At 49.1% G+C, this 141,633-nt stretch overlaps 2 protein-coding genes, 4 long non-coding RNA genes, 1 other non-coding gene and 1 pseudogene across 22 annotated transcripts in view; 4 read left to right on the top strand and 4 right to left on the bottom strand.

The window, feature by feature from the left end:
• The window catches only part of LOC113615252 (uncharacterized), a 3,012-nt gene extending 783 nt beyond the window's left edge, over nt 1-2,229 (bottom strand). Inside the window, exons 1-2 of the long non-coding RNA XR_003430936.1 lie at nt 1,972-2,229; nt 906-990 (exon numbers count right to left, since the gene is read on the bottom strand). This is a non-coding gene — a long non-coding RNA (uncharacterized LOC113615252). The remainder of the gene's footprint in view (nt 1-905; nt 991-1,971) is intronic.
• LOC113615254 (uncharacterized) overlaps nt 1-9,862 on the top strand; it is a 35,430-nt gene extending 25,568 nt beyond the window's left edge. The window contains exon 3 of the long non-coding RNA XR_003430937.1: nt 2,353-9,862. This is a non-coding gene — a long non-coding RNA (uncharacterized LOC113615254). The remainder of the gene's footprint in view (nt 1-2,352) is intronic.
• Nucleotides 9,863-31,862: 22,000 nt separating this feature from the next.
• LOC113613547 (ADP-ribosylation factor-like protein 2-binding protein pseudogene) lies at nt 31,863-32,480 on the top strand (annotated as a pseudogene).
• A 30,979-nt stretch (nt 32,481-63,459) lies between these two features.
• Nucleotides 63,460-115,456, top strand: JADE2 (jade family PHD finger 2). 15 transcript variants are annotated; one of them, XM_027097331.1, is made up of 14 exons: nt 63,895-65,456; nt 69,442-69,626; nt 74,585-74,642; nt 76,756-76,844; nt 87,581-87,738; nt 91,981-92,141; nt 92,813-93,024; nt 94,276-94,443; nt 95,933-96,049; nt 97,304-97,768; nt 106,690-106,807; nt 109,379-109,507; nt 110,772-111,427; nt 112,907-115,456. In XM_027097331.1, the coding sequence occupies exons 3-14, from the start codon at nt 74,585-74,587 to the stop codon at nt 113,180-113,182; spliced, it is 2,607 nt and encodes an 868-aa protein (XP_026953132.1). In that variant the 5' UTR covers nt 63,895-65,456; nt 69,442-69,626; the 3' UTR covers nt 113,183-115,456. The 15 variants fall into 15 exon arrangements, with proteins under 15 accessions (XP_026953206.1, XP_026953187.1, XP_026953132.1 ...); XM_027097350.1 differs by lacking the exon at nt 63,895-65,456 and adding an exon at nt 65,463-65,750; XM_027097340.1 differs by lacking the exon at nt 63,895-65,456 and adding an exon at nt 68,961-69,114.
• LOC113615243 (uncharacterized) lies at nt 66,057-67,182 on the bottom strand. Its single transcript, XR_003430934.1, has 3 exons — nt 67,009-67,182; nt 66,411-66,886; nt 66,057-66,173 (listed from the first exon to the last, which is right to left on the bottom strand). It is a non-coding gene; the product is annotated as an uncharacterized LOC113615243 (long non-coding RNA).
• A 3,595-nt stretch (nt 115,457-119,051) lies between the features above and the next one.
• LOC113615175 (uncharacterized) lies at nt 119,052-139,328 on the top strand. Its single transcript, XR_003430923.1, has 4 exons — nt 119,052-119,206; nt 119,840-120,068; nt 121,814-121,890; nt 139,280-139,328. It is a non-coding gene; the product is annotated as an uncharacterized LOC113615175 (long non-coding RNA).
• The window catches only part of SAR1B (secretion associated Ras related GTPase 1B), a 31,232-nt gene continuing 14,307 nt past the window's right edge, over nt 124,709-141,633 (bottom strand). For both annotated transcript variants that reach the window (XM_027097302.1, XM_027097292.1), the window contains 5 exons: nt 141,423-141,542; nt 132,860-132,925; nt 131,293-131,396; nt 130,109-130,240; nt 124,709-128,591 (listed from right to left, as the gene is read on the bottom strand). In XM_027097302.1, coding sequence (XP_026953103.1) covers nt 128,475-128,591; nt 130,109-130,240; nt 131,293-131,396; nt 132,860-132,925; nt 141,423-141,542 — 539 coding nt within the window. In that variant the 3' untranslated portion in view covers nt 124,709-128,474. The remainder of the gene's footprint in view (nt 128,592-130,108; nt 130,241-131,292; nt 131,397-132,859; nt 132,926-141,422; nt 141,543-141,633) is intronic.
• LOC113617725 (U6 spliceosomal RNA) lies at nt 139,824-139,930 on the bottom strand. Its single transcript, XR_003431734.1, has one exon. It is a non-coding gene; the product is annotated as a U6 spliceosomal RNA (small nuclear RNA).

Below are 141,633 nucleotides of genomic sequence, written 5' to 3'. Positions count from 1 at the left end.
GGTGATGGGCCAGGGCTGAAAGCCTAGCCTGGGAGAACCAACAATCACCCAGGCTGAGCCAGCCAAGTGCTCCCAAGGCCCTGACGCTCTGCTTCTTTGGTTGTGGGCCCTGGAGTTGTGAGTCATGGTGACTCAGGACTGGCGGTCATGTTGGGCCTTGTAAAAGATGGTTAAGGGTTTTGTGAAAAAGGAAAGAAATTAGAAATGCAGGGGGAAAGGGCCTGTAGTCCAGCACAAAAGACAAAATGTTTGTCTAATGAGCTTCCAGTTCCTGGGATGACTTTGTGCATTTGGATTCTGTGAGAGTCCTCTTTATGCTGGCGTCAGCTTGGGTGGTGTCTGTTCCAATAATTCCTTACCCAAGGGAGTAGCTGACATGCAAGATGTATTATGACCTAAGGAGCTGGGGTGGTGTCTGAGGCAGTTTCCCACAGAGCCCAGGGTCTGTGTTGGCACCACGGGGCATTATGTCAGCTGCAGAGAGCAGGGGCATAGTACACTCTATGATACAGTAGAGTGATCTGCATCCTTGTACAATCACCTCATCTCCTATGAACAGGTTTTCTCAGCTTAAAAATGGGGCACCATGCTCCTTTCTGGCTTCCTCCCTGGTCCCCATGGAGGTCCAGTGGGAGGCATGGGTATGAGTCTACTGCCCAGGCCAGTCATGTGGTAGGAACTAAGCCCACAGCACTGGCAGGGTGGGAGAGCTCAGCCCCTCTATGCAAAGTGCTTTGGGAGAAGAGGTTTTGTGCAGAATGGCCAGTCATGATTAATTGATGGGAGGCTCTCAGGCAAAGGATCAGATTTCACAGATAAATACACACACACACACTTTGGCTCTCTTGAGAAGGAAATGTTCATTCAGCATAAGGCAAGCGTATGTAAATCAAGATTTTCCATACCTTCAACGGGTTCCTTTCCACCATCTTCATTCATTCACTGAGCATGTACTGAGCACCTACTGTATGATGAGCACTGTCCCAGACACTGAAATCATGAGACAAAGAGCTAGCTCCTGCCCTTGCAGTGTTGGGAAGCAGACGTACAAAAAGAGCTTTACCAAGGAGTGTGATAAGAACAGAGAGAGGAACACAAAGGATATTCTAGCAGCACTCACCCATGACCCCCGTGTGGCGTCCAGGATCCTCAGGGCATGGCCAGAGGAAAGTCTAGTGTTGCTGGAGTGCCATGGAAAGTAAGGGGCTGGCTGCAGTGGGGCCGGTCATGTGGGGACTCGGGGGCCTCAGGAGAAAGTCCATACTTCACTCAAGAAACTGAGTGCTGTGGTCAGTTTTGTACCGTAGAACTGTCACTCTGGCTGCCCGTGAAGAGTGGTTGGAGGGGAACAGACTAGAGGCATAAAGACCTGTTAGGAGGTGGCTACAGGCATCTGAGCAGGAAGTGATGACCTGAACTTAGTAAAACAAGTGGAGGGAACTGATTCAAGAAATGTTTTGGCCAGGATTTAACCTGAGAAACGAGACAATGATGACCGTCAGATTTTAAGCAAGGACAACCATGTGGTTAGGGTGTCGCCATCACAGGAGAAAGAAACCCCAGGAGGAGAAGCAGGTTTGGGGGAGGGGGATGGGCTGGACAATGGTGAGTTCAGTTTGAGACATGGTGAGTATGAAGGACCTATGCACATGCAGGTGGAAGCATTCTGAGGCAGATGGACACACAGGTGTGAAATCTAGGGAGCAGTTCAGGCTGTGAAGCTGGAGGGAATGTGGGCACAGACAAATTTACATGAGTGTGGTTGGGGAGGAGAGGGCAGGGGAAGAAGCGGAGGGGCATCATGCCCTTCGGCCCTAAAATTCTCACCTGCTGAGAATGAGGGTGGGGAAGGGGCTAAGGGCAAGGAGAGGATGCTTGGAACACCCGTTAGGGGAAATACCAGAGAATCTAGGCCTAGCAATACAGGGGCCCTGGTGGCTTTGGAGGTCATAAATCTGCATTAGCACTGACCTGTCCTCCTCAGGGTCTTCTCCAGGACATAGAAGGCAGGAAGGTTGGTCGGCCTGTAGTACTTGGGCTGCAGTCTTACAAGACAATTGTGGCAGAAGGTTCATTTCCTTTTGAGTGTGTAGCAGAGACAGCTAACTGTTCACCAAAAAAAAAAAGTGTATCCCTTGCCCTGCCATAGAACAGAGTTGAGGCTAGGAAGGGGCGTCCCAGCAGAGGCTACATTTCCCAGCATATACCCCTCCTCTCACATCTGTTACATCTGAGAGGAGTCAAGTGACACGTTCTTGCCAATGGAATGTTGATCAGGGATGACATGTATTTTCCAGCCCCAAATAGTTAAGAAGCAGATGTGCCTTCTCCACCCTTCTTTTCCTCTTCTAGTTTAAGGCCCCCTTGGAAACCACATGTTGGAGATGGCAGAGCCACAAGGTGGAAGGATCCCGGTCCCTAAATCATCACTTGGAGGACACACACCACTGATCAGGAACACCCACGTGAGTTGTTTGTGAACAAGAAATCAGCTATATTGTCTGAGCCAATATACATTTGGGGATTTGTTTGTTATAGCATCTAGCATTATCCTAACTAATACCGGGTTTAAGAAAATTGTTGGTTGTTCAGATGATTCTGATGCGGCCAGACTGGAGAATCAATTGAAGCCTCTCGGGACAGAAAGTCTTTGTTGAGGTGCAAGAGCAGGAGTGGAGAGCAGACTGAAAATATCTAGAAAGCAGGAGGTCAAGGCCTCTGGTAGAATTCAGGAGGCTAACATTTCAGAGAGGGGCTATCCTGCAGTGTGGCAAGAGCCAATGGGAAAAGGTAAGGAACATTAAGCAGGTCCGGGAACTGTGATGCTGGGGGTCAGGAATCATGTTGGATGGTTAGTCCACTTGGAAATTGTGGTCTGTGACGAAGCAGGACATGGGGTGGAGAGAGAGTGTCAGAGGTCTGGCCACTGTCTTGCAACCAGGGCAATGGGAAGAAGTGCTTTAGTTAAAAACTAGACTAACCATCAGGACTGCCATCACTAAGCCCTGTCAGCTGCCATGGCTGAATGGATCTGAGCAGGGTGTCTCATCATTGGTGAGGATTTGTTCATTAGGCCACAGAGATGCACACCCGAAAGCTGGTCCATGAAAAGGAGCACCTGTAAATGCTGAGGCAGGCTAACTGCATCCAGCCACAGAAACAGCCAGACCCACAGCAAGAGTGCTTTCTTCAGTTGGTAGAGAAGCTTGGCACTCTCCAAATTGCTTATTTACACGTCTGTTTGAGCCTCATGGACATCCCATATTAAAGACAGTGTCCCTCTGTGCCAGGTAAGGTCACCAAAGTGTTAAATAAATGATAGCACTCAGAAGGGAGTGGAGCCAAGGTCTCCTGATCCTTGGCCAGTGGTCCTCATTATAAAATCCCTTTTACAGACATTTTTAGACATTAACTACCCATCATCTTGGGAAGATTTAGGCCTCAACACACCCCTGGCAGCAGGAATGACGGGGATGGCCTCCAAAGGCACTTCCAGCTAGCAATTCTTAAAAGAGTTTCTGAATGAGCAGTTCCAAAATAAGACTAGGAATAGGAATGACAGAAAACTCAAAATAATAGTTGTGAAAATAAGAGAAGTTTATGTCTCTTAAAAAAGAGTCTGATGTAAAAAAAAAAAAAAAAAGTCTGATGTAAATGTAAGGGCTGCTATGGCCCTCCACAATTTCAGAGGGTCAAGGCTCCTTCTATTTTGTTTTTTTTCCTGTATTGTTGTGTAACAAATTACCGCAAAACTCAGTGGCTTATAACAACAATAAGCTTTTCTTACCTCACACTTTCTGTGCGTCAGGAATTCAGGAGTAATTTTGCTAGGTGATTCTGGCTTAAGCTCTCTCATAAGGTTGCAGTCAGGATGTCAGAATGGAGCTGTGGTCACTTGATGGCTTGAATGGCACTGCAACATTGGTTCTGGCTGATGGCAGGAAGCCTCAGTTCCTCACCACCTATAATCCTCCATAGGTTGCTTGAGTGTGCTTACAACATGGCAGCTGGCTTCCACTAGCCTGGAGCAAGTGCAGAAGCTGCAGTGTCCTTTATGAAGTAGTCTCAGAAATCACACTATCATTTCTGCAATATCCTGTCGGTTACACGGGTCAGTCCTGTTGAATACGGGAGAGAATGAAACAAGGACCTTCCAGTAGTTGAGAATTACTGGAGGCCATCTTGGAAGTTGGGCTACCATATCTGCCATCTTCAGAGAGTGGCTTCATCCCAATATTCTAATATGGCTGCTCTAACTCCAGCTGTCACATCACAGAAGGTACTTTCTGGTTGGCATGAAAAAAGAAGAAAGGAAGAAGGCATGCCTTTCAAGAAGTTGCATACACTATCCTACTTATAGCTTATTGACCAAAACAGTCACATAGCTGGAAAGGCGGCTGGGAAATTTAGTATTTATTTTGGATGCCATGTACTCAGCTAGACCAGATACTGGGGGACACTTGGCAGTCTCTGACACATCAGCAATGTTCCTGTGTATATTTCAAAGGATGGTGTGGGGAGGAGAGCACAGAGGACATCACTATCTTGGGTTACTGACCTGGCTAAGGACTTCTGACCCATCTTGTCTGGGAAACGTGTGTGTGTGTGTGTGTGTGTGTGTGTGTGTGTGTGTGTGTGGCAGGGACAGGGGAGGAGTGCAGATAAGTGCTTTATCCTGTAATTAGTGAATCTCAGTGTCAAGAGAAAATAGTCCTTAGAAGAACTCAGGAGACAAATGAACATTAAAAACAGACTGAGTCCTAGAAACCCAGCCAAGAGTGGTCCCAAGAATTAAGATGATCCAGAAAATGAGAATACCATCACAGGAGACACTGTGAGAGCAGCCTCACTCTGCACCCAGACATGCAGGTTTAAATAAATTCTAGGTAGCCCAACTTATGACCCCAATGCAGAAGCCCAGATGGGCAACTCTACCAGCTGTGTTTTTAAAAGATCGCATGATTCCTGATCAATGAACCAAAGAGACCAAATGCAAAAGTGTTTAGAGCTGAGCTGCAGATTTGCCCAGAGACCTGTTAGAGACCAGAGCCAAGGCTTGAGCAGCCAGCTGGGTGCTGACTCAAGCTGGGAGTGAGCCCGACATTGGAGCCTAGCTAAGCAGAAGATGAGCCATCAGCCAGCCAGAGAATTCTAAGGCTTGAGAAGCCCACAGAAAAGCTGCCCTGGCAGAAGGAGGGCAAGGCTCTGACTTGGCTGAGTGGCTGGTGACAGAGGGCACTGTCATCCTAGAGGAATGCAAAGTCTGGAGCAAGAGGCCTACAGCTGGGGCATCCAAGGGGGCAGCTGGTACTGCCAAGGCCCCTGTGGCAGGAGCTGGCTTTCTCTTCATTGCCAAGGCCTGCCTAGACCTTGGATCCTTATCTCGAGGGTGGAAGAGGTGGACTGAGGATTCGGAGGTGCTCGCTTCATGGAGGGTGACTACAGTCTCCTACCTGCCTGGCTAGTCTCGTGTGCCCTGCCCATAGCCCAAGCTGGATAACGTCCTGGGTCCTGAGTCCACACCAGGCCATCTCCAGATGGGGTATCAGGACACCCTGGGTAGGCAGCATGCTCACTCACCCGGGTCACAACCCATGACCCTTATTGTACGTGGGTTGTCAATCATCACCACATTGCTGTGCACAAGGGTCCACCTCCAGAGCAGTAAGGGATCACCACAGCTCCAGCCTTCCTCACTCTGCCTTGGCCCGAGTGCCAAGGTCACCGAGAATTTGGGGGACCTCTACAGACTGCTAGTTTGAGGACCCTTTCAAGAAAGACACCTCCAGGTGTGGCTGACATCGGGCTCCAACCTCAGGTGGGGGTAGGGGGGTGTTAGAAGCTAAGGGTGGGCTGGTAGGGGGTAGTTAGGAAGGGTAGAGCGTCCCAAAGTGGCCTGGAATTGGCTTGGGAAATCCAGGACTTTGCTTTGTGGCTCTGTTGCAGCAATGCTTAGCGAGCACCTGCTCAATGAGGCAGACACTTGGCTACCCCCTGGGTACACAGAGCAGAGGAAGGCTCATATGACATCACACCAGACCATAAGTAAAGCAAAACAGCAGAGGGTGCAATATGCAGTGATAGGTTAAATACAAGACACAGAAACAATGGAGGAGGGGAATGTGCTGGTAGAGTGGTAAAGGGAAGCTTCACTTCACAGAAGAGGTGGTACCTGCAAGAAAGAACAGGAGTTCCTCAGCCACGATGGGGCCAGGTGAGGAAGGGAATCTAGGCAAAGGGAACAGCAAGCCCCAGAGCTCTTAGCTGTGAGACCACCAGCGGTAGAGGAAGAGATTTTCCTTGCCTGATGTGTTCATTAGACTCTGAAATTTCTGGGCCCTTTCAAGGTGCAGTAGCCTTGATCTCTTTCCAATAAACAACTCAGAGGAGTCAGAGAGGGGAGAAGATGCTCCCTCCCTGCTCGTTGGGTTTTCTTTCAACTTTGAGTCCTTGGTAGCTGGTCATAACAGGGCGGGGGAACCATAATTATGAAGAGGAGAAGGGTTCTTTGATCTTGAAGAACCTGCCCAAGGCCCAGTCCGTCTCTATGTAGGTCCTCAAGTGACCTTGGATGGCCCCTTAGGCATGACTGTCCCCAGCAGCCTCTGTGGGGCAGGAGGCAGGGCTGGGAGGTGCACTGGGTGGGGCACTCTAACCTACCCTCCCTGCTGTCAGACCCAGTCTGTTGAGGTATCTGGCCCTCTCTGGAACCCTTGGGAACCCCCAGCATTGCCAAAGCACCGTCCTGCATCTTGCAGGTGGCCCTACAGTGTGAGAATCGTCATCTGGCGCATGCTGACACATCCTACTAACTTTTTTGGTGGTGTACAGGCTTGCTTTTCCTCTAGGACCCAGGAAAACGTGATATGCAAATGAATCACCAGGTGACCCCAAATCAAACAGCTGCTCTGGAGTTCTTCTGTGAAGGCAAAAGGAACTGGAGGCCCCAAGAGGTCCACCTCCTTTCTGGGTCAAGGTGGGCAAGTGAGACTGAACCAGAGTTACACTGGGATGTCACCCTGTCTCTGGCTACGGGTGGACCAGGAACCTCAGGCAGAGCCGCCAGTGCCCAGCGAGGCTTTGGGAGGATTTGTGGTGCAGGTGGAGGGTGGGTCATCAGTGCTGAGGTCCTGGCCAGCCCAGCTCATTCATCCAGGAACCCCTTTCCCCTGACTGTTGCTCTTCTCACTGGGATATGCAAACAGCCTCATGGCAGGCCTGGCCTTTCTCTCACCTATGCCAGCTCCAGCCCCAAGGCCTAGCTCAGGTCACATCTCTCTGGTTCAAAAACCCCTTAATATAAACTCCTTGGTCTGGCATCCAAGGCCCTACCCACTACAGTACTAACTCACCTCTCACCAGTCTTCCATAAACTCCTCCTCCAGCCCAGTGTGTGCCCATCCTTTTTGCCCTCTTCCCCTAAAGCTCTCTCATCTTTGAGCCCTGGATCTTGCCTTTACGGGGTCCAAAGGTCCCCTTGCCACTGCTGCCCTCCTGACCAGGCCCAGCTCCAGTGCCGTCTCACCTATCAAGTCTTCCTTGTCACCCTCTGCCCTCCGACCCTATGGCCTACAAGATGGAACTTTTTACTAGATTTGTATCTTTAATTATAGGAGTGATACATGCTTGTAAAAACATCCCCACATTATAGAAGCATACACAGTAAAATGACTGTGTCATCCCAGCTCTCCTTTCCCTAGAACTCACCCCAGTCAACAGTCAGGCGTGCACATGGGTGCCCGTTTTACACAACAGGAGAGGGGACCCTTGAGAACTTTCCATCACCACTTGACATGGCGGTGACAGGGTGGTGGTGGTGAGGAGCAGAGTTGGTGACTTGTGTTGACTTTGGAAAAAATCACTGGCCTCGAGGTCAGTCTGTGGGGCCCCTTGATTCCTTTCAAAGAACAGAGCCCCAGGGAGGCATTTCTAGTTCACAGGAAGATATTCATTCTGTTCACCCAAGAGCCAGAAACTCAAGTTCAAAAGGCAGCCAGGCTGCTTGAGAATCCTCTTGGCCTAGCACAAACCCCACTATAAGCCCGGGCTGAGCTGGGCGGAAAGTCAGGCAGCTTTAACGGCACGGTCACTCGGTCAGATGGAGAGATGCAGAGTTTGAACGCTGGCCTGCCTTTCTCCAACCTGGGCCCTTGCCTGGCCCCTGTAGGTCCAATGTTCTGGCTGGTCAGCCTGGAGCCCTCTACTCGCCGTGTGCCCTGCTGGCGAAGCAGTGAGTCCCCTTACAGCATGGCTCAGGAGAATAATCTGCCCAAGGGACTACTCACCCTCCTTAGAGTAGGAACTAGAGGAAGAAGCGGGGCTGTGCTGGCATCTCCTTCTCCAGAGGTTCCAGCCCACGTTTCTAGGCAGTTTGAGCAACAGGGGATAGATGTCTTCCCTAAATAACCCAAGGTACCACATCTCTCCCCCACACTCCAATTCAAATAAAATACTTAAGGAAGAGAAGGGACTGCGGTACACCAAGGTGGGAACACCTAACCCCAATTGAGAGATGTCAGGGAAGGCTCCCAGGTATTGGCATATACACTGACACTTAAAAGATAAGCAGGATGTGGCCAGGTGAAGGTGAGAACAGCATTCCACACAGAAGGAACACCACTGGTAAAGGCCTAACGGTGAGAGGGAGCATGACTTTGGAGAAACTGGAAATTCACTGTGGCTGAGCCTAGTGTGTGAGGGGGACATGGAGGGGGTGGGCTTGGAGAGGTCGACTGCTTGGGTGTGCAAACCTCAGGGCTTTGTCCCAGTGGCCAAAGGGAGTCAAGGGAAAGGTTTTAAGAAGATAAGTGACATTTCAGACAGATGACTCATAGACCATGAGCTGAAGGTGATAAGTTTGGAGGAAATGAATGCCTTTGGGTGAGCAATAATGGTAGCCTAGACTAGGGCAGGCACAGTGGAAGATGAGAGGAAATAGAATTCAACACAGCATGAGGGGGTGAGGAAGAGGAAGGCGACGCTGGCTTAGGTGTTGAGGATATAGATCACAGATCGACAGTCACATTCAGCAAACAATTATTAACTGGACTGGACTCAGGGTGTAGGGATCTGGAGGTCCCCACATACTTTCATACATAAAGAATTGAAGGCCAGTGGCCAGTGATAAGCCCCAATCTGGCCATCTAGCCTGCTGACATCAGTGCAGACCTGATTGGGCACCCAAATCTTGATTCGGGCATGTCATGTACACACAGAGGCTGCTAGACACCATAATCCTGAAGCAGACACCCCAGGTCCACAGCCGACCACTCTCAGCCAACCCAGTGCTCCCCTGACCTACAAGCCAGATATCCCTAGTCAATCAGCAACGCTCAGAAACTTTGTTTTTTGAATACAGAACAGAGATAGTTCATGACCAACCCCATTTCTCCCCCTTCCCCAACCTAGACTCTCTGCTGGAACAGTGTTTTGTTTGGCAGTAAAACTTTTCTACTCAGCACTCAATCTTTGGCCTCTAGTCTTAACTCAAGCCAGAGGCCTCCACCAGCCACAGGGCCTGAAGGGGCTTCAACAAAGTTGGATATACCTTATATGTTCTTCGCACAATTCTGATATTCTATACTCTGTGGTCCTTCTTTGAGCTCTCCTGGGCACCTGCGGGTGCAGTGAGCAGCCCAATAGGGGCTGAGGGTGTTATCTGAGGCCATGAAACATGGGGGCATTGGGCTGTGGGGTATGGTGGAAGAATACAGGTAGGAATCCCAAACCCTTGGTTATGGTCTCCAGCTCCCCAGGTGACCTTTCCTCTTTGGGCCTGTCCCTCCAGCCCCCAGGCCTTTGCACATGCTGTTCCCTCTGCCTGGAATACTCTTCCCCTTCCCCTTTGTCTGTTTGGCTCGTCCTTCAGGTCTCTGCTTTCTCAGGGAACACCTTTTTTTTTTTAAAATAAATTTATGTTTTTGTTTTATTTATTTTTGGCTGTGTTGGGTCTTCGTTGCTGTGCGGGCTTTCTCTGGTTGCAGTGAGCGGGGGCCACTCTTCGTTGCGGTGGGCGGGCTTCTCATTGTGGTGGCTTCTCTTGTTGCAGAGCACGGGCTCTAGGCACACAGGCTTCAGTAGTTGTGGCACGTGGGCTCAGTAGTTGTGGTTCGTGGGCTCTAGAGCGCAGGCTCAGTAGTTGTAGCGCACGGGCTTAGTTGCTCTGCGGCATCTCACTGACTTCCTGATCCAGGTCAGATTCTTTAGTTAAATATTCCCATAGACCCAGGTTCCATTACTTCTTTCCCTTCATTAGGGGTTTTTGTTTATTTGTTTGTTTGCTACCATCTGCCTCCCCCAGCAGACTTCCATGAGAGAGAGGTTCTGTCCTACTCACTGTTGTATCCCCAGGCCCTGGCAAGGGACCTGTCCAGTAGTAGGTACTGAATGAATGCATGAATGAACAGATGGATAGATTTCACTTGGTAAAACAAAAGCTCAATTGGATGAGACCCTTCCCAGCATTGACGTAACCTTCTAGGCCTCTACCGTTTCATCTCTGAAATAGGAAGAATGTTCCCTGCTGGCTGCTTTACTTCTGTATCTAAAATGACTCCAGTTAGTCTGATAAAGTTTGGGATGCTTTAAAAACAACTGGGATAAAGGTTCCTATTTGGCTCAAGGACCTTATTTTCTGACCCCTAGTCACATATATATGAACATTGAGAGAGAAATTCAGGCTGTGCCAGAAACCCCAGGGCCCTCTGTCAGAGTTGGAGTTAGACAGCCCCTTCCAGAGAAGGATGAGTGGCCAGAAGCCCCAGCCATGCCTCCTAGAGTTAGGGCGGTTAAGGCTCTCCTGTGTTCCCATGGCCCGGCAGGCAGGGTGGATGAGTGTCACAGCTCAGAACTGGAAATGGTGCCGCATCAGGGGCTCAGAGTCTACTCATTTATCCTTCTGTCTGTCTTCAGTGATGGACTGAGTGTAGGAGTTTTTCTGAGGCAAAGCCAGAGGTATGGCTTAGGGCCCAGTGAATCATCTCCCAAGAGTCTAGGCCACACAAGAAGGCTGCCTGTGTCCACCACTGCTTTCACTGCTGCAGGTGGACCTCACCTGCTGAGGTCCAGATCTGCTTATAAGATGCACCAGGATGAGGACACCATCTTTATAATCTTCACGAAGAGATTCTGCCCAGCCATCCTCTCCCTGAGGGCCCATAACTACACATTCCTATTCCCCACAGTCTTGAGGGAGCTTGCTCCTCCTGGAAGGGGTAGCTGGCTGGACTGGAAGGATGACCTGGTCAGGGTCTGGAGTGAGACAGAATCTCAGCCACATCAAAATTTGCGCTAATATCCCTAGCCAGGATAGGGAGTACCAGGTCCTAATAAATCAATAAGGTTCTTCAAGAGCTGAAAAACCTAAACGAGGAAAAGGAGGAGGCGTCTGATTCTGGAGGAGCCTTTTCAGTGGCTTAGGAATGCAATGCACATTATACAAATGGATAAACTCCTGCCATGGAGACCTGTCTCTGATGGAGACCTGGGAAGAGCCAAAGCTTTCAGTATTTTAAAGAAGGGTAGCCCCTTGCCCCCACTCTTCAATGTGCTAGCTCTGTGCCTTCTTCTGCTCAGACCCCCATTCATCCTTACTGCACTGCTGGTTCCCGGTCACCTTGGGACACCCTAGCTGGCCCAGGCCCTCCTTAAACAAACTCACAAGAGTCAATACAATCACTATCAAAATCCCAACAATGTTTTTTTCAGATATAGAAAAATCCATCTTAAAGTTCATATGGAATCTCAAGGGACCCTGAATAGCCTAAACGATCTTGAAAAAGAACAAACTTGGAGGTCTCATATCACCTGATTTCAAAACTTACTTCAAAGCTATAGTAATCAAAAGAGTGTGGCACTGACATAGAGACAGACATATAGACAAATGAAATATAATATAAATATAATACAAGAAATACAAAAAATAAATCCTCACATGTACAGTCCAATGGTTTTTGACAAGGGTTCCAAGACAATTTAGCGAGGAAAGAACAGTCTTTTCAACAAACAGTATTGGGAAAACTGGATATCTACATGCAAAAGAATGAAGTTGGATCTTTACTTTACACCATATACAAATATTAACTCAAAATGGATCAAAGACCTAAACATAAGAGCTAAACTATAAAACTCTTAAAAGAGAACATAAGGGAAAATCTCCATGTCATGTCATTGGATTTGGCAATGATTTCTTGCAAATGACACCAAAAGCACAGGTGACAAAAGGAAAAATAGATAAACTGGACTTCATCAAAGTTAAAAACTTTTGTGCATCAAAGGACAATACCAATAGAGTGAAAAGGAAACCCATGGAATGGGAGCAATATTTGCAAATCATATAAGGGGTTAATATCCAGAATATATAAAGAACTCCCACAACTCAACAGCAAAAAACAAACAACCAAATTTAAAATTGGACAAAGGACTTGAACAGACACTTCTCCAAAGAAGATAGGCAGATGGCCAGTAAACACATGAAAAGGTGTTCAACATCACTAATTATTAGGAAATTCAAAATTAAAATCACTATGAGATACTAATTCACACCCATTTGTATGACTACTATTAAAAAACAGAAAATAACATGTGTTGGTAAGGATGTGGAGAAATTGGAACACTTGTGCATTGCCAGTGAGAACGTAAAATGATGCAGCTGCAGTGGGAAATGATATGGCAGTTCTTCAAAAAATTAAAAAGAATTACCATATGATCCAGTGATTTTAGTTCTGGGTATATACCTAAAAGAACTGAAAGTAAGGACTTGAACAGATGTTTATACACTTGTGTTCATAGCAGCATAATTCACAATAGGCAAAAAGTGGTAATAACTCAAATGTACATCAGTGGATGAATGGCCAAACAAAATGAGGTGTATACATAAAATGGAATATTATTCAGCCTTAAAAAGGAAGGAAATTCTCATATATACTACACTATACATGAACTTTGAAGACATTATGCTAGGTGAAATAAACCAGACACAAAAAGACAAATACTGTATGATTCCACTTGTATGAGGTATCTAGAGTGGAGTTCATAGAGACAGAAAGTAGAATGTGGTTGTGGGCTAGGGGGAGAAAGGTATGGGGAATTGTTGTTTAATGGGTACAGAGCTTCATTTTGGGATGATGAAAAAGTCCTGGAGATGGATGGGGATGATTGCTATACAACAATGTGGATTTACTTAATGCCACTAAACTATACACTTAAAAATAGTTAAAGTGGTAAATTTTATGTTATGTATATTTTACCACAATAAAAAAAGAAAAAGTTGAATGGGAGTAGGCACCTGAATCTGTAAGTGTCCTCTTCTGAGAGCTTACTCATGACCCTAGGAGATAGTGGGAGGGATGGGGGCAAAGGAAGGGGGCTGTCTGTTCCCCACCTCTACCACCAACCTCCCTTTATTTCTGCCTCTCTAACTTGTGGTCATATCACATGTCTTGTTCTATGTGTGTTGTCTAGATTGTGACTGTCATTCTCAAGTAGGTAGACTCAAGAATAAAGAAATATGACGGCAAGAGGTGACAGGTGTTGGGGGGATAGATTCAGGTTCAGCAGGGATTCTCAGAGCCTTGGAGGGGGTTGGCAGATTGAAAAGTCTTCCCAGTCTTAAAAGAGGAGTAAGTGACAGTTAAGAGGCCACAGAGATGGGAGGGTCATAGTCAAGCTAGGAGCACACAGAATGAGGCCACTGTAGCTGAGCTCTGTGGTCAAGGTAGCAGGAGATGGGGCGGGAGTCAGATTGGGCAGGACATTTACCCAAGGGGATCATAGCGCCCTGGAGGGTTTGCAATAGGAAAGAGATCCATTTGACTTACATTTTGAGATGCTTACCCTGGATGTTGGGTGAAGAATGGACAGCAGGGGGCATGGGTAGGAGCAGGCAGACAGTGAGAGGCTGCTGCAGGCATCCAGAGGAGAGGTGGTGGTGGCTTGACCTGGGTGGTGGTAGTGGAGGTGGAGGGCTATGGACAGATTCTTGAGGTGTTGGGAGGAAGAGATGCCAAGGCCTGTGGCTAGATTGGACATGGGGCTGAGGGGCTTGCTGCCCAGGGGTCTTGGGTGGATGGGTGGATGATAATACCATTTACTGAGCTCTAACCAGTGGTGGGACAGGTTGAAGGGACAAGTCTGGCACCTGGTTGCTGAGAGATGAATGGTCAGTTCACCTTTGCTGGTTACACATCACAGCTCTTATATTCAGAAAGTTCTTCGAGTCTAACCCTGACCTTCCAGCTGCAACTGGAGCTCCAGCCATTCCAGGTTGCCCTTGGTGAGTCTGCTTGGTGCTGAGAGGTGGTGGGACTGAGGCATGGGCTAGCGGCCAAGGGCTTGGGTGGCAGGCGTGCCTTTTGCATGACCGCTATGAAGCATATCAACCTGTGGTGCGTGTCAGCCTCAGGCCCAGGGAGCCCATGCCAAGGTGCGTGGGCTGGAGGACCCGGTACAGGAGCCTCCTGCCCCAAGCACTTCAGGTCCGTACATGCCCCTCATCCTGCCTCTGGAGCCCTCTCTCAGATCAGAAGCATCCCCCAGGGCCCTCAAGAAGGGCTCTTCTTCATGATTCCTTCAGAGGTAGAAGGTGGAGGGCAAAACCTCTCATCTTGATGCCAGACAAACTCCAAGAAATTACTCATCAGAGTTCAAAGCTTCAGAACCGCCGGAAAAGGGCCCTGCCCCACAGTCTGATCGGAATAGCTGGTCAGCAGGGGCTGTGGCACAGGGGGCTTTCAAGGTTGGGGCCAAGGCCCTGACTGGGCACAGCTCCTTCCAGAGCTGGGCTGCCCTACACCTCATCTTACCAAACTACAACTGCGACCAGGGAGCCATAGGCAGAAGCCCCCTTGGATCTGCCCCCCTAGCTGACCAGTTGGGACCCTCAAAGCCCCCAGACCTACCCAAGACTGACTTGCCATGTGTTTGGGGTCCCATCAGTGGCTTCCTCATCCCCGATCCCTATTGTGCCCTTCTGGAAAGTGTCTATCAGTGCCGCAGCGGCCCCCATCCTGGAAGCCTGCTCCCTGACACCCTCAGGGAAGGGTCCCAGTATTGGCCTCTCATGAGCTTCCCATTCCCAGGAGCTGGGATCAGATGACCAGCCTACTCAGGTTTCCTTCTCCTGTCCACCCACCCACCGCTTAGCTCTCCTGGGCCTGGCTCACAGCCATGTCTGGTGTTAAGGCCTGCCAAAGGGTAAAGGGACGGGCACTGGGGAGGGAAGAGGTGACCGGGACTCCACCTGGCTGGGAGAGAGCCAGGGAGTTGTCCCAGCAGAGATGACATTTTGGGAGTCATTAAATCTAGAGGAACAGAGTGGATTCACCCGGGTGGTAGCTCCCCCTCTCCTGAGCAGAAGCTTGTGTGGTGTAGCCTTGAGAGGCAGGCCTCTAGGGGAGGAGCCCTTTGGCAGGGCGCTCTTTCCCCATGATGCCTCCTGTTCTGTGCTTTCACAGCTTGAGTGGTGAGGACGCCTTCCCCATGGGAGCAGGGTCTCCAGGATGCTCAGCCCCAGGCCTGGTTCTGCCCTGAAGCCACACAGAAACGCCTGCCCCCAATCTTCCTCCCCACAATCCTGTGAGCTCCCTCAAACCACCCACTCCTGGCTGGGCTCCTAGATTTGCTCCAGAGGGCTGGACGGGGTAGGAGGGGCCTCACTAAGTGTCCAGGGTCCACTTCAGGCAGGGGCTGGGCCTGGCCGTGTGCAGAAGTGTTGTGCGGTGAGGCCGGCCCGGGACCCGTGAGAGGTGCCAAGAGAGGGGCTGATGGCTAGAGGGGTGGGCCATCAGGGGAGACTCAGCCAGTGTGCTCTCCCAGCAGCCACCTCTGACGGCTCCAAGGGCTGCCCTAAATCCTACTGTCACCTTCATCTCCATTCTCAGCCACTACCAAGAGCCCTGGTCTCTCAAGGGTGAGCCAGTAGGTGAGCTAGCAAAGTCGGGACTGCCCCCTCCCTTCCCGCCACCCTTCTGCCTCAGGTTCTGGGCATGGGACAGAAGTGCCCATCCCTGCTTGCCATCCTACTCTGTGTGGTAAACAACGTAACCCACATGCCAGGCCCCTTCTGCCCATCAGATTGTGTCCTGTGGCTCTCCTGGGGGCATTAGTGCTCCCCCTACTTCCATGTCCAGACGCTGGCCAGGGTGTGCCCTCCATGCCTAGGGAGCCCCTCAGAGCTTTTCAGGGGCCATGCCATTTGTCTCTCTATTCCTGGCAATGCCCTGGGAAAGGAAACCCAAATTCCCTGAGGATAGAAGGTCAGGCAGTCAGGGAGAGATGGAGAAGGGCACATTACCAAGAGGAGTGAGTAGAAAGGTGCAGACCCTCTTCTTCTTGCCCCTTGTTCACCACCCTTCTCTGGCCAGGTGATTCTCCCACTTGCCACCACAGCAATCTCCGGGAGGAAAGAGGCTCTAGGGTCTCTGGATATTTGGAAAGATGGGGTCAGGGACAGGAGGACTGCTAGAAGTAACCTCCAGAGAACAACCATGACCTAGGATGGAGTCCTCATGGGCCTGTCAGCTTGCTCTAAAACTGGATGGGGGGCAGCCTCCATAGGGGCCTGAGGAACCCCCGCCCTCCCAAAGGATCCTGATCTTTGCTAGGTCCTGTAGTGTCAGGCTACTAACCCTGGTACAGCCTCCCACGCTGTTAGAGGAACCCTCAGGGAGTCAAACATCTGGGCTTCAGTGTCACTCTGGCTACTTGCCAGAGCTTCGTGAGCTTCCGCCCCTCTCTGAGAGCCTCAGTTTCTGCATCTGTAAAATCGATATTATCATTCCAAGGGCTCAGAAGAAGTTGGCTTTGTTCCTAAATGTCTCCCTTCTCTGCCAGTCATTCATTCCAAAAGCCCGCTCTCCTTATTAGCGAGTTCTGGTTAAGCATTGCTCTAGTCAGATACTCTTGAAAGGTGGTTGGGGGCACAGTGAGTTTCTCATCTTTTGGGGAGGATACATTTTTCTGATGCCATTGGGCCTTCTAGCCCCTTTCCCCAGTGCTGGCCATGCCCCCATAAATTGAGACCTCTAGGCAGCACCCTTGCCAGCACCCTGTGCTATGCCCAGATGATTCCAATCTAATGGACTGCAGCCTGGGCAAAGATGTCAACACAACATTCCTTTGCTAATGGGAGCCTGAGCTGTCATTGGCCCAAGCAGGACTCTGACACTCAGCCATGCCACCCTCTATTTCAACTGACACCTGTTGGCTGAGTCCTTATTTTGCGCCAGGCACCTTGATAGGCTAGGAGGCAGGGAGTGGGCAGAGAGGAAGGTTAGCCATTCCATTGCCCCGACTGGTCCCCAGAGACCAGTGGTATCCTCATACACATGGCATTGAGGTTCCATGCTAGCAAAATCCTCAAGGTGGGGACTTGCCCCTGAGAGCCAGTCAAGGAGGGCAGGGAAGGTTCAGCCAGGTCTCCAGACCCCCTCACACCCTTAATGAAGTGGCAGTGCCATAAGATGTCTGGTCCAGCAGGCTGAACAGAGAGAGCAGTCCTCTCACATTTAAGAGAAAATAGGATGTTGGGTTTACTATCAGGCTCAAAAGCAGGGAGCTGGCAATAAATCCAGAGCTGGAAAGCCATGTCAGTGCTTCAAACTGAATTTCCAAGCCCGGGAAACAAATGAGCATTAAAATCCATTGGAAGAAAAAAAAATGTATTAAAATTTCAGGAGAAATGCTTTGCTATAAATTAGATTTTTCTGCTCACCAGGATAATTCAATAATTTCCTCTTGACATTCTTGAGGTTGCTCTTTGGGGGGAATTATGATGCTTTGAAGTTGGGAGCGATTTGTTTCCAAGAAAAGATGAAGAGTTGACTGGGAGTGGAGGTGAGAGGGCAAGGAGGGGACTCTTCTACTAAAGGGGAAGGGGGCCCCCTTTGGGGGCTCTGTGCCACTGGACAGAGATTTTCCAGGATGGCCAGGAGGACTGCAGTGCAGCGCTTTGACCAGGGGATGCCCCAGGCCAGACTTGACTCTGACAGGAGAGTGTGTGTATATGTGTGCGGGAGTGTTTGGGGAAGATCTTGGGGTCCTCCAATATCATCTTATAGTTAGGGCAGCCTCAAGTCTTACAGCTTTCCTAAATAACTGCCTAAAACCTTCCTCAACCCTTATGGAACCAGAGCTGGTTTCGGGTGCCCAAGGTCACTTCTTAGTTCTGGGTGCAGGGTAGGCGGAGGTGGCTGCCTGCCTCCCAGTCTTCCTTTCTTCCTTTGCTATGCAAGATTCAGCACCAGCCAGGACCCATCCCTCACATCTTATTTATCTCCTGTAATTTGGGGCTTTGATCCTAGCCCCTATCAACGCTTGTCTCTCTGTACAAGGTCCAACACAGCCATGATGCCAGACTGTCGCTGGCATCATTGGCCGAAGCCACTCTGACTGGACAGGACAGCTGGCAGAGGAGGGTGCCAGGCAAGGGGAGGGATCTTGGAGGACTAGGCACAATCAGACAGGCCACTGGGTACCAGCCTCCAAGACAACTGTGGGGAAGGGGCAAGGGACCCAAGTCAGGACTTGGGTAGGACAGGGCTCCAAAGTCAGCCAGCCTGGCTGTGAATTCTGGCTTCTCTACTGGCAAGTGTCTTAACCTCTCTAAGCCTTGATACTGCTACCTGTAAAATGAGATAATACTAGTACCTACCATATAGATAGAACTAAATGTGACAATGTGTGTGAAGCCCCTAGCACCATGCCTGGCACGCAGAGGTGATACACAGTAGTATCTTTAGGACAGCTCTTCCCACTGCAGGATACCCATCCCCTGCAGCCCCTGCTCAGGCCCCCTTCTCTCTCCCTTCTCTCCCACCAAAACTTGCCTGTCCTTGCGGACTTACCTCCTCAAGCAGAATCACGAAGAATGACGTTTGCCTGTAGAGCTGGGCTGCCCGCTGAGCGCCATCACACAATTGTGCTTGGGAAGACTTTACCCACGGTGGTCACTCATTGTTGCTACCAACTACCCTCACAGGAAGGTTAGTTGATGTTAAAATACACTCATTTTGCAGAGGACCTGGGAGGTAAAGTGACACTGTTCAAGGTCACATATCTGGGAGAAGAGGTTGGAGCTGGGACTACGGCCCAGGTCAAACCAGCTCAACCAGAGGCAGTCATTCATCTTAAAACACATCTTTCTTTCCATCCTTCCTTCCTTCCTTTCCTCCTTCCTTTCTCCCATGAATCAGAGCCTCCCAGAGCTCACACAATGGCCACTGGGACAGAGTGGCAAACTGAGGCAGGGATGCATGGGCGTCATCTTCTTTCCAATATTCTCCGAGTCTCCAGAAGGAAGACCATGGAGCGCAGCAGAAAGAGGTCAAAGGGGAAGGAAGTGGGAGAGTCTGGGAAAGTTTCCATTTAAGCAGCTGTCAGAACAAGCCATTCACTTGGACACTGCCTGACTCATAGAATACAGAAATTCGGGGTTTTAAAGGTCATCTCATCCCACCCTCTTTTTGAATCATTTCTTCCACAGGTGCTCCCCCACCCTAGATAACGGGGAGCTCACTACCTTCCAGGGCAGCCCCAGGGTGCTCTTTGTTCCTCCACCCCTTCTGGGGCTCAGACTTGGCTTTCTGTGGCACAGTTCTGGCCCTGACCCCACACAGGCAGGGGCCAGCCAGCAGCTTCTCACTTGGCAAGGTCCCAGGTTTGGGGAGCTAATCTGTGAGCAAGGCAGGGGCTTTCTGGAGACTGTGTCTCTCCAGAGGACAGAGCTGGGTGCTGTCAGGGCAGTGTTCCCCGGGGATAGCCCTGTTCCTAGGAGTTTCCCCTCAAAGTGGAGGTCAAAGGGAAACTTAGGGCTGGGAAACTTTGCCGCCACCTGAAACCAGGCTGGGAGTTCAGCAGACACGTAATCAAGACCACTGCAATTGCCTCAAAATGATAAATATTTGAACTGAGTTAGCCCCAGGCCAGGGGATGTCCAGGTTTCTGGTTTTGCCTAGGGAGGCACCCCCCAGGGGACCTGCTAGCACCTGGAGGGGCAAGACATAGGAGACATGGGAGCTGGGAAGGGGCAAGAGGTGTCTGGGGGTTTGGAAACTGTGGCCCTTACCATTCAGTAGCTGTGTGACCTTGAGCAAGTCGCTGGGCATCTCTTAACCTCAGATTCCGTGTCTCTTAATGGAGGTAATAGTGGCGCCTGCTTCAGAGCCCTGATGGAGGTAACAAGACACGATGCCAGCAAAGTGCCTAACACTTAGTGAGCGCTCTGAAAGTGCCAGCCTTTGTTACTATTTGCAGCAGATGGGGAAACCCGTGGGAAATCCGGGCGCCTCTGGGAAGCTGGGGGTGGTGGGCCGGAACTTCCCGGAGCCCTGGGGCTGGGCGGGGCGTCCCGGGTTGGGCCCCGCCTCCTGTGTCCCGTTCCTCGGGGCCCGCAGAGCTTCCTTGCAGCCGCCGCAGCTGAGTCACTGCGGCCCGGCCGGCCGTTGGCCTTATCTCAAGACGTGTCTGCCCCTCGAAAGCCCCCGGCCTACCCGCCCGGCTATAGCTAATTTGCACCAAGTCCCTCCGGCAGTTCTGGAAAAACTCCCAGGGTCCCATAGGTTTGGGGTCCTGAGGAAGGAGGGAACCTCCTTCCAGGCTGTCTGGAGGTATCCAGGAAGCCCCTTGCCTAGAAAAGTCTCCCTGTGCCTACAGGCACTGTTCCTTTCTTTCCACCATTAGCTAAACTTGCCTTGGGAGTAAGCATTGTCTTCTACAGATTTCTCTTTTAAAATGCGCATTCCCACTCAATGCTTTAAAGGGGAAACCAGAAGACTGGAGAACGGGGCGGGTAGACCCTAGGAGCCAAGAAGGGGAGGAGTACTGAGAGGCCGGCCTGGGATTTGGCTGCCTCCTAGGCTCCCTCAGGCCCCGCCTGCCATCTCCCAGCCCCCTGGACTCTAGGGGAAGTGGTGGGAGGGGGAGGGGGAAACAGAGCTGACAGATTCTGTAAACAGAGCTGGTTTGGGCCTCCGCCAAGGACTGGGTGTCCTGGCCCAGGCTGGGTGTGAGGCCCATCCGCGGCTCTCCAGGACACCCCGCCCTGACCCGCTAACCCCGGAGGTGCCCGGCCCATAGCCAGCTCCAGCCAGGATGTGTCTTGAGTTTGGGGAAGTTGGCCAGTTCCCACGTGGGAAATGTGTCCGAAATGGGGGTAGGGGTTGCCCTCTAAGAACCATCATTGATCGTTCATTCACCAAGTGTAAGATTCAGGCATGGGGACAGCATCTGGCCCCTGCCCAGGGGAGAAGCTGGTACTGGGTTGTCACCCCGCCCCCATCTCACCTCCGATCCCGCCCTCTGCTCTTCTGCTGCCTGAGGCAGAGTCCCTGTGGGGTAGGAAGTTGAGTGAGGGGGCTCAGGTTCTGAGAACTCTTCAAGACCCAGTCCTGCCCCCTTGGTTTGTTGTCAGGTGTGGTATCCCATGCCCATAACCTCACAAGGGCAACTCAGGACGCAGCAAGGAATGACCTGGAAAGGAGAAGGGAGAGAGGACAGGCATCCAGGGGTACTCAAGGATACTCAAGGTTGGAAGCAGTAGCCAGCAGTGGGTATGAGGTGGGAAAAGGGGTCTTTGGGTGTTTAAGGGAACAGGTGGCTCCAGCAGGTGGAGACAGCTGTGGGCTATGCCTTGGAGGAGAACATGCAAGATGTGGAGAGGACTGGTGGCAGGAGAGGAGAGAGGTTGACCAGTGAAATCTGTAGGGTGGGCCCCAAATGCCAGTCATAAGTTCTGGACTTTACAGTTAGGGTGATGTGCCCCTGGATGATAGTGGGTGGGGTGGACAAAAAAAGGGTCCCATGGAAAAATATGTTTGGGAAGCACTGCATTCAAAAGACTTAAATACCATTTACTGTAGGCTTTATCAGAGCCTTTCTTTCATATGCTAATTAATAAGCATCTTTGTTCTTCAAGAGGGGGACAGGGTATGCAGAAGGCCCTCTCCCACCTTAAGCCCAGCCCCATGGGACTTGGTGCTCTTCTGAAAACATTAGGGCCCAAGTGTATCTTACTCGCTGGTTCTGGTCCAGGTGGAATGGATGGCACATGTAGTCACCAAGGAAAACATGGTTTTCCTAGAAACCCAGATTCAATGACCATCTCCTCAAAGGGAGGTCAACCTGTAGAAGCCCAGGCAAGGGGCGATGGTCATAAGAGAAATCTTTATGAATGAGTTTAGCAGATTCACGATTCTGGGTTACAAGCAATATCCTGTTCCTCAAATCAGGTCCCCAGGTTAGCATCAGTGAATCAGGGATACCTGGTCATCGTTAGGGAATCCCATGGCCTATGTAGAGAACATACTGACTTCGAGGTTATAAGCTGTAGCATTAAGGCTGATGGAGGCTGCACTCCATGTAGTTCCTCCACTAGGACATACCCTGAGCTAAGCTTCATATGGCCAAATGTCTGACTCCATAGAAAGCACAAGAGCAAAGGTAGTCCTTAAAAACTGGGCTTTCTCACTGCTTTAGTGAAGTAGTGACATCCAAGCTATGCTGCTCAGGGACCCCTCTGACAAAGCATAACCAACACCAACAAGAGCTGCATCCTCACTGGGAGACAGAGTGACCAGAAGAACAGCATAGGGAAGAGACAGCAGACCCTGCATGGGACCTTCCTGGACTATTCCAGAGCATTCCCTGGAGCTCCCAGAAATCCTTGGGGCACCAAGCAGGGGGCTGCAGAAGCCCTGCTTGAGCAGGTGGGAGTTAAGAGTCAGGGATATATAAGCTGGAACCATGCCTGGGTCCCCTTGTCCTCACAGGCTAGGGAAGCAGTGTGTGTGTTCCTGCATCCTCCCCATACGTGGAAGCTGCTTCAGTAAACTGTAAGATATAGTATGGTGAGGACATCTTGTGTGTAGTGTGAGAGCATGCTGAGAAGCAAGAGGTCAGTGGGAGCTAGCACCTCCAGGGAAGGGCTCCAAAATGAGGCAGGGTGTGTGGTAAGCCTTTCCAGGTTGCTAAGTTTTAGTGGTATAGAGAAGAGAGGACTGGCCTGGCCTGGCCAGTCCAGCCAGCATCAGGATAGAGGCTGGAGAGGCCCACAGAGTCATCATCACCATCTTCTCTGAGGAACTGGATCTCAGGCTTAGGAATATAATGTGTCTCATGGGGGCCTGCAAACCCCTAAGCCCTCCCCTGCGTCAGGCCTCACTCCTGCTCGTCGACAGATGAGCCTCCTGAGTCTTCTGCAAGTATTTTCCTTTCTTCCTCGCTCACGTTACTCCCCAGCCTGTCACTTTCCAGCACCCCGACATGGCACTGAAATGGCTTTGGCTGGGTGTCACCAGAGTCCTCCTGACTGTCAGATCCATTGGAGTTTTGTGTTTTTGGTTTTTTTTTTCTAATTTTTATTTATTTATTTATGGCTGTGTTGGGTCTTCTTGGCTGTGCAAGGGCTTTCGCTAGTCGTGGTGAGCGGGGGCTATTCTTCGTCATGGTGCGTGGGCTTCTTATTGCAGTGGCTTCTCTTGTTGTGGAGCACGGCCTCTAGGTGCACAGGCTTCAGTAGTTGTGGCACCCAGGCTTAGTAGTTGCGGCACACAGGCTTAGTTGCTCAGCAGCATGTGGGATCTTCCCAGACTGGGGATCGAACCCGTGTCCCCTGCATTGGCAAGCGGATTCTTAACCACTCACCACCGGGGAGGTCCCAGATCCATTGAAGTTTTAAAAAATAAACAGCTTGCTTGAGATCTAATTCACACACCATACAATTCACCTAGTTAAAGTATACAATTCAGTGGTTTTTAGGGTATTCAGAATTGTGCAACGATCACCACAATCAATTTCAGAACACTTCATCACCCTCCTCCTCAGAAAACCATGCCCATTAGGAGTCATTTTACTTTTCCCCTCACGCCCCACTTCTAGACCTAGATAACCACTAATCTACTCTCTGTCTTTATGGAGTTGCCTGTTCTGGATATTTCATTTAAATGGACTCACACAGTATGTGGCTTCTTTCACTTACATAATGTGTTCAGTGTTCACCCGTGTTGTAGCATATATTAAAATTTCATTCCTTTTTATGGCTGGATAATATTCCATTGTATGGATATATTTCATCTGTTTTATCCATTCATCTGTTCATGGCCATTTAGGTTGTTTCTACTTTTTGGATATTATGAATAATGCTGCTATGGAATTCATATACAAGTTTTTGTATGGGCATATATTTTCATTTCCTTGAGTATATTGCTAGGAGTAGAATTGCTAGATTATATGGTAACTCTATGTATAACGTTTTGAGGACCTGTCATATTGTTTTTCCAAAGCAGCTGCACTGTTTTACGTTCACATCAGCAGTGCGTGAGGGTTCCAATTTCTCCACATCCTTGCCAACATTTATTATTATCTGTCCTTTTCTTTTAATTGAGATATAGTCGATTTACAGTGTTGTGTTAATTTCTGCAGTACAGCAAAGTGATTCAGTTATACATATATATATATATACATTATTTTTTATAGTCTTTTCCATCATGGTTTGTCACAGGATATTGAATATAGTTCCCTGTGCTATACAATAGGACTTGTTATTTGTCCATTCTATATATAATAGTTTGCATCTACTAACCCCAAACTCTCACTCCATATGTCCTTTTTTTTTTTTTTTTTAACATCTTTATTGGGGTATACATATGTCCTTTTGATTAGAGTCACCCAAGTAATGTGACAGAGGATCTCATTATGGTTTGATTTGCTTTTCCCTAATGGCTAATGATGTTGAATGTTTTTTTCATGTGCTTATTGGCCATTTGCACTCTGTGTTCTTTGAAGAAATGTATATTCACATCCTTTGCCCATTTTTTTAAACTGAATATTTGTCTTTCTATTATTGAGTTGTAAGAGTCCTTTATATATTCTAGATACAAGTCTCTTGTCAGATACATGATTTGTAAAACTTTTCGACCATTATTTGGGTTGTTCTTTTTACTTTCTTGATTATGCTCTCTGCAGCACAAATATTTTTATTTTGATGAAGTCCAGTTTATCTCTTTCTTCTTTGGTTGCTTGTGCTTTTGATTTCATAGCTAAGAAGCCATTGCCTAATCCAAGTAATAAATATTTATTCTTATGTTTTCTTTTTAAGAGTTTTACCTGTTACATTTAGGTCTTTGATCTGTTTTGAGTTAATTTTTCTATATGGTGTGAGGTAGGGATCCAACTTCATTCTGCATGTGAGTATTCAGTTGTGCCAGCACTATTTGTTGAAGACTGTTCTTCCCCTGTTGAACTGTCTTGATACCCTTGTCAAAAATCAGTTGACCTTAGGGAATTCCCTGGTGGTCCTGTGGTTAGGACTCTGTGCTTTTGCTGCTGAGGACCCAGGTTCAATCCCTGGTGGGGGAACTAAGGTCCCGCAAGCTGTGTGGTGTGACCAAAAAAAAAAAAAAAAAAAAATCAGTTGACCTTAAATGTAAGAGTTTATTTCTGAATTTTCAGTTCTATTCTGTTGATCTATATGTCTCATCCTTATGCCAGTATCACACAGTCTTGATTACTGTAGCTTTGTAATAAGTTTTGAAAGCAGGACGTGTTAGTCCTCCTTTTTTGTTCCCCCAGCTTGTTTTGGTTGTTCTTGCTCCATTGCATTACCACATGAATTTTAGAATCAGCTTGTCAGTTTCTGCAAAGACGCCCATTGGAATTTGATGGGGATTGCATTCAGTCTATAGATTACCATCTCAACAACATTAAGTCTTCTGATCCATGGACATGGGATGTGGTTAAATTTATTACTAAGTATTTTATTCTTTGTGAACTGTTTTCTTAATTCATTTTTGGATTATGTTGCTAGTATAGAGAAATACAATGGGCTTTTGTATATTGATCTTTTTTTTAAGATAATATTTTCTAAATATTTATTTATTTAGGCTGTGCCAGGTCTTAGTTGTGGCCTGTGGACTTCTTAGTTGCAGCATACATGCAGGATCTAGTTCCCCGACAAGGGATTGAACCCGGGCCCCTGCATTGGGAGCGCAGAGTCTTACCCACTGGACCACCAGGGAAGTCCCTGTTATTAATCTTATATCCTGAAAACTTGCTGACCTTATTTATTAGTTCTAATAGATGTTTAGTGGATTCCTTAGGATTTTCTATATACAAGATTGTGTCATCTGTGCATAAAGATGGTTTCACTTCTTTCTGGTCCAGTGACCTTTTATTTCTTTTTCTTGCCTAATTGCCCTGATTAGAAATTCCATTACAGTGTTGAATAGAAGTGATGAGAGTGGACATTCTTGTCTTATTTCTGATCTTCAGGGGAAAGCATTCAGCATCTCCTCATTAAATAGGATATTAGGGTTTTTTGTAGATGTTCTTTATCAGGCTGAGGAAGTTCCTGTCTATTCCTAGTTTGTTGAGTGTTTTTAGCATAAAGAACTCTTGAATTTTGTCAGAAGTTGTTGAGATTATCATGTGGTTTTTGTCCTTTATTCTATTGCTATAATATATACATTAATTGATTTTCAGATGTTAAACCAACCTGTGCTCCTGAAATAATCATATTTGGTCATGGTTTATAAAACTTTTTATATGTTATTGGATTTGGTTTTCTAGTATTTGTTGAGGATTTTTATATCTATATTCATTAAATATATTGGTCTATAGTTTTCTGGTTTTGATACCAGGGTAATACCGACCTCATAGAACGAGTTGGGAAGTGTTCCCTCATGTTTATATTTTTAAATGACTTGGTTTTCATATTGCAAAAATAAGAAAATACAGAAAAGTACAACTAAAATTAAAGTTACTTATAATCCCACTAAGTAGAGGTAACCACTGTTAATATTTAAGTGCATTTCCTTCCCATTTTTCCTATGCTTATACATGTTAAAATACAAAATTGGCATCATGCTCTATATGGAGTTTGGTATGCTGTTTTGCTTTTTGTTTTTTTTTAATGTTAAACTTACATTTGTGGGGACTACCCTAGTGGCGCAGTGGTTAAGAATCCGTCTGCCAGTCCAGGGGACAAGGGTTCCAGCCCTGGTCCGGGAAGATCCCACATGCCATGGAGCAACTAAGCCTGTGTGCCACAACTACTGAGCCTGCGCTCTAGAGCCCGCGAGCCACAACTACTGAACCCATGTGCCACAACTACTGAAGCCTGTGTGCCTAGAGCCCATGCTCTACAAAAAGAGAAGCCACCACATGAGAAGCCCACGCACTGCCATGAAGAGTAGCCCCCGCTCACCACAACTGGAGAAAGCCTGTGTGCAGCAACAAAGACCCAATGCAGCCAAAAATGAATAAATAAATAAATAAATTTATTAAAAAAATAAATTACATTTGTGGGACTTCCCTGGTGGTCCAGTAGATAAGACTCCACGCTCCCAGTGTAGGGGCCTAGGTTCGATCCCTGGTCAGGGAACTAGACCCTGCATGCATGCCACGACTAAGAAATCCGCATGCCGCAACTAAAGATCCCCCATGCCACAACTGAGACCTGGCGCAGCCAAAATAAATAAATAAATAAAATAAAATAAAGTAACATTTGTGAGCTACAGTGGAATATTATTCACCCATAAAAAGGAATGAAGTACTGATACATTCTGCAACATAGATGAACCTTAAAGACATCATGCTAAGTGAAAAGCCAAACCCAAAACGTCATATATTGTATGATTCCATTTATAGGAAATATCCATATATTAAGGTAAATCCATAGAAACAATGCAGATTGGTGGTTGCCAGGGGCTAGAGAGTGTGTGTGTTTGGGAGGTGGGGGGAATGTGGAATGGAGAGTATGGAATGCTTAGTGAGTACAGGGTTTCTTTTGGGGGTGAGGATAATGTTTAGAACTATTTAGAGGTGGTGGTTGCACAACATTGTGAATATACTAAATGCCACTGAATCGTTCATTTTAAAATGGTTATCTTCATGTTATGTGAATTTGACCCCAATAAAAAAATTACATTTGTGAGCATTAGTGTATGTGATTTAAAGCTATTTAAAAGTGTGATTCTAAAATATTTTATTAGATTTTAAAAATTACAATATGTACATATTTTGTTGTTATGAAGTAAAGTAACAGTTAAGGTTTATGTGGAAATCCCAGAATCCCATAATGATTTCTCAGCAGCTACAAATATTTCATTACAGATATACTTTGTTTTACTGTATATCTAAGTCATCTAAAATTATTATTATATTATGCTATAATGAATACCCTTAAAACTGTTTTTTAGAAGTGAGTTATTATTTCCTAAGTTACTAGTTCCTAAATGAGTTGTCATTTACTTAGGATTGATTCCTAGAAGTGAGTGTTTGGGTCAAAAGGGAGGAATCAACATGTGTAAGATTCTTCAAGTTCACTGCCAATTTTTTTACACAGCTTCAGCAATTATAATATTTTAAATAAATCTTTGCCAGAAAAGGCAAAAATATAAAGTTTTATAAGATACTATAGGAGAATATCTTCATAATTTCAGGAGAGAGAAGATTTTATTAAGCTAGACACACTCAAAAAATCATAAAATTAATACATAAATTGAATTATTCTCAAATTAAAATTTCCTGTTCATTAAAATATTACAAGAATTAACTGGCAAGATACAGAGTCAGAGAAAATATCTGCAAAACATATAATTAGTAAATGGCTGTATCCAGAGTATATAAAGAACTTCTATAAATTCATAAGAAAAACAATTGAGTAATAGCGAAAGTACTATGTATAAAAACTTTTGAGTATACCTAAGGTAGTATTTAGAGGAAAATCTATAGCATTAAATGTACATATTTGAAAAGAATTGTTGAAAATATGAGCCAAGGATGCATTTCAGGAAGTTATATTCAAAGTAGAAGAATGAAATAATAAACATAAGAGAAGAAATTAATGAAATAAAAACCAAACATACAATACAAATTTTTAATATTAAAATTTATTTTTCAAAAAAATAAGGAAATTGAAATACTCTTTATTATGAAGAAAAAAAGAAAATAAAGAAAAAAGAGAGAATAAATAAATAATAGTAAGAATGAAGAAGGGGATATTACTAGAGATCAATACACATTTAGAAGATACTAAGGGGCTTCCCTGGTGGCGCAGTGGTTGAGAGTCCGCCTGCCGATGCAGGGGACACGGGTTCGTGACCCGGTCCGGGAAGATCCCACATGCCGCGGAGCGGCTGGGCCCGTGAGCCATGGCTGCTGAGCCTGCGTGTCCGGAGCCTGTGCTCCACAACGGGAGAGGCCACAACAGTGAGAGGCCCGTGTACTGCCAAAAAAAAAAAAAAAGAAGAAGATACTAAGAAGGTATTAAGAACAACAATGCCAATAAATGTAAAAAGTTCAAGTGAAACGGAAAAATCCCTAGAAATAATATTTTATCCAAGGTGGCTCATGAAGAAATGGAAAATCTGAATAGTCTCATAAATATTAAAGAGATTGAATCAGTATTTATCTATTTATTTTTTTAAATTGAAGTATAGTTGATGCACAATGTTACATAAGTTACACAATTCACAATTTTAAAGGTTATATTCCATTTATAGTTACTACAAAATATTGACTATATTCCTTGCATTGTACAATATATCCTTGTAGCTTATTTATTTTATGCATAATACTTTGTACCTCTTAACCCCCTACTCCTATATTGCCCCTCCCCCCCTTTCCCTCTTCCCACTGGTAACCACTAGTTTATTCTCTATATCTGTGTGTTTCTTTTTTGTTATATTCACTAGCTTGTTTTATTTTTTTTAGATTCCGCATATCAGAGATATCATACAGTATTTGTCTTTCTCTGTCTGACATTTCACTTAGCATAATATCCTCCAAGTCCATCCATGTTATTACAAATGGCAAAATTTAATTCCTTTTTCATGACTGAGTGGTAGTTCACTGTGTGTATATGTGTACATATACATGTATATGTAAATATGTACACATCTCACATCTTCTTTATCCATTCTTCTGTTGATGGACATTTAGGTTGCTACCATATCTTGACAATTGTAAATAATGCTGTTATGAACGTTGAGGTGCATATATCTTTTTGATTTAGTGTTTTTGTTTTTTATGGATATATACCCAGGAGTGGAATTGCCAAGTCATATGGTAGTTCTATTTTTAGTTTTTTGAGAAAACTCCATACTGTTTTACACAGTGGCTGCACTAATTTGCACCCCCAACAACAGTGTAGGAGGGTTCCCTTTTCTCCATATCCTCACCAACATTGTTATTTGTGTTCTTTTTGATGATAGCCATTCTGACAGGTGTGAGGTGATATCTCATTGTGGTTTTGATTTGCATTTCTCTGATGATTAATGATGTTGAGCATCTTTTCATGTGCAGGTTGGCCATCTGCATATCCTGTTTGGAAAAATGTCTATTCAGGTCTTCTGCCCATTTTTTAATCAAGTTGTTTGTTTTTTGGATGTTGAGTTGTATGAACTGTTTATATATTTTGGATATCAACACCTTATCAGTCATATCATTTGCAAATATTTTCTCCCATTCAGTAGGCTGTCTTTTTGTCTTATTGATGGTTTCCTTTGCTATGCAAAAGCTTTTCAGTTTAACTAGGTTCCATTGGTTTATTTTTGCTTTTATTGCCTTTGCTTTAGGAGACTGATCCAAAAAAATATTGCTATGATTTATGTCAAAGAGTGTTCTGCCTATGTTTTCTCCTAGGAGTTTTATGGTTTCTGGCCTAACATTTAGGTCTTTAATCCATTTTGAGTTTATTTTTGTATATCGTATTAGAGAATGTTCTAATTTCATTGTTTTACATGTAGATGTCCAGTTTCCCCAGCACCACTTATTGAAGAGTCTGTCTTTTCTCCATTGTATATTCTGGCATCCTGTGTCATAGATTGTCTGACCATAAGTACATGGGTTTATTTCTAGGCTCTCTATTCTGCTCCACTGATCTATGTGTCTGTTTTTGTGCCAGTACCATACTGTTTGATTACTATAGCTTTGTAGCATTGTCTGAAGTTAGGGAGCATGATTCCTCCATCTCTATTCTTCTTTCTCAAGATTGTTTTGGCTGCTCGGGGTCTTTTGCATTTCCATACAAATTTTAAAATTATTTGTTCTAGTTCTGTGAAAAATGCCCTTGATATTTTGATAGAGATTGCATTGAATCTATAGATTGCCTTGGGTAGTATGGTCATTTTAACAATATTAATTCTTCCAATCCATGAACACAGCTGTCTTTCCATCTGTTTGTGTCATCTTCAATTTCTTTCATCAGTATCTTATAGTTTTCCAAGTACAGGCCTTTTACCTCCTTATGTAGGTTTATTCCTAGATATTTTATTGAATCAGTAATTTAAAATCTTCCCACAAAGAAAACTTCAAATCCAGATAGCTTTACCTGTGAATTATAGTGAACATTCACAGAAAATAAAATTTCATTCATACACAAACTATTCTAGAAGTTTAGAAGTTTCTACTCCCAGAAAACCAAAGCTATCCTCCTCAACTCATTTCATGGAATTAATATGACCCTAACCCCCAAATCTGACAGGATCAATATAGGAAAACTAAAGGCCAATCTCACTTATGAACACAGATATAAAAAATGCTAACTGACCTATTATTAAACAAAATTTAAGATCATATGAAAAGTATTATTTTAAAAATTTAGGAGCGTCAAGCTTAGTGAGGCCTGGTAGGGCTTAGAGGCCCGGCTGGCTGCAGCCGGGGAGCCTGAGGTCAGGGCGTCATGCGCAGGCCCTACTGGGCTGGGCCGTAAGCCACAGCCTCGGCAGCTGCAGCGAGATCATCTGGATGCCGGTTGGGGCTCTGCAGAGCAGAGCAGAGCAGAGGCTGCGCCTGGGCCATGGGTGGGCGTGGGCGGGGTAGCCCGCCAGCGGCCCGCTCCCTCATGCGCGGTGGATGCGGCCATGGTGATGCATGCCCTAGAGGAGGAGAGCTTCGCGCTGTCCATCTTTTCCGCCTCTGATGCAGAATTTGATGCTGTGGTTGGATATTTAGAGGCCATTATCATGGATGATGAGTTCCAGTTATTACAGAGGAATTTCATGGACAGGTACTACCAGGAGTTTGAAGACACAAGAGAATAAGCTCACCTACACACCTATTTTTATAGAATCTATTTCTGTGGTAGAAAAGTATATGGAAGAACAGCTGTTGGAGCAAATTCCTGGATTTAACATGGCGGCTTTCATTACAACTTTACAGCACCATAGATGAAGTGGCGGGTGATATTTTTGACATCCTGCTCACGTTTACGGATCTTCTGGCTTTTAAAGAAATGTTTCTGGACTATTGAGCAGAAAAAGAAGGCTGGGGACTGGACTTAAGCAGCGGTTTAGTGGTGACTTCATTGTGCAAATCATCTTCTATGCCAGCTTCCCAGAACAATCTGTGGCCCTAGGTCCCACCTCCAGGTAATGGGATCTTTCTAGACATCACCAGCCCAATAGACTGGGAGAGGCTTTGGCTAATGATGTCAGAAGAATACATCTTGGAAAGACTGACTCTGTTCTGCAACTCTTCGTTAATGTTAAGTATTGATGGGTCAGGAGAAAATTAGCTGACTTTCCTGGGACACATTCTTGTCTTCAGTAACCCTAGTACTCCTCCCCGAGTAGACACGTCTCTCAGGAGCTTCTGAGTATGGCTCCTGCATTAAGCCCAAGTCCAGCATTCCACCTGGGGGACACTTCCCCAGCATACATGTTGGTGTGTCCATGTTGGAAGAACCCACCATCATCAACTGTCTTGGCCCAGCAGGCCTTGCATGTCCCATGAGACTTTTTGTGGACTCACAGCTTTTTATATGGGTCAGAGTTTCAGTCCTGCAGTCTCAATGGGGTTTTTGACTGGGAGTATTTATCTAGGGTTTAACTCAAGCTAGCTGACCATCTCAAGATTTTTGAAAATCCTACTATCACAGTTCATCTTGGCTGTAGGAATCAACTTAGAGAGACTTCCTTTACCTAGAAGGTACATGTGAAAATCAATTCCTAGTCTTACATGTACAATCCTTGTATCACTTTCTGCTGCTCCTGATGTAGTTCCATAGTTTCTATAACTCTCGTTTACGTGGTTTTTTTAAAAATAAGTTTATTTATTTATTTATTTTTGGCTGCGTTGGGTCTTCATTGCTGTGCACGGGCTTTCTCTAGTTGCAGCAAGCGGGGGCTACTCTTCGTTGCGGTGTACGTGCTTCTCACTGCGGTGGCTTCTCTTGTTGTGGAGCACAGGCTTCAGTAGTTGCAGCACACAGGCTCAGTAGTTGTGGTGCACGGGCTCAGTAGTTGTGGCTCGCAGGTTCTAGAGCACAGGCTTAGTAGGTGTGGCGCACAAGCTTAGTTGCTCCGCGGCATTTGGGATCTTCCCAGACCAGGGCTTGAACCCGTGTCTCCTGCATTGGCAGGCGGATTCTTAACCACTGCGCCACCAGGGAAGCCCGTTTACATGTTTTTGGAAAAATATTTTTATAGACGAATACTCAGGCTAACCTAGTGGATATAATCTTAGAACTTCTATGATTACCCACTTCAAGATCAAAGTATTATATGCTGTGTGCTTTTTGGCTATTAGTGTTATGAAAGCAAAAATGCTTTCTATGTTGGTGTTCCTATTTTACTGGGCACCAATGAATGTATGCTGGAAATGGTCTAAAAGGTTTCCTTTTCTTAGAGCATGTTAGTATTTGTGCAGGTTTGCTTAAAACCCTTTCTTTGTAAATCAGCTCCTTAGGTTTTCTGTTGGGGTTGGGGCTCTGCACTTCCTTCTTGCTGTCAAAATAATCCTACCAAGACAGTGTTCCACTGGTCTAGCTCCGTAGGAGATAGCAAACAGCTTTACTGGCAATCTGTCTGCTTGGATTTAGTACAGTGTTTGATAGAACATTACTGACCAGAAAACATGGATGTCACATCTCTAGAAAGAAAAACTATAGTGGTTCAGTTCCTAATGTGTACCTTAGCTTTTTTTGTTTTGTTTTTTATTTTTTATTTCAAGTAGAAGTAAGAATCTCTACTGACTTTTCACTTGGCTGTTCTGGTTTTAAAGGATGAACTATAGGCTGTGTGTTTTTCTGTACCAACGTGGTGCTTATTAAATACTTTTGTACCATGAGTAAAATTTGAGGTGTTTTGCAAAAATTAAAGGAAAAAAAATAGGATCTTATGATCAAGTTATAATTAATTTTATGAATGCAAGTTTTGTTTAATATTTGAAAACATTAATTTATCACGTTAACAGATTAAAGGAGAAAAACCTTATGGTTATCTCAATAGATGCAGAAAAAGCATTTGATAAAACTCAACATCCACTGAATCAAATGGATGAATAATTCAAAAAAATTTTGCCAAACTGGAACTGGAAAGAAAATTCCTTAATTTTCTAAAAGCTTCTTTTGAAAAATAACTAATGCAAGCATCATACTTAGTGGTGAAACATTGAAAGTTTTCCCTTTGAGAATTGGAACAAAACAAAGATATCCATTACTACCACTTTTTTTCAACATTATACTGGAGCTTATGGCCAGCACAGCGAAGAAAGAAAAGGAATAAAGACTGGAAAAGGAAGAAACAAAACTATCATTATTTATAGATGATAGGATAGTTTACAGAAGAAATAAAAAATAATCTACCAATAATTAGAACTATTAAGAGAGTTCAGCAAGTGTCCTGGACTTAAAAAAAATCAATGTGCTTAATAGCAGCAACAAAGAGAAAATTTTAAAAGGATAGCATTTGTAATATCAATTAAAAATGCCAAATCACTAGGAATAAACCTAATAAAAGTTGAGTAAATCTCCAATGCAGAAAAAATGAAAGCATTATGGACAGAAATTAAAGATCTCAATAAGTGGAGATATGGTGTTCATGGATTGGAAGACTCAATATTACAAATATTGTCCATTCTTCCCAAAGTGATCTACAGATTCAATTTTATTTCTAATAAAAACTCAAAAACTCATCAGTATTTTTTTGTGGAACGTGACGAGATGATTCTTAAATTTATATGGACATGCAAAAGACCAAGAATAGCTAAGTCATTCTAGAGGAAGAACAAGGCTAGATGAATTGCTGTACCAGATTACTATATATTTATAGTAATTAAGAGAGTATGGCATTGATTGGGGGATAGACAATTCAATGGACTAGAGAGGAAGTTATGCAAACAGACCTGCATATCCAGATGCTTGATTTGTGACAGAGATGGCACGTGTAGCAGTGACAAAAAGACAGACTCTCAATGGAGTTGGCTGGAACAATTTGATATCCATATCAAAAAAGAATGAAATTGGAGGGACTTCCCTGGTGGCACAGGGGTTAAGAGTCCACCTGCCAGTGCAGGAGACGTGGGTCCGAGCCCTCATCTGGGAACATCCCACATGCCAAGGAGCAAGTAAGCCCATGCGCCAGAACTACTGAGCCTGCGCTCTAGAGCCCTCGAGCAACAGCTACTAAGCCCACGTGTCACAACTACTGAAGCCTGCACGCGCAGACCCCGTGCTCCACAGCAAGAGAAGCCACTGCAATGAGAAGCCTGTGCACCGCAACTAAGAGTAGCCACTGCTCGCCACAAGTAGAGAAAGCCCGCGTGCAGCAACGAAGACCCAATGCAGCCAAAAATAATTAATTAATTAATTTTGAAAAGAATGAAACTGGACCCCTATCTCACACCATACACCAAAATCAACTCCAGGGGCATATGGACTTAAATATAAAAGGGAAACCTGTAAAGTTTCAAATTAATAATGTAGAAGAATATCTTCATAATCTTGGGTAAGGAAAGTTTTCTTAAAGCACAAAAAGCAATACTACAAAAGAAAGGTGAATAAAATGAAGAATTACCATTCATCAAAGACATTAAGGGAGTTAAAAGGCAAGCTACAGAATAGCAGAAGATAACTGCAACAGATAAGATTAACAAAGGGTTTTATCCAGAACTCATTAGAATTAATAATAAAAGACAACCTAATAGAAAAATGGGCAATTCAAACTCATCCAGTTGTATACATTAAATATGTACAGCTTTTTTTTTTTTTTTTTGCGGTATGTGGGCCTCTCACTGTTGTGGCCTCTCCCGTTGCTGAGCACAGGCTCCGGACGCGCAGGCTCAGCGACCATGGCTCACGGGCCCAGCCGCTCCGCGGCATGTGGGATCTTCCCGGACCGGGGCACGAACCCGTGTCACCTGCTTCGGCAGGCGGACTCTCAACCACTGCGCCATCAGGGAAGCCCTGTACAGCTTTTTTTAATATCAGTCATACCTCAATAAAGTGGTTTTAAAAGAAATAAATAAGTAATAATTTAAAAATAACTTGGCAGAAAGAAAAAGAAAAATGGACAAAAGATAGGCACTTTGAAAAATAAGAAACTCAAAGGCCAATAACGTTAAAAAACAGTGCTCAATTTCTTTGATAATCAGGGAAATGCAAATTAAAATCATGATGAGATACCATTACACACTTATCAAATTGAATAAAATTTAAAAGTCACGATACCAAGGATCAGCAGAAATATTCATCCATGTAAATCTACACAAACTTGTGCAACCACTTTGGAAAACAGTTCAGCATTACTCAATTAAGCTGTAAATAACATACTCTAATGACCCAGCAATTCCACGCCTAGGCAAATATCCTACAGAAAGAGTGCTTATAGGACAGGAAACATGGACAGGAATGATCATAGAGGCTGTGTTGTAATAGCCCTGTCACAGGTCAGGTTCCCAGGAAACAGATGCTGAGATGGAGTTTGGGGTGCCAGAAGTTTATTGAGGATATGAGGGATCAGCATCTATGAAAGGAAGGGAGAGAAGCAGGACTGAGCAGAAGTCAAACTGTGATGCAGGTTCAGTGAAGTCTAGGCCATCTTGGTAGGGAACTCTGGAGCAAATATTCTGCATCTGAATACTCCTATAGCGGATAAAAATGGCCCAGCCTCTATATCCTTCCTTTGTTCAGTCACACCATGCAGTCTGCTCTGGGAAGAGGCAAGGCACTATCTGTAGCTCAGGTGGACCCTGAAGAAGCTATGACTGATCACACTCCCTGCAACTGGACAGCAAATCCTTCCTTGAGGAGGGATCTGGGTGGCACATCTTTGCATCTGACACAAGGCCAAACTGGCAACAATCTAAATGTCTGTACTGAAGAGAGGTTAAACTCTGCTATGTTCATACAACATACCCATAATTCCCCAGTGTTTCCTCCTGTACCTCTGAGACCCATCTGTTCTAGGGCAACCAATGATCCTATCCTTGCCAATACTTAATTTGGACAGTCTTTTTAAATGCTAGTCCTTCTAGCATGTAGTTTTTTTGTTTTTGTTTTTGTTTTTGTTTTCGGTACTCAAGCCTCTCACTGTTGTGGCCTCTCCCGCTGCGGAGCACAGGCTCCGGACGCGCAGGCTCAGCGGCCATGGCTCACAGGCCCAGCCACTCCGCGGCATGTGGGATCTTCCCGGACCGGGACATGAACACGTGTCCCCTGCATCGGCAGGCGGACTCTCAACCACTGCTCCACCAGGGAAGCCCATAGCATGTAGTTTTAATGAGTATTTCCCTAATGACAAATGATGTTTAGCATCTTCTCGTGTGTTTGTTATCTAAGTATCTTCTTTGGTAAAGTCTTCTTCAATTCAGTTCTTTTGCCCATTTTAAAATTGAGTTGTGTATCATTTTTGTATCTTTGTATGTGTAATTTTGTATATGGCTCATACATATAGGCTTACAATCCATATCAACCTAACTTTTGTATATGGTCTATGGTGTGAGTAAGGATCAAGATTCATTATGTTGCACATGGCTATCCAATAGTTCCAGCATGATTTGGTGGAAAGATCGTTTGTTCCCCGTTGGGTTGCCTGGGTACCGTTGAAAATCAATTGATCGGGTATGGTGTGGGTCTGTTTCTGTCTTTACACTAATATCACACTTCTTACACTAGCTTTTTAATTTACCTGAATTCATTTAGTATAAGATCTAAAGGTAAAATCTGGATTTGTTTTTTCTCAAACAGTTAACCAGTTGTCCCTGGGGAGGAAAATATGCTTTCATCTCTACTGTTTTAAGGGCCGAGTTCATTATATACAGATTATACCCTATATGAGTCTATTTCTGGGCAATTCTCTTTCATTGACATGTCTGTGGTTTTACTCTCAGTTCTATGAAGAGTGTTTTGACTAATATTCCTACCTGGGAGTAAGAGGGAGCCCAGAGCTCCAGCTGCTCTGGGAAGACTGCCTCTCCTCAGACCTCCAGACCACCGTCAGCAGGAGTGAAGAGGGCTCCTGACCTTTACTGTCTCCTCCCACCTCCCGACAAACCCAACCTGGCCACCACCCTCTGCCTCGGACCCCTCAGGCTGCTTTCATCAGTCCCTTCATCCCCGTTCGTATCAGTCCCCACAAGAGGCCCAGAATTCTCAGGGCATCCCTTACCCCAGGACGCTAAGCCCCACGTGGCTCTGTATTTCCCTCTTTGACCCCATTGCCCAGCCTACCCCATGTCCAGAAACCCTTTCACTGGACTCGCTGAAACTCATGATCTGGCAACAGTAAACTCCCCCATATCCTCAACTTCATTTCGAAATGTCCCTTTTGCTTTCTTGCTCTAATGAAAAACTGCCTCTCCTGTAAGGACTCCATTCTCCCTACAGCCTCTCAAGTGGTGGCTGTTTTCCCTCTAATGGTCCTTGTGTCCCTGAGTCTAGGAGTGGGCGGTGCCCATTTTGCTCCTCAGTGCCACTTCTAGACAGTTTGCCCTCCTCCTTAGAAACACCCATGTTTGGAAGCCATGTCATCAGAGAAGACCACCCATTTCTCCCCCTTTTTGCAGTCACTTATAGACCTCCTTGTCACTCTCCACCATTCCTTCAAGATTATAGCTCCTGGCCCACAGTCACCCTCTCCAAGGCCACTCCTGCCTTGGTTTTTATTTCAGCATTCATGTAAATAAACAGACCCCTTGGCCTCCTCTTCATGATCTTGGCTTCCACAGTGCCTCAGCCTCTCACTCCCATACCCAGACTTTAAACTGGTTGTGACCTGTCAGTGCACTCCCTTCATCACCTCAGTTTCATGCATACCGTTCTCCAGTAAACACTGCCTCTCTCTCCAGCTCACTCCATCTAGTACCCCCCTCCACCAGTTCTTTGGGGAACCAATCAAGTGTTCATTGCCCCACTTCCCTCCTCACCCAGCTCAGAGTTCATGATGCAGTATTATACTCTCTCCCTTGCCCCTCACTGCCCTATAGTCACCTGGCAAAACCACATCCCTGGTTAAACTCAACCCTCTAGCTACTCTCCACCTGCAGCCACAGGCTGCCCAGGACTGAAGAAAAACCTACAACTGAGCTGAGCAGCCTCGCTTTATTTATTTATTTATTAAAGTTGTTTAGAACCTTTTTTAATTATTATTTTTTGATTTGTATACAATTTTAAAAGGTTACTTTCCATTTACAGTTATTACAAAATATTGGCCATATTCCCCGTGTTGTACAATACATCCTTGAGCCTATCTTACATCCAGTAGTTTGTACCTCTTCCTCCCTCACCCCTATGTTGCCCCTCCCCCCCACTGGTAACCACTAGTTTGTTCTCTATATCTGTGAGTCTGCTTCCTTTTTGTTACACAGCCTCACTTTAAGTTAATGCCACAACCCTCCCTAAGTGAGACCTAAAAGCTTCCCAGCAATCATACTTCATCCCCAAGTCTCCTCACACCCTCTCTCCCAGCGGATTGCTCAGATCTCCTCCTCCACCTCACTCTCAGCTGACAACCTCTTCCTAGCTTAAGAAAATAGAAGAGAAGTTCCATGGGCTCCACCACTACTTCCTCCACCCACCTGCATCTGTGCTCATCAACTCTGCCTTCCATTTCGCTAATGTGGGTGAACCTTCCGTGCTCCTATTTAAGGACAGCCCCCTTTTTTGTGCACCAGATGCCATCTCTACCTGTTTACTCAAGGACTTCAGTCCAACATTTATTCCCCCTTCTCACCTGCATCATCAAAATTCCCCTCTCTCCAGCATTATTCCCATCAATGCACAAAAATACTGTAATTTTTCTACCTTAAAGAAAAACCTTCTCTTGGCCTTATATCCCCCTCAAACTGTCACCCTATTTCTCTGCTCCTATTTATGGCACAACTCCTGGAGGGAACTGACTCTCCTTGCCGCCTTCCAGTCCTTTCCTCCCTTCCTTTCTCCCATCCGCTCCCATCAGCCCTCACTGCTACGGCAAGACTGCCTCTGTCAAGGGTTCTCCACGTTGTTGAATCTCAAGCCTCACTTTCCTTGCCTCTTCATAGAATGTGGGAGTTCATCTGTCCCTCCTTGGCGCCTGGATTATCACCCCCCTCTCCTGGTTCCCCTCCTGCCTCTCTGGTTGCTCCTTCACCAGCCCCTTTGCTGGTACTTCTTCATCTCTAAGGCTTAATCCCTAGACCCCTTATCTCCACTCACTCTGTTGTTCATCTCCCCCAGTGTCCTGGCTTTAAATATAATTCGGTTGTTGACAACTTCCAAATTTATATCACTGGCCTAAATCTTTTTCTGAATTCCCACTCATATTGTCTCTAGGCAGTCTCCTGAAGCTGAATCATGGCTGCCCCCCTCCAATCAGGCCCAAGCTTACCAAGTCTGCCTGGTCCAGAGCTCGCCCACATCCCATGTAGACATTTGAGTTTTAAACCCCATTAGAGGATGAAAGTTAGGACTTTTCCTCTGCATGGGCCTTTGGAGCAAGGGCAGTTGGAGTGGCTGAGCAGCTCAGGGGGCAGCACTCCTGGGTGGGTCAAGGTGGCCACTGTGGCTGCATCATACATGTATACCGGTGCCTGCCCCTCAACACCAGTGCACTCTGCCTGCTCTGTGTCTCCTTCCGGCCTTCCTCCCCAGGTGCAGGGACATAGTGACTTTCCAGGAAGGCCCAATCCTGAGGACACTGCCCATCTACCTTGTGTCCTCGATGCATTGTCTCACCTCTGGACTCCTTAGCTCTCCGGAACCCCGTGGTGACCAGGACAAGTGCGGAGCTCTGTAAGAGCCCTCTGGCTCCTTTCCTACCTTCTCTGGGCTTACTCCTCAGGAGCCATACCTAACCTGGGGAACCCACCTGGGCTTTCTTTTTTATTTAATTTTTTCTTTTAATTTATTTTTGGCTGTGTTGGGTCTTTGTTGCTGCACACAGGCTTTCTCTAGTTGTGGCGAGCAGGGGCTACTCTTCTTTGCGGTGCACGGCCTTCTCATTGCAGTGGCTTCTCTTGTTGTGGAGCACGGCCTCTAGGTGCGTGGGCTTCAGTAGTTGCAGCACGTGGGCTCAGTAGTTGTGGCATACAGGCCCTAGAGGGCACACGCTTCAGTAGTTGTGGCATGTGGGCTCAGTAGTTGCAGCACGCAGGCTCTAGGGCACACGGGCTTCAATAGTTGTGACGCATGGGCTTAGTTGCTCCAAGGCATGTGGGATCTTCCCAGACCAGGGATCAAACCCGTGTCCCCTGCATTGGCAGGCAGATTCTTAACCACTGCACCACCAGGGAAGTCCCCCACCTGGGCTTTCAAGGTGGCTTATGGGTCCTCCCAGACCAGTACCCACAGATGGGAGGCCGAGAGCGCTGTTCACTGCAGCAGGAGGCATCCATTTTCCAAGAAGCCTCCTGAGTGGGCTTCTTAACATCGGATGAGACATAGGGCAGTCTTCTCCTCCCCATACCACTCAAGGCTGCAATTTTGCAAACCAAGAATTAAAGGCTGCAATGCTCAACGCCCTGTGGTCTCCCAAAGTGGGAGGATCCTAAAGGAGGATCAACTTCCCTTAGAAGGCACATTGGCAGGAGGTACCCGGGTAAACAAGCAATCTTGAGGCAATGCTAATCTGCTTCTTCCTCTTCTTCAGAGTGTCTGGCTGAGTCTAAATTGAATTATTAATCTAGTCCTGTGTGCCCGTGTCACTTTTCCAGACAACCAGTTTATTCATGACTTGCCCACTATCAATTTCAACATGCAATTTGCAATGAAATTTGACTGATCATCAATACCATAATTAGTTGCAAATGTCTGTGCTTGTATTTGTTTGGTGTAGGGGCTTTTTCATTAAAGTGACGGAGGCCAGTAAATGCCATGACTTTGCTCTGGGATATAGGACTAGCAGCAGCTGTTGTGTCTTGGGCCAGAAACAGGTGGGTTGGTAAAAAGACTGTGGGGATTTGAAGCTGCAGCACCAGGAGTTGTGTTTTCACCTTAATACGTTTGTGTTCACAAAGAGGAATCTAAGTTGGGCAGATAAAAACATGTGTAACCCTTGAGGAAGAAGGGAACTGGGGTTACTTTGCTTGGCCTCTCCCTCACTCTCCCCAGGTCTGCTTGTATACCTCCAGTAACAGGGGGCTTACTACCAGCTGAGGCAGCTCTACTTAGCAATTTCTTCCTTGCCTGGTTCCCACCTGCCAGTTGTATGTCTCTCCCACTTAGTCCAGGGTTCTGGTCTCAACACAGAAATTGGCACATTGCATGAGCTTGGGCCAGTCTCTGAGCCTCAATTTATCCATCTGGAAAAAGGGAATTATGCAGTTGTCTTATCTCAAGGATTACAACAGTCAGACTTTTTAGCTGCAAGCAACAGAAATTGACTCTTTTTTTTGTTTGTTTGTTTTTGGTTTTTGTTTTTTTCAGAAATTGACTCTTAACTTAAGCAGATCAACTTACTTGACTTAAGCTAAATTGATTTAAGCCAAAAAATAATAAGGATATTGAGCAGCTGAGAGAGTCGAGACTCTCTGGGAGAACAAAGAAGCAGCTCCATAGACTGCACCACTTCTAACAAGGCCCCAGATCACAGTGCAGTACTCAGTCAGGCCCTTGCTGCCATCACTGTCACCACTACTACCATGCACTAGGATGTGCCGGCTGGGCTGCACCATCCTGTCCATGCCCTCGGGTATCACAATCTCCACCACCCCAGAACGCGGACCTGCTGCACTCACGATAACCAAGTGCTTCTTTGGGCCTCTAGCTCCTAGGTCACAATCTGGAGCCTGTGTGTCTGATTGTCAGAGCCTAGGTCACGGGCCCTTGCCCAGCCACAGGGAGGCTGGGAAACAAATGCACGTGGTACTTTCAGCCGCTCTGGTGGGAAGTGGGCTCTGCCTCAGAATGAGGGGAATTCCCCATCACAGGAAGAGGGTTCAGATCCTGGGTAGCCAAAAAGAAGAACAAAGAATCAAATATGATAGTAGATGTTAAAGAGGTTTGAAAAGGTATCAAGCTCCACACACCTGCTAAAAGTTATGATTCATTCTAAAAATATTTCTGCAGATACAGAAGGGAGAAAGTTGTGGTCTCTGCCCTCAGAGAGAACACAGTACAATCAGGGAGTAAGGAGGCATGGGCCAGATGACCCCTGCTCCAGGCAGGGGCTGGTAACTCTTGTGGATTTCAGGGTGCCCAGATTATACACTGATTAACTATGATGTACCTAGTCCCAGTGAAGTGGACAATATTTGGGGGTTTCTGATGCAATCCAACATTTTCTTGGAAGTGGGTGGTATCTCATATTCTCATTGTATCCTAGAGCTATGCATCAGTCCCCTGATGTCTTGTATAGACCCAGGCCCAAGGATTCCTGCCTATACACATTTATTCCCTGTTGAGAACTGTTGTGGTTCCCCTGCTTAGTATCCATTTCTCCTCTTCTGGTAACAGCCACCCAACTTTCACCTGAGGAACTACTCTTGTCATTTTCAACCTGGGTACTTCAGGTGGTTAATTCCCTTTCTTGAGAGTCACATGTGAATCAGGCCTGGACAATCAGAGCAGCCTAATGCATTGTGCGCTATTCAGAGTTCCATAATAGTTGGTTTAGGGATGGGAAGTGACACAAGCCAAGCCATGAGTTCTAATCGGAGCCATACCAGGTATTTGAGCGGCCTAGAAAAAGACGTTGTCCTTTCATGGACTTGGAGATGTGAGGGTGTCATCTTGCAGCTGTTTGCAGCTGTCTTGCCATCACAGTCTAAGAACAGGGTCAATGCTAAAGAAAGCAGAAATGAAGAATAGCCTGGTCCTCAACAAGGACCTACTGTATAGCACAGGGAACTATACTCAATATTTTGTAATAACCTATAAGGGAAAAGAATCTGAAAAAGACTATATATATGTATAAATGAATCACTTCGAGGTACAGATGAAACTAACACAACATTGTAAATCAACTATACTTCAAAATAAAAAAAGAATAACCTGGTCCTAATGGCATTTTTGAGACCCTGGACCAAGCTGTGCCTGAAGCCCCTGAACTTTTCCATTATGTAAACCAACCAAACAAACAAATAAATAGATCCCTTTTGCTTAAGCAAGTTTGGGTGAGTTTCATATTACTTGAAGCTAAAAAAGTCCTAATTGATTCCCCCCCTACACACACAGTCTGCTAAAGCACCAGCCTTGAGCCAACTCCTTAGGAATAGCCACAATGAAATCAGCAGAGGGCGTTCTCTCTGGTACGGTAGTTCTTCAGAGCCCCATGATAAGGCAAGTCTCCCAAGTCATTCCATTTTACAGATAGGAACACAGAGGGACAACTAACCAACAGCCCAGGGTACACAGCATCAACCTATGAATGAGGGGACTCTGGTACCATCCCCCAACCTCCCCAAATCTCAGAAGCCAGTATGAGGATATATAGCTAAAAACGAGCTGATCATATGGCTGAGGCAATGGTTGGTAGGATATCCAACCAAGAACATGCATGGTCTATGTAGAGTTCAAGAAATTAACCTAGGTCTATTATAAAATTCTTCTTGGCATCAGGGTAATAATTAAACTGAGGGCCCCTGGCCGCACCTGTCCAGGTCTTCTCAAAGACATCTCTAGGGCTTTCTCTCACAAGGCACCCCCACCACCACCAAAGGAGCCATGTGTGCTGGTTGACCGTCATTGCTTTGAGCAGTGAGCAGTGAGCAGTAAGCTAACTATGGCGTTTGCTCTTAACGACCCGCCTTCAAAGCGTGGAAAGCATTACTCAAACTTTAAGGGAGCCACCTTCTTTCCCAAGATACTGAGGGGGGCTTCTTTCAGAGATGCAGTCAGCTCCGTCATTCCAGGGAATGAAGACCCGGACCAGGGAGAGTGACTTGAGGACAGAATCTACCTCTGAGAAACCCTGCTTGAAGGTGTTGACAGTAGCATGGAATGGAGGTCCCATGAATTAGAAACTGCTCAGTAAGGGACCAGATGGGGACCTTCCTCACCAGGCTCTGAGAACAGCCTGCCAGCCCCTAGCAGTCCTGAGCTGCTAAGTCAGTTACACAGGTGGACAAGACCTGTTCAGGCACGTGGAGCCCCTGTTGTATTTATGGCACCGTATGACAATGTTGGGATGCCTAACCCTACATGGAATCTCACTGTTCTTACCCACAGTCAGAAAAATGGGTTTCCCAGAATGGTCCCAGCTTCAAATATTCTGTCCAGTTGTCAGACCCCATGTTCCAATTTGGGCCCATTGATGCCTGAAAAGGACTCTGTTACCTCTAGGGCTAAGGATTTGGTACTGCATGTATCTTGCAAGCCCCAGTGCCCCCCCACAAGCCCAAGCTCTGCAGAATTGTTAGCAGGCTGAGGGTAGGATCTGTGGGCCTGTGGGTATGGGGTCATCATTTCTGAATCACTTTTGGAATTGGGCAGGCAAGTATTTGTAGCCTTAAGAAATGGGTTGAGACATTGCCTTGAATCTCTCTCTCCTTCAGTTCTAAGTTTCTTCACAAAAGCATCACTGCCCACTCATACACACTCACACCCAGCCCAGGTCAGGCATCCATACCTTTTGCCTGCCTCTAGAACAGTGGTCTGCAAACTATTTGTGTACAGGGTCAGACAGTAAATATTTTAGACTTTGTGATCCATAGGTCCATACGGTCTCTTGCAGCTACTCAACTCTGCCTTGTAATATGAAAGTAGCCAGAAACAATACGTAAATTAATGGGCTTGGCTGTGTTCCTTTGTTTATGAACACTGAAATTTGAATTTCATATAACTTCTACTTGTCATGAAATATTGTTCTTCTTTAATTTTGTTTTCAACCATTAAAAAATATAAAAACAGGGCTTCCCTGGTGGCACAGTGGTTGAGAGTCCACCTGCTGATGCAGGGGACACGGGTTCGTGCCCCGGTCCGGGAAGATCCCACATGCCGTGGAGCGGCTGGGCCCGTGAGCCATGGCCGCTGAGCCCTGCGCGTCCGGAGCTTGTGCTCCGCAACGGGAGAGGCCACAACAGTGAGAGGCCCGCATACCGCAAAAAAAAAAAAAATATATATATATATATATAAACAATTCTTAGTTCATGGGCTATACAAAATAGGCAGAGGGCCAAATGAGGCCCTCAGGCCATAGTTTGCCAATTACCTGTTCTAGAATGTGCCACCCTGGGGCCCAGACTCCCAGAGTCACTGAGGCGGTCATGTCCTATAGAAATATGGGTGGTAATAAAGTGATCAAGCCCAGAACTGAGGGGTTTCCCAGGATGTGGGATTCTGGGTGCTAAAACCAGGACAGTTGGTCATCCTAGGTTGTAGTCAATTACCCAAAGAGATGGGCTTCAGGAAGCAGCTGGCCAGGATTCCAGAGTGGCCCCTTAGAGCCTGCCCCACGCACTGCCTATTCCTTGCAGTTTGTGGTGGGGCCTTGTCCCACTCTGCTTGGCCCTCAGCAGGGAGATGCCCCCTCCTCCAAGCGAGAAATCCTCTGTGGTCTGGGAGCTCTCAAAAGGCAGGAAGTTGAATCATCAGCTCTGGTAACGTCTCAGTCAGCCTGTGGGTCGGCCTGGGGAGCTCAGGGCTCCAGGCCCAGGGGGCTGGCTCCACACTTTGTTTGCTGTTTTCTCTGAAAGGAAAGCTCTAGAAGGAGGCTTCCACTGAGGTTTCTGAAGAAACGAAAGCTGTTACATCAGGTGGGGGAGGAGAGCTGGATGGCAGGTCCATTGGGGCACTCACCCAGCTTTGGCCTGAGCTTGCTGTGTGACCTTCAGTTATTCTCTCACCCTCTCTGTTTCTTGGCTTTGGCTTCTACCACAAAAATGCTGATTCTTGAAATCCCCTTGAATTAAGAGTGTGGATGGTAACTTAGGAGAGCATCCTAGCTTCCTGGAGGACTTATTCTAGCTTTACGACCAGGGACGAAGGATACTCAGATACACATCCTTGTCTCCCATTCACCTGGGAGCAGGACCTGACCAGCTACCCTGGTTCAGACTGCAGAGGCTTTAGGAAGGTGACAAGACTGGATTTAAGGGACTGAAGGAGAGGGGCAAAGGAGGAGTAGCAGATTAAAGAGGGATACCCACAGGTAATAACAGTGATACTCTCTACCACCTGTTCTTCATTAAGCACTCACTCTGTGTCAGCCCCTGGATGATAGCATTTGATCCTCACAAGACCCTCTGAGATAACGACTGTCATTATTTCTGTTTTATAAGTGAGGCAAATAAGGTCCAAAGAGGTCAAGTACCTTGCCCATGTTCAAACAGCTGCCACGTGGTGGAGCAGGCATTAACCACCTTGTTAGACTGAAGCTTTGAGGTTCGGGGCTGTGGGCTGTACTCAGGAAGCCCACAGACGGCAGTGGGGAGGGATGAGCTTCCCAGAGAAGTCTAGGGGAGGGTGGGGGGAGAAAGTGTTCTTCCTTCCTGATACTGCACAAGGACCTCCAGAGAATACTTAGAAGTCTGGAGTTTGCTGGGCTGGGAGATCAAGCCCCTGGAGGAGACCAATGACACCCCACAGGTTCTCCAGAAGGTCTCCATGGGCCTGGTGAGGAAATTGGACACACAGCAGGGTTTGCTGCAGAGCAGAAGCAAAGAACAAAGACAGCCGGCCCTGCTCCAAAGGCACCCCCTGGATACTCTGTATGCCCCTCCCTGCCTGCACGTGGGTACCATACTCAGGGCTCAGACGGTGGGCCACAGGGTCCATGCCATGCCCTGCTGGGTTTCCCTTTTCCTCTGCAAGGAAGGGGACAATGGGAGATCAGCGGGTCTAACCATGTGTAGCAGAGGACCAAGCCCAAGAGGGGCCACTGACAGAATGTACTTCCTGGAGTGGAGGCAGCCCCCAAATTAGGTGTCCTCAGTAACCCAGCTGGTAGACAGTCCTGGGGAAAGACACCAACCCAGCTATCCAAGCCACTGACTGGACCCCCAACATGGGCTCAGGCCAGGCCTAGAGATGCCTTCTCTGATTAGCAAGTAGGTTCCAAGCTAAGCTTAGCCAAACCTCTGAGCATACCTTACCCTCTCTGGGGCACCATGAAATTCTGCACGAATCCCTTAATCTAAAAACGGTTTTATTGATGTCTGCTATGTGGGCAGTGACTGGATTGGTAAGAGCAGGGATGTTAGAAGCTTCATTAGCTTAAGGACCTACTAGGGGCCAGGCCTGGACTGATGCCTTGGGGTAGAGGTAGGGGGTCTGGAGTCTGCGTGCAGGGGCTGAGGCTACCCTCCTGACACTTGGACCTGTACTGGACCTTCACTCCCCCCCCACCCCCCTCCCCGCCACATAGGCCTCAGGAGCCAAACTCTCCTTGCAGACATTTGGCTTCTATCACCTGGCTATTTTAGACAGCCCCACTGAGCTAGACTTGATTATGGCAAAACTGAAATCGTTCCATATTAGATGTGGCTGGCTCACCCTTCCAAAAGAGCCTTTTTAGGACCCTTGGGGTCTTACGGTGAGCACAGCCCTCATCCTACCCTCCGATCCCTCTGGCACGAATGGAATAGCAGCCCAGGCAGCCCAGCCTCATCCATGGCCTCCAGACAGAATAGGAGCTCCATGGGCACATGCGGGACTGAGGGCCGGGGCAGCACAATGCTTCTGGCCCCGTCTGGGCCCTGCCCTCTTCCCTGCCCCCAGCTCCTCCCCACAGGAGAAAGAGCAGAACAGGACTGGCCGGTTGAGGACACTGTGGGACCGTGCCCTGGGAGGGACAGTTCTGGGCCTCTCCCTGCTTCCTGTGAGTGTCAGCCTGGGTGTGGGGCCTGGGAGGCCCTAGTGCTTCCCAGTCCAAAGGCCGCTAACAGCCCAGGGGCCGCGTGTGGAGGAGGCTGTTCTTCAGCCAGGGAAGTGCAGGGCAAAGGAGGGCAGGCTGGGGAGAAGGAAGAGGCTGAGCTTAGTGCCCATCGTGGGGCCTGAGTGCGTCCGTGCCGGGGCTTTCCCTCACCCTGCAGTCTGGACAAAGCTCTGCAGAATAGTCCTTCTTCGGCTCCTTCTGCTTCCGGTGGCACGTCTCCTGTAGGACTTGAGTGAGATATCGCCAGGCTGCCAGGCTCCGGAGGCAAGTCCTGCCCAGCCACTCCTGGCAAACAGTCTCCCCTTCAAGGCATTTGTCCTTATCAGGGGTGAACGCTGTCAGACTTGCCCATGGTGGAACTTCTTACCCGGGGCAGGTGCGTGAGGGAGATGGGGATTGGGTCAAAGAGCCCTTTGTGGGACTTTCCTGGCGGTCCAGTGGTTAGGGCTCTGCACTTCTACTGCAAGAGGTGTGGGTTCGATCCTTGGTCTGGGAACTAAGATCCCACATGCCGCGCGGTGAGGCCAAAAAGTTAAAAAAAAAAAAAAAGAAGAGAGAGAGAGCCCTTTGCAAACCCCTCCTCTTGCCTCAAGTAGCCGGGGCTCCCCTGTAACCCTGGTCACCGGTGGGGTCAAGTGGCAAGAGTGGGAGGACCTCAAAACTCCAAGGGAGCTCCGGGGAGATGCCGTGTGGCCAGATCAAGGGAGACAGCCACAATCAGGGCTGCTGGTGTGGGATGGTTCTGCTCCGGAGGTACTGAGTGCCCTGTCTTGGGGACAGTGAGGGGTGGTGAGGAGGGAACTTGGAAACGGCGGAGGGGCTGGCCTCAAGGCCCTCACCTGGGCACTGTGTTACAGACTAAATGAGCCCTTACTCAGACCGTGAGTCTCAGACTTCAGAGGAAGGTGCTGGCACTTCCAGGTCAGTGCCTGGGAGCACTTCCTGAAGACGTGGGCGCGCCAATATAGAAAGAAAAGCTGTTCAGACAGGGGGCCGTGGGAGCAAAGAGTCTGGCGGTGGGAGCGTGCCCAGCAGGTGTCCGGACCAGTGAGACAGCCGGGAGAAATGTGTACAAAGGTTGTGGGTGATGAGGCAGCAAGCAGTTGAGAGCTCTGGCCCTGAGCTCCATGCCCTTCCAAGCCTTTGCCCACTGTTAGGGTTGAATCGTGTCCCCACAAAAAGACATACTGGGGAATTCCCTGGTGGTACAGTGGTTAAGAATCCACCTGCCAATTCAGGGGACATGGTTTCGAGCCCTGGTCCGGGAAGATCCCACATGCCGCGGAGCAAGTAAGCCCGTGCTCCACAACTACTGAGCCTGCGCTCTAGAGCCCGCGAGCCGTAACAGCTGAGCCCACGTGCCACAACTACTGAAGCCCACGCACCTAGAGCCCATGCTCTGCAATGAGAAGCCACCGCAATGAGAAGCCTGCACACCACGACGGAGAGTTACTCGCCGCAACTAGAGAAAGCCCACACAGAGCAACAGACCCAATGCAGCCATAAATAAATGAATTAATTAATTAAATAAATTAAATAAAAAATTTAAAAAGACATACTGAAGTCCTAACTCCCTCCCCCACCCCACCCCACCTGTGAATGTGACCTTATTTGGAAATAAGGTCTGTGCAGATTTAGTTAAGATGAGGTCATTAGGGTGGGCCCTAATCCCATACAACGCATATGCTTGAGACACAGACACATGTGAAGAACACCACGTGAAGACGCAGAGACGCTTAGACACAGAAGGAAGACAGCCTGGTGACAATGAAGGCAGAGACTGAAGTTATGCTGCCACAAGCCAAGGAACAGAGAGAAGGAAGAATCCTCCTTTAGAGGCTTTGGCCTTGCCAACACCTTGATTTCGAACTTCTAGCCTCCAGAACTGTGAGAGAACCAATTTCCATTGTTTTAAGCCACTCAGTTTTCGGTACTTGGTTATGGCAGCCCCAGGAAGTGAATGCCCCAGGCTGGTTCTGCTGCCTGGATTACCCTTCCATCCTGTCTGTGCCCTTCTAGCTAGCCTGCTTACTGGCTTCAAGTGCCACCACCTGCTCCACGTGGCAGAGTCTAATGTGACTTCTCTGTGTCACCCGATGCTGAGACCTTGTCCAGTAGATCTGTAAGGTTTGCTGGCCAGCCTGCCTCCCAGACTAGACTGTTAGCTTCTTCAGGGCAGGGGCCTGGTACACAGTGGGTGCTCCATCAGTGTGAGGTAAATGGAGGGGTCATCAAGACTGGCACATGCCATCTGCTCCTTCACAGCCTAGCCCAGCTCAGGTGGGCACAGAGCTGCCCAGAGAGGTTACGGCATGGTCCACGCAGACCGCTCTCAGCTCCTCCACTCTCCAGTTCCCTCCTGGTCCCACGTGAGTCTGAAGAACTTGGGGAAATTCCTAGCTTTCTCTTTCAAGGAGTTTGCCGCACCATCATTGCTCAGGTCCCTCCAACAAGGGGACTGTGTCTGTGGCTTGATGACTCATGCACACTGCTCCATCCCGCAGCCTTGGGCGGGACCCAGGGCTGGGGATAATGCCAGCCAGAGCAGGCTAGGAGCTTGGACATCCCGTTGCCCCAGCCCAGTCCCAGGAACGGAGTGTTCTCAAGGCTTCGGGAAAAATATCTGGAAGCAGGGAAGCAACTCTCATTTGAACTGAGATCTGAGTGACAAAAAGGAGCAGGCAGAGGAAACAGTGTGTTCAAAGGCCCTGAGGTAGGAATGAGCTTGACATGATGAGGAACTGAACAGAAGTCAGGGGAGGCTGAAGTTTGGTGAAAGAGAGGTCAGTGGGAGGACATATGATTAGATTGGGCCCATCTGGATAATCCAGGATAATCCCTCCATCTCAGGTCCTTAATTTAATCATATCGGCAAAGTCCCTATTGCTATATAAGTAACATATTCCAGGTTCTGGGGAGCACGGCGTAGACATCTTTAGGGGGCATTATTCTGCCTAACAGTATCTCTCTCATCCTCGCGTCTGTCTCTTTCACTCTTTCACTTCATTTCTGTTTTCCTTTCTACCTACCTATTTGGACCTGGCCATGGACCTATTGACCTGTCACCTGGTCACAATTTATCTCTCTTCCTACCCCTTATCAGGTATCAGCAAGTTATTTACCAATCTGTCATTCCTCCATGGCTTTAATCTTTCAATCTAATAATTGCATCACCCCTCAGCCATCAATCTAATAAACTGACTTTTCAAGTCAATCTAGGGACTTCCCTGGTGGCCCAGTGGTTAAGAATCCGCCTGCCAATGCAGGGGACACAGGTTCGAGCCCTGGTCCGGGAAGATCCCACATGCGGTGGAGCAACTAAGCCCATGTGCCACAACTACTGAGCCTGCACTCTAGAGCCCGCGTGCCACAACTACTGAGCCCACATGCCTCAACTACTGAAGCCCATGAGCCTAGAGCCTGTGTTCTGCAACATAGACAAGCCACCACAATGAGAAGCCTGCGCACCACAACGAAGAGTAGCTCCCGCCTGCCGCAACTAGAGAAAGCCTGTGCGCAGCAATGAAGACCCAATGCAGCCAACATATAAATAAATAAATAATAAATAAATAAAGTCAATCTACCGTTTACTTGTCCTCTGTCCATGATGAATTATCAATCATCTAGCTCCATATCTGCACATGTGTCACATACGTGGACATTCTCAACGTCTGCAAATAAATTCAATGAATATTCTCTGGGTGCTTGCTATGTGCCCAATTTTATGTTGTGTATTGGTGAGATAAAGGGCTGATGACACCCCCCCCAGTAGCTATATTTGGTTCGCTTTACCATCATCATCATCATCATCACCATCAATGCAATCAATGCCAATCCATGTGCACTGTTCAAATTTGTTATCCACATAGGGACCTTTTGTTAACATTTTTTATTTATTTATTTATTTAGGCTGTGATAGGGTCTTCGCTGCTGCGCGCCGGCTCTTCTCTAGTTGCTGTGAGCTGTGGCTACTCTTCGTTGTGGTGCGCGGGCTTCTCACTGCAGTGGCTTCTCTTGTTGCAGAGCACAGGCTCTAGGCACGTGGGCCTCAGTAGTTGCGGCACACGGGCTCCAGTAGTTGTGGCATGCGGGCTCAGTAGTTGTGGCTCGCAGGCTCTAGAGCGCAGGCTCAGTAGTTGTGGCACATGGGCTTAGTTACTCCACCGCATGTGGGATCTTCCTGGACCAGGGATCGAACCTATGTCCCCTGCATTGGCAGGCGGATTCTTAACCACTGGGCCACCAGGGAAGTCCATAGGGACCATTTTTATATGAACTTTCCAGACAAATCCAAGGTGTTCTAGTCTGACTTTTGCTCACTAGCCATCCCATGTATGCATAAATAATGCAGACTCATTTTAACTTGATCTTAGATAAAGTGTGGGTAGAAAAGTGTATCTGCTGGGCAAGCATGTTATGTATCAAATAACAAATCCTAAAGTTAAGTGGAAATTATTTTTAGGTTGTCTGGGCAAATAGCACAAAAGATAGGAACTCCAGAGATGTGGCATCAAGCATGTGTGGGTACATGCAGACACAATGGCACAACACACACATACACATGGGCACACACAAATGCACACATGCACACACAAGCACATATGCACCCTCTCCCTTCCCTCTCTCCCCACATAACGGCTCCTTCCTTCCCCCCACGCACACACAGGGCCAAAGCAGACACTTCTGCACTGAGTCATGTCCTGCCTCATCTTGTTTCCACTCTAGGTATCTCACCTCCTTACCGGGGTTGTGAGATCTTCTGGGGCAAGGATGGTGCCTACTCTTCCCTGGGCCTACCCTCCCTTCCTGGTTAGCTAGAGGACAGGGCACTTAAGAACTGCTTGCTTCTCCTTGAACTCTGAAAGCAGTTGGGGATCAGGAAGATAAGGAACTAGATGCCCAATGGCAGAAGCTCTCCAGGGGAGTCCCCATTGCTAAACACAGTTCCCCCTGCACCCTAGGAAACTGCCTTTCCTGCCTTAGCTGGATGCCAGGGTAATGCAGGGTTTCCTTCTTCTGTAGAACTCTCCTAAAGGACCTGTGTTAGGTAGATAAGCTGCCTGGAGCTAGCCTAGCTGGAGAGCAGCTCAACAAGAATACCCTTGTTTCCAAGCATCTCTGTTGCACAGGCATCCAGCGCCAATTCCTGTCCAAGCCTCTCCCCAGGGCCCTGGCAGGAGATCCAGCACATTTGGAAGCAGCTCGCCACCTGCCAGAGCTGTAGGTCCTAGATGTCCAGCAGTTATAGTGCCCAAGGTCACCCCAGGCTCACAAGTCACTTTGTCCATAGTCCTAAAGGAGGAATAGCTTGCTCATTAGTGCCTGCAGGAGGCTCTAAGGTAGCCATCTTGCACCCTGGAGTACTTCCTGGCAATGGGAGGCTGGTCAAGGTCAGGGCACCATTAATGGAGCCTTGACTGTGGTGAGGCATCTCAGAGCCAGCTGGCCTTGCTGCTTCTGGCTCCACATTGAGCCTTAATCCTATCTCCATATTTGACCCTATGCAAACCCGATGTATGCCCCTTCTACTTCTGTGGTATCCTCAGGTCAGGGACCTCATGAAACACATCCCTGTAGCCTGAAGCCAGCCCAGACCAACCATAGGAATTGTATGCAGAACAGGTGTGCACCTGTGCACAGATCACACCAACATCCCACAGGCCCAGAGCCCAAGCCCTGGCCTCAGGCACCATCTACTTCTCTCACCCAAGCCAGAGCCCTCACTCAGTGGATTTCACTAACTGTTTAGGTACCACCAGGTAATGAATTATCCCTACATTTGTTCCCTAAGGAGACAAGCTGGACCAGGTATCCTCACGCCAGATGTGTTGAGAAGAAAACGTGCTCTACCTGTCAGAGGAGGGAGCTCCTCCCAGAGGCCATGCTGCTCAGAAACTTCTCTCTTCCCACACTAGTTCCCAGTCGCAGTCTGACTCATGCCCAAGTCTTAGCAGGCCAAAGGCCAAGTAGGGCTTTACCATGCCCTTCCTGGAGCTCAACCTCCATGGAAAGCATCTGGAATAGACTTAGAATCTCAGACCTGGCCAGCTGGAGAAGTCCAAACAGGCTCCAGGCCACCCAGGAGTCAGCACTGGAGTTAGACCAGAGAGCAGGCTTCTTGTCCCTGCCTTCCAGGACCACAGTCTAACCACTGTTAGGCTTGGGGAGCACATCCCTCCACCCCACTGATGCTTCTGTTCTTGGAGAATTCTAAGCACCTGTGGGGCAACCAGCACTGCCCAAGTGCAAAGGGCTTCTTGAGACTCCCCAACAACCACAGGGTCACCTCCTCCTCTCCATGTCCACAGCCCTACCCCAGCCCCTTACCCCTTCCCAACCTCACTCCTTATGCTCCAACAGAGGCAACTGGTCATCACCAGACACTTCATTTTTTTTTTTTTTTTTTTTTTGCGGTACACGGGCCTCTCACTGCTGTGGCCTCTCTTGCTGTGGAGCACAGGCTCCCAACGCGCAGGCTCAGCGGCCATAGATCACGGGCCCAGCCGCCCCGTGGCATGTGGGATCTTCCCAGACTGGGGCACGAACCCGTGTGCCCTGCATCGGCAGGCGGACCCTCAACCACTGCGCCACCAGGGAAGCCCCAGACACTTCATTTTTTTTTCTATGAAATTACATATATCTGTGTGTCTGTGTTCAGATTAAAATGTAAACTTTTGTAGGTAGTTTTTAAAGTAATTGGGATCATACTGTACATATTACCCTGAAACTTTCTTTTCACTTAACACTTTTATTAGGGCTCTTCCTATATCAGACACACAATGCTTCTTAGTTTGATGACTTCTTTTTGCTCTTGGTTTATGTAGTGAGTTCTCTAGTGACAAATATTCAAGCTATTTCAAGTTTTCACTGTTATAAACAATACTGTAATGATGCTCTTAAACAGCTCCTCTTGTGCCCACATCAGAGGATCTCTCTGGGGGAGATTCCTGGAAGTAGACTGTACATTCTCATCTCCTCCTTCCAACATGGGACAACCATAGGGTCTCACCTTTCACCCTCAAGAAGCATACTAGTATATTTTCCTGTACAAAGGGTGGTTCCCTTTTCAGGAAGAATCTTGGGGCCAGCTATGAGCATCATGGTGTATACCGTACTGCACTGCTATAGACCAAGCAGACACTACCGTCTCTCCGGAACATCCTCCATCCTCTCATCATCTGAATTGCCATCTATATTTAGGTCCATCTCCAGGCTCTTTTAAAGAAACTCTCTTGACCATTACCCCTCACAGGCTCCAAGACAGTTTGTTTTACCTTGACCATCCCATCTATGCTTAAGGACTTGTCTTCCTAAATGGGCCTAGATCCCTAGAAGACAGGGTCTTGACCTGGAACTCCCTGCCCTAAGACAGAGCCTTGTTTGTATAGGTGCTTGTAAAATGCTTGCTATTGCTAATAAAATCAAGTTACCTCCAGTATGGCTATGAACTCATCAGTAAATGCATGGGAAGGGTCTCTGTAAGGCTGCCACGTGGGAGGGGGGTGCTTTGTTTTATGAGAAACCCTGGGAAAAGTAGAAAGGGTTTTTCTTACACTGTTCAACTTGATTTGGAGCCAGTGCCTTTGGTTCTTGGCGGTTTTTGGATTGGGCCAGACCCCTCAGCTCCGAGTGGGGTGTCTCACACTTTGACTCTGGTCAAGCTGGCCCCTGACTTGGCTGGAGTTACTGCCTGCTGCCAGTTTCTGGGGAGGTGTTTGGAGGCCCCAGGGATCTTCTTTGCCTTCTGCCATCTGTGGCCACTGGGCTGGGGCTGAGAGTCTGAGAACGGACAGGTGGCCTGGCTGGCACATCATCTAGACATCTCCTGGGGCTGGTCAATACCATCTCTAAACCAGCTGGCAAAGGCTCCAGAGGGGTTCCTCTCCCCAGCATGCATTTGTAGCACCACAGAAAAAGCCAAGGCTGGATCTTGCCAGGTCAGTGTCTTCAGCCACAGGCACAGCCCTGGGCAGCTTTTCTTTCTGTTCCAAACCCCAACTGCAGCCCCTGTTTAGAGCCTAGGAGGCAGAAGCTGCTGAATTTGTCCTCTCTTGGATGCCAAACTATGTGCTTTGCACAGGGCTTGACACAGAATAGGCAGCCAGGAAATATGTACTGAATGGCCAACAAAATGAATGTTCACCCTCCCTTAGGGGAGGCCACCTAATGCCACTGACTAGATGTGGGAGGGTAAGGACTGGATTCCAGAAACAGAGGAGACAGAAGAAAGTGTGAGTGAACCTCACTTATATCTATGCAATCTTCCCAGATTTCACTTTTTCTCTTCAGGATTCCCAGGAATTCTCCAGGGACTCTAATGTCAGGTTAAGTGTTGTGATCCACTTTTCCTAACCCTCTAAACCTGTGCTGCTTCGAGCGTGATCCATGGACCAGCAGCATCAGCATTATTTGGGAACTTGTTAGAGATGCAGAATCGCAGGCCCCACCCCAGACCTAAAGAATCAGAATCTGCATTTGAACAAGATCCCAGGTGATTTATGTGCAGGTTATGATTGGACAAGCGCTGCCTTAAGCAGCTAGTGAGTGAACATAGGACTTCTCACCTGGCACAGAGGTTGGCTGCTAGAGAGCATGGCTAACTACATCTGGGCTTCCGCCTACCTTAATGACTCAGACAAATTATTGAGTCAGATATTTTCTGTCTTTCCAGTCCATGAATACTGTCTAGAACATAGTAGGCACTCAATAAATATTTGATAAACAAAGGTTGAATAATTATCACGCTATTTTCTCAATTTAGCGTGCTTCCAGTATGCTGGACCGCTGCTTCTGGACATAAATTGCAGGTTATTAGAAAGATTTTTTTTGACTCCAATAAGAACCCCAGGAGGAATGGCTGTTATCAAATGAGCAATTAGTGAAATGCCAGGCCAATTCTTGGTACCATGTGGGTAAGTTCTAAGTGTTTTAAAAAGTGTGGTTCAAGGCCAACAGCATCAAGCATGACTAGGTGCTTGTTAAAAATGCAGATCCTCAGGCCCTGCCCCAGACCTGCCCATTGAGACCCTTTAGGGATGAGGACCCCAAATCTACATTTTTAACAAGCATCCCAGGCACACTAAAGTTTGGAAATTATTGCATCCTTAATTTACAGAAGAGGAAATTAAGGAAACTGATTTGTGCAAAGTCACAGAGCTGGTGAATGGTGGAGACAGGACCAAATCCACACCCGCCTGAATCTGGCGTCCAGTTTTAACCATATTGTCTGTTATACTGGAAAAACTGATGCCCAGGCTGACTGTGTGTAGTTAGCCACATATATCACTTTGTGTGTATTTCATGTGTCCACAAAGTTTGCTAGATTGGGAACTCTTAGGAAATCTTGGAAGGCAGTGCATGTGTTTTATTTCTCTCAGTATCTGTAGCATCCATTACCATGCCTGGCAACTGGAACGTCCTCAACAAAAGTCGTTTCAATTGCATTTCTACACATATATAATTATCCATTTCTACAATCATGTATATATAGATTACCTCTCATTTTCAGGTGTTATCTTGGAATAAGCTATAACAACTATAAATATTTCTGCTGTCTTCACTGATTCAAACTTGTGCTCATGCCACTCTGTGGACACAGCTCTTGTCAAGAGCACCAGTGGCCTCCACGTGGCTGAACCTAATGATCAATTGTCAGTCCTTATCTTACCTGACGCCTTTGTAGCTTTGGACATAGGGCTTTCCTCCCTCCTGAAACTCTCTTCACTTGGCTCCAGGATATTCCTTCTATCTCTCTGAATGCTGTCGCTCCTTTTTTCACTTTTTTTTTCAATTTTTTTTAGTGTGGGAAAATACACATAACATAGATTTTACTATCTTAACCTTTTCTAAGTGTACAGTTCAGTGATATTAAGCACATTCACATTATTGTGCAACCATCACCACCATCCATCTCCAGGGCTCTTTCATCTTGTAAAATTGAAACTCTGTATCCATTAAACAATAACTCCCCATTTTCCCCTTTCCCCAGCCCCTGGCAACCACCATTCTACTTTCTGTCTCTATGAATTTCACTACTCTAGATATCTCGTACAAGTGGAATCATACAGCATTTGTGTTTTTGCGACTGGCTTATTTCACTCAGCATAAGGACCTCAAGGTCCACCCACGTTGTAGCCTATTGCAGAATTTCCTTCCTTTTTATTTTACTTATTTTACTATTTTTTAAAATTTTATTTGTTTTTGGCTGCGTTGGGTCCTCGTTGCTGCGTGCGGGCTCTCTCTAGTTGCGGCGAGAGGGGCCTACTCTTCATTGCGGTGCGCGGGTTTCTCACTGCGGTGGCTTCTCCTGTTGCGGAGCACGGGCTCTAGACGCGCAGGCTTCAGTAGTTGTGGATCGCAGGCTCCAGAGCGCAGGCTCAGCAGTTGTGGCGCACAGGCCTAGTTGCTCCACAGCATGTGGGATCTTCCCGGACCAGGGCTCGACCCCGTGTCCCCTGCATTGGCAGGCAGATTCCCAACCACTGAACCACCGGGGAAGCCCCCTTCCTTTTTAAACTTTTTTTTTTTTTTTTTGTGGTACGTGGGCCTCCCACTGCTGCGGCCTCTCCCGTCGCGGAGCACAGGCTCCGGACGCGCAGGCCCAGCGGCCATGGCCCACGGGCCCAGCGGCATGCGGGATCCCCCTGGAACGGGGCACGAACCCACGTCCCCTGCATCGGCAGGCGGACTCCCAACCATTGCGCCACCAGGGAAGCCCCCTCCTTCCTTTTTAAATTTGAAAAATATTCCATTCTGTATATATACCACATTTTGCTTATCCATTCATCCATCAGTGGACACTGGGTTCTTTCCACATTTTAGCTATTGTGAATAACGCTCTGTGAACACGAGAGTACAAATACTTGTTCAAGACCCTGCTTTCAATTCTTTTGCGTGCATACCAGAAATGGAATTGCTGGATCGTATAGTAATTCTATTTTTAATTTTTTGAGGAACGGCCATACTGTTTTCTACAGTGGCTGTACTATTTTACATTCCCATCCACAGTGTACAATCATTCTAATTTCTCCACATCCTTGCCAACACTTGTTATTTTCTGTTTTGTTTTTTTTTTATTAATAGGAGCCATCCTAGTGGGTGTAAAGCAGTACCTCAGTGTAGCATTTCCTTAATGATCAGTGATGTTGAGCATCTTTTCTTGTGCTTATTGGTCATTTGTATCCCTTCTTTGGAGAAACACCTGGATACTTCTTTTTTAACACCATCTTGCTGATTCTTCTTCATCTTCCAGACCTCTTAACCTTGCAGTGCCCAAGGTTGCCATCCTTGGACCTCTTCTCTTTCTACACCCACTTCCTTGGTGATCTCAAACAGCCCTATAGCTTTAAATACCATCCACCTGCTGAAGAGTCTCAAATGGTATCTTCCCCAGACCTCGTCCCCGGGCTAAGGCTGCCATTTCTAGCTGCCTACAGGATGGCTGCATCTAGATACCTAATATGCATCTCAAGCTTAACATGTCTAATGCTGAGCTCCTTATTCTTCCCCCAAACCTACTCCTTCCACAGTTTCCCCCATCTAGGTTAATGGCAGCTCCCTCTTTGCATTGGTTCAAGGCAAAAACTCTTATTGTCATCTTTGACTTCTTGTTTTCTCACACCCCATCAACAAATCCTGTCAGAGCTATCTTCAAAATATATACAGAACTTGGCCACTTCTGCTGCTACTACTCTAGTCCAAGTTAACCTCATCTCCCACCTGTTTTATTGTTATGACCTCCTAACTGATCTTCCTGCTTCAGCCTTTCCCCTTCAGTTTGTCCTTCATCTGGCAGCAGAGTGACCTGCAAAACCCAGTGTCCGAACATGTCATTCTTCTGCTCAAAACCCTCCATATTGTCCCTAGCAAAAGCCAAATTCTTAACAATGCCCTATATAATCTCTTCCTTGTACGTGTACATATTAAGTACATTCCTGCCTCAAGGTTTTTGCACTCACTGGTCTCTGTGTAGACAGGGGTTCTTAACCTTTATTTCATGCTATGGACCCCTTTGGCAGCCTGTGATGCCTGTGGACTCCTGAGTATAACATCTTTAAATCCATAAAATAAGCTTCATAAATTATAAAGAAGACCAACTATACTGAAATACAACTCTCAAAATATTTTTAAAATGTGTAATATAGTAATGCATGTGTGTCTTATTAATTCATTAAACTACAAGAGCTAGCAGCCTAAGTTTGAAGTAGTGATGAGTGTCATGATATTTGCAACAACTATAATGTGATATGAAAATATCTGTGATTTCTACTGGCAACAATGTCACGGGTGCTGCTAATATCACTGTGATTTGCTGTCTGCATTCATAATCAAAGAACACGCCAAATTTTAACTAGTGAAAATTAAAATATAGTTTTTGTTTCCTGTCTAAGGTTGAGACCCCCTGAATTCTATACTCAGACCTCTGGAGGGAGGTGTCTATGACTCCAGGTTAAGAATCCCTAGCTTAGAATGCTCTTCCTCCATAAACTCTCACAGTTCATTCCTTCACCTCCTTTTACTCAAAAGCCACCTTCTCAGCCAGCTCTTCCCTGAGGACTCTATTTAAATTGCATCCTCACATTCCCTATCCCCCTTTCTACTTAAATTTTCTCCACAGCACTTACTCACCTTCAAATATAATATTTTTTTAACTTTTTAAAAAATCGTGTATTTCCTTTAACTAGAAAGTGAGTTGCATGAGAATACGCATTTTTGTCTGTCATGTTTGTGCTGTGTTCCTAGCACCCAGAACGATGCCTGGAATACAGAAGGCACTCAATAAATATTTGTTGAAAACGATGAATGATTACATCTCCAAGGACACCATGTTTCTTCTCTTTTTTTTTTTTTTCTGTAAAAAGTTAATGAATGATTTGTGAAATTTTTAAGAAGGATTAAGGAGTTATAATTAGCTTTAATGCTATCATTCTATTTACATTTCCAAGGTTAACCTTAAACAGTAGCAGAGAGCTGTGGGAAGTCAAGGATTCTGATGGAGCGCCCAATCCTAAACAAGAAGTGTCTTCCAAGGACTCTTTAGGTGATCTGGATCGTACCCAAACTCAGGGGAGCACCTCAGAAACAAAGTGCTGCTCATAAAATTCTTTCTTGCCAATATAGCGATCAGGCTCCCATCCCTGATCAAACCAACAATACTAATACTTTTTATTTCTGGCAGTGTGGTAAAACGGAAAACACATAGGTCCTGGGGTCTGCTGGACTAGGTGCCAGTTCTGTCACCACTCGCTAGCTGTGTGACTGTTGGTAAGTTGCTAAACCTTTCTGAATAGGTAGCATGGTTTTTGTGAGGATGAAATGGGATGACTAACAGTCCACAGCACAGAGCAGGTGCCCTATAGATGGTCATCCACTCCCTCTTCCTCCTCTAGGTCATTTTATAACTGCTTGCCATGGGATCCTGATGGCTAAGAGGAGGAGCCTGTCCAGTCCTCTCCTGCATGTAAACCCTCTGCAACTAGACCCAACAAGAGCAGTCCCCTTGAACTGGGCCACTGTAAATTGGTACCTCCACTCTCACCTCATATGTGTGGCTACCATCTGGATCTTGACCATGGAGGCCACAATCATTTACAGTTTTTTCTCCTGGCCTTCCCTTTTGCCCACACTGGGAGATCTTGTGTATGTCCCTCAGTTTCTCAGTGCTAAGAGCTTTCAGGGAGTGTATTCACACCCTTCCAAAATGTAGGCACCAGGAAAAAGTGCTAATGTGCACTGCGTACTCTGAGCCAGGCCCTGCTGTACACATATAGTGTGTATATGTGTGTGTGTGTATACACACACACACACACACACACACATACACACACACAGGGCCTCAGGAAGCCTCCAACTACCCCATTCTACGAAGGAGGAAAAAGAGACCCAGAGATGAATTCACTTGCCTACATGAAGCAGCCTCTGAACTGCAGAGCCAGGATTAGAGCCCAGGTATTTAACCATTTTGTTACCTGCTCACAACCTGCAACATCTGTTTCTAGGCACTGAGCTTGAGGTTGGGAAAATCCTACCAACCGACCACTAAATGCTAGAACAGGTCTAATTGGGAGATACCTAGACCCTCAGTCTTGCCAGACAAGCCTCCCCAGACTTTGTGAATGAAGGCCAAGGAAATGTTACAGTGACTCTCTTTGAGCTCGTATTTCTTTCCTGTTGCAAAAGTGCTTATTTCAGCATCCATCATCTCCCTCTGTTGTGTAGACAATCCGCCCTGTCAGAGGATTTGTGCTGTTATTATGAGTTTGTTTATTATTAGATTTATTTCTCCTATAAGGAAATGTGTTCACAACATTCCACCGGGGAATCTTAATTGTCACATAAATGTCATCTTATGTAAATTGAATATTTATCTTTCCACAGAAGGGGTGGAGGGGAAAGAAAGAATAAACAAACTTCAGTCTTGGAGAGGGAAGGTGGTTTCTGTCCCAGTTCACAGCTCACCCACGTGCCTTCAAAGCCAAAGGTGAGGTGAAGAAATTATTGGATCATCTTTGAGGGGCAGCCAAAAAGGAGGGGGAAGAAAAAGTTGGCAATGATGCTTTGAGGATATTGGGCCAGGCTCCCAGGTCTCCCCCCCCAAACCCCGCCTGAGACCAGACCACCCCCTCCCTAGCTGGGAGCATCTGAGAAGGCTGCAGCTTGCCCCGCACTTCTCCCCATCCAGAAGGCCAGCCCTACTCCTTCCTCGAGAGAAGGTGAGCACGGCGGGCGCAGCGGGTTGGGTGGGTGTGGCCCGCGGCTCCGGGAACGGACCCAAGGCCCCGCCACCGCCCGAGAGCCGCCCGACAGCCCGCCTGCCTGGCGAGCGCAAGCTCTTCTTCCAGAAACTGCGAGGATCCCAGCGCACTGTTTGTGCACCACAAGGTCAAGTCGGGAAGTGGAGCCGGAGGAGGAGGGGCGAGGAGGCGAAGGGTGGGGAGAGGGGCGCCCCGCTTCCTCGCCAAGTGCCAATCCTTGGAAGTTGCCCCTTGGTTTTTAACCCTTTAGGGGGACTGGGAAGGACGAGCAAGGGGGAGGTGGCCACCCCGGGGCAAACTCCTACCGGGCCCAGGACGTGCAGCCACCCACCCACCCATCACTGCGTTCCCTACCCCCCGGAAATGCGGGGCAGAGCTGGGCGCCAGGAGGCACTCGGGCGGGGGGAGGGGGCGACGAACCCGAGAGGGACCCTCTCTACGGACCGCCCCTCCTTCTTGAGGTCGCCCACAATTTCAAGTTTCCCCCGCCCGGCATGTTAGTTTCCATCTGCTGTGGGTGGGGGAGGAGAGCCGCGCCCCCTCCCCCAGACTCGCGCGCGCCCCTCCCCTCCGCTCCTGCCAGCACTTTCTGCTCACTTCTGGCGCTGCGAAACGCCACGCGATTTATTCGTTTCGCATTTTAAAACCAGCGATTCAGGATCAGGGCCTAGAGCGAGGGTCTTCCAGCGCTGGAACCCCGGGAGGCGGGGTGCTCAGTGCAAACCTCGTTCCCTCCGCGAGTGTCGCCTTCAGGCTGTTATTTGCAAAGAAACGTCTTTTTGACGCAGGGAGAAATGGCAAATTTTAAGTACGTCATTAATATGGCGCCAAAAGATTTTTTTAAGTATAAGCTTGCTTTTTTTTTTTTTTTTAAGGTTGCGGGGGGCGCCGCCCGGGTCTGGGGCGCGAAGGGGGCGGGGTGTGAGCAGAAAGTGTGAGTGAGAGAGTGGAGGGGCGGGGTATGTGTGTGAGTGTGTGAAGTGTGAGCAGACCTGATGGGACTTGCACGGGCGCAGCCGCCGCTTGGGCCCGGCCCTGGGGACAGGGCGGGCTGGGGGCGCCCCAGAGCCCGTGGGGAGTCCAGGCCCGAGGTGCAGGCAAGAGGGCGGTCCGGCAGGGTACCCTCCCCCCGGAGGCCTGCAACGCTACCTGAACCCGCAGCTGAAGCCAAACAACTGGGCGGGGGGGTGGAGGGGCGAGGCGGGGGGTGTCAGGAGTGGAAATCCGAGTGAATAAGAAAAAAGTGGCTACTCCCCCTCCCTCGCTCCTCCCGCCCGCCCCCACCCCACCCCCACCCCAACACATTTTTTTTTTTCTAAAGAGATCACAAGGAAGTCTTGGTTTAAAAAGAAACAGAAACATACACAGGGGGGTTGGTGAATGGTGCCGACCGCGGCCATCGCAGTTGGAGGCTATTTGGGGGGGGGGGGCGGTTAGAAGCGTCCATGGAGTTACTTTGCACCCACTCCTAGCGGCAAGGGCTTAGGTCTGGCGGGCTGACAGTCCCCGGCCGGGTGCGGTGCCGGGGACCCCACGGGCCCGGCCGCCTCCCTCGCCACGACCCCGGATGGATGCGCGCCCCCCGCCCGCCCGCGCCGGCCCCAGGAGCTCCGGGTTTCAGGAGCATCCTTCCCACGCCGGCCCCAGCCGCGGCGCGTAGCCGGGGGTAGCGGCCCTCGGAAGGGCACCGCGGAGCAAGGTAAGATCCAGCCCCCGGCGACTGGCCCTGCGCATCTCCACGGCGTTATTTTGTGTTTTTGCAACAGATCTCCAGCGCTCCTCGCTCCCTCGCGCTCTCTCTCTCTCTCTCTTGCTCGCTCGCTCCCTCTCTCTCCTGCTGGCTGCTTGTTCTAGGAGGCCGGCGCGGGGGGGGGGGGGGGGGTGCCGATGCACAGCACAGGGGAGAGAGATTGCGCATGTTGGTCAGTCGTGTTTTAAAGAGTACATTGCGGGGAGGCTGAGAGGGGCGCATGCAACAACAACTTTTGGAAGGGTGAGCTTGGCGACCTTCTTTATTAATGACTGCGGCAAAGCGCCCCCGGGCCGGGGAGGGGGCGCGGGCGGGCGGGGGCGCGCCGGGGCTGCAACTTGCCCCGCGGGCTCTGGCAGGGCGGAGGGGCTGCGGCGGGAGACCTGTGCGGAGAGGAGGTCGCGCGGCCAGGGACGTGGGTTCGGAGGACCCGGGGCTATCTGCCCTCCTGTCTCCCCGAGTTTATTTTGTTGATACGCAGCACGTCCGGGCGCCGAACCGGGCTGAGCCGGTGCACATGACCCTGCGCTGGGCTCACGTGCAGCCGGTCCGGTCCCAGACACCTTCCGGGGGCCACCGCCTCCGCCCTGTCGCCCCCTCTCCGGGCTGGGTGCACGCGGGCTCTGCACGCGGGGGCAGCATGCTCAGCTCCCGGACGCGGAGGCTCTGCACAAATTAAGCACAGTTTTTTGGAGGGGCGGGGGATACCCTTTCCAGGTGAGTATGGAGGGTGCGCAGCCCCAGCGCGGGGGGCGCGGGCTGGGGGTCGGGGGCAGCCCCCCCTCCAGGGCTGCGCGGGAGTCCAGCGGGGGAGAAGCGCTGGGAGTGGAAATGTACCGGCGGCGGCCGGAGCGGCGGGTGCGCGCCCGCGGGGCGACGGCAGGGGGCGTGGCCCTTGTTTACCTTCTTCCAAGTCTGCCGGTTCGCGTCCCGCTCTGGGGACGGTTCTGCAGTCCCCTGCCGTCCGCCTCCACCCCTGAGCCCTGGGTAGTACCGGGAAGATGTAGGCAAGCGGCGGCCCGAGCCTGGGACTTACACACCTGACTCCCACATGAGTGACATTGCAGCCCCCGCCCCCACCAAGCACCGCTGCAGTCCCTCTCCCGGATCCCCGGCCCCGCCCCGCCCCCGGCAGAGGCATCTTCCCGGCCTCACCTCCTTCCTCCCTCTCCCCTCTCTCCCTCCCTCCTTCCCACCCACTCGCCTGCGCCTGCGGAGCCGCTCCTGCCCGCCTCCTCCCCGCCTGGGTGCAGACTTGTGGCTCCCTCCGGTCCATTCCCGCTTATCCCTGGGCCCTGAGACACCCTCTTCTTCAGGCCAAGGGATGAGAGGGGGTCAGCTTGATGACTCGTAGCTTTAATGTCAGAAAAGGGGAATGTCTGCGAGACAAGCAGGAAGCCTTCGCTATAGCTTCTAGAGGCCCAGGACACCCACCCTCCCTACACACACACCATCCCCACACATACAGCTGCCACCCCCCAAGGGGCTCGGCCGCCCTCACCCGCTACGCCTAAGCCCTTTCTCCAGCCCCGGGGGCCAAGGCCACCTCCCGGCGCCACCCCCGGCCCGAACCGCTTCTTGCCCTTCCTTCGACTGGGCCGGAGCCCCCCGCAGCCACCTCCGGCTCCTCCTCCCGGCTCCCGCGGTCAGAATCACGCCGGCGCGCCTCCAGCCTGCTGTCCCCCGGACTGCCTTTAGGGGCAGGCTGGAGGCGCGCGCCACCCCCTCCCAATCCCCTTAACCTTTGCTGCCGGCCGGGACATTTTTCCTTAGCACCTTGAACGCAGATCTCCTGCCCTGGGCTACTGGGAACGGGAAGGGCTGTGTTTCCCTTTTCTCGGTGCCAAGGGCAGGAAGGATCCGGCGCCTCTGGTCTCTGCAGACTCCCAAACCTTGCCCCGCGCTTAACATTCTCTCCCACTCCTTTACCCCACCCCCACCCCCACCGCCCCCACCTACCGCGGGATTCCAAGACACAAAGTTTCATATAGGGTCTGAGTTTGTAGGGTGTCATCAGGAGGCGTCATGTTTGCACTCCGAGCTGAGGAGCTGAGTGGGCACGACTGACCTGCCACCTTGCCTTTGTTGCAAGGGGGAGGAGCCCTGAGCTTTGAGTCCAGACAAGCTGTGAGGATGTCCCTTTAACTTATGTTTGCAAACTGAGTCCTGGGTCTGGGTGGTGGTAGGGCTGCCTGGCCCCTCCTGCCAGGGTGGCATTAACTCCCTCCCTTCACTGGTAAAATTCCCAGTAGGACATTTGGCAGAAGAGCTGGGCAGGGAGCTGCCAACCAGGCCTGGCCCTGTCTCCTGGGTTCCCAGGGTGCTGGCTTGTCCCCTACCCTGACTTCTTCTCCCACCTTAGGGCCCCAAGTGAAGGCACCATCCCTCCCATCCCATCTTCCTCAGGCGGGTTGGGACTCGCAAAGTGATCTAACAAGAAGGGAAGGAAAATAACAACAGAGTAACTGTAAGAGGAAGGAATGAGTAATAAAGCCGACCCAGGCAGGGAGGAGGGCTTTTATGTTTAAGAGATGCTATTTGCTTTTTAGGTCACAGGCTGCAAAAACAGTCTTTGATCCGAAGTGGGCGAATAATTTATTGAGAAAGTTTGCATGGTAGGGGAAAAAAGGGATGTTTGTTTGATCTGGAGGCCTCTCAGTTGTCCCAAGTACTGTTGGCTGTTGTTTAGAGTGGAAAAGCATTTGGTTCCACAGCAAATGCCTCACCGAGGGAAGTCCTCACCCCAGGCAGCAAGACTTGCAGTGAATGTTGGTTTTGAAATTGTTTAGCCAAGGGTCTCCCCAGCACTTTTGGAGTTGAAGTGTTTAAGGATAGAGTTGTTTGGGCTCGGGATGCAGCAAATGCGTCCAGAACATTTCCCATCCAACAGGCTTTTCCTTTCCCTAAATTGCCTGGCTAAACAGCCAATAACACTGATCCAAGAGGCTGTCAGAAATCTCCACTTAGCTTTCGTTGACAGGTGAGGTGGGACTGCTGGTCCCCAGCCCCCAAGTCCTTCCAGAATCATGAGATTAGGCTTTTGACACTGATTTCCACATCCTCAAGGTTGGGGGCAAGGTATTTTGGTTAATCAGTGTTCCAGTTAACAGGGAGGTACTTGTCTTATACCCAAGACCCAAGTCAGAGGCTTCCAGTCCAAATTCTTAACAGCTCATCCAGCAGGCTCTTCGTGGGCCTCACAGTTTTCCCTTTAGGTTCTCCAAGGGGAGGCCAAGTCAGAGTTATGAGGAGGGGGGTACCCCTTGCTTGCCCTGTCCTCCACATAGGACCCTCACTATGTGTCTCAAAGATGAGGAACCCAGGGGCTTCCTTGGTGGCGCAGTGGTTGAGAGTCCGCCTGCCGATGCAGGGGACACGGGTTCGTGACCCGGTCCGGGAAGATCCCACATGCAGCGGAGCAGCTAGGCCCGTGAGCCATGGCCGCTGAGGCTGCGCGTCCGGAGCCTGGGCTCCGCAACGGGAGAGGCCACAACAGTGAGAGGCCCGCGTACGGCAAAAAACCAAAAAAAAAAGATGAGGAACCCAGGAAGATTCTCAGAAAACCTATAGGAATCTGGAATACCCCAGCCATACCTGGGAGTTGTAGGTCTGTGCCCTGTACACTGTACCCCCTGGGGGGGGAGGGGGGCAAGGTGCGCTATTTGGAGCCAGACAGTCTAGGTTTGAATGCTAGCTTTGCAGTCACCAGCTGTTTTAATTGCTCAGTGCCTCAGTTTCTTCATCTGCAATTGGGGTTAATAACAGTACCTGCCTCATGGTGGGTGTGTGGATTAAGCGATATATTGCACAAAGAAGACTATGCACAAAGCCAGGCATGTGGTAAGCACTTGATTAGTATTAGCCATTCTTACTGTTATTATGAATGACCTGGATAGGACCCAAATGCAGCTGACCTTTGATCTCTCCCCTTTAGGCTAGGCCAGAGAGCCAGCTCCCTTCTCTGAAGAAGGGATCAGAAGGACCCTGCAGTTGCCAATGGGCAGCCATCCATGGGAGCGAGTGGACTGAGCTTTGCCCTCTCTGAGGTGGAGGGTAGGGTGCGAAGGTGCTGAAGGACAAAGTAGACAAAGCCCCTTTCTGTCTCCCAGGATCCCCTTGGTATGTCCCCAGAACTGGGTCTGGAGGGTGGGTGTGGACAGTGTGTTCTAGGGGAGCTGGGTGCCCCCTGGGACACTTGGAATTGCAGGTGGGCAATGATGGGTGTTGGAGGAGGGTTAGGCTCCCCCGTGATTGGAGAAGTAAGTTTGAGCATCTGTGTGTACCAAATCATTTTTGTCATGGCAGTTACTGTCCCTGAGAAGGCATCAAAGTTAATGAGAGATAGGAAAGAGTGGGGCTCTGACCCCCGTTTAAAATGGTTTAAGAGTGTGCAGCTCTTGTTTTCTGAATGTCTGGCCTTCCCGACACAAGCAGGCTCTGAGGACAGGTTTTCCAGCCGAAATATGATTAAATTGTATTAGCATCTTATTACATACACGCCTTAGTGGTCTGCCTCAGACAGGGAGAGTTTTTGTTTCTCTTCGGAAGATTGTGTCTGGAATGGTAAATTGCCTGCTTGAAAGCCTCCCCACCCCCCTTTTTTTAAGGAGGAAGACGAAATCCTGCTGCGAATGGTGGCAGGCTGGGTAGGCCTGGTGGCCCCCAGAGAGGAGAGGCCAGAGGCCAGGTTGGGGTGTTTTAACTGCCTAGGGAGCTGCTGCAGTAGCAGGCCTGAAAGGCCCACTGTTTCCAGGGTCAGCTGGAAGGGCGTTAATGGAGGCCCAGGGTGTTTATTTGAGTTTATTTGTGGAGAGGTCTTTAAAAGGGGGCTGGCATTGGGCATTGGTGTTTCAAGTCCAGACCCGAGGCCCCCACTAAGACCAATGGCTAGTGTTGCCAAGAAAACATCTACCACCAAATTGCTGCCCTATTACTGAGTTGACATTGATCGTTAGCCAGGAGCCCAACCAAATACAGCCTCCTGGAAAATGTGTGAGGTTAAGACAGGGAAGGCGGGCTATGCAAACGGGATGAAATCTTGGGCCGGGGTGTTTGCTCCCGCAAGCTGCGAGCAGGCCAGCTGGGCTGTGTGGTCCCACACTTCTAGAGGGAGGCGACAAGAACACACTCGGCACTCCATGTGTACCAAGTCCCTGTTATGTGCTGGGGCGCCAGCAGGGATCCAAACAGTTGCACTTTTTACTCTCGTGGAACGTATATTCCCAAGGAGAAGGACATTCAACAAGTAGCTCAACAAACACAAATTGTGATGGGTGCTCTGAAGAAGCTGACTGATTGGGTGGTGGGCTTTCTGTAGATAAGGCAGCTGGCATAGACCTCTGTGACGTTTAAGCCGAAACTTGAAGGATGAAAAGTCAGACGTGCCTAGGCTGCGTAGACCATTCCAGGCAGAGAGCACACCTGTGCACAGGTCTTGACTCATGGACTGTTTGGTTTGTTTCGGGAAATGAAAGGAGGCCAGTTTGGCTGGGAAGTGGTGGGGATGGGGGCGGTGGTCAGTATGTGGTAGGCAGGGGTAAGATCACGTAGGGTCTTATGGTCAGAAGCTTGAGTTTTGCCCTTTGAGCAGCAGGAAACCTTTGAAAGATTTTAAATAGGGCATGACATGATCTGATTTATGCTTTTTGAAGATCATTGTGGCTGCTGTGTGGATCTTGGATTATGAGGGAGCCATAGCGGAAGTTGGAAGATGAATGAGTCCCGCAAGAGATGAGACTGGCTTGGACCAGTATGGTAGCAGTAGAGATAGGGGAAATGTGGGTGGATTCTCACTGTATCCTGGAGGGAGCGCCCACTGGACTTGCAAGCGTTGGCGGTGGGGCGGAGGAGGCTGTGGGCTGCTGCTCATTGAGGGAACTCAAAGAGAGGACCCGAAGGAGAGCCGTGTGTGTCTCCGTGCTGGGGATGGTGTAGGAGTGCAAGTGCACTGGTGGCAATGGCAGGAAATGGGGACACTTTCTTTCCCAGAGTCTTCTCTGTAGGTAAGATTTCAGGAGCACTTTCTGCCCCTAAAAGCAAGTGCCTTGTGACCCTGAGGTATTTTCCCAGAGCAGACCTTGCTTTGGGAGAGGTTGGGGGAGGCAGTGGAAAAGGAGAACCAGAGGCCAAGACCGTGTCTTGGCACTCCCATCCCCCACCTGCATGTATAGCCCTGGGTTTCAGCTTTGGTAAAAGAGTCCTCCCTGTCTCCTTTGCTGGGTTGGAGAGGGCCTTCATGGGGCAAAAGGCTATGCCGCAGGGGGAGCCCAGGCCTCATCTGGGGCTTCATTAACCACTGACAGTAGAGGCTCACCTGAGGCAGGGAGGCCTTTGGAACAGACTTGGTTCAAAGGAAGGAAGCAAAGCAGTGATTTCCCGCTGAAGCCTAGTTATTATTCCAGTTAAGCCACCGCAGAATCTGCTCCCTTAATAACACCCTGCTAAGGAGGACTCTGGGGTGTTTCACGGAGGGCAGGTTGGACGGGCGGCTGGCTGAGGGTGGGTGCAGGTCTGCACGCCGACGGGGCACTCTGGTCCTAGGCAGTGAGAAGGTCATTGGCAGTCAAGAGGTCCTGTTGTAGGGGACCTTGCTTACTGTACAGGCTCACTGCCTCGCTGAGGAGGCCTTCAGGTGGGCACTGGTTAGGAGGACTGTCCACCTGGCCCGAGTCCGCTGTGGAATTAAGAACCAGCACTCATACGGAGTGCCAGCCACCGTGCTAAGGGCTTTATACTGCTCTCATTTACTCACCAGCTGATTCTGGCCCACAGATGTGTTTAGTTTGGCCCTCTCAAAGTGTTTTAAAAATCTGAATCAGTTGCCAACATTTTAAGTTCAGGAGATTTATGTAAAATTCCAGATCCAGTTTGTGTCCTTTGGGAGGTGTGTCTTTTCCAAGGTCCCTGGTCTAGTGAGGGGTGCAGGTAGGATTTGAACTTGGCCTCCCTGAATCCAGTGCTCCTGCTTTATATGCTATGAGAGAGCCTGGCTTGCAAGTGCCGCTTTTCTGGAAATGAAGAGCAATGCAATTCATGTAGAGGATTGCAGGAGAAAACAGGTGGGTGCACTTAGAGCACCTCTCCCCCTGCTCCTGCTCTACCTGTGAAAGGGCTGGGTTGGCAAGATGTAGGCTAGAGTCAAGAGTTCTGTTAAAGTCACCTCATCACACTCAGACCCCGGAGGATAGCAAGGATGGGCAGCTGTGGGTGGTGGAGCATTATTGCCCCATTCAGTGTATGACCTGAGCCACTGGGCTGCCTGCACTCTACTGCACAGAGGCAGGGTAGCCTAAAGGTCAAGAACATGGTCTCCTGAGTCAGACCTCTTACGAGCACTGTGATCTTGGGCAAGTCACTTAACCTCTGAGCTTCATTTTCCTCAGCTGCAAAAGGGAAGCAGCCATCAGGCCCACCAGCACCAAAGGGCTGTTCTGAGGCCTCAGTGAGCTCCCTGTGTACCAGGACGCACCCCCTCCCCAAGCAATGCGTGCTTAGCAGTTTTAGCTCTTGTTCCTGCCTCCTTGGCGTCCATGCTACCACCAGGCATCCCTCCATACCCCCACACCCTCTAGAGAGCACTTTGCCTGCACCTTTGGAGCTGGGCAGCAAGCAGTGCTAGTGAACCTTCCTGTCATCCTGATCCTGCTACTGGGGACACAGGGGTGGAGAGGAGCTCCTGGCTAAGGTCAAGTATGAGGCAGGAGGGTACTTCTGAATAGCTCAGAGTTCTGGGTAGTCACACCCCACCTTAGAGAGCCGATGCTCCCTGGTCTCTGCAGGGCCACAGTCAAATAAGGTGACCCCCAGGCTTGGGCATGAGCAGACTTGGGATGACAGCAGGTGGCAAATGGGATTCCGAGTGGGGGTGGGGAGCCTGGCTGGCCTGCAGCTGGGACGGGCAGCGGGGCTTTTTCCCTACTGACACTGGCTCCTTGTCCTTTGCTGTGGACAGTGAGGCAGCCCAGGGTCTAGACTGACAGGAACACGGTGGAAAGCACTCTGGGCCCTGAGCCTCAGGTCTCTTCTCACGTTAGGACTCGGCCACTGACTAGCTGTGAGACCCGGGGCAGGTTAACAAGCCACTCAGTGTGCTCCCCTCCAAGAGGGGACAAGAGCAGGCTCTGCCACCCAGGACTCTGCAGGATTAGAGGAAATAGTGGGTGGGAAAGCACTTCCAAGAGGCAGGAGCTGACAAGAGCACAAAGGCAGCTCAGTGTGGGCTCAGGGATCAGACCACGTGGATTCAAATCCCAGTTCAGCCAGTTACTAGCAGGACAAGGCACTGAGCCTCCTCTGTAAAAGAAGCTAATAGCTCACAGCTCCGCAGGTTGTTAGGACCTGAGAGAACACAGGTAGGGGAAAGAGCTCAGTATGGAAGAGCTGCCCTTCCTACCTCGAAGTTAAATACTGTAGTGGAGAGAAAGTTGGTTTTTTCTTTTATCTGCAGAAGGACATTGAGGGGAGGGAGGGCAGCCCAGCCCAGCCCATTCACCCTGGGCCTGGTGTGGCTCAGGGACCCAGCTTGCAGCCTCCCTGCCCCCACCCCATTTCCACACAGCCTCTGGCTGCCGCTCTCAGTATGTGCCCTCAGTGCTGTCTGGACTGGCTTGTCCCTCAACTCCGATAACCTGATCCTCCTGGAAGAGTCAGTCTTGTTTCCTGTGCCCTCCCTCCTCAGCACCCAGCAGGGTACCACTTGTAACTTGCAGGTGAGAGTGGATTCTTCGGTGGGCCTGAGTTTCCTTGAGTGGAAGCTGGCAGTGGGCAGGTCCTGGTCTCTGTTCATTCTGGGGCTGCTGACCCCCCTTGCCCTCCCTCGTCTTTGACCAGACTCTCTGTTGTCTGAGGCTCTGGGCTCAGGAGGTGGGAGATGCCGCCCCCTCTCCCAGCCCCAGGGCCCATGTAGGTGGGCGGGGAGAGGGCGAGGCTGGTGAGGAGAAGGCTAGGGCACCACCTTGTTCTCGGTCTTTCTCTGCAGTGGGGTGAGTGTGGGGAGGAAGGTTATTGGGCAATTTTCTGAGAGACTGAGGATTTCCCAAGCCGCCTGTGAGTATAATGGGGCCTACCTTTCATTGCAGATGGAAGAGAAGAGGCGAAAGTACTCCATCAGCAGCGACAACTCTGACACCACCGACAGTAAGGCCTTCCATCTGGGGCTCCTACCGGGAAAGTGTTTGCATAATTATCAGGCCCAGATCGGGGGACACTGCCCCATGGTCTCAATGTTGATGAAAGCATAAATCAGGCCAGATCCCTCTGCTCCTAAGAAAATCCCCACACCACTATGGCCTCCAGGGCCTTGCTGTCCTCTTTACTCTACTCCCCTTTACCCTCTAGCTCTCAGCCCCATGTGTTTTGCTCTGGTTGGAACAGATCAACTCCCCTCTGGGCCTTTGCCTGTGCTGTTCTTGGCTGCTAGGAACACACCCCTCTCCCTCTGGCCCTGCCGTTGAGTCAGGGCCCTGTAGAAGTGTCCACACAACAGATAAAAAACCTGTCACTCTTCATTATAGTGACCTGATAAGTATCATTTCCTAACCAAGTGTCATTTCCTTATTAAGGTAAGCTCCTTGATAAGAGGGGTCATGTCTTGCTGACTGCTGTATCCAGCTAGATCGGGCACATAATAGGTGATCAGTAAATATTTGCGGAAAAAATTAATGAAGGAGTCTGACCTTCATGGGATCTTGGCAACAGAACCTCAGGGTAGACTTGTGTGGGGGCTGGGTGTGCCAGCCCTGGATATGGGGGGGGCACTGTTACAGAGAAAATGGGGCTTAGGGAGCCCCTTCTGAAATACGGAGGCGAAAAGGGAGGTTTGTGTCAGGTGAGGGCTTTTTTCTGGTACTAGAAGGCAGCTCTTCTTAGATGCCCTAAGAATCTGGGCCTGCATGAGCCAGTCGGAGCAAAGAGTTCCATTCTGCCCTGTGTAGGAGAGACACTCTGCCAGGAAGATCCCACTTAGCGGTGTCCTCTGGTGAAAGCCCAGGCTGAGGAAGAGCCTGCGCTGCCAGGGAGGCCGGGCCTGGAGCCCTGCAACTGTAGACCTTAGTTTGTTCACGTACGTGGTGAGCAACTGGGATTGGGGAGATCTCCAAGGCCCCTTAGAGCTCCCGGAGTTCTCTAATCCCCCGGAGCCTGAGGACACATGCACTAGAATGAGAAATCAGGTCCCAGCCCCTTCTCTCCCTCCAGGTTTCACTCAGTGTCCTTTGGGGTCTGTTTACTCAGCTTGGCTCTGGTGTCTGACCTGGCCCGCTGTTCCTCCCTGCAGCAGTAGATCACAGCGTCCGGCCCTTTGTGGCTGCAGTCACGCTGCCTGTGGCCTGTTTCAGTAGAGCCAAGAAGAACTGCATCCTCTGTTTCTAACTTTATTTCAGGCAAAGGAACCCTTGAGGGCCAGGCGCCCGCAAGGGAGAGCATCTGGGCAGCTGAGCCCTGTTTCTGCATTGGAGTTGGGCCAGGCTGAGGCATCCTCCCTTTTCACCAGTCCCCACCACTACCCATCCGTAGCTGCTGCTCCTTTGACCCGTAGGAGTGGGGGCCAACCTGAGTGTAGTCCAGCGAGGGCCTCTAGACCCTAGTGATATAATAGGTAATCTTAATCAAGGCAGCGCTGTGTGCCAGGGACTGTGCCAAGACTTTACAGGCGTGATATCATTTAATTCTCACAACAACTCTTTGAAGATAGTTATTCTCTGCCCCCATTTTATAGAAAAGCAAGCTGAGGCTCAGAGAGACTAAGTCATTCGTCCAGGGTGAGGAGCTAGTAAGCGGCTGAGCCAGGGCTCAAGGTTAGTCTGTGGGCCTACTTTAGAGCAGCAATCTTCCCACTACCTTGTCTCGCCTCTGCACACCCACTGGGCATCATCCCAGAGTGTCTGATCAGCAGTGGGGGTGGAGAGTGGCCACAGAAGGCTTATTATAGCCTCCTTCACCAAGGAGGAAGCAGAGGACCAGAGAGGGCAAGGGATTTGTCATGGATCACACAGGAAGCTCATACCGAGTCCTTGTCCAAACTGCCTTTCACCTCCCAGGCGTCTTCTGGCTGGTGGGTAGAGGAGGCATCATGTCCCCATTCATTGTTGGAAAGGCCCAGAGCAGGGACAGTCCACCAGGTGCTCACAGAGGTCTCCGCCTCCTGAACATTCAAGCCAGAGCTTTCCTGACAGACCTCCTTTCCTTGGACATGGGTGGGTGGTGTTCCTGGCCTTCCAGGGGCCCCTCATGGGCTGTGCTCTCTCTGCAGGTCACGCTACATCTGCATCAAGATGCTCCAAACTGCCCAGCAGCACCAAATCAGGCTGGCCCCGGCAGAACGAAAAGAAACCCTCAGAGGTGGGTAGTGACAGGTATCCTGGAGAAAGATGAAACAGAGGTGGAAAGGAGAGGGAGGGATGTATGGGGGAAGTGCAGGTATATGGGGTGGAGAGGATTCCTGGCAGAGGGTGCAGTCATTGCAGAACAAGACCAGTATGGCTGAGTAGAGTGGATGGGAGGAAGGGGTGGGGGAGCCAGTTCTCATAACCTTGTAGGTTGTTGTAAAGATGTTCCTATTGATCTGAGTGAGAGGAGAAGCCTTTCAAGGATCATAAGCAGGGTAATTATATAGTCTGCTGTTTTAATGAAAGGTCCCACTGGCTGCTGTGAGGAGAAGGGAATATGAGGGGCAAGGGTGGGAGTGGGGAGGATTCTTTGGCAGTGGTCCAGGAGAGAAATGATGGTGGCTTAGAGCTGAGTGATGGCAGTAGAGTAAGAAACAGTAGGATCTGGGACATTCTGGAAGTTGAGCCAAGGGTGACAGGATTTGCTGATGTAGGGATGAAGGGTGGAGTCCTCAAAGTCATCCAGTTAGGTCATCCACTCCTTATTATGCCCATTTCACATGCATCTGCCCTTTAAGCCTTCCTTACTTTGACGCTGTTTCTTGGGACAGTTAGAGGTACTTATGGCCTCTGGAGCTGTGGAGAAGAGCTTTGGGGGTGGGTAGACAAATGGACATGCGATCCTGCCTCTGCAGGCCCTGAAAAATTGCATCCTAGAGCCTCATCGCTCCCTCTTAGGTCTTTAATGCGTTGCACTGGGCACAGAAGAGACCCTTGGCACAAATGAGGCTGCCAGAGCATTGAGTACCCAAGAAGGGGGTTGCTTTTGAATCTGACCCTTAAGAGAGAGATTGTTCTGCAGCCCACAGAGTAGCCAGGCACTGGGCTAGACACTACTTTTTTAACTCTTCTGTTATAATAAGGAAATTGAGGATCCTAAGGTTATACAGCCAAGATGTGAGGTTCTTGGGGCCAACCGCGCCAAGGGTGGGAAGGCTTAGAGTTCTGGGGCAGAGCACTTGGCCCGGGTTGAGGGAGGATATCTTTGTTCTGAGCCTGGCAACCTCCTCTCCCCTCCCTCACTGCAGGGGCCATCCTGGAGCTGCTATCATTAGCCAGTCCCTAGAGGGGGTCTTCCGAAAAACCTTGCATTTGAAAAAGGATTCCCCGCCTCCTCCGGGAGCTGGCCTACCCTGGGGCTCTCCTTTTGTGGGGTTGGGGGTGGGGACACCTTTGAGACCTGAAACCTCCCATTCCCATCCCCCAACCTAGTATCCTCCCTTGGCCCTATAGGGGAGTGGTGGAGATGGAAGGAAATATCTCCAGGAATGCAGTCAGGACTGGAATGAAAGCAGGGGGTGAGGTGGGCATGGGAGGATGCTGTTCTTGAGGCTCTTGGCACCTCCTGGTCTAGCCCTGCTCAGTGGGAGGAAGGCATGTGCTCATGTGCACTGGGAAGTAGGATGCAGAGTGTGCTAGGGCCCTGGGAGTCCCTGGGACCACCCCTCCACCCGTCTGCCCCCACCCCCATCTTGAGAGCTGCAGGGGCTCCCAATTACTACTAGGGTTGGATTAGTAAAACAATAGCCATCTTTTGTGCCTTCCTGGTCCTGGAAGGCAGGAATTGTTCTGCCTGTTTGGGAGCTGAGGAACCTGCCTCTCAGAATCCCACCTGCCCCCTGCTTTCAGGGGCTATTCAGATTGGAGAAAAGAGGGGAAGTTCTGGGGAGGCCCTGGGGCTGGCTTAATCCCTTCCCCTGACTCCCCCTTCAAGCCCCAGTGGGAGGCAGGGCCTCCTCTCAGGGCGGAGATCCCTGGGGCAGTGCTGCCATCTACACCGGGGATAGGCAGGCAGGCTGGGGGGAAACAGGTGTCAGGCAAAGGCTGAGGGGAAAGGGTGATTTGCATGGGGCTGAAAATTCCCCTGCCTCTTGGGTTTTCCAGCGCAGGGCCTTTGAACCTTTCCCCACCTAGAAATAGAGTCAAACCATTGCAAGGGTGTTGATCCCCAGCCCTGCTGGGGACTGGCCATGCACGGCCCTGGGTTCAAACCCAGGAGCCTCTGCAGGGGGCTCTGAGGCCTGACTGGAGACACCCGCCCTCAAGTCTTAGGCTCCAGGCGAGCTGAGGAAGTCTTCCCCGCCTTGAACTGTCGCCAAGGACAGGCTTTTCCTCCCACAGCAGGCTGGAGAGCAGCCTGCGAGGTTTCCCTCGTCCCCTAAGTGAGGAGGCTGAGCCATAGCCGGCATAAATTCCAAGTTATCGTGGGGCAGAGAGGAAACCATCAATGAAAGCTTCCAAATTATTTGGCTCATGAGAAGGCGGAGATGAAAGCGAGGATTTGGCGGCAGATAACGTTTGCAGTAAATCTCTTCACTGGGCTGTCCCTTCTCTTTCTGTGCATGGGCTGGAGAGAAAGGCCTTTATAATCTGCTGGAGCTGGGGGCCGAGGGCTGTGGACACCTGGTGAAAGGGCATCTGGAGTCCCTTCTGCTTAGTCCCCAGAGTAAGAAGCCGGTGGGGTCGTTTTCAGGCTGCTCACACCGTCTGCTCCCAGTCTGGCCCAAGTTCCCAGCCTCAGTGCTTGCAAGTTGACGTGTGTGGCGCAGGAGTCCCTTCCTGGTGGCTGCAGAGCCACGGGACCCATGGTTTACTTCGTCTGCTCATCTGTGAAGGTGGACGTCGATGGGTGGCGATTCGAGGATTAGGAGTATTTGGCATAGCAGCAGCACTGGCACGTAGAGAAGCCACCAGCTATGGAAAGAGCTGGGGTTGGGTTTAGGCAACACTGGCAGGGCTGCCCCTGGAATGACCTGTGCACTCTGAGGGTGCGGATCAAGGAGCACGCTATACACCAGAGGGAGGTGCCCCAGGCTGGAACAAAGTGATCTGACCAGGAGTCAGGACCCTGGACAGGGCCAAAGCCTTGAGGCCCAGCTTCCCTTCTGGCCCTTAACCAGTGGGTGGCCTCCCTCATCCTGAGTGAAAGGGGACTGCAGGCCTCAGTACTGGGGGCTGAAAGAACAGGCCCTGGGATTCCTGGGAGGCTGGGTTAGGATTTTTGGTGGGAGTACTCTAAGTCTGAAGTTGGCCCCAGGATCCCGTTTGGCAGTGGAGGGGAAAGGTGGGGCTGACCCCAAGCACACAGGCTGCTGCCTTCCTCTGCTCTGCCTGCCAGCGGGATCCCAACAAAGCTGAGATCTGTCCCTTGGGGCTTAAGTCGGCCAGGCTAGTCCTGAAGGAGAGGAAGGGATTAGCCTGGTTGGGGAGGTGATCTTAGTGCATAAACCGTGCTGAGGCCTTGGCTTTCTGGCCTGGCCTGTCTCACCAAATAGCATGAACATCACTTAGTGGGTCGTATCTGTGAGAGCCTTTATAGAGCTCACAGACCAGAGATTATTTTGTTAAATACCAATATCAGACCCCAACCCTTATCATTCCCAAGAATTCTGACTTCAGTGTTCTGGAGTAGGGCCCCAGGTACCTGTACTTTTTAAAAGCCCTCCTGCTGGAAGCCAGGCTTAAGAACTACTGCCATAGGGTAGGAATAAAGACGCAGGCGTAGAGAACGGACTTGACACAGCGGGGGAAGGGGAAGCTGGGACGAAGTGAGAGAGTGGCATGGACATAGATACACTACCAAATGTAAAACGGATAGCTAGTGGGAAGCAGCCGCATAGCACAGGGAGATCAGCTCGGTGCTTTGTGACCACCTAGAGGGGTGGGATAGGGAGGGTGGGAGGGAGGCTCAAGAGGGAGAGGATATGGGGATACATGTGTACATATAGCTGATTCACTTTGTTGTACAGCAGAAACTAACACAACATTGTAAAGCAATTATACTGCAATAAAGATATTTAAAAAAAAAAAAAAATAAGGGCTACTGCCACAGACCTTTTCCCCTGATCTGCTAAGACAGGAGTTTCTGGCTTGGTCCTCCCTGGAAGTTGAGGGAGGAAGGGAAGGCCTTCCAGCCTGGGTCCGTGACCTAAACAAAGGCTGGGAGTGTGGGTGGGAGCATCCCGCAGCTCACCCCTTCTCCCAAAGCAGCCAGGGGACTGAAGGTTTCTGCCAAGCCCTCTGCCTGGCATAGGTGGGAAGGGCAGTTTGAGAAGAGACCCGGAGGCCATCCTGTGGTTTGGAGGCTGCTGTTTGAAGCTGTATCTTCCTCAGGCCTGGGGCAGAGAGGCAGATGGAGGGGCAGTCCGAGAAGCGAGGGTTTCCCCTAGGCAGGCTGTCTTGAGGTAGAAAGCTGAAAGCTGTGTTTTCAGGAAGTCAGAGTCCCCAGAAGTCAGCCAGTGGGCGGGGACATAGGTCCTTAGGACCCTAGGACTAGTGATAGTGATTAAACTCAGCAGACACTTGAGAGCACCTACTAGGCCCAGCCTAGTGCTAGGGGGCACAGAAAATGCAGGCCCTATCCCTGGGGAGCTTGTCCTCTGACTGTTAGCAGGATGCAGGTGCTATACAGGAAAGTGTCCGTTATGAGAGGTGTGGCCGCTTTGCCACTAAGGAGCTCTGTGACCTTGGGCAAGTAATAGTTTCTCTCTGAGCCTCAGGGTCATCATCTATAGAGCTCTGCCCTGCAGTTACTGTTCTGTAGATGTGACTGTCCTGCCCTGAGGCCTGCGGAGCCTGAGGGTGGGGGAGATCCCAGACGTGAGTGGAAGTGAAGCTGGCCTCCCTGGGATGGAAGCCTGGATGGTCCCAGAGCCGGGTGGGCAGGAGCTGGCCTCTTTTTTAGGCCCTGGTGACAAACTGTATATACCCCTAGATGAGAGAACGGGGCTTCTCTGCAGGTCCACAGGGGCCCTTCACCAGTGCTCAGCCTTTCACCCCTGGGACAGGGCCCAGGAGAAGGAGGTGACCCTGTGAACAGCCTCTGCCACCAGTGGAGTGTCTTCCTGACCCAGGGTCTGTGAAAGTTCCTCTATAAGGATGGCCTTCCCTAGGAAAGGCAGCGAGTGGAGAGTGAGAATGCAGTACATCTGCTTGACCCATTGCTTTTGAAAATGGGCCTCTTCCTCCCTGGGTGAAGGCAAGGGTGACCAGATTGTGCTGCGGTGCAAAGCCACAGGATAAATAAAGGTGCCTTCTTGGAGGAGCCAGAGGTGTTACCCAAATGTTTGAAATAACATATTTTATATTAAAACAATGATGGCCTATGTTGTAGCAAAACGCTCCCAAACTTGAGAAGTAAAAGAGGAGGCTCCGGAAAAAAAAAAGTTTTTTGCTTGCCCCTGTGGTTTTGAGCGGTGTTTCTAGCCAACAGTTCCTCTGCTACCCTGGGAAGCAGGCAGGCAGTGAGGGGAGCCCTTCCTCTGGGCTAAGCGCCTGCTCTCTGAGCCTCCCACTGCCTTCCTCTGGGGTGGGGGGCAGAATCCACTTCTCGTATAGTTAGAAACATTGCTGCTCCCGCCAACTGGAAAGGCCTCCTGGCCTCTGGGACTTGTCTTGCAAAAGAAATGTGTGTAATAAATTCTCTTTAAGAGCAGGAAGTGCTGTTATCCTTGTGAAAGAGAAAGATGTTGAGTGTGTGTGTGTGTGTGTGTGTGTGTAAATGTCTGACCAAATTAGCCTAGTGGTAGCTTGAATGGGACTGGGAGGCTATTTCCAGAGCCCTTCTCTGGAATGTAGGCCTAATTTTAAGTATCTAAGTATGCTTTTGGCTGAGATACTCTTTATCAGTTTCCAGCCCAAGAAAGAGATTTTTTTTTAAAAGAAGAAATAGCTGACTGGTTTGCAGGCAGCATTACATTGGTTAAAGGACAGTGCAGACCTTAGGCAAGTGGTTTAACCTCTCTGAGTCTTGTTCTCCACATCTGTAAAGTGGGAGTAATATGAATTGGGTGAGATTGTATATATATAGCATTTAGCACAGCACCTGGCGTACTATAACAGGGCAATCACTTTTCACTATTAGCTGTTCTTTCTAATGAGATGAGGTGCTCAGAAAAAAACTGTGATTTCAAATGAGGTACCGGTAGTAATTTTACTTGGCTCTTTCAGGACAGACTGTGAAACATCCTTTGGGAGATTAGAGAGAGGGGGCACTCCTAGCTTTGCATTGGGACTTTTGATGTGGACAGAGTCAAGGAGAGGCAGTCCAGGCCAAAGCCATTTTCATTGGCTTTGGGACAGTGACCAAGACCAGTGCCTGAGTTCCACCTGGAAGAATCCTTTGGGCCAGACCTCTGTCTGCACTCTCCCTGCTAGGAGGACAGGACAGGAAGTTTCAGAGTTTAGTCATACTTCAGACCAATCCTGGGGTGCATTCACTTACTCACTCACTTGTTCCACAAGCATTTCTTGAGTACCTGCCATGTGCCAGGCGCTGTGCCGCAAACAGGCACAATGATAAGCACGACACATGCAGTCTCTGCCTCTCTCAGCTTGATTATTAGAGGAGATGGACATTAAGCAAATAATTACACAAATAATCATATTCTGTAATTATGATAGGTGTTGGAGCTTTTCCTTAAGTGACTGAACTTCCCCTCGTGCCTCTTGGTCTGAAATACACTATGATATAATACTTCACCCTTGAGAAAAGGAAACAGAAACCAAGGTCCCAGGATGAAATGTTCAAATAACATTCATAGATCTTGTGATCATACACAGAAACTCTTAGCATAGCAGAGTGAAAGTTGCCTGTTGTCATTGTCTTTATTTGCTTTTGGACATCACGTCAGACTCCAGACATGACGTGCTTTCTGGCATAGCCCGTTTTTGGTTCTTCTGGGGAAGTAGGTACAGAAAGCCTCCATAGACTTTTCAATGCTTGTGGTCTTCAGTCTTGGGAAAAGGAACTAGAGGGCAAGCCACGTGCCGTTTCCCCTCATCTGGGCAGAGCAGGGTCTTCAGCTCCCTTCAGAGCTGCGTTGGCACCTCTGGCACTCACATCGGTTACTAGATTAGAGTTGTAGACCTTTAAACGTTCTTCATACTGTTTGAAGAAGCTACAATTAACATCTCCCAAGCAGCTCAGCAGAACTTGGTTGCTAGGCAGCAGACCTCTAAAGACAATTTGTCAATTTCTGCCAAAAGGGAAAAATAGTAAACATTCACATTCTTAGAAAATTGCTTGTTTTCCAGCTTCCAACTTCCTTGCCGTGGCAAGGCCTCCAGTTCATCAGTGTCCATTTTATTCCTTATTTAGTTTTCATAAATAATTCAGAGGCATTTTAGGAGAATAATCAAGCCTTTTTTTAAGCCTAACCTTTGGCAGTTCAAAACAGAAAGATGTTTGGGTTGCTGTATTTGTGGACAGGTTTTGTATGAAGGTACAGGGGTTCCTTTGGAAGGTACGGAGTACCGAGCTGTAGCCTTGGGCAGCTACCCAGAAAGGTGGTAGCAGATCCATGGGAGGCTCTTGAGTAGTTCGGCCTTAGTTAGCACCTAGCATGTGTCAGACCCTGCGTGCACGGCTGTAGCAAGAGACGAGGAGATTCCAGTACAGGGGCTGTGGAAGTTCAGAGGAGCCCAGAACTCAGCCTGGCATCAGGGAAGGCTTCCCAGAGCAGATGTGGGCTGGACTCATACCCTAAGCGTGAAACAGGCTGCCCCCACTTTGGCAGGGAGAAGACTGTCCCAGCAGGGTCCTCTCGTGTGCCAAGGGTGAAAAGTGCTTGGGAGGGAGACTACCCGTGCGTCCTTGTGGCCATGGGGCCTGGTAGACTCTGCAGCTCAGCCTGAGGGCAGTGGGAAGACGGTAGAAAGCCACTGGAGAACTTGGAACTTGCGAAGGTCACTGTCTGATTTGCATATTCCAGCCCTTGGGGAAACCACTTGATTTGGCTTAGGGTTAACTCGAGGGCATTGGCAATGAGCAGGTGGCCAAGAGGGGCTGGGGTTGTGCAGGGGTGCTGAATGGCTCCGGTGTTGTCTATCTGGGTTCCTTTGCCACTTCCAACATGAAGGACCTTGTGTAGGTTATTAAACTAACCTGAGTCCCAGGTTTCTCAACTGTAAAATAGGGATAATGGTAGCATCCACCTCACAGAGTTGGTATAGGGACTAATAATTCAAGAACAGCCATTAGACTGGCACTGGGCACACAGTGCTCTTCAAGTGTTGACTGGTACCATTAAGATGGTGCTGCCCTTCCTGTGCTTCCATCAGTCCTCTGCCTAAAAGGGCCACAGGTAACCAGTCTGCCCCCTGCTGCCTGAATGACCACAGATGAAACTTGCAACTCTCTTGGGACTGAACTCTTTTTCTCTCTCTCTCTCTCTCTCTCTCTCTCTCTCCTGAATCTCCCTGACTGAATTGAGCACGGGATCCCTTCCAGCTCTTGAGTTCTCAATGCCAAGCCTGTTCCTAGGTCAGGGCCACCTCTCCCCCCGCTGGTGTGGCTTGGCACTCTGTGCCTTACAGACTAGGGCTGCCTCTTGCTCCATTCAGTCCACGTGCTTGGGTTATTTCAGCTCTGGATATATCCATGGTGTGTATCACCTGTTCATGGGGGTTCAAAAAGCATTGCCAAGGAGCCAGCTGGGGGCCCAGAAGGGCCCTTTTATTCATGCATTCATTTAATCATCCACTCTGTCACTATTTATTGAGCACCTACTATGTGCCAGTCACCGTGCCAGGCATTGAGAATGTTGCAGAGAATAGGACAGTTGTGGCAGGAGAGATGACAAGAAGCAAGCAACATGCATACACCAGTTAATGTTCAGGAGTATAAGTACTGAGACATGAGGCAGAATGATGGGCTGGAAAGTGGCTCTGTCGGGTGGTTGGCGGCCCTGAGCCAGGGTGATCAGGGTGATCCCTCAGGGGTGACGTTTAAACTACAGCCCAGGATCAGGGAACAGCAAGAGGTTTCAAGCTCACCTGTGCCTTTTTGGAGGGGCACACAGTGGCACTTGGCTCTTGGACGGTTGATTTCCGGTGCAAGATGACAGGCTTTCACTGTTGGGCGGTTCCTTTTGGCATCAGAGCAACAGGGCATTAGATGTCGTACCACGTGGCTTGCCAGGATTGGGAGAACTTTGAGACAGTCACCAGTCCACTGTGGGTTCAGTTTACCCCCACCAGGTCCTATACTGGGTCCCAGAGGGCAATAACCCAGCCCCAGCCAGCAAAGGGAGGTGCCGAAGGATACCACAGAAGCACCCAGTACCTGAGTTTGTGTTTTTCTATCAGCCGTCTTGCTACTTGCTAATAAGATATGCAAATTATCAGGGCTGTGAAATCTTTGCACATTTCATCTTCTGTTTAATTAGCATTTAATCGTAATCTCATTTTAATTTTTTCACACTGGCACCCTAATTAAATGTTAGGGTGTTAGCCTTAACAGTTAAGTTATATTGGCAAATAGAGTCTTCAAGAAACTTGACCTTTTGCAAGCCAGGGCCCTCTCTAGCTAGATGCAGACATTAATTAGTTTTCTGCAAGATGCTGCCTTGAGCCCCCTTGGTGTGCCCATTTCAGTTGTTTCCTTGTGGTTACAGCCCTAGATTCAAGTGAGACACACAGCCAGCGGGTGGGGCCTCCCGCAGGCAGAGATTACCACTGAATGGCTTGTCACGAGCCTCTGGAAGGCCAGTGGATACTGATTCTTCCGGGGCGGGGAGTGGGCTCGGAGCTGGGTCTGAGGCCTGGAGGACTCCTTGAAGTGGTTTCTCTTCTCTCCACACTGTGAACTCTCCTTTAACTTGTGATTCTCATGTGATGATCACTGGGAAAGTTGGTACCAAAGCAAGTCACACAGTGTCCAGTGCTGCCACCAGGTCCTACAGCAGCCCTTTGTGGAGGACCCAGTGAGGCCGAGCAGCCAGGGCAGGTGAGGCACTGCCAGTGCCACTGAGGCTTGCCTTGGAGGTTGCTCTGGGGTGGGGGCAACAGACAGAATGTGGGAAGAGCTGTTTCCCCCCGAGTGAGCAGGTGCTCAAAAGAAAACCAAAGCATGAGGGTGCGTCCAGTCACGGCCTGGCCCTGAGGGAATTCGGATGGGCTTGATTGAGAAGGAATTCAACACACTCCTCCTACCCCATCACAAACAGAGAATGTTACTTCAGAGCTCCCACCGAGCAGGGCTCATGGTATCCTTGTTCTTTTTTTTTTTTTTTTAATTTTTATTGGAGTAGAGCCGATTTACAATGTTATGTCAGTTTCAGGTGTACAGCAAAGTGAACCAGTTACACATATACATATATCCACTCTTCTTGAGTTTTTTTTTCCCATAGAGGCCATCACGATATCCTTGTTCTTGAGAGACCATGGAGACCCTGACCCATGAGAGGCTATTCTCTGGGCTGCCCCAAACCCTGGGCTCTCCCTCAGCTATCTGCATGAGGCCCTGGCACGTAGTCGCCTGGACTCTTTGACGCTAGTGACTGTGGTAGCAACAGCAAACATAACTTTGGATCTTCAGCAGAAATTTCTGAACAGTTACTTCACGGCAGTATTGCATTCACAGAAGCCTTTCTGCCATCCGATGTTTCCTCACTGTTTTTGCTTTTCTCGGCAAGTCTTTCCTCTTCTCTCTGAGGTCCACTACCGTCCATCAGTCACATTCTGTCCTTGAGCAGGTCAGAGCACGTAAATTCAGTCCAATGCATTTATTGAAGATCTTCTGTGTGCTGGGTTCAGAGAAGATGCATTCTTGTACTTTGTACTTTTGTGCCATCTTCTTATTTTTGAGTGAGTGGGCTTTCTGCATTTGCCTTTTCCTGCCCTGGCCTGTGAAGCAGGTCACACTGAGGCAATCTGAAGCCATTCTCTCTCCACCTTTGCTCCCCACAGGTTTTCCGGACAGACTTGATCACAGCCATGAAGATTCCAGACTCATACCAGCTCAGCCCGGATGACTACTATATCCTGGCAGACCCATGGCGACAGGAATGGGAGAAAGGTGTGCAGGTGCCTGCGGGGGCAGAGGCCATTCCAGAGCCCGTGGTGAGGTGAGCCGGGAAGCCCAGGCCGGGGGGGCCATAGGCAGAGGATGAAGGGTAGGCTAGGACCAGTCAAGGGATTCCTTTCTAGTGTGTCTCTATTCTTAGATTCTTTTGCCCTAAAAAACACTGCAGTGTTCCAGAAATACTGCAGGCCAAGGGTTTGAGCTTGGGCTCAGCTCTGGAGCCAGACAGCCTGGGTTCAAATTGCCAGTCATATTCAGTACGACCTTGGGCCAGAAATGTAATCTCCCTGGGTGTCAGTTTCCTTGTGTGTAAAATGGGAGTGATAACAATAGCACCTGCCCCATGCAGTGGTCGAGATGATGTAGAGAAACGATGCATGGCAGGTCCTGGACATAGGACCTGGCACACATGAGCACTCAGTGAAAACTGGCCGTGGGTTAGCTTGACGTCGATCCAGACTGGGTCCCACCAGAGGATCTTCTCAGGGAAGTCTCCAGGTTTTCAACTAGTCCTTGAGATAGGGATAAGCCACGCTCTTGACTTCTTCAGCCTTTTTAAGGAGTTCTTAGCAGGAGGGAGTTTAAGGAGTTCTTAACAGGAGGGAGTTTAAGGAATTCTTAGCAGGAGGGAGTTTAAGGAGTTCTTAGCAGGAGGGAGTTTAAGGAGTTCTTAGCACACACATCAGATGTTCACGAAGCAGCTGCTACGACCAGACTCTGAGGAGGCCCTCCTGCCAGGGCTGGGCCAGGGTTGGCTCAGGGATGAGTCCTCTTTGGGCTGTGGTGCCTTCTGCTCTTGTAGGTCAGAGAGCCGCCTGGTGCTCTTGTCAGGAGGTGGCCTTGTGGCCATAAGCCTTGCATCCAGTGACAGAGCTCAGCCAAGTGCTTCTTGCTGCACCCCGGGAAGCCCTCCAAGTCATGCCTTGGGACACAGGGGCCTACTGTCCTGGCCTTCTCTGCCCACCAGCTTGCCTGGGCTGGGCAGCTCGTGTTATTGGCAGTTCATTCCCGGCCTTGGCAGCCCTGTGGCTCTCACTTAGGCCCATTTTGACCAGGCCTGGGGCAAAGATCTCAGCTGTCACCTCCCTTGACATTGGCACTGTTGCTTCCTGGCAGCCACACCTATGACTGGCTCACAGACACCCAGTGCCTGTCTGATGCCAGGCCTGTGCTGGGCATGGGACTACAGAGGCGAAGCGGACTCTGAGCCTCACTCGGTGGTCAGTGAGGATTGGGTGTTGGGCAGTGCTCAGCCTCCTGGGCTCCCAAGGGCTGAATGCCTACCAGCTCTTGTCTTCAGCCCTCTGAGAATCAGGGAAGCTCCAGGCCTCTCTGGACGGGAGTGTATGTGGGATTTAGAGAAAGAATTTATCCTACACATCCTCTGCCCAGGGCCAAAAACGTGGGTCGGCCTCCTAGCCAGTTTCGCACCCTCAGCTCTGCAGACTGAAGAACTGTTACTGACCTCTTTGAACCTGTTTCCTTCTCTGTAAAATGGGTCTAAAAACAGTGCATGCCTGATACTGTGGTGGTGAGGATTAAATGAGAATTCGCACGCCAAGGGCCCAGGATAATGAGGCAGAGGGGTGGGCCACCAGCTGGGCAGAGAGGAGTGAGTCCTGATTGGGCTCAGCCCATGTCCTTGATGTCAGTGTCAGGTGGTTCCAGAAACATCCGCCGGCCTGGGTGATTACTTGCAGATGCCTCCACACCAGTAGCTTGGCTTCAGTTGGTGTTTTACCTGTTGACATCAAGACGAGAGCATGTGTTCAGACAGCTCTGGCTCTACTAGGTACATTCCCCACATACACATGGCTGCTCTAGGCCGACAGGAGCCAGGCACTCCTGGACCATCCATGCTCTTTGGAGAGGATAGACTGGAGGGGGAGGGATGCTCTCGTGGAGATATCTCTGTGACCCATCTTTCCCTGTCTCCCTCCAGCCTGGTCCCTACATCTCCTGGGGTGCCTTCCACTGCACAGCCCTCATCTGGAAGCTAGCACGGCAGCCACCATGCTCAGAATTGTTATAGGAACTCTGTTCCTGAGAACTTGCTATGCTGAACCTGTTAACACTCATCTTCTCATTTAATTATCATATTGGCCCTCTAAAGGGCATATTGCTGTCCCCATTCTATAGATGAGGAAGTCAGGAAATTCTGGGGAATTCCCTGCCTGACCACCACCAGGGCCTTGTGGGCTGGGCCGGGAAAACACAGGCCACGGGAACAAGCCCTGGGTTGCCCCTGTGTGTCCCAAAGAGAGTCTTATGCCCTGATCACCCTGGCTCGCTGACTCTGCCCTCCCCTGCTGCTACCCTGGCTCCCTCCATCCCTCTCTCCTTGCCCAGTCCTCCCTGGCCCTTGAGCAGGTCTGCCCACCTCACGGTCTGAAACTTCTCTGGATAATGAGAACCTCTCACTCTCAGATCATGAATTGAGGGAGGGCCTACACTGCTCCCTCGGTGTGGCCAAAAGACTCAGCTCAGGGCAAAACCAACCTCTGGTGTCTGTCTGGTCTCCTGGAGTAGAGAGCCCTCCCCTTCTCCAGATCCCAGCCCAGCCATCCACCTCCTCCCAGATGACCTCAGTCTTACTGGCTGCAGCTGAGACTGAGGCCTTGGCCTAGGGTAAGGTCTGTCCACCCTTGATAGGAGTGTTTTCTCCATAGTCAGAGCCAGAAGAGGCCACACAGATGAAGATGAGAGCCCCAGGAAGTACAGGAAATGCCTTTTTTGTTGTGAGCCGTCTAACCTCAGCTTCCCAGAGAAAGGAATGTGATCTCGGCCCCAAGAGGTCTGGCCAGGTGGCAGCTGACTGAGCACACAAGTGTGGGTAGTTATGCCAGTAGGTGGTGGGCATTCGGGCAAGAGTTATCCAAAACCCCAGCTAAGCGTATGCTGGGGGCACACACAAAGCAGGGTCATGGCAAAATTACGGTGTTTTTCAAAGACTATGTTAATTTAAATAAGAGCCCCATGAGGAAAGGCAGAATTTTGTAGGACCAAGAGTACTAATATTCCTTCTATTTGGAATGATCTGGGGGCCGGGGGGCATCACGTCATTATCTTTGCCGAAGACCTTCCTTAATCTGGGCATCTGGTGTGGGAAAAGGTGGTGCCAGGCCCTTGCCCTTTCTCCTTGTCTCCCTCAGTCTCCTCTGGGCCTCCCTCTTGTCTGGAGGCCACTCTGCCTCCCTGTCTCCTTCATCCTTCCTGCCCCCCTTGCTGACACCGGGGCATTTCCTGGCGCCCAGGAGCCCTCCCCACAGCTGAGCCACGTTTGTGCATCCAGAGCCCTGCCTTCTCCTCCCCAGTCGGCGCTGAGTCACAGCCCCTGGCAGCCCTGCCTTCGACCCCAGGAGGCCTCTCGGGCAAGTAAGGGGCCTCTCAGCCCTGGCAGGGCTGGCCAGATGGAGGCCAGGCTCCGCAGCAATAACCATGGCAACTGGTAGGGGGTGGGAAGAGCTGGCATTCTGAACTGGCATCAGGAACTGAGGGGCAGCACACAGCTGATCGAAGAGAGGAAGCTGTGCTCTCCCAAGGCAAAACACCCTCATTCCATTTCAGAAGAAGCAAAGTGTATATCTTAAAATACATACTCACACACATATAGTGCTTACTACATGCCAGGCACAGTTCTAAGAGCTCTACATGTATTCATCCATTTAATCCTCATGCCAACTGTAGATGGTAGGTACTGTTATCATTAGCCCATTTTCTGGGGCACAGAGAAGTTAAGTGGCTTACCCAGAGTCACACATTAAGTGGTGGAGCTGGACTTGGAGACCTCACCCTGCAGTCAGGGCACTTCCAAGCTGCCTCAGAGGCAGAGCCATGGCCTGGGGGTGGGCTGACCTGGAGTGTGACCCTGAGACTGTAGCAGGTGCATCCTCTTCACCCCAGAGGAGCCCTGGCCTCAGTGCCCCTGAGGCTATTGGTGGAGGAGGGGCCAGAGCTTGTGAGGGCCTGGAAGCAATCCCTGGCCTCTCCCCAGCTTTGAGGGGTATGCTGAAGGACCTGGAGGCCAGCTGGTTCTATCCCCCTGGTCCCAAAGTGGCTGGGCATTGCCCAGGACAGCACTTGGAATGCCTCCTACAGCCTCTGCAGGGTGGGCGGGTGGGAGGAGGGAATGGAAGGAGGTGGGCCCTGCTCGGCATCAAAGTCTCACACCTCACTTGCTCACTAGCTCCTCAGCCAGGCTGGCCAACTTGCTAAAGGCCCCCAGACCCAGCAAGAGTAGCAGGCTGAGGGCACCTTCCCCTCACACCTTCTCTTGATTTCCTAGGATTCTTCCACCATTGGAAGGCCCCCCTACCCAGGTGTCCCCTAGCGGCTCCGACCTTGGTGAGGGCTCCCAGCCTGATTGGCCAGGGGGCAGCCGCTATGACCTGGACGAGATTGACGCCTACTGGCTGGAACTCATCAACTCGGAGCTCAGGGAGATGGGTAGGTGACCCGCCAGCTGAGAATGGGGTGGGGGCAGACCAAGGAGGGTTTTCTTCTGAACCCCAGCATCCTCACCCTCAGGAGGGCAGTGGCCATCACTGGGCTTTGGCACGCCACAGGTCTGGGGGGAAAGTCCCTGCTGCATTACTGATTACTGTGCTTCAATGTCTGTAGCTCTCAGATGGAGGCAATAAGAGCATGTCATTTATACGGTTTGGGGGAATACTGTAGTAAGTGTGACTGTTGCATGAAGATTGAGTGAGCGCTAGGAGTCTAGGATTACAAATGGGGCCAGGGTCAGTTGGTATGGGCCTTCTGGCTGGAGCCCACCATGTCCCAAGAAGGGCCAGCTCTGCCATATTCAGCCACCTTCCCAGGTCCCCCCCATACACATAGCTCGAGCAGTGGGTTCCCCACGGAGCCGGCTGCATCCCAGAGACACTTCATGGTATCTGTGTGTACACAAGCATGTGTGTGGTCACAAGCAGTGTCTGAAGTCAACACCACACCAGGCCCCGGGGACCTTTGAGGTTGCGTGGTCCAGCGCAGTCAGTTTTTGGACCATGGAGCTGGGGTCCTGAGATAGTGCAACCAGTGAGTGGGTGGAAGCCCTCCTGTACATCTGCCCTGAGAGGCCAGGCTCCTGACACCCTGCCCTGCTGTCCTCACAGAGAGGCCAGAGCTGGATGAACTGACGCTCGAGCGCGTACTGGAGGAGCTGGAGACTCTGTGCCACCAGAACATGGCGCGGGCCATCGAGACGCAGGAGGGGCTGGGCATCGAGTATGATGAGGATGTCGTCTGTGACGTGTGCCGCTCTCCCGAGGGTGAAGATGGCAACGAGATGGTCTTCTGCGACAAATGCAACGTCTGCGTGCACCAGGTAGGCAGCCCCCATTGCCGTCACCATGCTGTTCAGGCAGGCCCCTGCCTGACCCGGTCACCCTGGCTGTAGGGGTGCAGCAGCACTGTGGGCACGGGCCCCTGAGAAGGAGGGCAAGGGGGTGGAAGGGAATGGCGTGAGTGCCGTGGTGCCAGGGATACCCAGGGCCCCTCGGCTCAGCCCCCTCAGCCAGATTTGAGTAACGCCCATTGGATGGTCTTTCTGTGCTGTCCTGCCGGCCTCCCTCAGATTCTCCCCACTGAGCACCCTACCCCCTCCTCACCATCGTGAACTTACAACGAGGCAGAACAGTGTAGTGATCGAGAGCAGAGCCTGGAGCCAGGCCACCTGGTTTCAAAGCATGGCTCTGCCCTTTGCAAGCTATTTGATTTTGGGTAAGTTTCTTAATCTCTCTGAGCCTCTGTTTCCTCAAGTATAAATAAAAGTAAGTTGTTGTGAGGATTAAGTTCCTTACTATGAGTCATTTGGTTAGAACGGTATAGTAAGAGTTGTTCGTGTTTGTTAACAGTATTGGTATTATAAACCAGGTGCTGCCTGACTAGGCTCCCCTCTTGATCTTGGGCCCCAAGGCTATAGGTCTGGGGCATCTCTGGGCCTTGTTTGTAGAAGATGTAGAAGACCTGACTGGAACCCAGTGGACCCACTCTGGCCCTAACTTTGAGGCCCTCCCTTACCCACTTCTGTTTGAATAGCACCCAGGGAGCTCAAAAGGGCTTCACCTGGCTGGCAGGTTGGTAGGCAGTGCACCACCCTCCTCATTCATCTACGTCCCTTATACCCAGCAGCTCTTAGATCCATACGCCCTAGGTATTACCAGAAGGGTGCCCAATCACAGATCCCTGTGAAAAAAGATGAAAGCTCTGGGCCTTGTCCTCGGGCAGTGTACATACCCAAATTTGTATTCAATTCAAGGGAGTTCATGGATGCCCCTGAAATCCATCCCTGATTAGGAACCTCTGCCGAAGTGACTGACCTCCCAGCAGAGGGCAGAGCGGAGCCCTTTCACAGAGGACTGTGAGATGGTGAAATTTCAACGCACAACCCACGCAAAGAGAATCCCTGGAGCCCTTGCATTGTAGTCCCTTAGGAGCTCTCTTTGGCAGAGATGAGTAGCAGTGTCACTCCGTGGCTCCTAGCTTGGGCTGGGGCTAGGACTGTTTATAGCCGAATGCTGACCAGACGCAGATTGGCCAATGCCTCTGACCTGTGACCACCCTGCTCTTTCCCCAGGCATGCTACGGGATCCTCAAGGTGCCCACAGGCAGCTGGTTGTGCCGGACGTGTGCCCTGGGTGTCCAGCCGAAGTGCCTGCTCTGCCCCAAGCGAGGAGGAGCCCTGAAGCCCACTAGAAGTGGGACCAAGTGGGTGCACGTCAGCTGCGCTCTGTGGATTCCTGAGGTGGGCAGATGTGGGGCTGGGGCGGCCCTGGGGCACAGCCGTGGGGAAGTGGGTCTGAACAGAACTCAGAACCCCGACGGCAGAGCACTAGGAAAAGAAGGTGATGGGCCACGTTAAATGGCAGACCTCAGGTGTCGAGCCTGGGAAAAGCTCAGGCAGCAGCCCACAGGGAACTTTACCCAGGGACCTAGGCAGAACCTGGGTGGCTATTTCCATGGGAAGATGGGATTATGAGCCACTGGGAGATCCAGGTGGTGTGAGAGCTGGACAGAAGTCAGGCAGCCGACTCTAGGGGAAAGCAGGTTGGGGGTCTACCCAAATCTAGACGGTGGTCCCAACCAAAGTCAAGTGCTTTTTTTAAAATGAAAATAAGCCAAATGACCTAAAAGGAAATCAGGTGGGGAGCCTGATGAAAATTGGAGAGTAGGGCTGTGGCTGGAATGGCGGGGTGGGCCCAGGTCTGAGTCTAGCGGGGGACCACGGACAATGGGCTGAGCCCACAGTGAGTTAGCAGAGGCCCTGGGCTCCTGTCTTATTTGAAATGGGAAATGCTGACATTTGCTGGCGTTTCAGCTCTCTCCCTGCTGTGTGCCCTGACCCAGAATGAGGCCCCACTCCAGTGCTGCCTGTGCCCGGAAGCAAGCCAGGTGGCCCTGTCAGCAGGTGGCCCCTCCCCTTCCTGGGCTCGCCGTCTGAAAGTCCTTGCTGGGACCCACATCACAGGTTTCTGTGATCATAGTGGTTATGTCAGCAATAGTCACTTGCGGCCACATCAGCATCTTGAAGTCTGGGACTACCTCTGAGTATACCTGGTCTGGGCACAGCAGGGACACAGAGGATCAACAAGGACCTACCGTGGGGGCTCTTTGGTTCAGGATCTCTGGACAGGGGCCCTTTTTCCCTCCTCAGGCATGGGCAGTAGGAAGGCAAATGTACCCTGCCTCTGGGGCTGAGGAGTGGGCTGTGCCCAGGAGATGGGCATGGTTATAGCCCTGTCCCCATAGGAGGGGCTAAACAAAGGCACATCCCCCTTGGCCAGGAAAGCCCTGGAGGTCCCCAAGAAGAGATCCTACCATGGGGACCTATAGTCGCCACCCAGAAGAATAAGTAAAATAAATTCAAGTTCTAATAAGAACTCTGAAGATGCTATTAACAAAGGCCTGAAGTACAAAAGAGAGGGGGACCTTGCATGTACTCATCTGCACATGGAAGCATCTCTGTCTTGAGACTCACACAGTCACAGGCACACATACACTCAGTCAGTTACACACACGGAAGCGCACTCTCCCAGTCACAGTTTAAGCCTGGCCGCTATAGAGCACACACTAACACAACATGGTCAACTTGGGAAGTCAGGAAGGACTTGGGACTCTCCCACTGCCGTGTCTGCCCACCACCTGGTTTCAGCAGACAGGCCCCCCATTTAGGTGATCCCTGGAGGCAGGCTGGGGATGAGAGACCTGATGCAGCTCCCTGTGTCCTGCCCCAGGTCAGCATCGGGTGCCCCGAGAAGATGGAGCCCATCACCAAGATCTCGCATATCCCAGCCAGCCGCTGGGCTCTGTCCTGCAGCCTCTGCAAGGAGTGCACGGGCACCTGCATCCAGGTACACAGCCCCTTCACCCCGCTGCTGCCCGGGAGCCCATGTAGGAGCCAGCTACACAGAGGGGTGTGTCTGGGACACCCTGTAAAGCAGGCCACTGCCAGCACCCTCCACCTGCCCCATGGTGCTACAGACAGAAGCACTGATGTGCCTGGGACAGGGACCAGAGCCAGCACCCCACCTGCCAGGCACTCCTCCATCCCTAGTTCCACTAGGCATGGGACACAGGCCTGGGGAGCCAGGCTCACCACCCCTTTACAGTAGTGAGGGGGCTTTCCCCAGGAGCAAGGGTCTGTGGGCTTAATAAATACATTGACCTCTCTTCTGATGTCAAACTTGACACGTGAGAGGGGTAAGAATCAAACTTTTCCTCCAACTAAGCTAACAGGCTCTCCCTACACATGGCAGGGCTGTGTTAGTTTGTTGACAGTAACGGTTCCCAAATTCTAGGGCGTATCAGTATTACCCAGAGGACTTGTTAAAACACAGATTGCTTGGCCTACCCCCCAGAGGTCCTAATTCTGTAGATCTGTAGGTGGGGCTGAGAATTTGCATATTTCTAGCAAGCTCCCATGTGATATTGATGCTCCTGGCCTATAGGTTGGGAAGTGGGAGGGTCATCCTTTCTCTCCCTTGCCTCTTCAGGAACAGTTGTCATTGTAAGCACTAGATGTACCTCCACCCATTTATAAGACTTTCAGAATGGTTTGTGAGTGCAGCGTAAACGGCCACTAACATTTCGATGGGTTATTGCTGAAACAGTTGTCAGCTACCCACAGCCATCATCCCAGGTAACTCAAGCCCTGAGTTGGCCCTAACTGCCTGGACAGGAGAAGAAGGAAGGGACCCAACTCCAGCCCCTCTTCCCAGAGGACAAGGGAGGGGCACAGCTCCCCATCTTAGATAACATTGCAGGAGCAGAGGAGGCAGGGACCCATCAACAGCCTCTTTCTTTCGATGCCTCAGATCCAAAGTCATTGTCCGCACAGAAGTGCAGCTTGTCCCCAGAGGGATTGTCAGTCATCTGATTGTTGACTTCCCCAGGGTATATGATGCTGTCCAGCTCCCCCAGAGCTCCCCTTCCCATCTTCCATGACTCCCTCCACAACCTGCAGGATGTTGGCAGCCCGTGCCATTTTGTTTAGGGTCTCGCCAGCATTCTGCATTCTCAGTGTAACCCTGGGGGATGCCCCACATTCTTCTTCCCTCCCACCAGGTCTCCCTTCATACCTCACGCTGCCCTTCCTCTCCCTCTAGTGTTCCATGCCTTCCTGCGTCACGGCATTCCACGTCACATGCGCCTTTGACCACAGCCTGGAAATGAGGACTATATTAGCAGACAACGACGAGGTCAAGTTCAAGTCATTCTGCCAGGAGCACAGTGATGGGGGCCCACGGGGTGAAACCACGTCCGAACCCGTGGAGCCCAGCCCAGCCAGCGAGGACCTGGAGAAGGTGACCCTACGCAAGCAACGGCTGCAGCAGCTGGAGGAAGACTTCTATGAGCTGGTGGAGCCAGCCGAGGTGGCTGAGCGCCTGGACCTGGCTGAGGTGCTGGTCGACTTCATCTACCAGTACTGGAAGCTGAAGAGGAAAGCCAACGCCAACCAGCCACTGCTGACGCCCAAGACCGACGAGGTGGACAACCTGGCCCAGCAGGAGCAGGACGTCCTCTACCGCCGCCTGAAGCTCTTCACGCACCTGCGGCAGGACCTGGAGAGAGTGAGTCCCCCGGCCGCCCCCCAGCCCGCCTGCCCGGTGGGCAACCCAGGAGGCCTTTCCACCCCTCCCTCGCTGCCCTGGAGCAGCCATGGTTCACCAGGATTCACAGCTCTGGCCAAGGCGCTGAGGGCCTCGGGGTCTCAGACAGGGTTGGGGTAACAGAGTTTGTAGAACAGGGGAGGATCCAGCTCTGGGGTCTCTGAGTCCCTCTCGTCCCAGCCCTTTTGCAGGCCTGATGAAGGGTGGGGCCCCTGCCAGGACTGTGAGGCTGGGAAACACCAGGGCTGGGGCAAGGACCCAAGCTTCTGACTCCTGGTGGTCTCTGTGGGCCCTGCCTGGTCCCAACACACGTGCTTTGCTTAGAGTCGGAGGCAGGGGGAGGAGCTGGGAATCACAAGTGGGTTGAATCAGTGTAATAAGCACGTGCTGGGCCAAAGCAGGGAAGACAGGTGTGAGTGCAGCTCCTGGGGGTGCTGGGTAGAGGAAACATTGTGAGCAGAGGCACGGGCTGGAGACCAGCTGCGGCCTGTGTGGAGTGGAAGGATGGGGCTGGGTGGGTGGACCAAAGTGTGTCTGGAAGCTGCAGAAGTGTTTTAAGCGGGGACTCTCCTGCTGTGGCTGCAGATTCCAAACGCTCACCCTGGAGGTGGAATCACAGGGCCCAGATGGAGTGAGCGGGTTGGCCAAAAGCCCTCAGCTGTGCCCTGGGGGGCAGGGGATCTTGCCTTGGTCCAGGCGCATCGCTTTGGGGGCTGAGTGAGATGAGGAAGACGTGCAGACACCTCGGGTTTGGGCTGGGCCGTGGAGGTTGGGGACCAGTGAGAGTTGCTTTCCTAGAGCATGGAGGCCCCCCAGAGCCTCTAATGCCTGCTGTTCCTCCCAGAAAGAAGGGGAAAGAGTCCTGCCTTCTGTGGAGCGTGCCCTTGAACTTGGCTTTTTTGGTACCCCTCCCCTGACTCCTCCAGCTGATAAAGTACCACCCCCCAAGTTGGGGGCACCCCAAGGATGAAGCAGGGTGTCCCAAGTCCTTGATCCAGTCCTCTGAACCCCAGGTGCTCTTCTGGCCTCTTCTCTGGGGTACATTCAGTTCTAGGATTCGGAGTATGAGGGGTCATGTCAGGGGGACACGGACTCACATGCCTGCCCGCTGCCCAGGCCATGCTGGGAGACAGCCGGGGTGGAAGCGTCAAGGGGGCTTTGTGGGACTTAAGGCAAGCTGCTTTGCTTAGGCATGTCTCAGTTGGCGCGTCTGTAGAATACGGTTAGAGCAATTCAGCAGATGTTGTGCTGTGGGCTGGGCGGGGCGGGGCGGGGCAGCGGGGCACGGAGGTGGAGGCTCTGAAACTGGACCCGGCTTCTCCACCCTCCTGCACCCCACGCATCTGCCCTGAGGCCTGGTCACGTGGAAATGACCCTGTTGGCCTGGGAGGGAGCTTACTGCCTGGCAGCCAGCCTGCCACCAGGTCAGAAGGTGGGGGGCAGGGGGATCACCAAATGTCCACGGCTCCAGCCAGGACAGAGAGCAGGGCCACCTGCTCTGCAGTCACCGCTTCCCGGGTAGCCCAGCCTCCTGTCTCCCAGGGCCATCAGGTACAAATCCTTCCGAGACCAGAGCTGCTTCCACACTCGTCCTCAGGCCACCCTCGAGTCTCCACCCGCAGGGTCTTGAGTACAGACACCCTGCTTTGAGCCCTCCTGTTTCCAAACGACTCATCACATCTGACCCCCCTGGTCTGTGCTGCTCAGCCCACATGTCTGGCCCTGGCTAGGCTGCGTGGAGAGGTCAGGGGACGGGCTCACCTATTGAACCATCATCCTGGAAAAAGAGTTGAGAGGTAGATATTGCCATCCATAAGGAGCAGATGGGGAAGGTGGGGCTCAGAGAGGTGAAGAAAGCCTTGGAGGAATGTGTGTTTTCTAGAGTTGAGTTGAATTGGGGCCTGAATAGGAGAGGAGTTTGTCAGAGAGTTGTTGGCTTATTCTCTATTCTGTACATTTCCTGGGCAAAAGTACTCCCTTATCAGTCCCCCGACCTCTCGACCCCATTGTCAACTGGTGCAGGTGAAGCCAGGGCCTGAGGCTGTCATGGGCTGGGATACGGAGGTAGCTCTGGGGCTCCTGGGTCTGCGCCTCACAGACCCCTTTGGCTGAGGCACAAAGCCCTCCAGGTGTGAGCTGGTCCACTCTTCCCCAGGAAGAGGAGGGCAGGGCCAGCCTTGGCAGGGTTCAGGAGGGCCCTGTCAAAATGCTGCTTCTCCAGCAGCCTCCAGGCTGGGCTGAAGGGCACCAGCTGAGTGCAAGGCCAGGGAGTGCACAGCCCTGGCAGGCTGAGGAGAGGAAGTCCTACAGCCATGCACCCGTTGACCCCCTCCGGTCCAGCCTCAGATCGTTTCACGGCCATGCGCTGGTGACTCGAGTGAGTGAACAGGGCCGAGAACTATGCCATGGGGGAGGCTTTCTGCAAAGACCCATGACTGTTGGTGGCCTGGCCAGCAAGCCCAGTCTCTGACCATGACCCTGTGCCAACAGTCAAGAGTATCCAGCCTGTCTCTGGGCACCACGCCAGCTTGGGCTGGATGCGTCGAGGCTTCAAGGCAGGGGTTGAGACTGAGGCTGTGTGTAGCCTGGGTCTACATTCAGTTCCAGCACTTCCAGCTTTGTGCCTTCTGAGTTATAGTTTCTACTTCACTGAGTTTCAGTTTCCTTTCCTGTAAAATGGGAATAAGGATCTAGCTGACCTTAGATCCCAGGAAAAGATAGGGGATAGAGCTTAGCACACTACCGTCCATTGTTAGTGGTGGTTATTGTTGCTGTTCTGTGTCTTAGAAGGGTGGGCTGCTCAGATGGAGGGCTCCAGGGAGGACTGAAAGGGCAGGCCCAGTGCTAAGGCCCAGGAATCAGGCATCCTCCCTGATTGATTTGCCTCCCAAGGCAGGAGTTTTGCTGAGAGAAGCAGGGGTCATGCTACCACCAGCATGAAATCCCATTTTACGGTCAGCCTAGAAGATATGCTCTCCTAAAATTTCAGCCTTAGGCCTCAGCTGTGGCAGGCAGCACAGGCAGGCATGGCCACTGCAGCCTCCCAGAGTTATTCACAGCTGACAAAAAAATTGCAGCTCTGATGATCAGCGATCAGCCCAACAAACACCGGTTGGTGTCCCCTAGCAACTGTGCTGGTAGTTTGGGCTACGTGGGGCCTCACTGCCTGTGGCTCTGGATCTGGTTACCAGGAGTTTATTGAAGGTTTCACCTGGCCTGAGAGGAGCCGAGAGGGCAGGGGCAGCTTTCAGACACACACGCCCCAGGGGATGGACATGTAGGAACTCCCCATAGCTCTCTCCAGGAGAGGAAGGTCCTGCCCTCCCCCACACTCGCCACCTGCTTTCCTCAGCAGTTGTCACACCTCGTTTACTCTGTCCTCAGTGCCTGGGTTGTGTCTCCTTGACCTCCCACCAAAGCCTATCTTGTCCCGGGCAGCTGTGGCCTCCAGCCTGCAGCTCGTCAACCCCATGGCTCCCAACTCTAGGATTTTTTCCAACCCATTAGCCCCTCCACCCACTCAAACCCTGTCACCCCCTCCAACTGCTTCGGGTCAGTAGCCCCGAATCCCCAATCCCCCTTCTTCACCACAGTCTCCCATTCTCCCTGCTCAGTTCCTCCTTCACTGTCCCCTGCTTTCTTCACTCCCACCCCATGTGGCATTAGCTCACTGCCAGTCCCTTGCACCTGTGCAAAGGCCACACCCCAGGCAGAGCCTCACCCAGTAGGAGGCACTCAGCCCACCAGGAGCGATCCTATAGCAGTGAGCAGGTGAGCCCCCCAGGGTGCCTGCCAGCCAGCCTTGGTGGGACACTAGCCAGCAGCATTCTGGGCTCCCCCATTACCACCTGTCTGCACCCCTGCCCCCCTCCCTCAGGGCTCCCCCGTCTCTTAGCAGACCTCACCTCCTGTTCCTCAGACCAGAACCCTCCAACTCCTTGCCCGGTGGTGCCCTCTGTACCTGTTCTCTGCCCTTTTCTCCCATGTCCTCCCCTCCCCGCCCCCCAGGGATTTCTTTCCAGCCCACACCCCGCAGCACAGGAGTATCTATCTTGTCTTCACCCGCTCTCCGTCTCCAGGTTTCCTCCAGTGTCCATATTCATTTTACCTTCTCCCATCTTCAAAAGCAAGTCCTCCCTCCCCGTGTCCCTCTAGTCATGGGTTTCTCACCCTTGTTACTCTCTCTCCTTTTCTGTCATCCCTCACTGTTCTTACTTCTTTGCTTCTCACTCTGCTTAGGCTCCTGCCACCACTATATTCCAGAACCTTCCACCAGGGCCACCTACAGCCTCCATCTCCCGTTTCTCCATCCTCATCCCCCAGCCTTCTCAGCAGTGGTTGCCACAGTCAAGCATGCGCTTGATCTTGAAACACTTTTCCTGTGGATGCTCTGACCAGATTCCCCCCGATACCCCAGTTCTGCTCCCTCTCTGAGTCCTCCTTGGTCCCAGTGATCATTCACCACACTAGGTCTGACCTCTCATTGCGCATCTGCTCCACAGCTTTACTCCCCATCAGGAGGCTGGCTCCAGCCCACACCTGCCTCCCCAGCTCCAGCATCTCATGCCCAGCATGCACTGTCCCCACAGCAACCTCCCCAGGCTCCATGAATGCCCCCTACACTGGTCCATTCTAGCTCAAGATAACTGGCTGGGAGTCCTCCCTGCCCCTCTCCTCTCCTCAGCCCACATCCAGGTTCTCTTTGCAAAACTTGCTGTTATCAAAACAATTTTATCAAAAAGTAAAACCTGCTTTTATTACTGATCCCTGCTCTAGTTCAGGGGGACTTTTCCACTTGATTCTTTTTTGTACTCTTTAATTTTTTTTTTTAAAGAGAACATTCTATCTTTATAATAAGAAAAGAACAATGTAAGAAGTCTGATAGCCTGGGTGGGCTTCTAAGGTGGTATCTATAGTTTTCCCCAAAAGCCATCATGGAAGAGGAATTTTACAACATTCAGTAACATGTAGCTATATTACCAAGAACCTTGGGAGAAATTAGAGAAGTAATTGACGATTCCAGGGTGAAGTGGGAATAAGGGGTCACAGTGTGACCAAAGTACCAACCAAAGAATGTTGGCACCATTGGGATTCTCACAGAATCTTCCGTAGCAGGAATCTCCAGACGTGAGCGAGTAATGTACGTACCCTTATCATGGAAAGAAAATTGAGCATTTACCTCCAATGTATTGTATTTTTAGTATCTCATTTATATCTTCCATGGCATATTATAAAAGCAAACCTAATCAGAATTTCTAATAGCACCAAAAAAAACCCCCAAACACTAGAAGTTCTAATATTTTCTTCCTATGCTGTGATGAGCTGTCAAAATCAATCGCCCATGCAGCTCACTTTGGAGGCCGTTGGCCTAGGACAGCAGTTCTTAGGTTCCATGGTGCTGTGTAAAATGTATATTTGAGGGCCCCCGCCTCCAGAGAGTTTGATATTCCCCCAAGCCTGGGAATCTGTATTTTTAACCAGCCACCCCAGGGATTTGGGGGTAATCTTGGCCAGTGATTCATTTGAGCCTGCCTTAAGAAACCTTGCTCTAGTGTTTCGAAAAGATTAAAAAAGAAAGAAAGAAAGAAACTACATCTGTTTTTGTTTGTTTGTTTGTTTTCGGTACGCGGGCCTCTCACCGTTGTAGCCTCTCCTGTTGCGGAGCACAGGCTCTGGACGCGCAGGCTCAGCGGCCATGGCTCACGGGCCCAGCCGCTCCGCGGCATGTGGGATCTTCCCGGACCGGGGCACGAACCCGTGTCCCCTGCATCGGCAGGCGGACTCTCAACCACTGCGCCACCAGGGAAGCCCTACATCTGTATTTTAATAGGAAGTAGACCTTGGCTGATATGTTTTTAGGCTGGAAATATTGAATGGCTTGTTCTTAGGCCTCCAAAGTAGCCACGAACCCATCCACCTCTCTTCATCCCTACTGTCCCCATGCGTACTTGGCCACGTGACTGCCAGGAGGAAAGAGACCAGGATATGAGGAGAACAAGGTTGGGCTGTTTAGATGTGGTGGACAGGAATGCCCTCTGGAGGTGATATTTGAGCCAAGACCTGAAGGATGAGGTCTAGCCTTGGGAAGAGAGGGTTGAAGAGCATTTGGGGCCAAGAGTTGGATATATATCAAGGCCCCAAGGCAGAAGTGGGCTGGACACAGAAAGAAAGGGACTGGAGGGCAGTGCGGCTGGAGCTTGGAGAACTGTGGGACATAGACTGTGAGGATGACAGTGGGAGGTCAGATTGGGCAAGGGTCTGAGCTGTGGCTCTGGGTTTTTTAAGTGTGACAGGAAGAAAACTATATCTGTTTCCTAGGGCTACTGCGACAAAGTACTACAAACTCCGTGGCTTTAAACAACATAAATTTGTTTTCTCACAGTTCTAGAGGCCAGAAATTCTAGATCAAGGTGTTGGCAGGGTTGATTCCTCCTAGAGGCTCTGAGGCTGAAACTCTCCATACCCCTCTCCTAGCTTCCAGTGGTTGCTGGCAACCCTTGGTGTTCTGTGACTTGTAGACCCATGACTCCAGTCTCTGTCATCACATGGCATTCTCTCAGTATGTCTTCACATGGTCTTTTATAAGGACGTTAGTCATTGCATGTAGGGCTCACTCATATCCAGTGTAATCTTAACTAATTACATCCAAGGTTCCAGGTGGACATAAATTTTGGGAAAGGGCACTATTCAACCCAGTGCAGAATCTATTGGAGGTTTCAAGGGGAGGAGGATTTACATTTTAAGATTTACATTTGTATTTCAAGAATATTGCTCCAGGATAGCAGAGAGGTCAAAACAGCTGGCTGTCCAGGTGAAGATGATGGGGGTGTCCAGGAGGTGGAGGGAGCTGTTGGGATGGGAGGGAGTCAGGTTCACCGGGAACAGGAATTCCCTGTGGTATTCCAGTCCAGCGGTTAGGACTCCACGCTTTCACTGCATGGGCCCGGCTTCGATCCCTGGTCGGGGAACTAAGATCCCACAAGCTGTGCAGAGCGGCCAGAAAAAAAAGTTCACCAGGAAGGACTGATGGGACATACTGATGGATCAGCTGTGGAGCAGATGAGGAGGGGCTGGTCCTTAAGGATGACTCCTGGGTCTCAGCACTTACACATCCCTGCTCCCTGGTCCCCACCACCACCCACATCCCTCCACAGTTCCCCCTGACCTGGCTCAGTCAGGCCTCAGAGCCTGACACTCTAGCCACAAGGCCTTGCTCTCCTCTCCCCTACCTGGCCTTACTCTGGGTTCTTGTCTTCAGCCTGTGCCCCTCTGTGATCACCTCCCACCTGGCCTATCTGCCCCTTCCTCCAGGGAACCTTCTCACCACCCCCAAGTCTGGGTCAGGGCTGCCTGGGTCAGTACTTGGTCAGCATCTCTCTGCTCTGCTGGGCAGCAAGCTCTCAGAAGAAAGGGGCCCTGGTGGCACTGCTCGTAGCTGAGCCCAGGGCCCAACACAAGCCTGTGCTTAGGGACATGTGGGAGGAGTCCAGGATCTGCAAGGAAGTCAGACGGTGCCAGTGAGCTGAAGCAAGGGCAGGCCGGGCCAGGTGGCTGCCCCTTGGGGAGGTGCTGGCCACAGGAGAGCCTGGTGTTAACAGTCTAGGCTGGGGTACGGAGTACTGCTGAGAGTCCGTGCAGAACCCGTTCTCCAGAGGCCTGCTAGCCTGGTTCAGGTGTTCCAGGGTCTCCTTCACGACTAGGCTCAGGAAGGAGAGGAGGAGGCCCACGCCAGCAGAGAGGTCTGATAACGGCTACCCCAGGGCAGTAGAAGTGATGGTCATGACAACAGGCAGGGGCTCTGGAACTCTCAAGTCATGCCCAGGCAGTTTAAGGATATGAAGACTGAACTCAGCCTTGAAGACGGAAACCAGCTGGAGGTAGAATCTGGTGGGACCCGGGATTCCAGTTCCGCGCTTTCTGGCCAGCTGTCCCTGTTGCTGCTGGAGACTGTGACCCAAGCTGAGGAAGTGCTAGAGCAAGGCAGTGTCCTGATGGGGAGGAGGCCTGGTCTTGGTCCCAGAGTGTGACGTACCCTGAGAGCAGCCGGTGAGGGATGGCGCGCTGGGCCTAGGGAGGTACCAGGTGGCCAGGGAGCAATGCGGCGCATCCTTCAGGTGCTTCCAGACCAGTTACAGGGTGGGCCCTGTCCCATGGGCTAAGCAAGCTGGTCTCCCAGGCCCTAAGGGGCTCTTCCTAGCTGGCCTGAGGGAGTCAGGGAGGCCCTGCCCTTCCCCACGAGGAGTTCTGTCTCTAGCCGACCGACTATGGCCGAGTGCACTTGGGCCCTTGACCAGAGCAGCTGTGGGCCTGGCTCAGGGCCGGTGCAGCAAGTGGACCCGGGTCAGCTGCGGGCTGGACCCCTGTGCATCAGGCACAGCCCGTCCGCTCAGAGCTCTTCCGCTGGAGCGCTCTCTACTCATGTGCCAGTCATTCGTGTCTCAGGGTAGGTGGTTTTTGCCCGGGTGCTTGCGGCTAAAGTTTCTTCAATGGAAAGAAGCCTTGGACAGGAGCCAAGGGGTGAACTTGGTGACCTCTCGAGGTCCCCACAAGGCTTGGGGCACTGTGTATACAGGACAGGGCAGCCACGTTGGAAGGGCCTTGGGCACTGGCATGACTCAGCCCGGAAGTTTAGGCCGAGAAGAGGAAGGCAGTCGCCCGCCTGAGCTCCGCAGATGCTCTCCCTGCTGGCTGTGATCCGAAACACAGCCTTGGCCCCGTGGTTTGGATCAGAGCGTTGCAGCTCAGGGCTGAGGATGCATTCAGTGCCTGGGTATTGATTCCCAGATGTCCTGGGCAGGTTAGGCAGTGGTGGCCCCTCAGAGCTAGGAGGTCCGGGTGGTTGCTTGTGAGTAAGGTGGAAAACCTCTCTTGTGTTTCCTCAGGTTAGAAATCTGTGCTACATGGTGACAAGGCGCGAGAGAACGAAACACGCCATCTGCAAACTCCAGGAGCAGATATTCCACCTGCAGATGAAACTTATTGAACAGGATCTGTGTCGAGGTAGGCGTCCCCCCTGCCGGCCGCCGCCACCCCTCCTGTGCACACCCTCAAGGGGCTGGGTCCCAGTGAGGATGTGCGTCTTCGGGGCCTGATGCGGCATGTGTACAGGGTCAGGGGCCACGGGCCCCCACCCCTACCCTCTGTATCCAGTTAGTAGGCCCAGGTGGGGCCCTGCCGGGGTCCTAGGTGTGTGTTGGCAGGCAAGGAGCCAAAGATGCAATGTGGGCATCGGATCTGCCCTCGGGGAGCTTTCTGGTTCACAGGGCGCTCAGGCAGTGCTGGGCCATAGTGGTTCAGGAGGAAATTGCACGTGAACAGGTACAAACCAGAAGTCCCAGCGCCTCTGTGCTGGTGCTGGGGCAGGAAGGGCCCAAGCTGGCGAGCTTCCCTGAACCCCTGTGTGCCTGCGTTTCAATTCTGAAGAAGGCAGCTCTTACGCTTTTGCCATCACATGCATTTAACAGATCTGGAAGTCAAAGGTCAAAGAAGCTCTGACAGTGGTCTTACTTATTAGTTGTGGATATTGCTGGACAACAGGGCCCTTCCTGGACTGTTTACATGTTAAGGAAGGCAGTGCTTAGCCCAGAAAATGGTACTCTAATGTTGAATTGTATGCAGCAGAAGTAGCTGGATGGAGAGATTTCTAAGCCAGGGGCTGCCGCTGCCAGCTCAGCCTGTGGGTCAGGCTGGGCCTGGAGTAGAGGGAGGAGAGCTGCCCGGCCACCACCAGAGCCAATGACTGAGAACCTGCTACTGCCCCACCCCTGCCCAAGAGCTGAGCTGCCTCGACTGCGCTTTGGAATCACCACCTACTCTGGCCCCAGAAGCCAGCACTGCCCAGGACAGGTGCTGGGTCATGGTGGGTCACAGCCATGTAGAGGTCAGGGCTGACCGTGTACCTCAAGGACTATGGCAGCTTCCTGGCTGCCCTTTCCAGGCTCCCTCTCATCTGTCGGTTCCTTCGGCGAGCGCTGATTGAGTATAGACAGGATGCCGGGCTCTGTGGCAGGCACTGCGAGTACCCTGCCATGGACTGAATGGACAGGCTTCCTGTCCTCGTGGAGCTCACCATCTGGAAAGACAAAGGAAAGTGGTGTCCAAGGGACTGCCGTTGGTGCCAGTGCAGGGACAGAGGTATCAGGGTTGGCTTCATGGTGGTGGTGTTGCCGGAACATCTCAGCGTTCTTAGGACTCACTATGGCCACACATTCAACTGCAGGAAGGCGGCAGAGAGTGGTAAGGTGTGCAGTGCTCACAGGCACAGGATTCCAGAACCATGGTCCGGAGCTTGGAGGGTCGGCATCCCCGCATTGAGCCGGAGACATTCGCAGCTCCTAGACCTGAGTGGCAGCAACAGGCCACCTTTTGGTCAGGGCAGGGCATTTGGAGAGAAGATTAGTTGGCCTCTGAAGCTGATGCCCTCAGTGTTGTGACGCTTGACCCGTGGGGTGAGACATGGGCTACAGGCATATTGCTGAGGCCTGTCTGGCCAGAGGGCTAGAGGAGGTTTCCCAGGGGCAGTGTATTTAAGCTGTGAGCTGAACCAGGTGAAGGACAGGGCAGGGAAACTGCATATTTGGAGACCTGGAGGCCATAGCTGTCTTGTTAGAGAAACTGCAAGGAAACTGGCATATCTGCAACTAGGGCAGAAGGAAAATGTCTGAAGTGAGGCCGAGGGGTTGCCAGGGTCAGATGTGCAAGGTCTTGTGCCCTTGGAAGGAGCTCAGACCATGGTGAGGGCAGTGGGGGACTTGAGAAGCCCCTCTCTGAAGTATCTAGGCACTGGTCCCATGTGATAGATGAGAAGACTGAGGCCTGGCCTGAGGTTACACAGGGAATTAACAGCAGAGTTGGGAAGGTTCCCGGAGTTGGGGCCACATTCCTCAACCTTCTCTTAAACGCTTACTCAGGAAGCCCTCCAGCCTCTGGCTGAGAAGCTGGGAGAAGATTCCTGGCAGCTCCCCACCACCACATGTCCCTCCCCTGCTCCATTGTGTTCTACGGCTCCCCAGACCCATGTGGTCATGGACTAAAAGGATATGAGGGCCAGGTGTGTACCCTGAGTCTCCCATCAAAGCAGACCAGGAGAGCGAGGCAGGGGGCTTGCTCAAGGGCGCTGACCGCTGTGTCAGGAGTGGAACCCAAGGCTCTTGACTCCTCAGAGTGTCCTGTCCACCTTCAGGTCTGGCTCCTTGGCCTGGCGTTTAAGGCCCTGCCCTGTCCACTCACCTCCAGCCTTCCCACCCACCAGGACTCTGTCCTGAGATCTTCAGGCCATATAGATCAGACGTCCAGGTCCTACAAAGCAGTCTTCCACCCTCCTCGTGGCCCTGTGCCCCTCACCAAGCCCCTCAAGGGCAGTTACCCCTCTCTCCCACACTAGCTATTCCCCGACTCACTGGAGCCCCAGTTATCCCAGGTCCCACGTGGTTCAGAGCCAGGAGGAGGTGACCTAGAAGGCAAGGCACTGGCTGACGGGGAGGACTCCTTGGATGCCACGCAGTGGTCTTAGTTCTGGCTGGGCTGCTTGGGGTAACCATCTCCCTCCTGCTCTCTCTTTCCCTGACGCAGAGCGGTCTGGGAGGAGAGCAAAGGGCAAGAAGAGCGACTCGAAAAGGAAAGGCCGCGAGGGTCCGAAGGGCAGCCCCGAGAAGAAAGAGAAAGTGAAGGCAGGGTCCGACTCAGTCCTGGGGCAGCTTGGTGAGTGGCCTGGTGCACACAGCCAGGCTCATACCATCACTCCACTTGCAGCTCCCCACGAAAGGCCATGGGGACCACCAGCATCCCTGCTGCAGAGTGGGACACCCGAGAGGGGTAGCCGGGCCCTTGCTTGCCCACGCACTCCTTCCAGCCATAAAGGAGGCTGGGGTCTGGCATCCTGAGAGTTCCTCTTTTGTAGACTGGAGACTGGGCCCAAGAGCTCAGGGACTGCTAGGCCATCCTGGGCCTTCCAGGAACCCAGCATCATGCTGGGAGGTGAGGGCCTGCCATAATTCTCTGTCCCTGTCCCCCTCTGCCAGAATGTCCTCAAATGGGCCTCCCTTCAGCCCCAGGAAATCTTCCGGGAGCCACCCAGAGAGACCCTTAGGAGTGGCCCTGGCCCAGCCCATCTCATTGTCACAGACCTGCTGCCCCGTTAAGCACAGCAGTCCTAGAGGGACCCTCAGCCTTGGGCTTTGTCTCCTAGGATGTCACATGCTTCCTCTAGAGCACTTCTCAGGGCAGGCGTGGTGTCCCCTTCCCGACCTCACCTCTAGTGTAGAAGCCCCAGGTCATCTTTTATTTTCCTCAGTCTCAGGAAGGAAACAACTTGGTATCTAATGGGAAGCCCAGTCTCACCAGCTGCCGCCTCCCAAGACCTCAGTAAAGGAGGGAGGGCCCATAGCTGGAGCTGGCCCTGGCATCCAAAAGGGACCTTCTACCCAGATATACCTTGCTGTCCGGTTCACGCCTGACGCCCATATCCAAGTTACCTGCTTTGGAAGCTCTGAGAAGCGACACATGAAAATCTAGTGCCCCCTGGTGGCCTGAGGGTGCTTTCCTCCCTTCCTCCATCCCTTATGCCCCCAGGATACAGGGTGATGGGCAGGCCTGGGCGTCCACCTTGTGCAATCTCGAAGGGCCCTCGCTTGGTTTCATGCTCTGCTGTTGCCACTTTGAAATTCTTAAAATTTTTGAACAGGGAGCCCACATTTTCACTTTACGCTCTGCTTCTCAAACTGTGAAGCCTGTCCCAGGAGCAGGACGTCCTTCTGGGGAGAGGGGTATTTGGTGTGGAGCCTGCTTTTTGGCGGTGTTGGCAGGATGGATGGACGAAACAAGATAACTCAACAGGGTATAGCACAGAGGGAAAGAGGGAGGAAGGTATGATGGTGTGCAGGGGAGGGTCAGAGAGGGCTTCCTGAAGGAGAGTGGGACACGCACCTGCTGGCATCTCACCTGCCTTCTTTCTCCCTTCGGCCAGGCCTGTCCACTTCGTTCCCCATCGACGGCACCTTCTTCAACAGCTGGCTGGCGCAGTCGGTGCAGATCACGGCAGAGAACATGGCCATGAGCGAGTGGTCGTTAAACAACGGGCACCGCGAGGACCCTGCTCCGGGGCTGCTGTCGGAGGAGCTGCTGCAGGATGAGGAGACGCTGCTGAGCTTCATGCGGGACCCCTCACTGCGACCTGGCGACCCTGCCAGGAAGACCCGTGGCCGCACCCGCCTGCCTGCCAAGAAGAAGCCACCACAGGATGGGCCCGGTTCACGGACGACTCCAGACAAAACCCCCAAGAAGCCCTGGGGCCAGGATGCTGGCAGCGGCAAGGGGGGTCAGGGGCCACCTGCCAGGAAGCCACCACGGCGAACACCTTCTCACCTGCCATCCAGTCCTACGGCCGAGGACTGTCCTGTCCCAGCAGCTCCCGAGAGCCCCCCACCGCTGGCCCCCGAGACCCCGGACGAGGCGGCCCCAATGGCTGCCGACCCGAATGTCCAAGTGCCTGGCCCTGCGGCGAGTCCCAAGCCCTCAGGCCGGCCTCGGCCGCCCCGCGAGAGCAGGGGAACCCGGAGGTCGCCAAGTGCCAGGCCTGATGCCGGGACAGGACCGCCTTCTGCTGTGGCCGAGAGGCCAAAGGTCAGCCTACACTTTGACACTGAGACTGATGGCTACTTCTCTGACGGGGAGATGAGCGACTCAGATGTGGAGGCCGAGGACAGCGGGGTGCAGCGGGGTCCCCGGGAAGCAGGGGCTGAGGAGGTGGTCCGCATGGGGGTACTGGCCTCCTAAGTCACCCCCTACCCCTGTCCTGGGCCCTGCTCTGGTCCGCCCACGAGGCCTCAGCCCAGTCACAACTGCCATTTCCAATCTCTGCTGAGTGTCTCAGACCCTCGAGGCTGCCACTCTGTTGTGGTTTTATTTTTAATATAAAGAGAGTTTCGAATTCCACACTATTGTCTTTCCTCTGTGCTGGCCTAGGACGTTAGGATTCCTTACATGGCTCTGGCCACAAGGACCACACCAGGTCCTGGGCACCATCCCTGCCGCGGCAGCATCCCCGCCCGGCCCATGCGGTATTCCTGGGCTCCTGGCTACACGTAGGCAAGGTGAAGAAGAGCTCAGGACTCCAGCCTGCTGCCACTGGGTGACACAGAGTGTCATTTGGGCATTATTATGGCAGATGGGCCAGCCCAGGGCCTGTCCCGCCTTGCCCCCAAATCCCACTGGGGTCCATCTGGGGGGTCCTGCTGCACTCCACTGATCCCCAAGGAAGTATAATAAGTGATACCCAGCCAGAGTCTACTCACTGTCACAAGCACAACGAGCTTATATGAGAAAGCACTGAGGGGGCGAAGAGGGCCTGCTGGTTCCAAGGGAACCACAGCCGTTCCTGATCAACCCACATCATCAGAGGCCTGCCCGCCCACCCCGTGACCCTCCACTCCCTTGCTGCTCTGCCCCTGCCAGCGCCCAGCCCGGCGGCTCTGGGAAGGGCTTCCCAGAATCCTTCCTGAGCTGTGCCGTTTTCTCAGGGGACTCCCAGCCAGCCAGCCGCCAGTGCCGGCGGAGGGCTGCAAGGGAGGGCCAGTGCCCAGATGGGGGGCGTGGGGCTCAGACTCGCCCACTGCAGAGAATCGCTCTGGGACTCCAACTTCCTTCCTTCCTTCGGGGCCAGTCTCGGCCGAGGTCTGATCACTCCCAGATAGCTGACCAGACCAGACCACTTGCCTTTTCAAGTTTCCCAGTCCTGCTAAGACATGAGCTTCTTCCTCAGTTTCCTTTTGGAAACTCCTCTTTCCAACAAGCAGTGGGATCCCGGGGCCCAGGACGCGTCAGTGACGGCCTGCTGGGGCTGTTTTAAGTGTTGCTGGATCTCCCTGGTTCCTCTCTCCCTCCGAGCCTTAACCCCCTTTCCCAGCCATTCCCTCCCTCCCCACCATCACCGTCCTGCCTTTCCCACCCCACCCTCTAGGTCCCAGGTAGTAGCTCTGAAGAGTTTCAGTGGAGTGGCCCCAGGGTGACAGCTCAGGGAACAAACAAAACAAGGAATTCAGTGAAAACGTGTTTTTCTTTCTTTTATGAATTACTCCTGGATCACTTCTGCCACTGGTAAAGCCAGAACTTCTCCAACAAGAACCTTGCAAAAGTCCAGTGAATCATTCTGTGGATGCCAAAGAATATTTTGACCATAATACAGCACAGCCTGGACCTGACAACTTGTCACTTGGACTATTTTTTAAACGGAGCTCTTTAGCAACCAAGTATAGAAACATGTTCATCGCACACGTCCGGGAGGCGAGCGCAAGCTCTTGGACGAGGATGCTGTTCTGCTGCTGGTGTTGGATTTCAGATCCCCAGGCTGGGCCCGCTGTGAGCTCTCCTGAACTCTGAGACTCACTGTGGGAGGAGACTGATGGCGAAACCAGCATGGCAAAAGTGTTCCCATGGGGTTGCCCCCACGTGACACATGAAGCGCAAATCGGCGGGATGGGGAAGCGACTCGAGCACCCATCCCCGACTCCAAATTTTCAAGGTACGACAGTGGCATGATCATCGACACTCAAGTTTCATGTGAATTTTATCAAAACAGGAAACAAAGACAACGACTAAGTTTAAAGGGTCGGACAGATTTGTCCAGTCGGAGCAGACTCGGAGTGGGCTTCGAGGACTCTGGGCGTTGGGATGGCATGAGCTACCATGTAGAGTTTAGTCTGCCTGCCCGCCCGCCTTGGCAGTAGTGGCCAGTGCAGTGTCAGCATCAGCATCCCAACCCCATTCTCTGTTTACTGCCTTTGAATAGACCTTCCTTCCCCGTGCTTCGGGTCACCTCGGGCCACAACCTTGTCTGTGCTGGATTGCTCAGTCTGACCTCACAGGAAGCAAAAGGGACGAGCTTTAAAGAACAACCAAACTCTGCCGGGGGATGGGAGTGCCAGGAATGGCTTGGGTCCGGTAGACTCAGTACTTGCCTGTTTACCCTTCATCCATCCTGAGGCAGAGTCTGGGCTCCCTGGGGGTGAGGGTAGGGAGAGAAGCAGGGTGGGAAGGTAGTGGGTCTGGCCAGGGTCTGGACTGGGTGGGCCAGGCCGGGCAGCCAGCACTCTTCAGAGCCTCTATTCAAGTCGGCCTCTGGATTCCGACCCTTTTCCCGATTGGCTCCTGCTTTGGATTGAACTATCCCTGGGGCCCACATCCTGCACGGAGTCCAAGTGTCTGTAAGGCTGGCTGGCCAGGGTCTCCCAGGCCACGCCCTAGAGCTGTCCTTGTCAGGCAGCTGTCCACCCCTAGGATGTCCACCGGGCTGCAAAGAGGACAAGGATAACCGGTTCCCACTGCTGGCCTTTCTGCTATTAGCCACAGCCCCTTTGCTCTTTTTCCAGCCTGCCGACGGCTTTGCCGCCTCGGAGTTTAAGATGGGAAGCTGGGAAGAAGGTAGGAGGCCTTTTCCAGACCAGAGGCTGAGGCGGATCTTTTCGCTTGACCGTATGTGTCCACACTCACTGGCCCTCCTCAGGGAGGGAGAAGCTGCTCTGGAGCTCATCCGGGCTGTCATCACCACCCTCCCAATCCCCACTGCCCACCTCCTTCCCCCTCATCACAGTGAGAAAGGATAATGTGCAAGGAAAGTATTTTTATGGATCATCAAATGTATTTTAGAACAAATAAGGAGAAGAAAGGTAGAAGGGTTTATTTTATTAAATGAGCTCTGACTCGGTGACAGTGTGTGAGCATTTGCAGTGTGAAGGTCTCAGGTTCCTTGGAGAAGCCACCCAGGTTTCCAGACATGGGTGTCGGACTGTGGATGTGTGAGCCTGTTCCAGAGCTCACCTTGTGTGTGTCCGAGTGCAGGCGTATCTGTGTGTGTCGTGTATGGGCACACGATGGGACTTGGGGGACAATTCCTAGAGAATCACCTGCTCGGTTCTAACAGACATTGGCAGCAGCTGGATCTGGCGTTTCCTTGCTTACTGCCAGACGTGGCCAACCTCTGCCCATGCCCGAAGCTCTGTAGAATGGCCTGGGTGCCTGTAGCAAGGCCCTTGGGGAGGCCCCTTCCCATGCCCCTGGCCCAGCTGGCCACATTGGCCAAAGAGCCGGGCTGGAGTCTGGGACCTTGGTTGTTCTTTAAGGCACTTCCTGCTACTTTGTCCCTCAGCTGCACAACACTCTGTGCTCCACATCGGCTCGGGGTGGGGGGATGATATGAATGTCACAGGAGGAGACACCTTCTGTCTTTGTTTCAATGAAAGTGATGTGCCATTTGTTAATATACAAGAGAAATACTGAAAATATATTGAAAAGAGCAATTTTAAATTATTTTTGGCTTATGTTGCAATATTTATTTTCTTGTATTAGAAAAGATTCCTTTGTAGAGAAAAAATGTATTTTTCATTAACGCAAAAACCTATTTCTCCTTTTTGTACATTGTCCATGTTCGCTAACCTTCACGAGCAATAGAATGTATGGCCGCCTGGGGGTGGCCGGTGCCCGCGTGCCCTGCATGATTCTGTGTTGCCGCTGCCGCATAGCTCCCAGTCCCATCCTGTCCTGCTCACTCCTGGGGGTCTTCCAGAGCCCAGCCCCCACTAGGGCCCGTGTCTTCACGACCCCTCTGCACTCCTCATGTGTTGGCAAACGCAGTTAATAAAGCGATGTTTTCTGTGCTGGCTGGTGTGAGGCTCTGTTGCACCGGGGGCGGGGGGTAGAGGTTCACTGAAACAGCGAGTGTTCCCTGGCTGTCCGAAGGGACGTAGCAAGTGCTCAGTACGCACCGGGGCTGGGCATATTTCATTTTCTCCTCACTGCTTTCATCCCCTGGAGTTCAGAGTGGATGATGGAGCTTCGCAAAGCCACACCCCTGCTAAGAGGTGAAGTTCAGGGTTCAAGTCGGGACCCCTTGAGCCACCTACGTGGGGCAGTGGAAAGGTTTGGGAGGAAACTCAGGCCTCTGTCCCTAGATCAGGAAAGGCTTTTGCCCAGGCTTGTTTTTCACTCATTATTTCCTGAGTACTTACTCCAGACCAGGCTCTGTAAAGTACGGGGAATGTAGCCACCATCTATCTCTGCCCTGGGGGAGCTCACAGACCAGCAGGGACATAATGAGGGAACTGGGAGGTACTACGGAGGCCTGGGCTGATTGGACAGGGGTGCATTCAGGTTACTCTGAGGAAGCAACGCCGTTCGTCATGCATGCATGCATTCATTCATTCACTTGACAGTTAGTCTACTGAGCATACGTCTCATTCTGCCAGTGTGCTGGGTCGCACACTGGATGGCACCAGGACCCTGCCCTCCCAGAGCTTCCAGACTCCCAGGCGTCGTAGACTTGAAGAATAACTAGTTGCTCGCCCAAGGGGAGCTGGCTGGGAGGAAGGGACCACAAGCGCTCTGGGCAGAGGGCTCGGCAAGCGCAAAGATGGATTAAGCTACGTGCAGAGGGGTTTTGAACCTCCTCTGAGAGCCCAAGGGGAGGCTGTGTGGAAAGGGGCTTGAATTGAGACTCAAGGAATCTAGCTTCTGGGGCCGCTGGCTTAGTTGTTAACCACAGAGAACTGCCCCATTTCCTCACTGATGCAGTAGAAGGTAAGTCCCCGAGGGCACCTCCAGATCCAAAGTTCTGTGATTCCCCCCGATGCAGAAAAGTGATGGAAAGAAACCTGGGGTGAGTGTATGTGCTTTGAATGCCTGTGGAGGGAGGTGTCCCTCCCTGAGGGGCCATATCCCTGCTGCTGGGACCTGGGAACCCTGTCTGACAGAGCTGTGTGGGTTCTTTCAGGGCACCCAGCTGAGAGTGAGAAGGGCTCCCTCAGCATCCTCAACCGCAGTCAGCATGAGGTGCTGGTGGATCAGCCCCAGGGTTGAGGGGGCTCCTGCTCGGCCAGCCCCCCTAGCTGTGGTTTGGGGCTGTCAGCTCTCTGGGCCAGCTGCCCTGGGCTCGGCACCCCAGCCTCTCCCTCCTCCCAAATCCAGGCCCACCTGACCACAGTGCTCCAGAATAGTGATGCAGGGGCTCCGTGGCCAGGCCTGCAGCTGCAAAGCTGTGGGGCAGGAGAGGTCAAGGTACCTGTGGGTCCAAAGCAGCAATGTGCAGTAGAAATAAAGTGTGAGCCACATATGTAATTCTAGCAGCCACATTTTTAACAAGTAAAAAGAAACAGGTAAAATGAATTTTCATAACGTATTTTATTTAATGCATTATATCCAAACTATGATCACTTGAACCTGTAATCAATATAAAATAATTACTAATGAGCCAATGGCACAGGAATCCGAGGGGAGGCCAGGTGTCCACTCCCGCCGTTTCGTTCATGCACACATGGATTCAGCACTCACGGGGCATCAGCTGCTGGGCCCTGAGGACTCTGGGATGACCACATGCCCCTCTGCAGAGACCAGGCCAGTGTGGGAGACAAACTTTAATCCGATAGTCCCAAAACCATGTGCAATGACACACAGACTGCGCGGCAGCAGGGAGGGACTCTCGTGCCCACCCTGAACTTGCCTTGTTCTTGTGAAACTCCTGCAGGGTAAGATCTGGGACGCCATCTGCTGCCCAGCCCTGATGCCGGATGATATGTGGTTTTTTTGCCACAATTTTTTTAAAAAAAGAATACTATATAGGAAAAAAAGAAAGTAACCCTGCTACATTTAATAATGTATGACTGCTTTGCTGCAACAACAAACACAATGTTAAGGAAAAAGAAGCCATTCTAAAACATTAAAAAGAAAAAAGAGGGGATTCCCTGGCGGTCTAGTGGTTAGGTCTTTGTGCTCTCACTGCCGGGGGGCCCGGCTACGATCCCGGGTTGGGGAACTATGATCTCGCAAGCTGTGCAGTGCGGCCAAAAAAATTTTGTTAATTAAAAAAAGTTTAATTTTAAAAATTAAAAACGAAAAGAGTTCACATTGGGCCTCTCTGCCTTTCCTAGAGCACCCATGACTCCCCTGGGCCCCCCAACTCAAACTCAAGTCTTCTTTTTACCCAACCCTCACAGTTTTTTGCACAGCACTGTAGGAAAATATGTCTGACCCAGGCTGAGGAAACCAGGGTTCTACTCTTCTCTCTGCCGTTGACTTGATGTACCTCAGTTTTCCCATCTGTAAAATGGGAGAAGAGGTTGGGGATACTGCTTTCTCTAGGTCCTGGGAGGAGGGTCCATGGTCAGAGGATGTGGTCAGTGAGGATCAGGTCAGAGTGTGCCGGGGCCCTTCATTTTACCTTAAGGCCAGCTAGGTGAGGTGGGGCTGGCTGGCAGAGGGGCTACATGAGCCTCCAGACTGAACTTGGACAGAGCAAGAGCAGGAAGACGCTGCAGGCTTTCACACAGTCAGAATGCCATCATGGGCCCCGATTCATCTGTCACCAGGTGAGGGGTCGGTAGGAGCATAGCATTAGCCGTAGATGTGATCACGAGGTGAGACACAAGGTCCGGTTGGGATGGTGACAGGGTTAAGCACTGAGCAGGGCCTGCAGGCACTGGAAGGAAGGTGAGGTGTCCATCCTCCAGGCTTGGGTATGGGGCCGAGGCCTCGCTGGCAGGGCTGGGGGGGGGGCTCTGTGATTTGGGTGACAGCAATTGTAGGGTGGGCTTGTCCAGGTCTAGGGGTTTGGGTTCAGTGGGCAATTCCCCCTTATTCTCCCTCCATCCTCAGTTAACATTAGCCAACTGTGGCCGTTCAGGTCCAGAGAATTCATCCATGAACACACCACAAAGGAGAAAGTAACTAGAAATGGATTCCTGTGGGCCTTATGGTAATGGAGAATTAGGGACTGTGTTTTGGCCCTTTCTGGGCCTCAGTTTCCTCACCTGTCAAATGAGGATGAGAGTTCCTACTGGGCCCACCATGCCGGGTGGCTGAGAGTCACAAAGTGGGCATGGATGTGAAGGGAACAGAATGAGGAACCACTGACTGGGTGAGGGGAGGGGGAACAGCGGTTTAGGCAGAGGGCGCTCTAACGCTGGCAGACTGACCAGAGGCCAGGAGGCCAGAGGGATTTGTTTACTGAGTCCCGGAATCCTAGGGGCGAAGCCCCGCTGTTTACAAGCTCTCACGGGTCTTCCTACGCCCAAGCAGGACACCTGTGGTCTGGGGGCAGGGCAGGGACTGGCCACGTGCGGCCTGGGCGGGGCCGGCTAAGGGCGGGTTGTAAGCACCTGGTGTTCATCAGGGAAGCCACTCACGTGATGCCTGTGCCAGTCAGCTGCCTATGCCTGAGAAACACCCACCTTCCCAGCATTCCCGGTTCCTCGGTGGCCGTCCTGAAACCTTGTAACCCAGGAGGCTCGAGGTAGCCGAATTCCTCCTGTCCGGCACCCTCACCCTCTTTTGCAAAGAAGGAACGTTCCATTGCTGGGGACTGAATGTTGGGAGCAACACGAAACTCAGAAGAGCACCAGGGTTTGCAGAAGCCAAGTAAGAAAAGTGACTCAGCAAAATAAACCATCACCTGTGGATATTCTGAACTGCTATCTTGGGACGCTGGGTGATTGCCTGGTTCTGGCGACTGGTGCTTGGTATACAAAACTTTGTTTCCCACACGCCAGCTGTAATATTCACGCTCATCAGCTTACAGAAGGAAGCCTAGGAGGCTTGGGAAGGAGCTGCCGTGGACGGGCCTGATAGCTGCCTCGTCCAACGTAAGACTCCTAAATGGGTCCACGGCAAAGGGAGCAGTGTGCCCTGTAGGGACGTCAGGAACCAGAGGGGATGCTTAAATCTTAGGGACCCCTCTGCCCTCCAGGAGCACATCCTTCTGGTCAAGAAAGTGTATGGGACCAGTACCAACCTGCACCGTAAGTCCTGGGTCCTACCTGGCCCTCATCTGAGGAGCCGCATCTGGGTGATAGGACCTCAGTGTTTAGCGGGGTGGGGGGCGTGAAAGCACGTCTTCTCCACCACCTTCTCTAGGACAGCCTCTGAATTCTAGTGACAGAGAGCCTGTCACTTTATAAGCAACCCACTGCTAAGCCATCTGTATTAAATTAAAAAATGTCTTCCTTAAATTCAACTGTAATTGTCACTCTGAAACGATGTTTCTATTCACAGGTGGTTCTGAGCCCGGGAGCCACAGAGGTCAAGTCCAGTCCAGTGTTGCTGGGCAGCCCTTGGGCTGTGTGATGAGTTAGGACACCCTGCCCACCTGACTTTTCAAGTTCAGGACTTTGCTAGGGTATTAGAAGGCAGGGTACTCCCCTCATCTACTTCTATTGCGCTTCTCCTGCTCGATGGATGGAACCACCAGATCCCCACACTGTGCAGGCAAAGCCAGTCCCAGGTAAGAGGTGCATGGAGAGGGGGGTCAGAGAGGGACAGATGTGGTCTCAGCTCCCCACTCCCAGCAGTGCCCTCAGGGAGCCCCACTCCCTCAGCCCGATGTCTTGTAGGTTGTGTAGCTGTGTCAACAGCTCCAGCTCGTGTTTTATTTTGACCTCAAACATGTGTCTTCCCCGTTGTCAGCGCCACACATTCTGGTGCACATGCTCAGTGTGGCATTTTGGGGATACATGTCTGTCCAGATGTTCTCAGCTTCAAATAGTGTATCCTGATCTGATGGCCCCCTGAGCAGGCTCCCCTGGTGGATCCCCGGCTCCTGCCTTGGGCTGGAAAACATGGTCATACGTCATAAAATGTTGGTTTCGGAATCAGTGTTAGAAGTAGCCTACTTATCATGACAGGTGAGAAGCAGGTTGAAAGATGAGAGGCATCAGCCCCGCTCTTCTGCCTCCTTCTCAGTTCAGGCCTCATGTTCTCATCTTTCCCTCCACTGACATTTCTATCTAAGATGCTCTCCACGCAGCACCTCTTCAGGCTCTGGGCTCTACCGGCCCCAAATCACAGCGTGCCCTTTTCTGCCGTGCCTCTGTCATCGCCGTGCTGTCTGCTCGCACTGTTCTCTCACCCCTTCTCCACCAACCAGTTTATACACCTTCAAGATTCAGCTCTGGTGCCCCTTTTCTAGAAACCTCGATGGGGTTTGGGGGCCTTTCCCTTTTGCCTTCCATGGTGCCTTGGGCAGATCTCTGCCCGTTTTTCATCATTCCATGCTAGTCCCCAGCAGGCAGGTGTTGAGGAAATTCCTGCTGACTGACTGGTGGAAGGACAGACAGAAAGTAAGGCTAAATGTCCCAACCTGAATCCAATACCAGCACAATACTTGCGAAGTCCCTGGTGATAACGGTTTTCCACACGTAAGGTTTTGTATATGCGAGAGAGAAAAAAAAGAGAGAACCTGGTGAGCAGGGACCCCGCCTCCTACTTTGCCCAGCCCAGCCCTGCGTGTGGAGTGGTGGGCAAAGGCTGCCCACATACCAGGTAATCAGAAGGGTCAGGCACTGCTTCTCCGAAGACGCAAGGCAGATTGAGGCCCCAGAGAATCCCAGAGGGGTCCCCATGCCACCCGACTGCCAGAGGCCTGTGGATTCTGAACCTGGCCCCAAATAGAAGCTGAGGTGGAAAAAGACCCAGACTGTTCTCTAAATATCTTTGTGCCACTGCCATCTGCTGCAGTCGGGAAAGAAAGCAGCGTCGCGTGGTTTCCTTCCGGAGCTGTCAGAGCTGTGTCCCCATGCAGTAGAGCCCCTAGTTGTAAATGAGCTCTGGCGCCCAGAACAGGGCTGGAACTCTCCTGTTCTGCCCCTTACCCAAAGAGGGGCTCTTGGCCATCCAGGTCTCGAAAGTGAAGTCCCTAGAATGGAGGAAAGTCAACATGCGTTTCTCCAGACTGCAATCAGTCTGGCGCGGCTTCCCAACCAAGAGGTGGATCTAGAGAGCTCAGCCCAAACCCAAGGGCCAGGGGAAACCCTAAAAACGGTGCTGTAACTCGGTAATGTTTATAATCTCTAGTTTCTGAGATTTTGCTAATCCCGGATGAAATGAGACTACAATTCCACTGATGAGGGTCACATTCAGTTCCTTTTAGCTCAAGAAAGTAGTAAACCAAAATCTCCATTTTTGACCCCCAGGTGTTTCTCTGTCCACCTGTACCTCACCTCCAATTATTTCTTCCCTTTATTTTACCAGCCATGAAACGTGACACCTGTGAAGATTCTGACTGGAGGACTGTTACCCATTAACCCAGGCCCTTTCAATACAATCAGGTAAGAAAGCGCTTCAGTCTTCTTTTTGCAACATTACCAGCTTGTTCGTAGTGGCATAGTGCCGTCACTGAAGTCATAGTGACTTTAATAAACATGTTAAATGGTTCACCATAGTGCCCCCAATCAAAATCCACATTCCAAAGCGAGGCTTCCTTTGTTTACTAAATAATGGCCAGAAAATTATTGTCTTGGTGTCTGATTTTAAATAAATTGAGTTAAGAGGCTTTGTAAACACAGGCTCTGACCTTTGTCAATTAACTGAATCCCCAGTTGAACCCTTTATAAGGGACGCAGCAGAAACAGGGCCTGTTCTAGGACCTTTGTTAATCATCAGGTTTCTAAGCTGTTGTTCTCACCTTTCAATTAGGAGGATGGTGGCCACCACCCAAAGGGCTTCTTTTAGTTTTCTAGTTCCTCAATTCCCAAAAAGGTGTTTTTCACACTCTTTTGGGGGCTATGACATTGCATTACTTGTAGCTTTAGAACAAATATCAGATAGTCTAGTGGGATATTATATAGCTAAATTCAAGACAATGAGCTAAATAAACTGGACTTTATTTTCTTAGCATTTATCCCTTCAGTGCATTCACTACCTACCTATTAGTTTCAGTTCAACAAATAACTTGAGTCCATACTAAATCTCTATTTGATGGACCCAACTGTAATAGAATCATGATTGTTTATGTTAAGAGTTAGCATAAAGCTTGATGTCCTGCACACTGTTAGTGGGAAGGTTAAAGGGATGGCTGTAGAAAGGTTTTATATTTGGGTTTAAGTCTCAAAAGTAGCTTGATAACCCTTAACAAAATGATAAAATTTTTCATTCGAGTCACCTGAGGAGTTGAAAAAAGTCTGCATCCTGAGGGCAGCCTGGGCTTTGGGTGATTCTGGATTGCAGCCAAGGTTGAGAACCACCGACTACAGGTTACACTGACATAGGATTTACTAATAAATGAATTCTCAGGGGGAAAAAAAAGATACATTTTTTTCTTCCCTGATTGGCCAATGACCATTTAGTGTTGCTAGTATTTAGTGTTATATTACTGTTTTTCCTAAATGAAAATCCACACACTTTGGCACCAGGAAAACCTGAGAACCTTGTTGAAGATTTGGATTTCTGCCCTCCAGCCCAGCCCACCCCGGATTTACTGAATCACAATATTTGGTGGGATTCTTTTTCTTGTGTGTTTTAAAGCCAGCTCCCCCCGCCCCCGGACACACACACAGGAGATTCTGATGCATACTAAAGCTAGAGAACCTTGATGTAGATAAAACCAACCAGCTGCCTTATTTTTCACATTTCAATGGACTTGGCATTGTGTAAGTCCTACTACAGTGTGCCCATGAGTTGTTTTCAGTCTTACAAGGCAAATTAGGCCTCGGTACTTAATTTAAGCAAAGGTTCCTTGGAATCCTTGCACAAAGGGTACGTTCTATAATCTTAATAATTTCGAAGTCCAAGAAATTTCTGATAAGCACAATGAAAATTACAGTTGGATGGTAAAAATGGGACTTGACACCAGAGTGTTTCAAAGACCAGGTAATCATTTTATTTTTCTATTCCTGACACTCAAATTCATAGGGGGTGAAAAGACAATAGAACATAATCAAAATAACACACAAACACAATTCAAGGACATTTAACCAACTATTATAGCTGTTCTTTGTAAAATATATAAAGGTAAACAAACATCTTTATATAAATTAATGCTTAACAATCTGTATACACTGTAAAACAATTGTTAAAATTCACACTAAGATGCTAGTGCAAGCAGTGGTGTACAAAAGTGCAAACAAGGTTAGTGATGAAAAACTTATCACCGACTTACCACTTCAACATACTCTGCATTCAGTCAAATACTGAAGGCCTCACCACGGAAAACACTTTGATCACTTTTAAAGTTATGTGACTACATTCACCCTGAGTGCTCTTGCCTCAGTATGGCAACTGATTATGAGTTCAGGTTAGGAGCAGCACCAGGGAATCCAGAAACCCATGTGAAGTTGGCCATTCTGATGTGAATCTTCATACTTGATAATGAAAACAATTTCAAGGACAGCTTGTATGTCAAAAACTGTAGAACTGTCACCTCCCTCGACCCTCAAATATTTAAAACTAAAATTAAATCTAATTCCCCCGCTTCATTTAAAATACATGCTGAAGAATTCATCCACTCCAGTGTGGCTTTTCCACAGAAAATAATTCTGCATGAAATCACTCAAAAGCCTTTCCCATTTCTATCCTAAAATCTATTGGGGTGGGGGCACTCCTGAAACAAAGTTTACTTTGGATAAATTTGCTTTACTGTGATTACTTTGGACTCTGTTTAAAAGTGTGGTCAGGGCTTCCCTGGTGGCGCAGCGGTTGAGAGTCCGCCTGCCGAGGCGGGGGACACGGGTTCATGCCCCGGTCCGGGAAGATCCCACGTGCCGCAGAGCGGCTGGGCCCGTGAGCCATGGCCACTGAGCCTGTGCCTCCGGAGCCTGTGCTCCGCAGCGGGAGAGGCCACAACAGTGAGAGGCCCGCGTACCACAAAAAAAAAAAAAAAAGTGTGGTCAAAGCCCAGAACAATCAATCAGAGATACTAAATATATTAGCTACTTAATGTTCCAAATTATGAGGACAAAAATTAGTTCAAAATTGCATCTTCAACAGACTCTGTAGACTCCGTTTATACTCAGGGATCTTTTTATCCAGGTGTGGGCTGCGGTATGTGAGGGGTAATGGTTCCAGGGTTGAAGAGTAGAAACATGGTTTTAACAAAATTCCAATCACTTTACACAGAGGCACAGTCCCTATATTTTTAACAGCTTGTTCTCTTTCTTTTCTTCTTCCTCTTTTTCTTTTTTTTTTTTTTGGTTAAAAAGCACTAATTTGCATTTCAAAAGGACAATGATGGAAATGACCAGAAACATAAATATGGAGCTTTGAGAATTTAGTCCTTAATTGAAGATATACTGTTTTCTGAACTCTCAACTATTCATTACAAAAAAAATTTTAATGTTTATAGAAAATCTTTAATTCCCTATTAATTTTGCATCCAGAAGTTTATATTTGCTAATCTCTACTTTTTTCATGCTCTCTTGGAGACTTTTTGAAGCTTCACCAACTTTTACATACGTTTAAAATGATTCAAACAGGGACTTCCCTGGCAGTCTCCACGATTCCAATGCAGGGGACACGGCGATCCCTGGTCGGGGAACTAAGATCCCGCCTGCTGCATGGCACGGCCAGAAAAAAAAAAATCCAAACCATATACTCTAAATAAAATCAACACAAGATTTTCTGAGAGACTTCCTTTTATATTAGCTATTTTCAGTGTACTCTGGTCAAAATTTATTTGGCAATAGAAGTCTTGCAAACTTCAGTCCTGTAAGTGACTAAGACTGAAATGCTACGTTGAGCCACATACCAAGTACAGTTTCAGAAAATGTAAACCTGTCTCCTGAAACTCTCAAATCATGTCAGCTAGAGGTATTCTGTTTTTAATGATGGAACTTGTGAAAATGCTGGGTTAATTAAATCATTTTGCAGACGGCAAGAAACACTGTTATCAAATATTACTCTATTTTAATGATTTACAAGTAACTTACATGCTGGAAAGCGCTACACAGAAGTGTGAGCCAGTTGAAAACTAAAGAAAAGAAATGTTCTGTGTATACATTGTAAACCACAGTAAATTTGTATATGTACACAGGCACACAAAACTAAAATTTAGATCTATGCAGGCAGTATCTGAATTCATACTTCTTTGGCACTCAGAGATACTGGGTCAACTAAGCCAATGGTGAAGAATATTTTTTCATATGCTTTAGGAAATATCTGTGCCCCAATTTTTAAAAATGCTATAATCTTCAATCTAAAAATTCACCAAGATAAACTGGAATCCATCAATTTAAACAGTTACACAAAAGTATAATTAACAGCAGTCATTGAAACAGGTGTTGAGGTTGAGAAGCTCTTCTTTAAAAATACAAAAGCCAGCTGAGACCCTCTATTTTTAGTTTTGGACTTAAGATTTTAAAACATCTTTTGAACACTTCCTGATTTATATGGAATCCAATCTTAACTTGTATACAACAGTGTTAATTACATTTTCACACTCTACAGTGGGAGGAACAAAATTAACCTATGTCCCCAATACTACCATTTACCCAAAAACTACTCCGCAAATGTGCACACTTGCACAGGCACATACAGAGTATATGTTTTCCCCATGTGCTTTTACTGCTTCTTGGCATTCTCTTAACTTGCTTCTCCTGAAGGAAGCAGTGACTTAGTGTATATGCTCTGAGGAGCTCTCAGAACTAGATGGTATGCCCAATGGCTGGGGAACTCTGAGGCCCATCTCCCTGGAGCTGGCAGGAAAGTGCAGCTTCATTTCCAGAGGTTCAGGCCATAAGACTCTTACATCATTGGGAAAATATCCACAGTTTAGTGTGGTCCACAAAGTGACTTTGTTCCTTTGATCCCAGTGACAGACCTAGAATGAGAGCTCTGGAACAATATATTTTGTACCAGAAAGCAAATCCCCTCTAGAGAAACCACTAAGCTTTTTCCTTTATACCAATTTATAACACAAATAATTAACTTCTCAATTATCACAATAGATACTAGGAAATACTTGAAGAAAGGCATGTCCCTGTAAATATTGAAAAGATACCATCAACAAGAGGCAATTACTTTTAATAAGGCTTAAGTTCTGTCTGGTCAAGACGTTAAAAATGAGTACTTTAAACATATCTGGCAGAATAAACCAAGAGGCTGAAATGTCATTTGCTACTTTTCCCATGGTGCTACTGATGTTTCTAGGCAGGGAGAAAGCTTTTTATTTTCATTTAGAAGGAAGCTGAAAGTGAAATAGAATAGGTGAATTCCTAAAACCAAATGTCATGGTGAAATGACCTTGTTGGTTTAGCCAACTGGTAATTCCTTCCAGGCATATCCTTCAATCCTTATTTGCTTCATATATTACATTATTGATGACAGAAAGGACTACAGTAACTCTGATTTGGACAATAGCTAGAGAAAAACACTGATTCTGATATTAAAATTACTCTTGATGGAATTGGAGCAATCTATTCTCAATGGAATTGGTTAAATATACTATGAAACCTTGGTTTATGACCAAGAGAGGAAACCTTAAGCTTGACAGTCTTTAAAAATAAATATTTGGCACTTGTCTTTCAGCGAAGTATGGGAATCTCTGACATATGGAAAAAAAGAACTCAATTTCTTAGGAAATTAAAATGCTTTAAAAAGCTAACTAAAATCTTACTAGAAAGCCTGTCAATGAGGTTTGCAGACACTATCGCATGGCAAGAATTGCATCTAAAAACAAAAGCCTTTTGTGCTATAAAGTGAGAGCTAGCTGAGAATAAAAAAAAAGAAAATTAAATACATGGATTCATTTTCTTTCCACCAAGAAATAAAATACGCCAAAAATGCAAAAGAGCTGTAGGACAGGAGCAAAATCCCCAAATATCTCAGTGACAAATGAAGGAGAATAGGCTCTTTTTCCTCAGATGCACGCCTCCACGATGAGACTGTGCACAAGACCCTACTTGTCGTTTGCCCTGGAGAGTACCATTAAGTATAAAGAGACTGGGGAGTACCTCTAAATGTGGGGAGACTGGTGCCTGTCACTACTTTTGGTGAAGAGGCACAGAATACCAAACCAGTAAGATGGAGCACTTCAGAATGAGACAACTGGAATGGGCCTATCAAACCAAAAATTAACCTTGGGTTGTACCAGAAGATGTGCTTTTCTGCAGAAGGCCAATCCCACAGGGACTAGGACATGGACCCCATCAGCATTGGTAACGGTAGTGTTACAGATAAAAATACACATGATTCAGAGATAAATGTGGTATAAGGTACAACCAAACACAACTTGTCTCCTGGAAAATGCAAAAGCCTCTAGGAACTTAAGCATTATTCTAAATATTCTGAAGCAGTCTCCTTTCCCAGTAACTCCCTCATATAGATAATAGTAAACATACAAAATTTCAGAGCATACTAGCCAGATAAGACACATTAAAACGAAACATTTGCCCAATAAGGATGCCAAACGTTAGGGTTCGCTTTATTGCATGACGTTTGCATAAGAAAAAATAATGAAAACTGTAAGGCATCATGCAGTCATCAATAAGCTAATTATTAACTGTTCACTTAAGATAGGTGGACACATAATCTAAAATTAAAAAACTAGTTCCAAAAAAGTACATAAAAAGTTTAACATGATGAACTTTTAAATATGGTTTACATTTGTAGTTTCATATTGTTAAAAAGTGCTTCAAAGGTAGTCTGGAAAGTTGCTCTTTAAAAATGGTGCTGGGGGTAATGTCAGATTATAAACTAAATTCTAATTATTTTTATGGAATTAGAAAGCTACATTGTGATATTCAGCTTACTTGAATCAGTCGTCAATTCTCACTCAAATTAGGTTGATAAGATATTAATAATGTAAAAAACATCTGTTTTCTAACCAACAAAAGTCTATCGAATTCAAGTTATGCGTGTCGAGTGATCAAATCTCTGAGTAGGCCTGAATGGTGAGACCCTGAACCGATGCGGGCTGCTGTCAGTCGATGTACTGCGCCATCCAGCGGAAGCCTTCTCCATAGCCTTGTCTTTTGAGCACACTACACATAAAGACTTCTAAGGGCCGGGCATTCAGTTCTTTCAGAGATACACTGCCCTAGAAGAGAAGATAGACATTATGCTGAATGACCCCTTAATGAAATAAAAGCTCCACTCCCCAGGAGAACTGCAGCTCGTACATCTTAGAACAAAGGGTGACTGTGATAAAGCCGCGGCTGTTTGGCATCCAAGTACCCTCCCCTAAACACACAGGACGTCTCCTCTCACTCTGCTGGAGGACAGGATGTCTGCTCAGTGGGACAGAGGTGAGCTTGTGAGGCACACAAGAATGAAAATAATCTGTGACTTAGAAAAAATTCAAGTTACCTGGGACAACTGGCTTCACTTATACTAAAAACAAACATTCTCTGAGTAGGTTTATGACTAAACAAGGCATTTCTTAAAATTAATGTGGAGCAGGGACTTCCCTGGCAGTCCAGTGGGTAAGACTCTGAGCTCCCAATGTGGGGGGGCGCCAGTTCGACCCCTGGTTGGGGAACTAGGATCCCACATGCAATGCAGCATGGCAAAAAAAAAAAAAAAAAAAAATTAGTGTGCAGTTATTAAAAAGAAGAAACAGAAAATAGACCAAAGTCTACCATATCTAACATAAGAGTCTCCTTCCATAGGCTGCAATATTTCTCTACTCTGGGATTTTTTAATACTAAGGTCCTTCCCCAAAACAAATACCAGTAAAAATGAATGCAAAAATAATGTGTCTTAAAGCTTATTATAAATCATATGTTCAGAAAACCCCAACACTGCTATGGCCAAGTTTACATTTTATTTTTATCTGTGGTGAACTCTTAAACACTGAACTGAGGGCCTAAATACACTACTGGTATGCTTAAACATTCAAGTATATTATTTAGTGGCTAATTCTGAAAAATTATGACAAATAAGACTTTGAAAGCTTTCATTTAGTTTCTCATAAGCATAGGCTTTGACTTTTTTTTTTTTTTTTGCGGTACGTGGGCCTCTCACTGTCGTGGCCTCTCCCGTTGCGGAGCACAGGCTCCAGACGCGCAGGCTCAGCGGCCATGGCTTACGGGCCCAGCCGCTCTGCGGCATGTGGGATCTTCCCGGACCGGGGCACGAACCTGTGTCCCCTGCATCGGCAGGCGGACTCTCAACCACTGCGCCACCAGGGAAGCCCGTAGGCTTTGACATTTTTGATATCACCAAGAAAAGGTTTCATTTCATTCAGTGGTAGAAAGAAAATAAATGAAGACATTAAAAAAAGACCCAAATGTATAAATGACAGTTTTTAAGAAAAAAATATGATAATGGGCTTATGAGGTAGGACAATAATAATTTAAAGACATCTGGTTAAAAAAAAAAAAAAAAAGACATCTGGTTATACACCTGAAACTAGTATAATGTTGTATGTCAACTATACCCCAATTAAAAAAAAAAAAAAGCCAGACTGTACCAATTAAACCAATAAGAATGATTACTGTTAGGGGTAGTGTGGGAACACACTATTTCAGAAGATTAAAAAAAATAAAATAAAAAGATATTTGTACTACTGAATGAAATATTCACACTTGTCAAAATTTTTTTTTTTTTTTTTACCTTTCCTGTTGTCTGACCATATAAACCAAACATCTCTCGCAACCTCTCTTCACTGATGGCTTCAGGTCTGTCAATCTTATTTCCAAGAATCAGTATAGGCACATTAGCAACAGTTTCATCTGTCATTAGTGACTGAAAAACAAAACAAAACAGAATGAACGACAAGATGTTGATATGAAACCATCCAAAGGTTCACTTGTGACAAGCTACCAAATGGGCATCAAGGACTCATTCTCTATCATACCCGTCAGTTTGGCTAACTTTCTTTGGCAAACTCTCCCTACATTTTAAAGTGAGCTCAACAAACCCAAAGCTCAATTCTTCTGCCTCCCTAAGTCTCCTTCTGTAAATGCTCACTCTGTGAATAGACCCAACACTTTGAAGCATGCAGACCTGGTTTCATTTCTAGTTCTGCTGCTTTTGAGTTGTGAGATCTTACACAAATAAGGCTCATTGAAGTTCAAAGAGAATTTGCAATAGTACCACCTACCTTATGGAGTTAATTTGAGAATTAAATGAGGTAATATGCACAGTGCCGGGCACAAAGTAGGAACTCAGGAATTCCCTGACCCTGTTTCAAGACCAGAGACTATCTGGACTTTTCCACATGAATAAGTACTTGTTTGCTTGCTCTAGGCAGAGGCATGGCCAGGTCAACCTTCCATCAAATCATGGACCTGCTTTCTCTGTGGACCCAGATCTAGCACTGACCTTGCCTACTGCTTCTGAGCCCCTTTATGAAGCATGTGACCTGGGAGACGGGAGAGGTGGTGGCTACACATGGCCCTGATCACTCCTGGGAGCGGTGACAAAGATAGCATGTTATGCCATTTCCAGGTTCTGGCTAACTCCTGAAGAAACCAGCATCCTAGGAGGACCAGGGGCTTCAGATCAAGACACTACAGGAATGTAGCAGACATGAAATATACTACAAGGGCACACTCTGCACAGAGTGAGCCCAAGCCTTCAGGAAGGAAGTCTGCATTAGTACCTCCTCAATAGCTATAATTACTCCAAGCTACTCCCTCTACATTCTAAGTAGAATAATCTCAGAACTCCACAAATTGTCAGGAGTTACATCAGAGGCTGCAAAAAAGCCACACTCTGATACCTACATATCCAGCCTATTTCCTCAGGCTTACCAGAGTGATTCAACTGTGTTTAGTTTTAATTATTTAACTTACATCAAGCTCTTCTTTTGATTCTAACAGCCTTTCATGGTCTGCACAATCCACCAGAAATACAATGCCATTGATAGCAGGCAGGTAGTTTTTCCACACTCTTCGAGCTAATAAAAACAATCAGGAGTTAGATTTTATTTGCTGGTCAAACCTAGCAGATAGTTTGAGGGAAGAGTCCAACAAGATATCAAGTGTAATTATCCCTTAGCTTCTGCTACTTCATTATATACTCAAGTCAATCTTTCACCCAATATTGCCAAAATCTTTCCAGGTGACCAAAGAAGAAATAACAGGTTTTCCTTGATTGTGGGCAAGTCAAATACTTCACTCTGCCCCAATTTTCCTATGTTAGAAGAAGAATTAATATTTGCTACTAATGGACAAGGATGCACATTAAGTTCATTGGAGGGACCACTACTATTTCTTATATGCAGTATTCATTTTTTTGACATTCCTAGTTTATCAGTTTTTTGCCAGTGATAAATCTGGAGTCAGTGACAGAAGGAAATTAGTATCGGGTACAGACTTGTTAAGTTAAAATAATAAACTGTTCTACTCATAACAGAAATTAAAGTTTATGAAACCATTAGGGTAATTTTTGCCATGACATTCTCTTTAGAGGGGAAAACAGTTTTGGGGGTACCCTAGGGGAAGGTAACTTTATTTTCTGACTTCAGTTTTATAATATACCTTAAAATAATATAGAAATGAAGTCTCAAACTCCATTAGGTTCTAAATCTAATGATTATATTCCAGGAATTAGTTTATGTATATTTTAAACAATTGATATATGTCTCAAATGTGCTTTCACTAGCCACAGGCTTTGTAATATTCATTATTTATGAATTACCATGTGGTGGATACTGCTAAGTCCTTTTGGGGATATTAAAAAATAACTAGGATTTCAGTCCCATTAAGTTTAGTAGAGGAAATAAGACAGTCGTTCCACACTTGCAGATATGTATACAAACGCACTAATTGCTACGTTAAGTATAGTTGAGAGCACTCCCAGCTGGGAGTGGCTTCTCAGGGGAGGCAGCGGGACTTACACTGGGCCCTGAAGGTGGGTTACCTATGTGCAGATGGGGATGGCATAAGCACAGAGGTGGGAGAACACCAAGATGGTTTGGTTTGGTTGGAGTAAAGAGAATGGGAAAGGGTATAGTGGGAAATAAAGACTCAAAAAGTAAAGTGTGATCAGATCATAGAGATCCTGAGTGCCAGGGCAGTGAGTTTGGCCTTTATTTTATAGGTAATGAGTTAGCCACTGAAGGTTTTTCATACAGAGCAATGACATATTCATAACATGATTACGACAGTAAGCGAAAGGGGGACTGGAGCAGGGAAAGAATGGAGGCTAAATTTTACTCATATGCTTTACCACCAAAAGCAATTCAGACTTAAATTGGAGTACCATGAAAATCATCCTTTGCATTTAAAGCGTTTATCTAGGGGTAATAACTCCTAAATTTTAAGTCTACTCTGGCTTTCTTTGAATAGAATGAGGTTTCATGCACTGGAACATAATGGTCACATTTTTATTAAATAAAACAAAGCAATAGAATCTCACCTTGAACATGTCCACCCAGATCAAAAGTTGTAAATGTCATGCCAGCAATGGTTAGTTCTTCTGACGCTAAATAATAATACAAAATATTTTAACAACATGAAAATTAGACATCCGTTCCTGATATATATTGCCACTTAAAGTTTGATTTACTTTAATTGCAAATAAGGTCAAATCAAAAAGCAATTCTCTGTTGTAACTACTATATTCCCTTTCATATTGCCAATATAATGCACGTAAATGGTAATATTCATTTCTAGTATTCACTACCCACCACAAATCCAACACTTACTTATTTTTCCTTCTCTATCCTGCTGAAATTGACAATTATTTACTGTGAATTCAAGTGACTGCTCCAACCTAATAATTTTTCCTGTAATTCATCTTAAACGATAAAGGTGAAATAACAGTATTCTCTCATGGCTGTCATATTTCGCAGGTGACAGTCTTTAATGACAAACACAATTATAATAAAAAATTTGGCTATTATTTCTTCAAATATTTTTTCTGCTCCCTTCCTTCCCCTTCTGGGACTTCAATGATAGGTTTGCTAGACTACTTAATATTGTCCCACAAGTTACTGAGGCTCCGTTGATTTTTTTTTTCAGTCATTTTTCTCTGTGTTTCTTTTAGTTTCTATTGCATTGACTTAAGTTCACTGGTCTTTCCTTCTGCAGTATTGGCACTAATTTGCTATTAATCCTTGGGACTTCCCTGGTGGTCCAGTGGTTAAGATCTGTGTTCCACTGCAGGGGTGCGGGTTCAACCCCTGGTCGGGGAACTAAGATTCCACATGCCGTGCAGTGTGGGACACCCTCCACCCCACAAAAAAAATTGCTATTAATCCTATCTAGTGAAAATTTCATTTCAGATATTTTATTTTTCTTTTCTATAAGTTCCATTTGGTTCTGTCTTATATCTGCCATTTCTCTCCTCATTATGTTCATGTTCCCCTTAAATCCTTTTTTTTTTTTTTTTTTTTTTTTGCGGTATGCGGACCTCTCACTGCCGTGGCCTCTCCCGCCGCGGAGCACAGGCTCCGGGCGCGCAGGCTCAGGGGCCATGGCTCACAGGCCCAGCCGCTCTGCGGCATGTGGGATCTTCCTGGACCAGGGCACGAACCCGTGTTCCCTGCATCGGCAGGTGGACTCCCAACCACTGCGCCACCAGGGAAGCCCTCCCTTAAATCCTTAAGCATATTCATAACAGCTATTTCAATGTCCTTATTTGCTAATTCCATCATCTTTTTTACTTCTGCCATCATCTTTGTTACAATCTGTTTTTACTGATTAATTTTTCTCCTGGTTATGGATCATACTTTCCTGCTTCTTTGCATGTCTAATAATTTATTGAATGTTGGATTTTTAAAAAATTAATTAATTTTGGGCTGCACTGGTTCCTCCCTGCTGCGCGCAGGCTTTCTTTAGTTGTGGCGAGCAGGGGCTACTCTTCCTTGCAGTGCGTGGGCTTCTCATTGCGGTGGCTTCTCTTGTCGCGGAGCACGGGCTCTAGGCACATGGGCTTCAGTAGTTGTGGTGCACTCACGGGCTTAGTTGCTCCGCGGCATGTGGAATCTTCCCGGAGCAGGGATCGAATCCGTGTCTCCGGCATTGGCAGGCGGATTCTTAACCACTGTGCCACCAGGGAAGTCCCTGGATGTTGGATTTTGTTGTATCCTTTTCAAGAAAGTTGGACTTTGGGAATTCCCTGGTGGTCCAGTGGTTAGGACTCAGCGCTCTCACTGCAGGGACCCTGGTCAGGAACTAAGATCCTGCAAGCCACGGGCCGAAAAAAAAAAAAAGAAAAGAAAGTTGGACTTTGTTCTGGCAGGCAGTTAAATTGCTTGCAGATGAGTTTTGTTTTTTTTTTTTGTGGTACGTGGGCCTCTCACTGTTGTGGCCTCTCCCGCTGCGGAGCACAGGCTCCAGACGTGCAGGCTCAGCGGCCATGGCTCACGGGCCTAGCTGCCCTGCGGCATGCGGGATCCTCCTGGACCGGGGCACGAACCCGTGTCCCCTGCATCAACAGGCGGACTCCCAACCACTGCGCCCCCAGGGCAGCCCTGCAGATCGGTTTTTAAGTTTTGTAGGGCAGACCTAAGTAGCCTTTACTTTGGAGCTACTTTAGCCCCATTACTAAGATATGATCCTTTGGAGTATTCAACAATGTCTCTCCTTTTTGGCTGGTGCGAACTTGGATTCCCGGCCCCTTGTGAGCTCTGGGAATTATTTGGCTAACAACTCCACTATAACTGTTCTTCCAGAAATTATTCTTTGACTGGCCATGTGTATTTCACTCTATGTATGCACAGATTGGTAATCAGCCATGAAAATATCTGGAGTTCTGGGATTTGCCTGGTGGTCCAGTGGTTAAGACTCCATGCTTCTACTGCAGGGGGCCCATGTTTGATCCCTGGTCAGGGAACTAGATCCCGACTGCATGCCACAACTAAGAGTTCGCATGCCACAACTAACACCCGGCGCAGCCTAAATAAATATATATATTTTTTTAATTTCTGGAGTTCCTTCTCTGCAGAGCTCCTTCCTCTGTGGTAATCTGCCCAGCAAATTCTAGTCACCTCAGCCTCCCCAAATTCTGGTCTCTGTCTCCTCAACTCAGTAAGACTACTAGGTTGTTTGGGTTTCCTCTCCCTACACCATGATCTGAAAATTACCTCCTGTGATAAAACTTGAATAGAGAAGCATTTGTTTTTCTTCTCTCAGGAATCATAGCCCTGTGCTATGTTGTAGTAGATATTTTTGTCCAGTTTTCTAGTCATTTACAGTGGGATGGTAATTCCAGACTCTGTTATTCCCTCATGGCCAAAAGCAGAAGACCCCCTACAATTACAATGAAAGGTTCAGTATAATTGTTAACTATTCAATATAACTATGAGACCCCAGAGTAGTTTATCTTGCTAAAAAATTCTGTATGAAGACTGCCAACTGAATGAATAAGTAATACAATTTGTGTTCAAAGCATGATCCTTTCCATAAGGAAAAGATAACGCTTGGATGTGGTTGGCAAACTACCCTATGGTTACAATCCCCAGTACACTCCGTGCTTTGTAAAAGAAGTCCCAATTTGATTAAGATACAGAATACTGTTAACATCCCCGCAAGTTCCCTCTTGCCCCTTCCCAGTCTACACCTCCACTCCCAGAAGCAAGCACTGATCTGAATTCTATCACCACAGGTTTGTTTTGCCTGTTTTAGAATTTTATATAAATGGTATCATATAGTATATAAATTTTGTGACCAGCCTCTTCCATGCAATATAATATGCGTCATATGTATCAGCAGTTTATTCCTCTTTCTTGTTGAGTAGAATCCCATTGTTTATCCATTCTATTTTTGAAGGACATCTGAGCTGTTTCCAGTTTGGGGCTACTACAGATAAATAAAACTGGTATAATAAACATTCTTGTATGAGAATTTTGGTGAACACATGTTTTTCATTTCTCCTAGATAAATACCTAGCAATAGAACTGCCAGATCATAGGGTAGATATATGTTACCTTTTTCACATATGCTTTTTCTTTTTAAATTTTTATTGGAGTATAGTTGATTTGCAATGTTGTGTTAGTTTCAGGTGTACAGCAAAGTGAATCAGTTATACATATATACCCATTCTTTTTCAGATTCTTTTTTTTAAGATTTTTTAAAGATTTATTTATTTATTTAAAAGATTTATTGTTTATTAATTTATTTTGGCTGTGCCAGGTCTTAGTTGCAGCACATGGGATCTTCGTTACCGCATGTGGGATCTTTAGTTGTGGCATGCAGGATCATTTGTTGCGGTATGCAGACTTCTTAGTTGTGGCATGTGGGATCTAGTTCCCTGACCAGGGATCGAACCCGGGCCCCCTGCACTGGGAACATGGAATCTTACCCACTGGACCACTAGGGAAGTTCCTATTTATTTACTTATTTTGGTTGAGCTGGGTCTTAGTTGAGGCACATGTGACCTTCGTTGCCGTGTGCGGGATCTTTAGTTCTGGCATGCGGAATCTTTCACTGCGGCATTTGAACTCTTAGTTGTGGCAGGCATATGGGATCTAGTTCCCTGAACAGGGATTGAACCCGGGCCTCCTGTGTTGGGAGCAAGGCATCTTAGCTACTGGACCACCAGGGAAGTCCCCAAATTCTTTTCCCATATAGGTTATTACAGGATATTGAGTAGAGTTCCCTGTTAGTTATCTATTTTTTAAAATTTCTTTTTAAAAAATTAATTTATTTTTATTTTTGGCTGCATTGGGTCTTCATTGCTGCACGCGGGCTTTCTTTAGTTGCGGTGATTGGGGACTACTCTTCGTTGCGGTGCATGGGCTTCTCTTGTTGCGGAGCACAGGCTCTAGGCACGTGGGCTTCAGTAATTGTGGCACGCGGGCTCAGTAGCTGTGGCTTGCAGGCTATAGAGGACAGGCTCAGTAGTTGTGGCTCATGGGCTTAGCTGCTACGCGGCATGTGGGATCTTCCCGGACAAAAGCTCGAACCTGTGTCCCCTGCATTGGCAGGCAGATTCTTTTTGGTTTTTTTGAATTTTATTTTATTTATTTTTTTATACAGCAGGTTCTTATTCGTTTTCCATTTTATACACATCAGTGTATACATGTCAATCCCAATCTCCCAATTCATCACACCTCCCCACCCCCCGGCCGCCACTTCCCCACCTTGGTATCCATACGTTTGTCCTCTACATCTGTGTCTTTATTTCTGCCCTGCAAACTGGTTCATCTGTACCATTCTTCTAGGTTCCACATATATGCGTTAATGTACAATATTTATTTTTCTCTTTCTTACTTACTTCACTCTGTATGACAGTCTCTAGATCCATCCACGCCTCTACAAATGACCCAATTTCGTTCCTTTTTATGGCTGAGTAATATTCCATTGTATTTATGTACCACATCTTCTTTATCCATTCGTCTGTCGATGGGCATTTAGGTTGCTTCCATGACCTGGCTATTGTAAATAGTGCTGCAATGAAGATTGGGGTGCATGTGTCTTTTTGAATTATGGTTTTCTCTGGGTATATGCCCAGTAGTGGGACTGCTGTGTCATATGCTAATTCTATTTTTAGTTTTCTAAGGAACCTCCATACTGTTCTCCATAGTGGCTGTATCTATTTACATTCCCACCAACAGTGCAAGAAGGTTCCCTTTTCTCCACACCCTCTCCAGCATTTGTTGTTTGTAGATTTTCTGGTGATGCCCGTTCTAACTGGTGTGAGGTGATACCTCACTGTAGTTTTGATTTGCATTTCTCTAATAATTAGTGATGTTGAGCAGCTTTTCATGTGCTTCTTGGCCATCTGTATGTCTTCTTTGGAGAAATGTCTATGTAGGTCTTCTGTCCAGTTTTTGATTGGGTTGCTTGTTTTTTTAATATTGAGCTGGCAGGGGGATTCTTAACCGCTGTGCCACCAGGGAAGTCCATAGTTATCTATTTTATATATAGTAGTGTGTATATGTTAATCCCAATCTCCTAATTTATCACTTCCCCCCACGTTTCCCCTTTGGTAACCGTAAGTTTGATTGCAAGATCTGTGAGTCTGTTTCTGATTTGTAAATAAGTTCATTTGTATCATTTTAAAATTAGATAGATTCCACATATAAGTGATATCATATGATATTTGTCTTTGTCTGACTTTACTTCACTTAGTAGGATAATCTCTAGGTCCATCCATGCTCCTGCAAATGGCATTATTTTGTTCTTTTTTATGGCTAAGTAATATTCCACTGTATATATGTACCACATCTTCTTTATCCATTCCTCTATCGATGGACATTTAAATTGCTTCCATGTCTTGGCTATTGTAAATAGTGCTGCAGTGAACATTCAGGTTCATGTATCTTTTTGGATTATGGTTTTCTCTGGATATATGCCCAGGAGTGGGACTGCTGGATCATACAGTAGTTCTATATTTAGTTTTTTAAGAAACCTCCATACTGTCCTCCATAGTGGCTGTACCAATTTACATTCCCACCAACAGTGCAAGAGGGTTCCCTTTTCTCCAGACCCTCTCCAGCTCTTATTGTTTGTAGATATTTGATGATGGCTATTCTGACCAGTGTGAGGTGATATGTCATTGTAGTTTTGACTTGCATTTCTCAAATAATTAGTAATGTTGAACATCTTTTCTTGGGCTTTTTGACCATCTGTCTGTCTTCTTTGGAGAAATGTCTATTTAGATCTTCTGCCAATTTTTTGATTGGGTTGTTTGTTTTTATGATATTGAGTGGCATGAGCTGTTTATATATTCTGGAGATTAATCCCTTGTTGGTCTCTTCATTTGCAAATACTTTCTCCCATTCTGTGGGTTGTCTTTTTGTTTTGTTTATGGTTTCCTTTGCTGTGCAAAAGCTTTTACACTTAATTAGGTCCCATTTGTTTATTTTTGTTTTTATTTTCATTACTCTAGGAGGTGAATCAAAAAAGATATTGTGGGACTTCCCTCGTGGTGCAGTGGTTAAGAATCTGCCTGCCAATGCAGGGGACATGGGTTTGAGCCCTGGTCCGGGAAGATCCCACATGCTGCGGAGCAACTAAGCCCGTGAGCCACAACTACTGAGTCTGAGCTCTAGAGCCCGCAAGCCACAGCTACTGAGCCCGTGAGCCACAACTACTGAAGCCTGCACACCCTAGAGCCTGTGCTCTGCAACAAGAGAAGCCACTGCAATGAGAAGCCCATGCACTGCAAATAAAGAGTAGCTCCCACTCGCCACAACTAGAGAAAGCCTGCGCGTAGCAACAAAGACCCAACACAGCCAAAAATAAATAAATTAATTAATTAAAAAAAAGTTATTGCTGAGATTTATGTCAGAGTGTTCTGCCTATGTTTTCCTCTAAGAGTTTTATAGTATCCAGCCTTACATTTAGGTCTTTAACCCATTTTGAGTTTATTTTTGTATATAATGTTAGAGAGTATTTTTAGTTTCATTCTTAAAAATATGCAATGCAAAAAAAAAAATATGGAATGCTTCACGAATTTGTGTGTCATTCTTGTGCAGGGGCCATGCTAATCTTCTCTGTATCATTCCAATTTTAGTATATGTGCTGCCGAAGTGAGTACACATGTTTTTTGATTAATTGAAAAATATTAGTTGAAATGAATGTGAGCCACAGGAAGGTTGAGATAGCATCTGTTTTGTGCCACTGCTTTTACTCCTAGTACTTAGAACAATGTCTGCCATAGAACAGGTGCTCAAAAAATATTTGTTAAATAAATTAAAAAGGGCAACATCATAAAATTTTTTAAATGACTTACACCTAATATAAGACCACTGTGTAATCTCTTCCATTTCTATTGCTTTTGCAGATAATTTTGTATACTCAATTTCACCATGATCATTTTTCTTTAACAGTATTGTTCTTGTATCAGAATCTTATTTGTCAAGCCCCACTTTCCTCTCCTAATATAAAAAAAAAGTATCAATTTTACAAAATCTTCCTTTTCCAACTTCACTCACTAACAGCTTTAGAGATAAAATGGTAATTTGTTTTGCTCTATTTTCCTTCTTTGTTCTTTGTATATTTACTGAACTAAATTAACTATCATATTATCTACTTTTTAGTCCAGTTCTCAATTTTATACTCATTATTAAGGCCAACACTCATTATTTCATAATTAATCTATGGATTAACTTATCTTTAAACTCTCTGTGTACTTGATTCATCGTCTTTTCAACAGTAAAAGTAAGTTCACAGGTATTTTAAGATTAGATTTCTGTTTCTAATAATTTTATCACTTTAACATTAACTTTACTTTCTCAAACAGTACCTATTACATAATCTTATATACAGAATGATACGTATTAAGTGATTTATAGAATCATTATTAATGTCTTTCAGGTAGTCTTTCTAAAAGGAAGCACAGTAAATTATTTTTTAATTATTTTAAAACTTTCTAGGGAATTCCCTGGCCGTCCAGTGGTTACAACTCGGTGCTTTCACTGCCATGGGCCCAGGTTCAGTCCCTGGTTGGGGAACTAAGACCCTGCAAGCCGTGGGGTGTGGCCAAAAAGAACACCAAAAAACAAAAACCTTTCTATAAGTGTATCAATACATGCCCTGTTTTTTGGAATGATTCTATGGTCTTTATATTAGAAATAGTTCAGGTTGTTAGGACTGGAAAAATAACTGGTTAACAAGTTGAGAGCTACCAGCAAAGTATAAGACTATAATCTGTCCATTGAATAATGATTAAAATAGTACAGTTCTAAAATTTGAAAGAAATTTAGGTTATGTAACAAGCTAAAGGTGACTATTTATAACCTAAGCAATATGTTGTTGAATATCATATCATAATCCCTGAGGCAATAACTTTTTAATTCCTCTAGCTGGACAATGGTATACTAACTGATACGAAGATATGAGTATTATTTCAAGATCTAAATATACTCCCTAGAGTTGGGTCACTTATTATTTACTATACTATTTTAAGAACAGGTGAAATGACCTGATCATAATTTATCCACCAAAAAAACAAACAAAACCTTTTGGTTAGGGCCTATGAATTGGTACCACTTGATCAAGTAATATATTGTATGGGAGAATATACTTACTGGGGTGTAACGTTGGGACATGTTGTCCAAGTCTATCATCTTTTAGCATGTGTAGCAATGTTGTTTTTCCCGCATTATCCAATCCAAGAAATACCAATTTACCAGTTTTCTTATATAATCCTGCAGAATAAGAGCTATGATTAGTCAAAGTGATATCTGACAGACTACACAAATAAAATGACTTTAAAAAGAAGTATAATATAATATTCAC

Source organism: Aethalodelphis obliquidens, unplaced genomic scaffold (assembly GCF_003676395.1).
Source record: "Aethalodelphis obliquidens isolate GAN/ISIS:26980383/991018 unplaced genomic scaffold, ASM367639v1 scaffold4, whole genome shotgun sequence".
NCBI lineage: Eukaryota > Metazoa > Chordata > Mammalia > Artiodactyla > Delphinidae > Aethalodelphis > Aethalodelphis obliquidens.
Note: the sequence above shows the minus strand (reverse complement) of the source record. Positions and strands in the feature narration are given on the sequence as shown.

Bases quoted from the DNA above. Each gene is read 5' to 3' on its own strand.
- JADE2 (XM_027097405.1), top strand. From the start codon at position 74,585: ATGGAAGAGAAGAGGCGAAAGTACTCCATCAGCAGCGACAACTCTGAC. The intron at 74,643-76,755 runs GTAAGGCCTTCC...CTCTCTCTGCAG, and splicing joins CAACTCTGACACCACCGACA to GTCACGCTACATCTGCATCA. The intron at 87,739-91,980 runs GTGAGCCGGGAA...TTGATTTCCTAG, and splicing joins ATTCCAGAGCCCGTGGTGAG to GATTCTTCCACCATTGGAAG.